This window comes from Hyalella azteca, unplaced genomic scaffold (genome assembly GCF_000764305.2).
Source record: "Hyalella azteca isolate HAZT.00-mixed unplaced genomic scaffold, Hazt_2.0.2 contig7219, whole genome shotgun sequence".
Classification (NCBI taxonomy): domain Eukaryota; kingdom Metazoa; phylum Arthropoda; class Malacostraca; order Amphipoda; family Hyalellidae; genus Hyalella; species Hyalella azteca.
The window spans coordinates 321,104-465,282 of NW_025937347.1; the positions used below are offsets into that span (position 1 = coordinate 321,104).

Genomic DNA, 144,179 nt, shown 5'->3' on the forward strand with positions numbered 1-144,179 from the left:
GTGTGGTTAATAGATTGCTGGAGGTCGGCCGCCTCGGGTCATGTGTTATTTTCAAATGATAGTGAAGCCATGCACACCGAGCAGGCGTGGAGAGAGACTGAACCCATGTGTGATTGAGGGCTTTACACCCGCACGTGATCTGCTTCCCAAGCTCGTGCAGCATTTATGGTATTTTTGTTCAATATAGGACCTCATAGACTATTAATACTTAAAACCTTATTAGCTAAGCTGTGACCGTCAATGACAAATTTTCATGCAGGTTATACAAAACCGAGTTCTTAAATGGCTTCCGAAACTGCTAGACGCCATGGTAAAAGTAATAATAGTAGTGACATTAATATCATTTATGTGAGCCTTTCAATTATACTGCGCCATATTATACATAGCAGCGCAATATTGTCCATTTGGTAGTAAAGCTATTTGTTAGGGTATCGACTCTGGTAGATGAACTTATAACACCTGCGACCAATAACCATACGTCTTTACTTTTCTGTTGTCTGCATTGCAGTCACAACTACTTTATCAGCAAATCCTCTGAAAATTGGGCACAGGAATTAATTTATTTAAATTCCTCCGTGCGCTGAACAGAATATATTTCTTACATTAACCCATAAATGATTTCTTTTTCAAAGAGATATTTTTTATATTAATTTAAAGGCATAAGCTGGAAGCTTTTCAAATTTGGGGTAACATTTGCTGTTATAGACTAGGTGTTCAAAAAATAGTTGTTGATAGTCTCAGAATAACACGACTTTTCAGAGTCCGAAGCAGTGCTCACGAAAACGATGCGATGTATTCGTTGGGAGTACTGCAAACCTGTTATATAAAAAACATTTAGAACTAATTCAACCTAATAAGAAGGCTTGTAAGTATACAGCTATAGTATATTCTAACATGGAATAACAAATAATACTCCCTTGTTTCCTTATTTCAAAGTCTGAGCAAATTGAATTCACACTTCGCAAATTCAACTTTTTTGTCATTTGTCTACTAGACTTTATTACTCAAGTCATCTCATTTCCATTTATTGTGGAATCTCAAGTACGGAAGACCCGGGCCTTTTACGAGCTCCTCTCAAACCCCAAGAAGCATCGCGGCATCGCACTTACCCCGCGCCTCCAGAGCAGAACTTTATGAGGGCTTTACGATATGCGTTTACGACAACGATTCCAAACCGAACGGTGAAATGTAGGTTTTGTTTCTTGTTCTTTTTAGATAATAAAATCCTGGATATACTATTAAAACAACACCATATATATTAATATCAAATCTCATGAGATGCTGTGCCGTCTCGGTGTTCGGATCTCAGATCTCCCGGTAGTGCATGTCGGAGAAAATGGATGGGACCTCAGATCTCCCGGTAGTGTCGGAGAAAATGGATGGGACCTCAGATCTGACAGTAGTGTTGTTGCAAATGGATGGGACCTCAGATCTGACAGTAGTGTCGGAGAAAATGGATGGGACCGCAGATCTGCCAGTAGTATTGTTGCAAATGGATGGGACCTCAGATCTGACAGTAGTGTTGTTGCAAATGGATGGGACCTCAGATCTGCCAGTTAATCGACATGACGCAAAAGTTCACCTCCCATATCACATATTATTTGTTAAATGCCATGAATCAATTGTAAATTGCATTCCACTCCCAGTTATCACAATGACTGAAAAAAAATTCGAAATTCGTGACAAAATTTACAACTTCAATTGTTGTTCGGAACAATTTGTAGTGAAATTACATTATTAATTGAATTGAATAGTAAGGAACTTGAGTCTGAAGATCTCGAGTTTGACCTTTTTTGATAAGTTGATAAAATTTCTCTCATTAAAAATATAATTTATTTCTTGAATACAAAGACCATGTAAGATATTAATACCAAAAACTTCAGGCAGACAATGCAAAATCGATTGAGGACAAATTTTGGATTTATCACTTAAAAATTTGCGTCAAAAATTTACAGGTGGACAAATTTTTTAATATGAACAATCTTGTTATTTTCATCCTTGGATTCTGGTGGAGACACATCAATTTCATTTGTAGCTGAGAATGTCCTTCCCTTATTATTCCTATAAATAAATTTGATTCAGACGCACAATAATCGTGTAATTCTAAGCGCACATGTTACAGGATCAAGCAGAAAAAGAAATAGACATTTTATGGTAGTACAAATATATCTGGAAAATTCTGTACGAATTTGAGCTTACCGACACGAATGTTCTAGCATCGCCTTCATGTTTTCAACCATTTTCTATTTCACTCAAAAGTTTACCGAGCAATTCATTTATACATTTTCCGCAGAATGAACAAGTTCGATGTCAAATCGTCGAGCAGACCCTGTAAATACAGGTATATCTATGTCTGATTTGATCTTATTCAGTAACCTTCTCACTTATAGTTTTCCTCTCAACGTTAATTACTGCATGCAGATGATTTCCGGAGCTCGACTGTGCATGATAAACTCATGTGTTGCGGTATTTAGCTTCTAAATATTGGACGTTGAAAAAAAATTCTCATAACAAAATGTTCGACAGCAAGTGTATCTTAATTTTTTTAACGATAGAATGATGCAATAATACTTTAATTGCAGCTACATGTGGAGGTTCCTTCATAATATCTCCACTCCAAGGTAGTGCAGATGTTTAATTCAAATTATCTCTAAATGTTCATCAGCGAATTTGACTACAGCTCCAGGAGAAAACTTTGCATTTGCTCTATTGCAGCATATTTCTCAAGATAAATCTCATGATCACTCAGTTTTAACCATTACTTGATTTTTTCAGTTTCTTTCCCGATTGAATGTACTGCTTTAAAAATGTTATTTCGCACTGATTGTTTTTCAATGATATCAAGATTACAGAGGCGATTAATAAGGGAGGGTTTCCACATTTTTATAAAAATTTTGTTTTTTCTGGCATTTATATGCACTTGATGCATAAATTTAGTTATGATTTTAGTAAAGTTTTTTTTTGTTCCTCGTTAAATAAATATTTTCAACACATTACTTCATTGTCTTGGTTTCCGTACATACCTCTATATACAGGATTCGCTGTTCCGTAAAGCATTAATAATCAGTGCACAAATTTTCCATCTTAAAACTGTATCAGATCGTCAAGTGACGAGCTTTAAATTAGCAACGAATAATCGATTGAAAAATTTTTTGAATGCACGACCGTGCGAATCCTTATAAAATCTATTTGCTTCACCTGTGTTTGCTTGCTTAGTGAGTATGATCATGAAAGTCTGCCCATAGATTTTGTGTTACATATCATAGAAGTAATTTTCTCTTCTATGATCTCCTGACATCTAATCATCTTTAAAGTCTGCTTTAATATATTCGACACTCTTTGTTATTTATAATATTTTATGGTATTTATTTCTTTACGGTTTCAGCAACTTTTGTTCGTATAATGCAGATTACGCTGCACGGTTTTCAATTAGTTGATGCACACGCGTGCGTCGCCTAAGAAAAGAACTCCACAGTTATCTATGGGGTGTAAAAACGTGGCCTTTTTTTCCACCTTTGTGAGGCCAGGAAAGAGCGGGACCGATGTAAAGGGGCATGTAGCGGGAAGCGAGCTCATTCTTCATTTAATTGTTTCATTCCATCTAATTTAAGAGGAAACAATGGTTTTGCTCAGTTAAGCGCACCTATTGTTTTGAAACAGACTGTACCGTTCTGCACATCAACACGGAGACACGAGTGCTGTTTGTTTGCAGGTGCTATTAATTACCGAAACTGGATCTTAATAATTTGGTTAGAATAATCATCATATTTGTTTAAAGTGATGGTAACGTATCCAATGAGATTGAAAATTAGCTTTAAAATTTAGAGCAAAGCAGTTATTGTAAACGTTCGTTGTGTCGACGATGACATAATCCATCCCTGGTATAACTTTCTTTATTTTTTATACCTGCCGCCTTAATTTTATCGCTGGTAACATCGAAATATTATTTTACTCTGCTTTTTAGCGCATTTTCTCATTTATAGAATAATGCACTATTGTGCTCGCCATGTCCGTCTGTCCGTCCGTCCGTGACTTCACGTTTTCGTCGACGAGAAAATGCGCTCTCTCTGCAGTGAGTACTGAGTTATTTTTTTTAATTAATCCATATTGGGAGCCAAGATAATCTTTTCACTTAACTCCTCTCTTTCAAATGTTATTGTCGTTCCATTATGAAGTCTCCACATTATCCTCATGAATTATAGCAAACATTGCTGTAATCTCACCTTGTTATAGGAAGTCGTCCATGAGTAATGTTGAACTGAATAAAGGCTGAGTGTGATCGAGTTGCTGCTGGCATAGCGACAGGAGGAGGCTGTCAAGCGTACGGAATTATCCTCATTAGCCTTAAATATAATAGACTAGGCACTGTTGTTAGGCCAGGTTTACGTTTGCTAAAAGATGGAAATATTTTCGCATAAAATATTAAGTAGATAAATCAGGAAGTGGATTATTAAGTTAAAATTTGGATGATTTTAAATATTACATTGAGAATAACCTATTAATTATATAATAGTTTTTTTTAAAGATGTCGTTATATTCACCATTTGCACTAGAATTTTGCTTACGAATTTTTCGGCAAAAATACTCAAAATTCGAGTCAATCTTTTCCCCCTCACATGCCCTTAAGTATCTTCAAAAAATGGTACCAAACTTTGAGAAAGTGTGTGACTTTTACTGAACCTAGATGTATAGTATGTGGTAACCCTAACGAAATTTGGGTACAGCCTAGGGTTCGGTCGAATAGTCGCTACACTCGGCACAGTCACTCTGGATCTGCTCGGCCACCCGGTCGAAATCAGTTTCTGGTTAGAATATCCTTTCCGACCTTATAGTCGCCTGAGAGTATGAAGAGAGTTGGCCGAGCTGAATAATATCGAGCTTGCAAGTTGCCCAAAGGCTGCCATTCAAACCCTGTGTTGAAGCGGACACAGAGCGGCTGATTTACGCTCTCCCCGAATCCTAATGCAGAAGCGCCCCCATCTCTAAATTTTCTTATAGAATAGAAGTGTCGGCACTGAAGAAATAGGCCCATGGCCTGTTGAAATTAACTTAACTAATAAATTCTGGAATCAACTTGGAACTAACTGTAACTTCTACATCATTGGCGTGAAGTTATAAACGTCACAAAATTAACAAAATTTTGATATTCGTGAAATTAAAGTCTCTGTTTGTAATAGAAGTATCTCTTTTTGAAGTTCATACTTGCGCATGAACGGCAATGCTGGAGTTAGGCACTTCATTGCGATTGAAAACATACATTTTTCTGCCTGAAATGCTTTGAGCGAACTCCAGAATATAATACCGTTTTATTTAAGGGTCTTCAAATCAACGCAGTTCATTTTACAAATTTTCAGTTCATATTTTCATTTTAGCGCACTTACTGAGGCTTGTGTAAATAATTCCCAAAAATAAAAGCCATAAAATGAATGGGAGTTTAATTTCATCTATCGAAAAAAATAAACAAAATAATTTGTTTGGAACACACAGATTAGTTTTCGATTTTATACCAACCATTTGCAATATTTCTTCGCAATTTGTATCCAGTCATTCAAGCCATTAGCAATAAAAGTGATGCTGCTAACGTCCAAAATATTAAATTTAAACAATTGCTTCCTGAATGTAAACAGTTGCTAATCCACCAACTTTATAACAGAAGCCGCTAGTGCTTTTCGTGTATTTTACTAAACTGCTCAGTTTTTGTTGAGCCGAGATCGACCGAACCTTAGTTTAAAAGACAACACGGTTACGTTCAAATAAAAGAAAGATTCTGAATCATTCCAGGTATCGAGAAGTCTTTAAAAGTTAAGAAGCTGAGCCCAAAGTGTACCGACTCTTCTGACAATACACACAAAGGACTGAATGCCTAGATTCGCCTAAGCTGTCAAAGCTTTCTTTTCTTTCATCAAAACACAAATTCTGCTGCTACGCCTACGAAAGACAATGGAGATTTACAGCAACAAAATTATTGTTATTTTCTTTGCTTGATTTCGATATTTCGAATTCAAGCCCGATATATTGTAAAGCCCGATATTGTGTCGATATTTTCCCATTGTTTTTGTAAAATTTACTTCAAATTTCTGGTGTTTACAATTTAGCTCATAAAAATTCCCAAGACTCGACGAACTTTTACCGCTCAAGTTCTGAAAAATTGGTTTAGTATTTTCTGCATGAAGTCGGCTTGCAATATTTCACAATTTTGTTCATCCACCAACGTGAAAAATAATTGACCCGTCTGATCTTACAATTTCAAATTCAAGCTTAAAAAATTGAATAGGATGCAAAGTCATCCATTATCTTCATATTTGTCCAGAAAAGTCATTTAAATTTTTATTCTCCCAACACTTGATCTTAATTGCAAGTTCTCCAACGTTTCACTTGTGCCCTAATATTTCTGTGCGCACTTCAGAGAAAGCTTGTGACACTGAGAATAGCTTACTTTTTGTGTCCCGATGGATCTCTCACCTTCAAGGCAATCAGGAAACCGGTAATATTTTATTTCGAGTAAAATATGTTCCAGATTTTTCTTTACGGAAAGAAAAAGAAATTTTGTCGATTTAAATTTTAAAATCACTATATTATAATTCATCGTCGCTTAGGCAGTCAAATAGGGTTATGGATTGTTAACCTGAAATTGTTCATGATATGCAATTAGTGAAATACAGTAGAAGTTACACTAAAGCTGTGGAATATGACAATATATCCGTAGTTATGCATTTGTCTACCAAACTTTAAGAGCCAGGCAGGCCTATACTTTTAAAAAAAGTTAATAGATCGTAAGTTCATCAGCTGCAATCATTGACTATCTTTCAAGCAAAATCCACCTATCATAGATAAGAAACTAGAGCGTAAGTACTTACGTTCACCTACCGAGTTTTGAAAGTATGGCCCCCTGGGGCCCACAATATTAGATTTCACAATCCGACCCCTAGTCAGACTGCTACATGAGTCTTGTTCGTTACCCTGGCCGCCGTTGTGCACCAACTCGTGGGTTCGTTTCAGCATCTCAGCCGCTACATAGGCCGATTTTGCTAGAAACTAATAAAAGACAAAACTCTCTTCTACATACATAGTGGAAGGGAAGTGAGTGATATACAAGTTACTGATTGTTTTGAATAATTAAATTGAGCCTGCGAGAAAACCCAGTACACGTGGTCATTAATGTAAATCTACCGTGCATCGATTAGATGCAAATACTGAGCCCGCTCATTCCTAACCTACCTGCAGCTTTCAGCCTAGGGTTGAAGTACAATCCAAGTGAAGCTTTCTCGCTCGATATGCCTTGGTCATGCAAATTGTCATCATAATTTCAATACGCATAAAAATTATTTATTGACGATGAAAAATTGTTATTGCAGCTTGTAACTTTGATTGGGTGCCCAAACAGACCATAAATCAGTCGCTAGTCCGGGAAAGCGGCTGAAACCAGCATTTATAGCATGGTTGGACAAATTTTGATTGTGATACTTTTTCCGCGTATAGCTATTGCGTGAGACTGTTGAGAAACATTTCGAATTAACTTTTTCGCAGGGCAACCGAATCACGAGAGGATTGGTAAACATACCCTCAGACGTCCCGTAAAGTTTCTGAAACTTTTGCGTGGAGTTTTGTTGGTTCAGTCAAAGCCGGGCATCTGTTGGTCTGTGAGTCTGCTTTGACGTTGAGCTTCAATATATTTCGCCTAATTACCCTCCGATTAAGTCGTAAATTGCAGTCAATTGAAACTTTTACAACAGCATTTCTCTCGCTGCCACAAATAAAACTAATCAAATATTGCTCCCTGTGATACGTATATGCGGCGAAATTTTAAATGATCGCGGAAATGCTTCAATAAAATGTTTCCAGTTATTTTTTTCAGTTGTGTGCCTGTTATATTTCGCTAACGCTTTCAGTAATGTTTACCGATGGTGGTTTTAGGAGTGTTTTAGTATTGTTTTTCAGTATTATTATCAATGGGTCTTCGGTAATGTTTTCCGCATTAGTTCAGCATTGTTTCCTATGAGGCCCTCAATACTTTTTTCAAGAGTGCTTCAGTAAAATTTTCACGGTTTCGTCAGTAATGTCTCTAATGGTGATTTAGTCATGGGTTCAGATGTGCTTTCAGCAATGTTTTCAGCGGTTATTTTACCACGGAAGCTTTATTGTGTAGTTTTCAGTTAAAGTTTGAGAAATGTTTTCACAATGTTTTCATTCGTGCTTCTGTAATGTTTGAGAGTTATTTCCAGAGCTGTTTCCACTAATGTACATCTTTTTGTAACTCAATTGAACTTTTCTACGTATATGCTTTACTTTTATTCACTGTTAGCTGCCACTTCATTACCGGCAAGCATCACATCTCGTGTCTCTCCGAAAGATCATAATGTCTTGCTTCCTGATTTCATTATATGAATTGCCTTATTTGCCGTTTCTATAGTGAAGTATTCAATTTGATAATGATTGCAATCTTGGATGGCACTCTTGAGCACGCGCTACTCAAGTGCGACGCCATTCAAGAGTTGTACAAACAGCTAAGTGTTTGAAGGCATTTTATCCCCGCCTCGCTCTTACACCTCACAGCTGACAGTGGAATGCGCTGCTTTAATTTGAAGCTGCAGGGAAAAAAGCTTCCAATGTTCTCAGTTACTGTAGAATGATGCACTTTGATGACTCCTAGCTGCAATATGATGCACCTATGAAGTTCACAGCAGCTGTGGGAAGTGCTTATGGAAACAACAGCACTGGGATTTAGTCTGGTAATTTGTAACTGCAGTGGAATTCGATCTTTCAGGTATCAGCTGCATTGTTTAGAATAAAGTCTTGCAATTCACAATTGCAGTGTAATTAAATCTTCTAATTTAGGGCTTTGTAATGTTATGTTATTTTACCCCTGTAATAGAAAGTACTTTTCAATTTTCAGCTTTATTGAGTTATTGTAATTTGCAGTTGTAGTCGATTATGGGTTAATGGTTGAACAATAATTGGTTAACAGATGTGTAGCAATCAGTATAGCGCTTATACATATCTTTTAGCGCTAGCGACGCTCTAAGCTCCGTATAGCAATATAGGTAATCACGTTCTAAGCTAGGCAATTCATGTAATTCAATGTTTGTCTAGTGATGTTCTAAACTCTGTAATTCAATATTGGCTGTGACACTCTGAACTCTGGTCATAAATGATCGTCAGTATCGAAGACCTCTGATTCCTAAATATTCCGTTGTACAGCACCGCAAAATTTCGATCTTTTAATGTCATCTGTTATTTGCATGAAGTTTCTTGATGTTACTATCTCTGGCTCGAAATCCAATTTTTCGAAAGCAGCTGAAGACGCAGGAATTATTTCCCTCCTCAGAATTTATGTTTGTTCTCCTACTGTGTACTGCTACGAAATATTTACCTGAATATTTTCCACCTGGAACTTGGAAGTTCATTATTCTCTTTAGGTAGTGCATCACAACATATCCCAGGCGACTTCGAGAACTTGAATGTCGTACATGGAACATCAATGAAAGTAAATAATGAAAACAGACAGGTTTGACAAAAATTAGATTCATGAGAAATAAAATACCGTGGCATAAGAAGGTTGTAGGACTGAGGTATTTTAATTCTCTTTCGAGACACTGCAGTTTGCATGCAGGTCGGCAGTGTTGGCAAAGTTTTGGTGGTAAATGCTTTGATATCCCACTAAGGACACTTCAAACTTTGTTCTCCTAGTTTATTGTGTGCTGTCATGCTTCGTTAAATGTTTTTTTTCTAATTTTATTCGCAATAAATAATGAAAAGGGTATCGCCCTCTCCTTCCCAATGCCTTAATTGTTACTCAATGAGGTGGCTATACTCCTTATTTTTATACTCAATTAAACCCAAAATCCTGACTTGAATTGGGTAATTTCTATAATCAAAATTTTCATTAGAAGAACTGCATCTGAAACTGCTTGGCTCTGCTATAATGTCGACAGTTAGTTAATGTGCCAAAAATGAATAATGAATAGCAAAATGAGTAAATTTTGCTATTCATTACTAGTATTTCAGTGGTTGAATACATTTTAGAATATATGTCTATAACTATTGTGTTCATCTTCGTTTCTTTTTTCTAGTGGCATTAAAATATGTTCAATTATCCATAAAAATAAGATCTGGACATGAAAATTATAGTTTCGTTCTGCGTTTTGTTACGCAGATCGGGCGCGCGGTTTGGCGTACCTGAGTTTGCCATCAGCCACAAAATTTGCATACTGATATTTATGAGCCATACCTTACATTCATAGGCTTAACCTGAATGCTGCAAGTATATTTATGCATACCATAAGTAAATCTTAAGGCTGGCAGAACAATTGTTATGTGCATGGTTAAAGCAAAAAAAAAACTATTTATAATTAAGTTGTCAGTAGTATCTCTGGAGACATCAAGGTAAATGAAGTTGCTGGCAAACTTTGAAATACAAAATATCAAAGACATCTGGTATAATACATCATGAAGATCGAGAATAAAGGTTTAATACAACGCCTATCGCAAATTATAGCACAGCTTTGGCCGTAATGGAGGGAACACGCGCGTAACCTTTAATCGTCGGCGTCACGGCTAATTTTTGAGCAATTAAGAAGAGTGAAGGTCGTAATGAGGCGCCTTATCGCAGTGGCGTGACGACTTAAAGTAATTTAGTGTGCGGTATCACAGTCTGCAGGACTCGTCTTACAATCGTCCGTCCTTTTATGTATCTTATATACTGAAATGCTTAGTTAACCATCCGTCCATCTTTGTATCTTATATACTGAAATGCTCAGTTAATCATCCGTCCCTCTTTGTATCTTATATACTGAAATGCTTAGAAGTTAACCATCCGTCCCTCTTTGTATCTTATATACTGAAATGCTGAGTTAACCATCCGTCCCTCTTTGTCTTATATACTGAAATGCTTATTTAACCATCCGTCCCTCTTTGTATCTTATAAACTGAAATGCTTAGTTAACCATCCGTCCCTCCTTGACTTATATACTGAAATGCTTAGTTAACCATCAGTCCCTCTTTGTATCTTATATACTGAAATGCTTAGTATTATGTATTAATCTGTGTCTGTGCTTAGCATTCTACTGCGGGGTTGATATTTAATTATCGCTGGTAAGACGCTAGCCTCAAATTGAAGATGAAAGACGCAAATAAATTATTTTTCGGTGAATGGACTGCGTCTGGAAATTTGAGGTGTTAGTAATACTGTTCCTGCCAAAAGTATTTTTGTAAGAAATATTTTTCAGAATGAATATTAAAACGAAAGAAATGAAATTCAAACGTTGAATTTCTTATTATTCCTTGATCATTTTGCACCAATGTCAGAAAGTGAATTTAACCATACTACAACGTAACAATACTATTGTACAACGCTTACAGGTACGGGTACGTCTTCAGTTTAATGCGCGCTTACATTTTCAGCGTGATAGTAGAAATAAGAATGTATTTTGAATATTAATAGGTGCGCACTCTCTTGAAATATTATAGTCTTAGTATTTCATCTAATTTTACTTATATTAATTTGGTCATATCGGAAAGCTTTGCTCACTATACTTAAGGCTAGAACAATAGATATGTTTAGCGGCTGCCCTTGAAGATTATTTTCACACTTCTCGATATATTGTGAAGTCATCAGCAACTATACTTCCCGATTTGATCTCTAGAATTTCCTGCCGCCCTTTCAATTTCTATTTTCTCCGCGTAGTCTAGTTTGCGTATGATTTAATAAAGGAATAAAGTATTCCTAATTTTAAATTTTCATTTATTGAATGATGTAAATTGCTGATGGTCGATTTCACTTTTGTTTCATAGAACAGCCCGGTCCACTATAACGGGCTTCACTCGGTGTGCCAAAGAAAGGGGATTATTTTCCATAGACTTTCAATAAATCACTGCGATGGTCAGGGCTCGAGCTGATGGCACAGAAGATTGTTATAAGTGATTGCGTCAGCAGTAAATCAACGTTGTCCGGACATGAGCGTAACACCGTCTTCTCTCTGCCACGATTTATTACCTTTCCCTTTATATTGGCAGTGCTTCATATTACTTCCTGACCCACGATAAACCATTAAAAACTTCCACGGTTATTGCGACGGCGCGTGATACCGCGCTTAACGCACTGTATGACTTGGCACTATTTCCTGAATAACATTTAAGGTTTACCGGTCTTAAAAAAATCATCTTCTTTTATTTATAAACAAACATTTGTTTATTTATGAACAAACATTTAATTAGTTCAAAAATTTCCTTCAGGAATTCGAATTTTAGAGAAAGCCATCCCGGCAGCATTCCGCGGTTTGGGAGCGCAGCCGTGCACCACCAATTTTGTGCACCAAAAGCCCTGAATCGAACGCCTTGGATCTCACCGGACCTACACCAATCAGCCGTGCACCACTAGCCTTTGTCCTCTTCCGGCCTTGACCACCACCTGCCGTGCATCACCAGGTCGCTGATCGAATACGACTTGCGGGCATCGTGAAATTACGTAATTTTACGTTCACCACATCTGAGGTTAAGTTTCAGATAGCATAGTTCTGTTACAAAATTTATCGTCCTTCGACAAGTGGCCGTTCGACCGAGGGCTGGTTCTACCCACGGCCTAGATACGGACGGCTTGAAGTGTTGAAGGCTACGTTCCGGAAGGCAGGAATCATGATCGTCCATTACATCCAGGGCAGTGGTGGTCTCCGGCAGGCGACCCCGCGGTTTCACTGACATATGAGCTTTCTGTATAAAAGTTATTGTAGTAATGTGTACAATTTGTTATCAGTTTCATTAATTTTCTAGAATATCTATCCTTTTGCAAACCATCCGAGCTACTTACAGATTGACATTTGTTTCTTTGTCGATTCAGTTATCCGTAGTATCACAACTGCCTGGTTCGCCAATGTTTGGGGTGCGACCTTCATATTTCATAAAATACACTTTGAACATTATCCATGGCAAATTCTTATTATAATCCCCGTTCTAAGTTCTTAAATTGTAGCGGATCCGAACTTACAGAATCAGCTATAAATGTTTTTGGCAAGTAACATTATTGGAGAATCCTTACACAACCGTTAAATCGAATTGAAATAAAAATTGGGTATGAAATAATATTAAAATAACCTATAACAATATATTATGTTGTTACTCCATTGCCTACGAGTTCTTATATGTTAATAACAGTTGGAATAAATTGTTGGAATAAATAATACATCATCAATACCAATACATTTATTCATGATTTTTCCGTACGTGTGCCGTATGAGGAAGTATACACGCTACATTAATTTCAGGTAAGTAATAGAATAATAATAGTGGTTCTTCTTCTACATTAAAAGTATACAAATGAGCGAACATTTAGCGTAATATTTAACATAGTTTATCCTCAATTAGACTTCACAAAAGTCCAAGTAGTTATTGAGAAACGTCGATTTAGATGAATGTCTGTTATCAAAAAGTTTTAAATTTTTGTTGTTATCGCGAGAGGAAAATATGAATTCTATGAATTCTATTATATGAATTTCTGATATATGAATAATTCAGAATAAACGCTCCCTCAATCACTACAGTTTCGTTTGCTTCGCGTTGCTGGAATACGAAATAAAAATTTGTTTAAATTTAGGGAAACCAGCTGTTTCCGTTAAATTTCAGTAGTAATACTCATCTTGTGTTTAACATCTATTATTGATGTGTGTAATGGTATACTTGTGGAAAATTTTGGAAACGTTCCGGCGATAATCTTTCCATAGTAGTAAGCTCAATTCCGATTTTATTATTATTATAATTATTTTTTGTGGGAAGTTGATAAGAATTTATTTTTCTGTGAGAAAAAGTAATTGCCAAATTGATCCCACGTGTAAATTTTTGAAAATTTTCTTTACAACTGGGTGATTCATGTAGGAATTCAGTCAGAAAATTTAGGTGGGGCAACCAGCATCTTTACATCCGACCTAAAACACTTTTCGTGTGTTTCACAGATAACGTCTAATTTTACGTTTTCGGTGAAATTCTAACGTTATATGACATGAATTGTTCTTTGTTCTGAACGTTAAACGTTATTTATCACCCGAACCAATGCAATTTTTATCATATTAAACATAAAAGGAACGGAAATGATTACAACCAATTTTTCGGCTCAGGTCACGTTATGTGCCATCATTGTTTTATCTTCATTCCAATGTCGCACGCAATAAGCTACATGACTCAAATTGTCTATTTTGATAATTTCCTATTGGAGGTAACGATTGAAAATAAACACTACTGAATTGGAATTAATCAGTTACGATAAATAGATTTTTCTGACATGAACAAATTTATGGATAACATCGTCGTAATCATACCTTTTTTTATCGTAATATATTCGCAGCATCAGAATTATTGTTCAAGCTTTTGTACCATTGAAAATTAATTGCAATGAGCAAGACTTGAGTGAAGACTCGATTTGGTGAACGACGCAACACAAGAAAATAAATATTTCTATACGAAAATATCCCTTCGCTCGAAAGATTTTTCATGCTTTTAGATCACTTTGCCGATTTGCGATTTTGCACTCGTACGATACACTTATTTTGATCCTTATCAAAGTTCGAGGTTTTATGAGTTATTACGAAGAGGGTTAAGTTTAAAGCTTCTTAAACACAGATTAAACACAGGTTAATTCACTAAGCAAACCCGCTAGTCGCTCATGTAATGGAATAGTCGCTGTTTTACTCGCCTGCTGCTATACATTGCGGTTCACTGAATTTAAAGGCCATAGCCATTAGCGTGTTTCTTATTTATAATAAATTGGCTACCCGACAGATCTTTTTCTGATTTGGTGAAATGTAATGCCTTCAAGTTTAGTATCTGATTTGGCGGGACATTTACGTGCAGGAAATTGCGTGCAAAGCAAAATCATTTAAGAATGTTTAAATACCCACTTAAGGTGCTAATTAATTTATGCCAACCTAATATGGAACTCAAGCTACTTACTGGCATTTAAGAACATGAGCAAATGTATATAAAAGTATAAATTACAAATTTAGGATAAGTGTACTGAAAAATTAGAGTGCAACCATAGACTGAAAAATTAGATTTATTTTGAAAGTAAATATCGACCTAGTCAACTTGCGGAAAATATTTACGGGATTTGTCAAGATTGACTTTGCTGAATAACATTGAAGAAATTTTTTATGTCCATGTAACAACATAACACGCGTTATCAATCAATGAATAACAACAAAAGTTTATATAACTTCGTTAGGTCGCAAGGCATGTCAAGCAGAACGTCATTTAGCTGACGCGAGTCATATTCAGCGAAATCTGAAAACGAACATAAATTAGGACTAGCGGTCGAAGTTCCGTAATTTCCTGAGCCCTTTAATTGATATGACACTCACTCCTGGCTGTTCTCATCATCGATTACCTGCAACAATCTAAAGAGTGAGAGGAACCTTCAGTGCCTTACTTTGTCCATTACACTCTGGGGACGGGGTAGTGGGAGATTCATTATATCGTACCCAATGATTTCGCGGTAATTCGACGTAAAATTAACATTCATATCTCCAAGAACTGACACGTTAGTTTGTGTACTTAACTATAACTCACCCATAACCAATCGGGTAATCATCATTGTTCACTGTCATAGTTGCTCTGATTCGCTCCCGAAGAGTAACAAAATTTGATCGGGATTGCATTCGTAAAAATACATTTGTAACGATAATTTTACTATTAACGCGAAATAATAATTTATCAAATTGAATTTTAATTTTTTGTTGCAATATTCACCAAAGCAAAATGCAAATGATGGCATGAATTTCACATGAGAAGCTAAATTCTCCAAAGGATTCCCGAAACCATATGTATTAATCATGCAGAGATTCAATGGATATGTTCAATCGATTTCATATGGATATGTTTAATCGGCTTCGCATTGATATGCTTAATTGTTTACATGTGGCATATTTTACACTACACATACAACCACCTCATCGCCACTGCACCCAATGTCAAAGAACGCACGTGCACTGGAAGAACAAATGTTGAAACTTAATGTTACGTCGTGGATTATTATTTATGTACAACGATATAGACAGTCCTTTTCACTTCACTCGGAAGCAGGATGTTCTATAGGATATGCTTCAAACGTTAGTGATTGTCAAGCACTCTTTGCAACGATCATTGCTTTGCAGCAATGAGAACACGTTCTTCTATACGAGGAATTATGGCGAGTCTAGAGAAGAATGACAGCATGACATCATCTAGAGAGGTATGATGCTGCGGTATCATCTAAAATGGAATGATCGAGTTGCATCATCTAGAAAGAATGAATTGTGCAACTTCATGTAGAGTGAATGATAGATACTACAGCATTGCCTAGAGTGGAATGATAGCGCATCATCTAGAACACGACTGAAGGACAATGAGTTTTCATGGTAAAACATGCGTCAATATCAGGTCAGGATCCTGCCGACGAAAGTTGTCGCTACCCTAAATTTACCTAGAAATTTATATTGTACACCTACTGTAGCCCGAAATTTTCTCTCTATAAAATATGTTACAAAATAAACGAGTTCGGATTGCTCAAATGAGAACTGCAATCACAGCACCATAGAACTAATAATTCGTAATGATAGATGAATGTTATGCCAGCGATTTCAGCGAATGTTGATGTTGAGAAAGATCGTGTTTAACATCACTCGTAATCTGATGATAAACTTTTGGTAACAATTCTTGAACGGCCATATACTTAAAACATTGTATTTCTGAATACGCTTCAATCAATTGCCAACAAAAATCAAATTTTGACATCAAATAAAGCAATGAATTTATTAGATACTCATGGGCGACCAGTAATGCAGCTAGGCCACCACTAAACGACTTCGAGCGAACATGAATTTATTTATCTCAAAAGTTGAAACAGATGAAAGTTGATGAAAGTCACGGTTTTGATATCATATTTTGTTCCAAGTATTTTTAATAAACTCATGGCCAGGAACCAATTTTTTTTCGCAGAATATAAGAACAGAGTTAGTAAAGAAGCTTCAAAACCTCACACTCAAAATAGTTTTTAAACAAACATCCCAAACAATACACAATTTATTGCACTGCATTAAGTTTACATAGAGAATGATTAACATTATTCAACCTACTTTCTCGCAGACTCAAGTTGGATTGAAACAGCCATAACTCTGGATAAAAATTCCGTTCCCCTATAAGTTCTGGATTTTAAGCATCAACTTTTGCAATAAGAAGCAACTTAACTTGAAATTCTAGTTGATTTCTAATGCAGATGCAGCAATCTGCGAGGAGACAAACTTGTTGATAAATTTGTAAACTTTAGATTAAGTTCAAATCAACTCTACTCGTCGTCTTGTGTTCCTAAACAATTATTGGTGATGTCTTTTGTGGAGAGATCCCAGTTACGTTACAACAAGAAAGACAAAATATTATTAACACCTAATTAAGATACACTGTACAACATACACATTTTATGCCACTTTCAGCTACTGTTGTTTTTCTAGCTATTGATAAAGTGATCATTTTATATACAGTCAGACAGTAACTTAGAACTCCTAACAATATGTTCACAACTTGCTTCAGGGCATGACGCATCTTTTGCTGTTCAATTGAGTGAAATTTCATGGCTGTTTTGATGAAGCTTCGTGAATGATGAAATTAATTCTAAGCATTTTGACTGAAGCTTATAACATCGCCAGACTCCTGCGGTTCAGCGGAGTATACGGAGACGTTCGCGCTCCAGTCGAGTCCACTGGAGGTCCCGAAGGAGCCGGTGGCGGAGGCGAATGATTGCGGTCGTCACACAAAAGACTTTCATTGAAGCTGTCACCGCCTATGGAGCCGCCTTCTCTGCAGAGACTTCCGGCGTCGCTGTCTTCATGGGGCGTGCGGTAGGAGTTACCTAACGCCGCGTATGGGTTGCTGCCTCCGCTCCCTCGGCGAGGGTCGTACGGAGACTGCATTGGTTGTGGCTTGTGATATTTCTGTTGATCGAGTGGCTGACCCTGCATTTGCTGGAAATGATTCTGAGTGGAGTTGTTGTATCGGTTTATAACCCCACCAGTTCGCTGCTGTATATCCTGGAGATCGAGTTGATTTGCTCCACCACTCGGCGTCGATCGATCGTGGAAGGAGTGCCGGGAGCTCGTCGAAGACGAGTTGCTGTGATTACGCGCCGCATTGCGACCAAGGGTGAAAAATTGCGGCTGCGAGGGGTCGGGAGCAACTGAAGTGCCCACTTGCGGTTCAACGCGAGTCACGTCCGGGATGGACATTGAAAGCGTTCGCTGCGTGTCAGAATCTTCAGCATTGGCATTACGTAACTGAGGTTCAAGGGCTCGCGGAAATTCTTCATTTCCCTCAGGGGAATTCACATCGTCTGCTATGATGTTTGCGTGGCCTCGTCCAGAATTTGCCTCCCTCAAACGTGAAGGCGAGCCGTCATTACGGCACACTTCCTCGGCCATGTTAAGCAATACGGAGCCTCTTGACGCTGAAGTCACCAGTAGAGACCCGCCATTTACCAAAGGCCTTTGACCGTTTCCTCCATTTTTGTGGTTTTCATCTCCAAGATCATTGCCGTACTGTCTTCGAGTTGTGTTTCGCTTTGCAATGCCGGCAGGGAAGCAGTAGCAATAGCTGACCAGCAGTAGCAGGACCAGCAACACTCCACCCACACTACCTGCGATGACAGCAACCCGCTCTCCACCTCCGTCGCCCCCACTGCCGAGACCGCTTGAGAAACCGGATCCTGAGAGGATAAATCATCGTTGAAGGAATTTGATATTTATACAGATTACACAGATTATTTCTACAGATAAATGACTGTACTAGTAACCTTTAAAATCAATAATTATAAATTTTTGAAAAGTCTATAGAAAGGGGGTTTCTTGTGGTTAAAATGAAATAGTTACATACATTCGACTCTGCCGATGTCTTACTCAATATTAATTTTCTCACATATTGTGAAATTTTTCCTTACATACAGCCTATTTCACCTCTGCGGGCACTACCCAATTTTGAGCAACGTTGAGAAACCTTCCAATACGGAATACGCCGATAATCGGGAGAAAGGTAAACTTCTCGATCATTGGAATCATCTGAGGCCCTCGAGTGGCACACTTCGAGCATCATTAGACTGTGAATGGCTTGACAAAACCGTATGATGCTCTCAATCTTCTAGTCGAGCTCTTTGCCGACCACTTAGACAAATTAGAACGGCCATCTTGAAACACGGCTCAGGCCGAGAGTTTAGCGATAGAGGGTCAGCAAGATCAAGATTCCGCGGTAAATGCGCCCCAGACTCCAAATAAATAAGCCTCAAAGGGCCTAACCATCGAATATGAATTGAATAGATTCTGGAAAAGTGGTTGAAAATTACCAACATACAGAGGGGATATTCATGTAGGGACACTACTACATCGATGGGAAAATATCACTCTATCATTGGCACTATCATTGACACTCTATCAATGACACTCTATCATTGACACTCTATCATTGATACTCTATCACTGACACTCTATCATTGACACTCTATCATTGACTCTCTACTATTGACACTCTATCATTGACCTGTCTCTTATACACATCTAGATGTGTATAAGAGACAGCAGTAAGAGTGTATCAAACAGTTGACTCTGATGCGTACGGCTCCTGAGCAAGAGTGTATCAACAGTTGACTCTGCTGCTTACGGCTCCTATAAGTAAGAGTGTATCAACAGATGACTCTGATGCGTACGGCTCCTAGGTAAGAGTGTATCAACAGTTATAACTTCTGAGTGAGGCAAACAAGTGGCATGCAAATCCTTTAAGCGGAACAATATTCGTCTGTATAATTTATAAAAATATTAAATCTAAATGCATCTTTGTTTTGTGTTTTAAAATATTGCATCCGCTAGATGTACAAATACAACAATACAAAAACGTATTACTGGTTTCACAGAGATTCAAACTTGAATGCTACAACGAATTTTCAATATCATCATAACATTCTTAAGATTTAATTACTATGTAGTAAAGACCTAATTTCTAATTACTTTAACCAAATTCCCTTGCATTTTCCAGTGAAATCTGGAGTAAAATTTATGAATGTTTCAACGCTGCATTTCGTCCCATTTTCCAACTATCAATTATAGGCAAAGCGAAATTGACAGATCAAAATACCGCAAGCACTTACCATGAGTAGCATGCATACATATTATAATTTCTCTTTCGGTATACCTGGTCAATCTTATTTACAAATTAGGAACATGCTAGCAATAATTTAATGAACATCACTGTGACATTATTTAAATCTGATGTCATTGTTCTAAAAAAGGTTTCTGAAAAACTATCTCTTAGAAAATGCTCGCTTATAAGAAGCAAAGCTTTGTCGGTTTACTGAGCTTTGCTGCAAACTCCAGCGTCTCCAAGTGCTCTGTGCATCTGAGACTGTAACCGTATCCTGGTCGCTTTCCATCTGCCATAAACTGATGCCGTAAGCCCCTGCCATTTTTCTTAGAAATAACGAGCCTATAGACCTACAGAGAAACAATGAGCGCTGCAGTAAAGGCCTATAACGGGGACTAGCACGACAATGCATCTTCGCTGCAACGCAACATGTTCTTCACCATAAGATTGCTTGCTTGTTTTCTGTTATTTGAGTGTTTTTTGACAGGAATAGGTTGCAAGTCTCATTAAAAAGGTATCCTTTAATTAAACCAACAAAAAATTTTTCTTGAGAATTGATTGCTTTTTGTCAACAATTAGAGTTATTTACGTAAAAAGTTTAAATGTGAATTTGATTAATTTGTATCGTCTACTTTCCTCCAGCCTACACCTGTCAATGCTCCAGTTTTCATTTGGAATATTTTGTTACGATGATTCTGATTTTTGATCTGAATAGATGATTTGAATTTTTCCACCGATAATCAAATAAACCATTTTTCCCTATACACCTGAGGCGTACTGATCAGACCTTTGCCCCTTCATGCTATACTGATTACATGACAAAGAACTCCCTATTTCTCCTGACTAAACAATTTTCTCATTTCAGCACACACTGGCGGCGGAAACGGTCATTTCATCTTATTTATATCATAGGCAAAAGATGCTTGCCGTACTTCTACCTGACTATTCTCTAAGGCAATCATGCCAATATTTTTATGGAGACAATCTTTTCAACTGTGCGCTGAAAATGTTATTTTAGATGCATATGCAGATAAGGCTCACATCTTAGTGGCAACAATTCTCTTCTCATAATGACATTAATATTTACCCTAGTGTGAAAAAGACACGTTTGCTGAACTGACCATGCTCACCATATTGTGAATATGGTGAGCATGGTCAGCTTATTTGAGTTGACAACGCTCACCCTTGATAACAATGATGCTCACCTCATTGAGAAATAAATGTTCACCATATTTTATTTGAACTGACAACGCTCACCTCTTGATGTCAATGATGCTCACCCCATTGTAAAATAAATGTTCATTATATTTGAACTGACAACGCTCACCTCTTGATGACAATAATGCTCCCCCCATTGTAAAATAATTATTCACTATATTTGAGCTGGCAACGCTCACCCTTGAAGACAATGATGCTCACCCCATTGTAAAATTAATGTTCACCATATTTGAGCTGACAACGCTCACCTCTTTCTCGTGGCCTGCTCGCCTACGCCTGTGATGCCTGGCTTTGTCGGCTTCGCTTCTCACTTTGGCGTGAGAACGGCCGCGATATCTGTTAGATCCTGCACTTGAGTGTTCCTCGCTCGAGACCAAGTCTTTGTGTTTGATGTTGTTCGTTGACTTCGAGTGAGATCTGCCAATTGGGGACGGATATGCAGGGAAACTTGAAGATTGAGGCGACCCAGATTCTTGAAATGGAGCGACCGACTCTTCAAGGTGACTCTCAATAGAATGCAAAGACGAAACAAAAGAACCTTGGACATCTGTTGAATGTATGAAATTAATATGTTCTTGGTTTTCAGGCCCTCTATCCAATCGTCCTGAAGATGAAAATGATTGCAGACGTTCTTGAGAATCTCGATTGAAATGTGATGCTCGTAATAATTCCCTGGAGGCTAGAGCCGAGTCCTTCTCTTCGTGTTGACTTTCGTGGAAATCTTCCAAGGGATCATGCGAAGATCCAGTGCTTTGGTAGGTGGTTGTGCCCTCGTGACTGGGCTCACTGGGAAAAGTCGAAGACGACGCCGTGTTTCTGTAGGCAGAATATTGGGATGTGGAGGACCCGGCATGGTGGTTATGGGATAAAGCTAAGACCGCTTTACTGGCGTCCACTGAGAGGGTGAGAGCGTAACGTGAAGGTCCGTCAAGAGGCGGGGCATAGCGGGAGTAAATTCCGTCGCCTCGAGTTATGTCTGGGTCTGCACACAAATAAAATCATAGTTTAATGATTCCATTCGATGATAATATTGCGACAATTAAAAAAATATATATAAATAATTACATTCGTTGCCGTCGCCTTGAGTTATGTCTGGGTCTGTACACATATAAAAATCATAGTTTAATGCTTCAATTCGATGATAATATCACGAAATTTTCAAAAATATACGAATGTAAATTTACGATGAGATTTGTGAATTTTACAATTCACTGAGATGCTGAAAAATCAAGTTTCACAATCAATTAAATTTTATTCAATGTTAAAATTTAATTTATTCGTGTCTAAATAAACCATTTTAGGAATTTTGCTAGAAATTAGGCTGAAAGGCAATTTTTAACTCATTTCGATTGCGACAGAAACTTGAAAATTGTCAAGTTGTATACCTTCGAATTGACAAAAAATACTGCCCGTGCACGTATATTATTTTATTATGATCAAGTCGGATTAACCACGATGTGAAATTAAATGAATGTTATTTAGCATTAGGCTTGAAGAATACATATTAATTCCACCGAAAAAAAGAAAGAAATAGTTTCTTCAGAATAAAATAATGAAACAATGAATTTCGTGAATTTGGAATTTCAAGCGTGAATTTCGAATTCCAAGAGTCAATTTCGAATTCCATAACAGTTTTTGATCGCTCCCATTATCCACGTTATGTTTGTACGTTAGTGATTCGTCCATTTGTAACATCAAATCAACTGGACCAATGAATCATATCAATAATTCAATAGTGGATCTCATCAATACCTTGTTTTTCAGATGTTTTATACTAATCATAGTAGAATGATCTCCAGATTGACACTTTATAAAAGATATTCTCAGTCTATTCTACAAAATAAATGCAACGGGTTTAAGACGTCGAAACTCCCAAACTTAACAAAGTTTGAATAATTCTTGTTAATCTCCTACTTATCTCATCTTCTCAGACTTAATCAGAATTTTTCTAGTTCTAGACATGAACTTGCAGCAGCCGGCAAGCGGCAAGACCAGCGGAGGCAAAACGCCTGTTCAGCCGCGATCTGCATGGAACCATTGGGCTCACAAAAGACCTATTCATTTGGCCAAAATGATAAGTTCCCAGCGGGCAGGCTTTCAATTTCCCATCATATTTTAGATCTGCACGTCTGTCCGATGGAGATTACAATATTTTGCTCTGGCTAAACCTGATTTGCATAAGCTAAATTGAGTTTGCAAGACAGTCGACGGTCGCCGGACTCAGCCGTGCTTTCGAACGCCGTCGGTAGTTTTACACTCCATTGATTTCGATGGCTCCGCTCGCGCCATTCTGCTGCGATATGGGCGACGTGACCGAGAGTGAGGTAAGTGACTTTCCAATCAAAGTCAGGAGTGTGATTTTAGGTTTATCTCCGAACTCATGACCCACGCGTCAATATTTTGACTATGCCGCTCAGGCTGCTATGTCATGAGTCACAATATGCCATAGCGCACGAAGGCTCGTTCAATGGAAGTATCAGACTAGCGCTGCTTGGCTTGGCCGTTCACGGCTAGGCAATTGATAATCGACGACTCCTGACCTGAATATGACAATCTGCATGGGAATGACACACAATGGGATTTCCAAATCGAATTGGATCCAATTGAGACAGAGTATCATTGAATTAGATTTGAAATATTGCTTTCTAAATTGTTGGTAACTTTGTTGCAAGTAGGTTATGTTAGCCAATGAAAGAAAATTTATTCTCATGCCTGAAATTTAACGAAATTAAAATTTCTCCTTCTGAACATTCGAGTAAAACTTTATTCTTAACTTAATTGATTTCTTGATTGATCACTAATGTATTGACGAGTTTCAGGAAGTTTGTGCTACAACCCTCTTCAAGTAAATCCTATTGGAATAGGATCGTCCAACAAAATTTATTAATTACTACTGGCATCGATTATGAGAAGTTTATTTCGAGACAGATGATTCAATAATTTATAGAGACATGATGTGCTAGGCGAATAGCATCAGCTCATTCCCCTTATTGCTTCATCACTTGCACAACAGTGATTTTTGCATTTAATTAGTCGAGCGTATCCGTAAATGTGCTCGGCTCATCGAGAATTAATCAGAGAAAAAATATAACTCAGTACTCACTGCAGTGAGTGACAGAGAGCGCATTTTCTCGTCGACGAAAACGTGAAAGCACGGACGGACAGACGGACGGACGGACGGACGGATGGACATGGCGAGCACAATAGCGCCTTTTTCCCATAAATGAGAAAATGCGCTAAAAATGATCTACACTCGCATTTGAATTTGTAATTCTGAAATCGGACGAAATCCAGAAAATTCCTAATCACATAAATAATTCTAATACACGCAAAATGACAAACTATTGAATTTAAACAATAAAATTTTTAAATAAATGTTAAACCTCTAATTAAAGAGCTCCTATAACTAAATAGGTTATGCATTCAATAAACAGTAACTCTATAAAGAATACGAAGCACCAGGAGTTGCCACTCACACCGTGGCACTTCAGAAGGCATAAGCACAGAGTTTTTAAGATTTAATTCATTAAATAAATTAAAGTAGACCTTTTTATTGTTAATTGTGGAGAAAAAGAAAAGCATCTTCGAGGCGAAAAATGGTCCTAGGAGTGTGTCCTAGCTGGTCACATCCCAGCAATTAGAAGATTCCTGAGTCCAACTACATAAGGAATCATTATTATTCATTAAGTCCAACTTCATAACTACTCTGCAAATTTGTAGAAACTTAATGCAACAGTCATATCTACTCATAGCTGTGGCTTATTGCAGCAGTGTGTGTAGTTTTTATACGACTAAAGTCGTGAAAAATATAAATATAAATGATTGATTTCCATTCCATCAGCTTGCATTTAATTTGAAAACTATATTTCGGTAATTATAGCGTGGTTGCATTCCTTCTTCTTGAGTCTTCCTAACTGCTTTGAATGTTGTATGCCGCTGATTCATGCAATCGCAGATTTTTATTAGTGAAGTTAATGAAATTTTATGATGTTCGATGCTAAAAATTGTTACCTCAATTTTGTTCAAAATTTGACGGGCTGTAAAAAATGTGCTCATTCTCTACATTTAAACTCATTGCACTTATGATTCGCAAACCGGTTTAATTAGTTAATGCACATATTTGTATAGTTTGACAATATTACTGTATTTTAAATCAAGGTACCTTCGCACTTCAATCGAATTATCTGTTTACTTGTTTTATTTCAACAAATTTGCCATAGAAACGTAAAATAAATTATGCAAAACTATTTCACTTCACTTTAAATTCCATTCTCGTGACTTGGTATCAGCTACGTATGCTACGTATCAGTAAGAACTTAGATTTATCGCTCAGTACTCAGTTGCATTGTACGGTATATTTTTTTATTTTCCGTTTATTAGACCGTAACATATTGATACTGAAATCCGTCGCTGTTTCTTTCTGTTTTGAGTGATAATTGGACATGGAATATTCCTCAATCTGTTGATTGTGGGAATTTTGGAACGTTGCCTAGGTAGAAATTATTATTATACGATACGTGAACATCTGAGTCTATGGAGTTTCGCCGATGCAGCGCCCTCGACAATAGAGAGTAATTGTTAAGCAGCTTCATCGTACTGCAATGGACTGTATTTGTCAAGCAGCTTCACCGTACGGCAAAAGACTGTAATTGTTAAGCAGCTTCATCGTACTGCAATGGACTGTAATTGTTAAGCAGCTTCACCGTACTGCAATGGTAAATAAGCTTCTCCGCACCACAATGGGGAGTTATTATTGAACAGTTTTAAAACCTTTGCCGACGTGGCCATTTCCATCACTTTAATGTCTAGCAATGAATTTAATTTTAAAAAATGCACTTGGAGGGAATTACTGCTCAGGAATGACGGGTCATTGTGCTTTGTCAAGGCCTTCATGGAATGTGGCATCAATACCATTAGAGTTGAGCGCCGATACATGCCGAAGAAATGCCACTTCAAAAGATTGGCCAACGTCTTAGAACTTGATGGGAAATCAACGAAACTTTGGAGCTGGAAAATTATTTTTCAAATTCATTATCGAAACTATGTGGTGCGTGACTGTGTTCTAAGTATTCAGTGATCATTGGTCAATTAATTAGAAAAACCTAGAATATTAAAGCAATTGGGTGATATTACATTTCTTCAGAAGCATGTAAATCATCAAATGCATAACCAATTATTTTTTTGTTACATTTTTAACGCATATGTCTTCATTTTTTTTATTTGTTAAGTGAGTAGTCTAGTGTATTATAAGTGTGCGGTTAATGACCAGAGAATTCATTGATTTAAAGTATCAGAGAGTGGAACAACTCTTTAAAGGACACTGGTCGATGGAAAGGCATGTTTCAGGAAACAATTTTAGTTTATCAACGTTTCGAACGCGAAAAAAAAACAATCATTTTCAAGTTACCAGAAGCAATAAATATTGAAATTTTGGTGGAAATAGATACATAATATACGCAAAAAGGAAACGAAAGTAAAATTTTAAACCAGAAAAATCACTCAGAAAACTCTTTCAGAGTTCAGACAAATCCGGTAGTTAGAAGATAGATAGATGTAGTCCAATCTGTAGAGATAAGAGGTTCAGCTTGATCACGATGCTGCATATATGGTGGGTTCCTCTAGCACAAAGCGAGTGACAGTCTGGTTAATTGTGAGCTTGTCTCATGTGGTTCACTTACCCTCCAGTGCAAATGTAGCTAATGAGACAGTGGCTAGGTATCCTGGTTGTTAGTCCAATTTGTCTGCTGTAGTCTAAAACATGAAAAAGTCTACAACCTTCTCCGAAGCAAAATTTATAGGCAACACCGTCCTCTCGAATAACTCCTGCGTTTTGGCAGAGGCCTTTGTTGCGTTTAGTTCGGAGTTTGACGCTGTTGCGGAGAGTGTCACGAAGCCTTTTGCATTCACCTTTTGTACTTTGAGATGAATTCTCAAATTCTCCCACCGACGAATTCTCTGGTCATTAATCGAACTTGTATAAACAAGCAAATTCTGCCATTTAATACTAATATCTGAGGTGTAAACATGCACAACTCATATTACGCAGAATAACAACTAACATGAAATGGAATTAATTTTAGTGCGGCTGATGAACAAAAATTTCACGCGATGAATAATTCAAAGTGATCTTCAGCTAGAAAATTCCAAAACTAATACAATTAGTTGATTTCGTTTAGGGATAAGTTCAATCTGGAACAAAATGTCCCCAAAATTAAAAAAAATGAAGTGAGAAAATTTGTGAAAATTGAGTTATAACTTTATTACGTGTTTTGTTTTTTGCTTGTTTTGTTTGGTATAACAACGGGTCATTGAAATATGCCTGATCATAATATGATATTTATTTTATGACTTGAGTAATGATTAATGTTATGTTCAGAATTAATTTCATTTCAAGGCAATATTCTGGATAAATATTTCATCTCCAATTTTCATTCTAGTCATGCTATTTTTAATTTTTTCATGTTCATAGCATCGGCTCAATCTGGGCACGCTAATTATAATAGGTCATAATGTCGTAATTTGTTATATTTTATTGAGAATATTGCCAAAAAAATGATATTTTAATTGCAAAATGAGAGACTAACACATCGTAGTCGAAGTGCTTACGGAAAATCGCGCAAAATTATTTCCTGCCGTTAACATTTCGGCTACATTACAGCCAGAAAATACCCTGCCCTTGAAGCATCCTCTGAAACACCACGGAGTGTCTCCATAATTTTATCGTTGCATGAGGGCTTCCATTCAAAAGATGCGATTTGTATTCGTTAAACCATCGAGAAGGAATTGATACATTTAAAGTTCTACTTTATTTACAGAAATATGGACAGAAAGCATGCATTGTCCTCATAGGATTATTATTTGCTTATTATTGGGTCCAATGGGGCTAGGAACCAGACATAATTTGTTAATAATCCTGTAATACATGAAGTCATGCAAGAATTAGATATATTTTTGTTTATGTTACGTTATTTTACTGATTTTTACAAATTTACTGATTTGGTAATAGCGACACCATTTCCGTTGACATGCCTACCGAAAAACCTAATCAATGAAGTTACACCTTTGGAATTAAAATATTAAGAGGCGAATTGATTTCTTACTACATTCGAAATAATTTCAATTTATTCGGCTAGGATGATAAGATGACGCTTTGAAGAAACTCTTTAATGTTCAAGCGAGTGGAAAAATGCCGCTCTCTTCTATCACAATAAATGTTCCTATTAAACACAGCCCATCTCGTCGCGGCTTCTCTTAAAACTCCCCGTTACCCTATCGTCACTTTCGCTCCATTGATCTTGCGTCTTAAAGCTTCCTGAAGGACTTCAAAATAGGCGGTTATCTCCGAACAGGCATTAGAGTGAAAAACATCGCTTCAATAACCCTCATCGTGCGGCTTATACCATACGTTATCGAAGTTCAGCCCTTAAAGCCATCTGAAAGAAAGGACCGGCAAGGAATTGCTCCCTAAGCTGTCGGGTGATCGTTAGTCGGAGCCTCAGGTCTCGTAATACCTGTTATGAGAACGATCAGATGCTTGACGCATGGCTCCTCCATGACTAGTATAGGAAAATTCTCTCTCTCTTACTCGAATAAATGTTAACATGCGAAGCGCGTGAGACTGACGGCTCATAACAATTGTTTCTAAAATATTAGTATATTGTCCAAATTGCCTATGAAATATTAGAGGTGATGAATAATTTTTAAAATAACCGAACGAAAATTTGGTGGGATTTTATTATTTATTTTGTTGATGTAACGAAATGGAACACTTTGGGTCTTTCAAGTGCGGAATTATTGAGTCTTGCAGTCCCCTAAATCACGAAGTTTCGGTTTATAATCATTGAAATTACTGGAGCTGCATTCGTAATAATTGAATAAAAAAAATGAATCGGCCAGGCAACGCTGAAACTAAATTCACAAAAAAACACGTCAACATATTCAACTCATTATTGGACTGCAAAGCAGGAGGTAAATAAGAAGTGAGGTAGAAGCGCATCTAATGAAAAACGACAAATGAAGATGAAGTTGTCGATGTCAACGTCATCTTATTGGCCGTTTCAAATAGGAGTAGATAAATCTGTAAGGAAATTTTACATGCTCACAAAAAACAATTCTATTTGTATCATTATTATCAAAACTGATCAAATAGTTTTACAGCTAAAAATTGCTGTACCAGCTAACCTAAGTACAAAACTATCCAACACATTCAACAAATGCGTGCAAAAAAAATGCGGATGACTTGCTCATAATACATTGCAGCAGGCATTCGCTGGTTGAATCGACGTTGAAACAACTACTAATTATGACGTAGGGATCACGTTAAAAAAAAGTTGAGAATGAAAATTCAAGTAACGTCATTCACGAAACGCCGAACTGACGTCAAAATGCAACGCAGTACAACGTCAATGTTGCTACTGCGACGTAACTGCAACGTCAAATTCTCTGGTTAAATGAACGTTGAAGAGCCAACCTTTTACAATGTTGGGTAGCCGCCTCCCAACCTAAATTTGCCTGTAAATGATTTTTAACGCTTTACTCTTTCGCAACGGAATTAGTTGCATATTTACACTCCTACACATGTATTTATTGCACAATTAATTCGACCGACATCATTATATTAAACTCATTGCGCTCACAACTGTCGAGCTGGTTGAAGAAACTAGTAAGACAGCTGCGCGGGCAGCTGCCTTATACTCAACTCAGCCACGAAGACGGCGATTGAATATTGAACAGAAGAAAAAATATAACTCAGTACTCACTGCAGTGAGTGTCAGAGAGCGCATTTTCTCGTCGACGAAAACGTGGTCACGGACAGACAGACAGACAGACGGACGGACATGATTAGAAAAATAACGTCATTTTTTCCATAAATGAGAAAATGCGCTAAAAATATCTATTCTACTGCACTGCCGATAGTGGAATGTTAAATCAGGACGACAGCTAACCCAGCTAATAAGAGAGTGCGTGGAACAGAATAAAGAAGTGCAAGACGTCGTCATAGCGCGGCCTTGACACTAAGTAGAATAAGGCGAGTATGTAAAGCAGAAGCCGCCCTAACGCCGCTAATGAAGCGATGGCGAGCAGATTTAATAACATCTCCCCAGTTCACGGCTATTATCCTGATGGATTGCAGCGCCTCTGCAGAGCCTCGCAAGAATCTAACGTTCAATCTTTTCTGGCCCTTACGCGTTTAATCGATACAGAGACGTTGCTGTTACGTTGATCATTCGTCATCTTTAAGAACAGTTATTGTCTGGCGCGAACATTATGTAATGAATTTTTATTTCGTCTTTTATTCCTTTAACAATGCATATTTTTCATTCTGTATTTGTATTTTACATTCCATGTTAGCTGCATCTACCTTAATTTATATCGTCAAGCACTATTTTTACCTCAAAGGAATTCTGTATCAAGTAATTTAAGTCGAATACAGTGTTAATTCTAATCAAGTTTAACGAAAGGCGCGAAGTTGAAAATAAGGTTCAAGTTAGAAGTAAAACGATAACAAAATTTTACCTCTTGAATATTCCAGGCGTTTTGTTGCTACATTTTGCTCGTTTTAGGCATATACCAGAAGATTTATTTAACTTAATTTGACTACAGCAATAATTGCGGTAAACACATGTCATTAATAATTGTTGTAGTGGTTCTGGCCACAGTTTTACTTGTTCACTTGACGACACTCTGATTTATTTATTTTCCTTATCTAAAATAAATTGCCTATCCAAATATACAGAAGACCTTGACCAATTGTCATTGCACCCCAGCAAAAACAATAACTTGAGCGCGGCGTTCGTGAAATAGGTAATTGCTGGAGTCAAACGAAAACATTAAATAATGTTCAAGAGCATTGTTCCAAATTAGTTTGCAGGATCTCACTAGATTAAAAATTGCGAAATTCCAAGAAAATATTTATTTTTTGACATAATAAACTGATGATATTGAAAAAAGAATGATATTGAGAATTGGAGCCCGTTTAACTTTCGTATAGGCTCGCTACGTTTCAATAAGATGATCCAACGAGAGAGCGCAGCTAGGCTGTTGTAGATAGGGTCATGACAGCGCATAACGTTTATCTCAGGAGCTCGATAACTACAAGAAGAGTTCAATTTGGACAGCAAAACCGTCGCCAGACCTTCAGGGGCAAACCCGCTGCTGCATGAGCAGAATTTCTGGACACCAAAATCTTGGTGCGGGCAAAGCGACGCTTATTGAGAACACAATGGTCGGCTGTGGTGGAGAACGCCTGGATAAATGCAAACATTGGGCAGTAGCAGGACCAAATTATATGCGCCACGCTGAACACGTTTACGTCGCGAGCGTCTGAATTAAATGTTTGTGGTGCGCGTTTGTGCCTCGGTTAAAGACATGTATGAGCGTATGTGTTTGTTATTAACACACACTATTAAACTATTAAAGGATTTATAACAATTATTTGTTCTCAGGATATTGAAAAAAACATTGTGCCCTCATTCAAACATCTGATATACTGACCGAGCTATGCCATTTTTATTAGACAAGATAAATTTTTTATCTTGCCTAATAATTTATTTTATTATTATTATTTTCAAACATTCCTCCCAAATCGTAGTTTCGTAGTTGCAGCCGGTAGTAGTGGACCTGGTCGAGGGTTGTTTTAAAGTCCAAACAAATACACTATAAACTTTTTCCAATATCTCATATTATATTAAAATTTTAAACAATCCGAGTCTGTGTTGTGACTTGTGAGTCGGAAAAATTTGTTTTACAAATTCTTTTTCTCATCTAAAATCTGCTCTTTTCTTAGATGATTAGATTCTTCTAAAATCTGCTATTTTTTATTTTTCTTAAAATCTTTCTCTTCTAAAATCTGCTCGTAGACTTTAATATATTAATAGACTAATGTGGGAACCAGCGTTAAAATTGTAGCACCATTAAAACTAAAAATAAAATTGGAGTTCGCTTCAATATATTCTAGAACAGTTAACATTAAAGAATTTTTACGCGCAGCGTTCAATGTATGTTTTTTTTCTACTCGTAATCCTGTTTCAACATTTCCCTACACGAGAAATAAATACTAGAACATCTCAGCAGGATGCATCTATACTAGGGAAGTCAGCTGTCAAATGCGGGATTAGAAGCCAAAAAGTGAATTTAATAATACTTTAATTAATTAATAGGTAATAATACGGCAATATACAGCCAAGAAATTCCCAATGTACACCAAAATAACTTCTTCATTCCACAACATCGATTAGAATACATAGGAATAAAAAGGAAGAAATTTCCTTTACTTTTCCCGTTGTTAATTATAATGAAGAATTAGCAATATTATCATTCTAAAATAAAGTAGCTTGTATATTTGGGGATCTTAGCAAAATCCTCTACTGAGAATATAAATTATGTAAATTTATTTATAATTAATTGAATGAATCATAAAAGAGACTCTTCAAAATTGAAGCAAACTGTTGGTGCAATATTACGTTTCAGAAAATTAAATAAACTCAGTTTTTGACCATTTATCATTAACGTCCAAAAGAAGTACCAAAAATATGTTTGGTACTTTTTTGGCTAATGATATGCTTGTCTATAAGAATATTTTATGGTAAAGGGTTGCTTGGTTTTCAGTTTTCAGGATAGTTTTTTAAATTACCAATTTTTCGCAGATAAAATAGAGTTAAATGTTTGGTGCATAAAGTAAAGTTACTGCAACCAACCTCCAGTGCCCAGGTCGAGCAGCGGTACGTGTACCGGTGGGTAGGTGCCGCCCGTAGCGTTGGTGCCCAGCCGCTGCAGCGTAGCCATTACACCTGCGTTCAGCACCGATATTCCGCCCACCTAGGGGAGGTATGAGGTATATGATGAGTTGATATGAAGAGTTGATATGATGAGTTGATATGATGAGTTGATATGATGAGTTGATATGGTGAGTTGATATGATGAGTTGTTATGATGAGTTGATATGATGAGTTGATATGATGAGTTGATATGATAAGTTGATATGATGAGTTGATATGATAAGTTGATGTGATAAGTTGATATCAGGGTTGCCAGATATGGCCCGAAAAACAGTTACGTATGTCCGCAGACGATAAAAGTTATAACAAGGCCTATAATTTAACATTTTCTAGTAAATTTATTAGTTGCACAAATTCAATATTAATATTTTTTGTACTATTTAAATTCAATAAGGAAGTAGCGCTATCCTAGATTTTTGCCAGCAACGCAATTGAAAAAAAAAATAAATCGCGGAATTAATCCTGAAGAAAAGACTATCTGGAAACCTTGGTTGATATGAAAAATATGATAAATTGAAGAAAAATATTAGATAATTATTTAATGTTCGATACTTGTGTTTTAGAGAAATGATGAGTAAAATAAAATATATATTTTTTATTTTTGGTAATTGCTTCGCTGTACAACTAATTTTTTATTCAAAGCGGCGATTGTAAAGATTCAATCTTCAATGTCTAATTGCCAGTAGCATACCAAATCCTTAAACTTAAATCCGAAGAAATATTCAATGAATTTATTTGATATTAATAAACCTATATTTGCAACTTTGTTCATCAAATCCAAAATACTCCTATCAATCCATGGAATATGAAGTTATCATATCTTCAGTAAGCGTTGAAATGAATAAAGCCTTAATCCATGGACTTCTGTTGAAATATTCGTTAATACTCGGAATGAAGGAATAGTGCACATGCAATGGTAAATATCATTTATCAAAAATTTTCTGCCAAAAATCGAGGTTTTATTAAAAAAAACTTTATCCCCCATATCTTCCTGATAACAGTACATTTACACTAATTAACATTTTATCTACAGTGAACATTTTACCAGCAGAGACTACCGTCAATATAGATAATTATCTTCGTTATATTACATATATTACGATTTTCGTCCGCATCAAGTTATACATAATACATATATTTAATAAAATAATTGAAATTAATATATTCAGTTCTAATTCCTACAAAATTAATAATTCAGTTCATTACTCATAAAATTCTCGCAGTTGGTTATCGTTGAAATTATTGAATTTCCAGTCGAAAAACTTAGTGCGTATAAAATTAATTTATCGTTGCTGGTGGGAAATTTGATCAAAAATAAAGCAAAGCCGTCTTCATCAGCGCATTGTTTAGCCAGGTGATCGTATATATTGGGTCCCATGAACTGCAGCTAATAAGTAAGATCTTTTCTTGCGTATATTTTTTGGCGAGTGAAAATAACTCAGAGAACTCAAGGAAACTCAAGGCTCAAGAATCGACAAATTCCCTTATTCTTATCTACACGATGTCGTACCTTACATATCGACGGAACCTACAAAACTAAACGTGCGTTGCTAATTCGGCTAATGTCACGTCCATCTTGCTATAACATAAAGTGAAATATGTACATAATCTGTTCTATCCCAGACATCGCGATATGTAAAAAATTTAACTCACTACTCACTGCAGTGAGTGACAGAGAGCGCATTTTCTCGTCGACGAAAACGCGAAGTCACGGACAGACAGACGGACGGACAGACGGACATGGCGAGCACAATAGTGTATTTTTTCCATAAATGAGAAAATGCGCTAAAAAGTACGAAAGTTATTACCGCAATTAAAGTATTGAAATTCTAATATCTTATTCTAGCGAAAATTTTAAACTGTCATGACTACTGAATGCCATCCTTGCAAATACCTGATAATCTTCCTTAAAGATTCGCGTATCATCAGAACTAAGAGACACATCTTGATCTGTTGAACTTATCAATCATTAGTACCTAGGTATAACAATCTTGGGTGTCTTGAGCATAATTATACATCTCAGAATTGGAATCATTATCTTTAACTAATTCTGTCACTCACTGTTGTTTTCTACGACTCACGATGATTTAACTGATTTATTGTAAATCTTATTATAATAATGGTCCTCGCCAGGCTTACGATGATGGAAAACCTTACAATTTACTTATCAGATAATTAGGGTGACGTTACAATTGTCTTTCCCTCATATTAACCTTTCGCACCCCTGAAGGAACAGGGCTGGCAATTAACAATTGCACTACAGGAATAGGGTTGACAGGGTTATCAATCGCACTACAGGAATAGGGTTGACAGTTAACATTTGCGCTTCAGGAATAGGGTTGGCAATTAACAATTGCGCTACAGAAATAAGGTTGACAATTAACAATTACATTACAGGAATAGGGTTGACAATTACACTACAGGAATAGGGTTGACAATTAATAATTACGCTATAGGATAGGGTTGACAATTGCACTACAAGAATAGGGTCGACAGGGTTGACAATTGCACTGAAGAGAGCACCCCTAGCAAGCCCCGTACGCTCAGTATGTCATCATACCGCCAAGCTTCGCCGTGTTTTATTTTCTCAGGGCGTGGCTCTAATATACTAATGCGGTGTGCTGTTGTGGCACCAGCAGCAGCGAGATACGGAAAGAAGTGCACTCCAGAAGACATTAAAAGTGGCGGTTGGTCTAGATCCTAGTCGTTCAATCAGTTAAATTTTTACTTAGATGGTAATTGTGGAGAAATAAAGGTAATAATCAATTTATATATCGTCATCAGACAACACTGTTAGAAAATTTCCCGTTAACGGTATTACCGGCGTTTCAGTGGCCGGTCGGCACGTGAAAAGAAACGCCATGTCGCCGTTTTTATTCTAATTTAACACTAGAAATCCGTGAAACATCTGATAAAAACGGCGAAACAGTTTATTTTCACGGGGCGACCGGCCACTAGAATGCCAGGGGGACCGTTTTTTCACCGTTTTTTCTAACAGTGAAGTAAGCGAGAACACATTATAGTAGAACCAAATGCACGGAAAAACGGCCGGCCATCTTATTTCCGTGGGAAGAGGTTCAAACAACCAGGTAAATTTATTGGAGAATTAACTAGAATTAATCTTAGAATTAAAAACAGATATTTAATTTGGGTGAAAGAAGTCCCTGGACGAAAATTTAGACGCACAATGCAGCCTGATTTTCAAAGGTATCGCTGCAAGGCATAACATTGAAGTTCTACAGCCCCCAAAACACTGCAAACGTTTTTTTCGCATAATTTCGCTTATTTATACATAGGGCATAATATTCGCAACAATTTCTATGAAATTTTGAAGTTTAGGTAACGCATATCATTAGACTTCGATTTTGTACTTATATAATGATTGCTATTTTAACACGCTGAAAAAATTGAAAATCAGGCGACTTAATGAAAACGATTCAAAGAAGTATTGTTCATATAATATTCTTAAACAAATAACAATCCAAACTATAAATTAAGTAAAACTAAAAGACCTCGTTCAACAAACTAATCATTACCTCAATCAAACTTTTTCGAAATACTTTTCACCAGAAAAGAAGTTTTCAGGTCGTCGTCAAGAAAGTTATTTTCCGTCATCACCTGACATCACAAAATTTAGCCAATAGAACCGAGGATCGAACGATTCCTGCTGCAACTTCTCTTTCTTTAAAGTCAGCGACGTTAAAAAACAGCGGATGGATACATGCATGGCAATCTATATAGAAACCTCCCTGCGTAATATTTAAAAATTTTAGAATCAATAAACAATATGTTTTCTGATTTCATTGCGCTAATTTTTTTCTCTAAATTTCTGATGTCGATCTGTGCACAACGTTTCTGCACGATTTACGCTAACATATACGACCAGGGCCTATACTTTCAAAAAAAGGTAAGAGATCGTGAATTCATCAGCCAATCATTGACGGCCTTTCAAGCAAAATCCACCAATCATAGACAAGAAAATAGAGCGTGGGTATATACGTTCACTTAGCGAGTTTTGAAAGCATGGCCCCTAAATTTTACAATCACAAGCTTTAAACTTATCTCAGTTTTACGCAGTTTCTTGACTCAAGCCTACACATAAATTATTTTGCAATTTCAGAAACAACTTAGAGGAAATCCGTATTCGCAGTGATAGAAGGAAAGCAGGATTCAGACTAAACCCAATTACTAATTGATTTGACTCAAATATATAATTTATTAATATATCTATGCAATTAGTAAGATAAACAGTTGAGTGCTCCCTCTAAGAATTCAAAAACTCATAGAATAATTCGAAGTTATAGTAATAATATTAAATGATGACATAATGGTGGAGCCATGAGAAACTGGTAACCTCGCTAATTTACACAAGATTTTTCACCACTAGTTGCAGGTTTTGAACCCCCAACTTGCTGCTCTTACTTTGGCTTGCCTAGATTATTTATGAATGAGAGTCTTGATACATTTTTGCACAAATAAATTTTTGGCTGCGAATTATTTTCATCATTAATGAAAATTATATGAATACAATGATATGAATTAATTTAATTCACAATTTTTAAGTTTGGGATTTTTAAGGCAAGTCAGTTAGAAACTAACATCTTTCTTTCGGCAGTGACTAGAAACTCGTGTGGCGGGTTGAAAATAAATTTAAAAACAACATTGCTCGTATTGAAATTATTTTTTGTGGATTATTAATTATTCTCGCATTTGGCTTTCTATTTTGTAATTGTGGATATAAACATTAATTTATAATTTAATCTATGATAGTTAATGAGTACTTTCGATGTGTTTAGCTGAATAATGATTTATGAATGAGAGTCATTTTTACACAAATAAATTTTTGGTTGCTAATTATTTTCATCATTAATGAAAATGAATCAACTGAATACGTGACAATAGAAGTAACGTTGATTGCAACAGTTTATTCACATTAAAACTTTATATGATACGTAAAATCGCTATCTTAAATTTATTGGAAATCGTAACGAGAATTAAGTTGATTGAGTGATCAATTTCATTTCGTAAATATCCGTCTTCCACAAATATCCTGCATGATATTCTGCAGGCCTCGGACCAAAAAATCTTTGATTCGAAATCCTGGGACAGACGATCGCAATCAATATTTTTCCGATGCTGAATTAGTGACGAGATTCCTTAACGAACCTCGATAGTTTGCGAGCAGAAGTTAGGCGGACATTCTTCATTATCGAACAATTTATCGGCTATGTACATAATTGCTTACAGGGATATGTAGTCTGGGAGTGATATTCCTACAGGGACGAACCGACAATAACTAATGTCATGTTAAGGACATGCTGGTACAAGGCCATGCTGAGCGGCCGCCTTCGTCTACGCTCAAAACAACAAAGGAGAATTTGTACAAATAGCGATGTACGAGTACAAGTAACGATGTTTTGTACGAATTTGTACAAATAGCGATGACCCTGTGCGAGTCATTTTAACACAATAATTCTCGTTAAATAATGCGCACTTGTGAGTCTCCTCATGTGCGTATTTATTTGGACAATGTAACACATTATTTTATCTAAGTGAAGAATACTGCCGCAGACCCGCAACCTGATATATACGATCTGTTGCTGCTATCATAATAATTCCGAATCACGAATGCTTCTTTCGATAAGTCATCAGTATAATTTCAATAATTATTTTGGCGTGAACTGGAATCGACTGAATCCGGACAACATTTTTTGCTGAGATTTGTTCTGTAAATTCACAGAAAAATTTATTATACTAATTTTGCGGTGCTATCTCAATAATAGTTTATCATTTAACTACGAGTGACAGTAAAGATTTGTTTCGGGAATTTAAATCTGTTTGCTAAAATTTAGTTTATAAATTCACAGACATAAACTTAAATGAACCATTAGGGTTTCTTTACCAAGGTTTATATTCTCTTTGCATTTATTTTATTTTTAAAATATTGGTCCTAAAAGCAAAGGTGTACGTAGGTCCAAAACTCTTCGGACTTAGCTCCGAACTTTCAGGTAAACTACGTTAAGCTAGGCTAAGGTTACAAATTGTGTTGTAGGTGCGACTCAATTTCGCGAAAATAACCATGATCATTTCAGAAATTATTCAACGGTCGAGCTTGCGTAATGTTATTGTGACGTTAAGTAATTCTCAACTTAATGTTGATCACATTACTTATCCACAGAAAATCGATCAATAGGTTCTAAAAAATCTTTTTCATCTATCGATATTAGGTAAAATCCGTTCAAATAAATTTAGTAACAGCATTCACAAATTAATTTAGAAAAAAGTATACGAATCCGCTACCTTTAGTTAAGCGGATCGGTAATAAATTACCTTGATTTAAAATTCATAAAAAATGTTAATGGCATTAATAATAGACTTTTGAATTGAGTAAAATATGTTTCTATGTAAAATAATAAAACATAAGTTGCTACATAATTTATTTTGTCAAGAAAAGACTCTCAACAACAAATTTATCCCTTACATATCACATGAATACGGGAGTAGTGAGTAATTTTTCTTTTTCACATGGAAAAAGGAATGCATGAGAAGAAAAACAGCCGATTGGCACAATATTGTCTTCGGGAAAACAGACCACAGTTACCGACGCAACTCGCCGAAGATTTGCCGTGTTTACACTCTGCAAAACTGCTCACCGAGTCAGGTCACGGCGACGCAAGCTGCAACAAAGTTAACGTTGTGAATTTGATCCCAGTTACAGGGTCGCCTCTGGTCTATTCTCAAGGAAAATAGCGCAGTACCGTCGCCAAGTGTGTTCGTGCGTCCCTTGAAAACAATAGACTGCGCACCTCCTACGAAGAATTGGACTTTGGAAGCCATTCGTGTTCAAAGAATTCAGAGATAAGGCAATGCAACAAAATTCGATAATTGTTTTCCCGCCGAACTCTACACAGGGAAAATACGTTAGGGAAAAAAATCATTTTAATTGTTTGTTTCAAGCTCCATCTAAACTAAATTTTTCATCTCATGAGAACCACATGAATTTTTCCTCCGAAAAGGTACTGGTAGTTCAACTTGTACAGAACTATATATTTTTTTCTATAATTGCACTACCTTAAAATTTTTATGAAAATTCTTCCAATTATGGTTTTCAAATTCAAATTAATCATATTTTCCTTCATACTCAGTGCGTATCAGAGCGGTTTTGTCTTGCAATTCAGCCCCAACAAGATCCTTTCCTTGCAATTCATGTGCGCTTTATTTATGAAACGGATCCTATGTGATAGTGCTGCCTCAACTAATGATCACTGCTATGTTTACTCTCTGACCTCAAAGCACGATATATTATCTTCCTGGACCTTCATTCACGGAACCAACAATCTTTCCTTTTACCCGACCCGTTCAATCGAAGTCTCGGAAAGCCATCGAGGGCATCGGTGGCCTCAAAAGATAAAGAAAGAATGCAACAGAAGTAAATGACTTTCCCGGGTCCCTGTAGTCTCATTCTACAGGAGAAACCTCAAAAGTCGATCGATGAAGCGCTGCAATAACCATACAGCACTGAAAGGAAACATAATCGTAATGAAGTCCCGGATACCCGAAACCAAGTAACGACACTCGCAAAGCGGACAGGCAGCTGGCCAACTCAAAAGAAAAGCTCGCACTCTCGTGCATCGATCGTCATATACCCTCTCGTCCAGCAGACTCTCAGCCTTGAGGCATGGGGAACATGAATCTTAATTTGCGATACGGGCTTCCAGGCGAGAGGATGAAACAATGCCGTAAATGTGACGATGAAAATCTAGGAATTCGCTAATGTAAAATAGTATGATGCTTATACACAAGTGCCAGAGAAAATCAGCGAAAACAAGGGCGTAAATATTCTTGAAAACTATGAAAATTGCGAGATTCAATTTAGAACTTGAACCGATCCGTTTTAAGCCTACATTAAACTTGATATGGTCAATCAGGTACAAATACTGAAAAAAATATATCCATTGGTTATATACTTACTCGAAAATTTGTTAACAACGTAGGACCTACCTTTAATTGTCTTTCTTCCAATTTTAGTTAAAAATTTATCACTATCTGCAAAGAAAGTATTTTTTCAATTTTAACAGCCTTGCAACCTTCTTTTATTAACGAAAAAGTTGAGGATTTTACGATCAGTCGTTTCTTATTACAAAAATGAGCGTAAACAAAAAATCAAAGTAATTCGTATGAAACAGTCATGAAATTAAATACTATTAAATTAAGATATTATTCATAATAAATTTATTAAACTGAATTTATTTTTAACTAACTAGGGATTTGAAGCTGTTTTAACCTGGCGAATCTTGGTATACTCTAATGTCAGCCCGAAATCCACTTAAAGGTATTAATAAAAATATCCTGGTGATTTCTGTAAATTGAATATAATTTATCTGGTATATATAATTAATCTCATCACAAATAAGAAAGGCAAAATTTTATTTCTAGTTCCGCAATCAATCATTTCAATTTTCTTGACTATCACGGTATTTGAAGTTAAATAAACTGAAAAAGGTTAGAAAGAAAATAAAAAGACTTACACTAAGCCTATTGAAAATAATTGCTGAAATAAAAATTAAATGAAAAAATGATCTGCGTGAAATGTAGACTCCAGCCGAAAGGTGTCGTTAGCTGCACGTATCGATTCGGTAAGGCCGCTCGGACTGCAATTTTCCGGAGCACTAAACCGTTCAACAGGCCACAAGAATTTGAATGGCATTCCTATAAGTAGAACAAGACACTGAAAACTTCTAACATTCTAGACTTGGTCACAAGGGACCAATTTAACTTACTGCCCTGGATGCGCTCCATGCGCGATTCATAAATTGTGAGATTCCTTGAGAGAAATCGAGTCAAATTGTTATGAAATAGAAATTCATTTTCGCCTATTACTTGAGCAGCAGTTGCATCATTAGCCAGAGAAAAATATTATGTTTTTAAATTCCCCCTGAAATGTGGATGAACGGGATGTAAATCAAATGACAAATATTTCATAAACAAAGATGAAGTAATTTTTACTCAAAATCTAAATTTGATGCGGCGGGGTAACTACCCCAGTCTCTATTACCCCCAAAATAATTTTTATATATTTTGAATACTATTACTAAACTATGTAGACACAACTGAAATAATAAATCTTTAATCAATCAGACTAATTTTTTCACTTAATGATTTAAGTATAAATGTTTATCATTCATTTATTGAGGAACCTGACTAATAATTATCGTTACTCTTTGGTGAACTCATGCCTCATTGCCCCAACAACGTTGAAATGCAATAACCTCCTGCCATGCAGTAAGACAGCAGCACGACTCGTTGCATTCGAAAAGTTAATTTTCATTAATAGCGCTCCTTTGATTCAAGAGAGTAAATTTGAAATCTTCGCTTGAATTTATCTGATCGTATTATTTACGGGGGGTACGCATTGGAAACCATAAGTCGTTACATCTTTATTTCCTGCTACAGTCAGCCATCAGTCCAGTCTGCGCATTCGCTAATCAGGAGTAGGTTCAATTATATCAAAAATTTTCTACTGTTATTGGTCAATTAAAAACTATACGGATAACCAATGGACAGTTGAGAAACTGTGGCAATTGAGCATAACAGCGATTGGTCACAGATACAATCTTTTATTGTCTGATTTTGACCACAGATGTCCACAATCAGGCAGATAATGGATATTTATTTCCAGATAGAATCGTGCCATAAGTAAAATTGAAGGTAAACCCACGAGAAGCTAGCGTGACACTGAGAAGAGAAGCCCGTGAGGTGGCGTGACGAGTCTGCTAGAGCTCAAAGAACATAAGTTCGGTCACTTAGTCTGGACACGCTACGGTTGCTTCCCTTCAGAAGCATCACTCACTTCACTTGAACATGCATCGTATTGCCGAGCATTACTGCAGTATTCCCGAGTAGAACTATGAGATATTTCCTTTTAGTTTAAAATCTGAGAATTGAAAGTCTAGCGCTTGGATAACACTTATTCGAAAGACGTCAGAAATTGTCAACAGCCCCTTGTTTTTTCCTTCATAGTCCAATGACTTTAACTTCTCTGCATGACAATGTTTACAACAAATTATGAGCGAGTTAAAAATGCCTCACTTAAGAAAGACTACGACCATAAAACTCATTGCTATTATTTACCCCCTAATTTCCCTAATGAACTTAAAGTAACATCTGAACGCTCAAAATATGAAGTGCATGAAATTTCAAGCAATAATGTTCAACAATTCTACATTACACACAGAGATGTATTCATATCACATTGTGCAATCAATTTGGGGAAAAAAATGGTTTGTATAATACAGGGTCGACTGATGTTGGAACTATTTCCAATGGGATACAGTCAATTAACATGAATTCGTTTTCATGAACTTGCAATAATTGAAAGCTATTTTGTTTTTCTTCTATTTCTCTGTCATGCAAGTATCCTTAACTTTGCGTATCTCAGCAAAATTAAAAATTTTCGCGAATTGATCAGACTTAGCATGCACTGCAATCAAATACTAAACAATATGAAACTAGGATAAACAATGTTGTTGAACCTGCCTCCAATTTATTTTCAATAACATGTAATTGTCGAAAAATATCGGCATCAAAATAATCTACGTTAATATTGTATGCATCTATGACTATTTACTATCTTCTCATGATTAAAATTAAAAATATTTTATTCATGAGTCACAAGGACCTCAATAGTCATAAATTAAGATACTCATCGTTGACGCATCAACATTTTACTCATTGCTCTAAACGTGTATGTATATAGGTACCTAAGAATACATGTTTGTAAATCACTAACACGCATTAATAACCACCATTCAAGCATTAATAACCAGGAGCATCGATTCCAGATCACATCAGAATATTAGGCCTTTGATATTTATCGAATGCAATTGCCATAAACGGATCTCAATTGGCTCGTTTGCTGAAGAAAAAATACTTACTGTGAATGCAATGTCGAGGAGGGCATTAACATTATCCTTTAAAATTATTATCTAATGTGTGCGTGCCCAGTTATCACCCTCACTTCTCCCAGAAGACCTTGTGAACCAAGCATGTATTTTGTTTTCTTATCCACACAAAAGCTTACTGAATACTCAGACAATGCAGTGGCAAGGCTTGCAATTAGTGCCAGTCTTTCTATGAACAAAAGCCTCGGCAATGACGGATTCCCAGTTGCTGCACGCGATAATAAGTTCCTCTTGTCAACCAACAGTAAGATAATAAGTTCCTCTTGTCAACCAACAGTAAGATAATAAGTTCCTCTTGTCAACCAACAGTAAGATAATAAGTTCCTCTTGTCGACCAACAGTAAGATAATAAGTTCCTCTTGTCAACATACAGTAAGATTCACAAACTACGTAGAGAGTTAATTTCCAGTCCACTATTACTGGAATCATCACTGGAGCAAAATTAGCTAACAGTGGAGACACTTTGACTGGTGGATTCAAGGTTCAGTCAAAGTTTACTCGATATAATTAAACCTTGCTCTGAACATTATCAAATTATACAGCAGGAATCACTGTTAGAGCGGCTTGTTATCGCACCAAAATGTAAGAGTTTCTAATCGTTTCATCTGATGTTAGATTAAATTCCTTTGACAACAGATAAGGAAAGCAGAAGCACAAGTCACTTTGTTGCATTGCCGCAGCAAAGCGAATTTTAGAATAACGGAGAATTCTAACGAATTTAGAATTAAGTTGTTTTCAACTGATTAAGCGTGCATACAGCTTAGCACGCCTTCATGCTATAGTTTTTATAACAGCAAAATTTGTACATTTGTAAAAAATTTGTATTTGTGCCTTCAAATGTTAAAAACCCAAAGACATGATTTTCACCAAACGCGTTTTTTTCATTTGTTTTTATATATACATATATTTTTGTTCTGCTTGAAATGTTAACTTTTCAATACAATATCATCAACTACAAAACTCGCCAAAAATGTGAGTACGTTGTTTTGAAATTCGCATTCAGCAGCCATGTCTTGAAGCTCGCAGCAATGAATGCACAGAAGCAAGAGAGTCGAATGCCAAATTCAAGTAGAATGTATACGTCTAAAATAATGGAAGAAATGTCGTCAACAATCCATTGGGAATCGCATAATTCACAGACGTCAGTCCCTATCGCCGCACCGTTCCTTAGGGATTTGGCCTGAGAATAAACCTAAGGCTTGACTTGAAATTCGAAGAAAGACTCCTTTAAAGAGAATCGTTTGCAGGAAATTCACTGAATTTTTAAGGCAGTAAATTTAGTAGCGAGTGAGACATGTGGCAGAGGAGCGCAGCACATAACACAAGTCGTTAACATTTCGCATCAAGTAGCACGAGTAAAACAATAAAAAGGGTTTAAAAATCCAAAAGAGTTTGATCGATTCTAACCCTGTTTCTTTCAATAACGTGAAATTATTACACTCTCATTTACCTGAAAGTTAAAAAACCGTACGGTATAATATGTGCTGCTATCTACTGTGTCTTTTTGTACCTGGTTATACTTAGTTAAATCTGCAAATTTTCTAATAAAATCGGGTTTAATATTGGAGGCCTCTACAGATAATATGGAAAATTTTATAGTGTTGTTGTTTCCATTTGACTTTTTGTTCAAAATATGATGCATTAACTTCAAGTTCTCCGCTTACGAATATTAATTTCCTCCAATGTCTCACTTCACTGCATTTGATACTTTACGATCTGAAGGATCATTTGGATTAAGGCCCTACAATTACAATGTTTAATTCACCTTATCAATTTCCAGAATTTTTTGCATTTCTTTAAAAAAATTACTTCTCAATGTTATTCTCCCTCAATCCCGACGTACATAACGAAGATCTTTTTAATTATATAATAATATATTTATATATATTATTAATATATTTCTGCAAATCACTGACCTTAACTTCACCGTACATGACGATGGGCTGCTGGGTCTCGGTCTGCTGGTCTTCATCGTCACTTTGACTCGTCCAGACCTTGACGGTGACGTCATTAGAAGTGCTGGGCTGCGCGGTGACTTGAATGTGCAGACCCTGGTGAGAGTCTGCACGGTTCTCCACTTTGTAGCGCCATACGCCCTTCTGGTTGTACAGGAATAATAAGACGCGTTAGACGTATTCTGTACCGGGGAAATTGAAGCGCTGTTTAGCAAAGAATTAAGTTTTGTGTACGAACTTTCTTACATGAGATTTGATTATATACTATACCCAGAGTTAATAAATCAGTGTTTGTATAGTTCTTTGGAATTTTTTTGGATGATTTTTCAAAATTCTTTTAAATAAGTAAGCAGCAATGTAAGGTACTTAAATTATGCCGAATAAGCTGTGGTTCATGGTTCATGATTAGCGATTTATATCATAGAGGGAACACCAGTGAAAAATATTAATTATTTGATACTTTTATGTTATCCCACAGAATGATTACTCAACTTTCATTACAAACAGTATTAACAGATTGTCAATTATACAACATTGTCTTGAATTATATTAAACCAAATACAATTGCCGGGTACCAAAAAAAGCAAAGTATTCTATAAAATACTGAATCTTTTTTAAATTTTACGACAACATTGCTGAGCAGTACCGGTATATGCAGATCAATAATTACAGCTGAAGGTACCGTCAGTTGCATGTAACCTTGAGACAGCGCAGCTATCGACGCTTCTTGGAATTCTTGCCTCATAATGTATAAGCCATTCCTCGACTGTCGTTCATTATGTCGACTGTAAAGTCATGATCACATTTCCTAGAAATGGTGCATGAATTTCTTCAGTAGAGTCTATCACTGAATGGGTCTGTGTCCCATCTGAAAGAATCAGTCGTTGAAACTTTACATAAACTTGAAAAAAATTGTGTTTGCCTACGTCGTGAATGAGCATGTTGTTCGTAAGAATTTTTTATTCTCGCATCCTAAAAAAAACAGCTGATGAGAACTTTAGGATAAGCTATCGCCGTAAAAAAATCATATTCTGGCATTAAACTGCTAGTAAAATATGCTGTCTCAATACTAAGAATCATTGATAATAAATAGCTGTAAATTGCCGAGCTTAGCCCTGAACTTGGCCATAAGATGGATGAGCTAGGGTGCGGAGGATTAGACACAGCGCTATCATTTCAGCCAGACGCATTCCTTCATTAAGGATTGGACTCCATGACTTGCAATTGCTTCACTAAATCTTAATACAGACTTATGACCGCAGTTTTGTGAGAGTAAATACTGAAATGTTGCTACGGGGCTTCACTGCACAGGATTTAGAGGCCTTCTCATCACCAAGAAGTCTAAAACGGGAGAATGTAAGTCTGGGCATGAATCAGGAAATCCGTAATGAAAGCACAATTATTATTGATTCATAAATCTATAATGTGAATTTTAGTTTACTAGTTGATTGTACTTGTGTTCTGGAGTAGTGAACCTACGAGGAGTTAGACTATAAAATTACTTCTCTTGTAGAGAAATAATAATTTTTTTATCTATTTTTCTTTGCTTTTATATTCTTAATTGATCGTACCCACTATGTAAATTCTGTTTCTGATAGATATCCTAATGTTGAACAACATATTTAATACTTCCTGCGAATGCACGAAGTTCATATTCTATATTTCTTGCCATATTTGTTCATTTATTCAAGATGAAGGCTAATCCATATACGAGTAAACTATATTACTTCGTTCTCTTCAACATTTAATGAGGATCCATATCCTCCTTTGTTCCTCGAAAACTGAAATTTATGAAGTGATGTTTCGCCTCGTCAATGGCAATCGACCTGGGCACCGCGATGCTAATTGCATGTTCGTCCAGCCATCAATCACGAGTCCTCACAATCGCCTCCAGAATTTAACGATATGCGCTTCTGAATATCGTTCAATATTGATGAATTTATTGGTACTCATTTTGCCTTGCTTTTGTTAACTGGCGTGTATACAGTCGCGTCAAGGCTTCTATATCAAGATTATCACCGCGCTTTGGAATTTAGTGTTTTATTAGCACTCGATCCTACAAGCCTTTTTATCGCTCTTTAAGCTCATTTCAATTTCAGAAATTGGAAATAATTGGGTAATAATTGTTACCGAATAATAAACAGCAATTTTTACACTTTTTAAATTGACTGGAAGCTTTGCAAACGTGCATATACATATTGATGAAAACAAAATGAAATTATTGCGTTCCTACCTGCATCAGCATCATTTAAATGAAATCGAAAATAAGGCTTCGTTCACGTGAAATTTTATCATTTTCAAAATAAATTGGTAGAAATGTCGAAAAGTTCTCGAAATTCTTCAATTAATAAAGGCAATGTTGCAAGTAAGACTTAAAATATGAGCTACTACTTGGTTGCGCGATATCAGACACAAGACAAGACATTACATTTGTTGTCAAGGGAACTGTAGTCTAATTTCTTTTCTCCTTTGAGGTTCTTCTGTCTTTGGATTAAAGGCTCTGCCAAATGAATGAAACCTCACGAACTCATGCTTTAAACAATTTCCTCGCAATTTCTGTGTTTAAGCTAAATAAAATGAAACCAAGTGCTGTCCTAGATGCAAATAAATGATGCATTGCATCCATTAACTTACCTCGGCATTGTGGAGGTTGACGAATATCATATTGACGTCGCCGTCCTCTTCTTGCATGTTGACGGACGCGAACGTGGTGCCAGAAGGGGCAGTGAGGTGGATGGCATTTCCTACATGGTTCAGGTCATAGTAATATACGGCAAAGCGGGCATGTGCTGCCAAAGATGTATCAAGTGAGAACGTTCCGGTGCTATGAGGTGTAACTCCTCCAGGATACGAAGCCGAGTGAACCAAGATAGGAGTTTCAGCTCCACCAGCGCGCACTGCAGATCTGAGAGCCTCCATGAGAGACACGAGCATGTTAACCTTTGAGTCAGTGCCGACACCTTCGTCCATAACAGTGAAAACGGAGCCTCCAGACTCACGTGCGATAGATACCAGTGAATGTGGAGGAATGGGTAAGCCTGGCCGTTCTTGAAGAGGATACAAGACCAATACGAGGCGCAGTCCTTCATCCGAAGCGACGCGTCGGACTTCCTCCGCTTGGGCGGCTCTGCTTTGATCGCCAGCAGTCAAAAGGATGATGGTCGCGCCTCTGGAGCTCTCGCCTCCAGTACGCAGCAGCTCGGCCGCGGCACGCAAGGCGCATGCGATACACGCTTGGCTGGCGCGGACGGACGAAGGGTTCCTTGGTAACGACGAACCAACGCGCTCTCTCAGGTCCGATACGCTCTCCAGCTGCAAGCGATATGAACGACATAAACAAATTAGCTTTTCACTCGCATTGAATTTTACTTAATTATTCACCCCCATTGTGGCGTTTTGTCGGTCTCGAAACTCGAAGCAGGAGTCATTAACAACCAAACGCTATATTTTTAAATGGTTGGAATTGTATTCAAATCAAGATTTCCGATTTCAGGAAAATTAGTGTAAGTAGATTTTATTTTCTGCAATGTGAAATTTAGCTCATAAATCTGCGTCCTTGATCCACGTACATTGTTAAATGCACAGGCAATGTTGTAAAAACAAAAATGTTGAATGAACGTGGAGAAACGAACGTTCTTTCATTTGACATTTGCATGTAAATTACATAGAATTCAGCTATAAAAAAGGACGAATACATAACAAAAACAAATCATTTTAATTGTATTGTTAGCATACAAATATATATTAAATATTCAAAAGCACGAAATTTTGGAGCAAAGGTTTGGATGATTCAATCGAGATTGTCTCCCGCGCTAATCATGACAGTTGGGCAGCTTCGATAAATTTTTGAGAGTATCTCACGCGAGTTTAATGCAAGTTAACCGTTAATAAAACGCTTGAGTAAATATTCCTCCAATATACCAATAGTGACGCATTGCAAGCAAAATTTTGGCTGGAAATAAAAAAAACTGTGTTTATCCTAGCAAGCAACACATTCAATAGTTTATATAGACTTGTGAATTACAAAGCAATCTCTACGCAGCGGTGAACAACTGAACGTAGTGGCCGTTAAGCCATGTCAATCATAATGCATCCTTGCCCTGTATCTCATGACTGAAAAAGCAATGTTTTCATTGGAATATTTGAAATGTTTACGAGAGGTTCTTGTCAAATATCTAATGAGTGAAAAATGAATATACTCATCGGAATTCTTGAATCGAAAGAGCTTGACAAATTTATGATTTCATGGAATTAGCAGCCAAGGCTAATGTAACTGTGGATTACCATGGAATTAATAATTTCTCGGCTATTTTTAGCTCAAGTGATAGTTTTCGTTTTCAAAGGAAACTCCGCGGTCATTTCTAACAAATTCTTGTTCGAAAATAAAGAATTGTTGCGAGAATAAAATAAAAATGTACACTTGTTTGCTAAAATTTCCAGCGCAGTCTAAAAGATAACGCAATTTCTCCACACACGCTGTAAATACAGAATTTTCAGTTTCCACTTTACGAATAAATATTTCCACTCACGAAGACTTTATTTAGAACTTATGATGTGAAATGAGCAGAATTATATATTTTTTTTAAGTATGGGAAACGCTGTATTTCGAGCTAAAGTGTAGTCTGATAGCTGTACAAAGATACACTCTTTTAATGTCCATATACGAACAAATTCAAATACGAAATTCCCTAACATTTTTATTTTTAGAAAATGTAAATAGAAATACTTATAGTTAATATAGGTAACTTTTTTCCGTTTAGTACAATTATTCGACAATAAATGGAGTTAGGGGGCAAAGCCAAAGGTCAAAGCAGCACTTATCTCGCGTCGACGGCCGCTTCTGTTGTCAATGCAATCATGGTCAATTTAGCGCTGTTTTCCGATATCTGCGATCAATGAGCGCTAGGAATTTCCTAACGACGTTAAAATAACGCCTTTCAACCTCCCAGTTTATCGGTCAAAGGACTGGACGAGACAACCGCTTACAAGCAAATGCTGAAGTAACTTTCTACATCGATCTCTTCACCACAGTAGTCGGATCTTCGTTTTCGCAACATATAAATGATTTATGTTGTGAAACAAATTGATTACTCCTTCGTCAGAACCGCATAAAAACTTTAGATTCAGGAAATTTTGAATCACCATTAACCAATTTACAAATTGTTCATGTTGTTCTTATTATGAATGTTTATCAATTTATCATCTGGAGACTTAGAGATGAGTAATTCAAAATTTCCAATTCAAAATCTTATTAATAAGAAACGAAATGGGATATCCTACATGACTTCCAAAATTTCCACTTGAATGATGATGGAACCTCGGTGGACGATTTACTCGAGCAGAGGAAGATTGGTATTAAATTTTATATTTTATAAATTAAAAAGATTGATGAAAAAAATATTTCACAAATCCGAGGCATACTTTAACCAGCCGGTGCACTTGTCCTGAATTTAGAAGCCATTTTAAAAATTTCTTTAAAAATGATAGACGTGTTATAGGTGGCTCTGCTCTTGTCGATAACCTGCTGAGCCTGATTCAGCCATGTTTTCCTCCAGGGACCGAGAACTAGAAGAGAGTCGATCAGTATGCGCTTTGGCTCCGTGGCTCGCTTGGTCTAATTTGTTATGGTCAGGACAAAGCTTGAGTCTGCTGCAGGACTGTACCACCTAGAGAATTTAAGACTAGAAACTACTGTACTTTGAAGCTGCAGTACTGTACCACACAGAGAATTTAAGACTAGACACTACTGTACTTTGAAGCTGCAGGACTGTACCACACATCGAATTTAAGACTAGAAACTACTGTACTTAGAAGCTGCAGGACTGTACCACACAGAGAATTTAAGACTGGAAACAGTGGTACTCTGCTGCAACAATACTGTACCACTAATACAACTCAAGACTGAATATAAGTATACATTGCTGCTGCAATACTGTACCACTAATACAACTCATGACTGAATATTAGGATACTCTGCTGCTGCAATACTGTACCACTAATACAACTTAAGACTGAATATAAGTATACATTGCTGCTGCAATACTGTACCACTAATACAACTCAAGACTGAATACAAGTATACTCTGCTGCTGCAATACTATACCACTAATACAACTTAAGACTGAATACAAGTATACTCTGCTGCTGCAATACTATACCACTAATACAACTCAAGACTGAATACAAGTATACTCTGCTGCTGCAATACTGTACCACTAATACAACTCAAGCCTTAATATAAGGCTACTTTACTGCTGTAATACTGTACCACAAAAACAACTCAGGAATGAATATACGGACACTTTGCTGCTGCAATACTGTACCACAAGACTGAATATAAGGATACTTTGCTGCTGCAATACTGTTACAAAAACAATACTGTACCACAAAAACAATACTGTACCACATAAACAATACTGTACCACAAAAACAATAATGTACCACAAAAACAATACTGTACCACATAAACAGTACTGTACCACCAGACTGAATCTTAAGATACGTTACAAGTACTCACCGTGGAGAGCGGTGACACCTCCTTGCTACGCTCGTTGAAGACTATAACGCCGGCGCGCGCGTTGTCTGGCAAGTCGTAGACGATGGCGCGGCGTACGGACTTGCGTACGAAGTCCCAGCGTCGCTGCGAATGCACATCAATAATTACAAGCTACGAACATCTAGTGGTATAATGATTAAATATTACTAAAAAATACACTACTAGTATGGCAATGGCTGGGGACATATTGTTTGATTTATTTTATTACATAAGGGTTGTCAATTTTTCCGTGAAGAAACCATCCAGAAATCTAGTGTAATGATAACTGAAGATATGTTTGTAAACAAGTGCTAGATCTGGTGATATTGCTTATGCAGATTTTATATCATTTAAATAAAAATCATTCCATTCCCTTAAAATAAGTAATTAATGAGTAATTAATTAATGTTTTCAATTGTCAATATGAATGAATTTAGAGTTCCAACTTTGAATTTGAACAGTTGAACATGAGCTTCGGACGCTGAAATTTTATAAAGAATTTTCAAACTGAAAATCGGTTATCCCAATTTAAATAGGGGGATATTTTACCGAAGCTTTCTACCGTAGCAATGTTGCAATAAAAATTCCTCATGCTACCCAATTAACCACTAATTAAATGCCCTTCAGATCGATAGAAGAGAGCTTCAAAGACAGCAAGGAATTCCGAACCTTTTTTATCGCTCTAAATATCAGCAAATAGAATTAAATCGACTCGAGGTTTTTCGGTATATTTCACGTTTCTCATATGCGATTAAACAGCCCTGATTAATGCAGAACAATTTAGTGTGCCTTCCATATCGTTATTCATGCCTAGATTCGAAATTAATCGTCCTGTGCTCCTGGATTAAAATCGCATTACGAATCTCGAGACAATAAATTTGTGAGGCCAGGATGGTGATTAAACCCGCATGCTGTAGCTCCGGACGTCACTAATGAAGAGCATCGCATGATTGCGGCTCCAAGATTTTATCCTTTTATGTCAGTGTTGAATAATTAATATGAGCCGAGTTTAAAGTGCTTGCCGAAAATATTTGAATTTGGGCATATTTTTGGAAATAAATTAATCTTAATAAGTTGTGTTATCTATAAACATAATTCTCCTCACCGAGGATAATAATGGATAAAGTGCGTCACTCAGGCTAAGCTAGCATTATTTGGTTGTCTCAAAAAGAGACATTACATGCAAATAATACTTTAAAGTTTTAAAAATGCGAAATTTTAATACTTTAATTGAGATTGAAATCATCATTTGAGTATTCTGTAAATTTGTTTAGAATATATAAGGAGTGAAGCGTGAAGATTTAATTTAATTTAATTAATTGAACATGAATGAAATCAATATCTTGACGTATGTGCAGCAGTTTAAATATAATGTTGAGTTGAATTATTGTGTTATTATGATGCAACGTCACTAAGAAAATATGATGAATAGGATATATTGTCGATAAAACACTCTTTATAAGCTGACAAGGAGTGATACAATTATTAAATATTCATCAACTGTCATCCACATTGTTTGCAAACAGCTGAATTGAAAATTTATTCTGGGAAGACAGAATTTTGTATGCTCAAAACTGCAATGCAAAATTTTGCTGTATTAAAGCCTTGTATCCACGACACTCTACCATATTCTACAAAAAATAGTAAAATATTTAACATTCAACTACAGAAGACTACAAATTTATGCTACTGAATGAGTGTAGGTGAGACAGCAGACAAATCTTGAATAGAGACGCCAGCTTCACAAAGAGCTCTCAACATTTCTAGTTTTGAGTTGATTTATCTTCAATACTCTATCAAAGAAAGAATAATTGTACACGCGTTGTGATATATCGTACATATTCAGTTTCATGCAATGAGTGAAATGAGATAACATTTTAATAGTGAACACATATATGCAGGACTAATTTTTCTCAAGACGATTGGAAAAAGAAGTAAGTAGTATCATTTAATGGCGAGACGAATCAATAATAACCCATACATAACAAGTAGGCGCGTGACCGTGATAACCATTCATACCGAGAATTAGTTCTTAATAAATTGAAATACTCACGTGATATCGATTGTTCTGAACCATGAAAATATTTGTTCAGTTAAAGTGTTGAATTATCTCAAAAGATCATTAAGTTTGTCCATATTCACTGTAAGGTCATGTAGAATGCGATAGAGACATTACAGTTGACAGATCCGATGTGTTAATAAATTGAACGATCTAACTTAAGAAAAAATAAGTCTGCGTTTTCTGTCATTATAAACATTTGTTCCCCTTACAATAGCAAGAACAAGCGCTATTTTTCTGCTTTAAAAAGTTGAACATTTTGCTTTAGAAAAGCTCCAGCGCGACTTTTCCCGTGCCTTTGATATAAGCGGTGTTGGCAGCAGGTTGCTGGAGCGAGATCAGACCTGCGCGCCACTCATGTTTACCGCTGTGAGCTAAAAAGCTAGCTACACTGGGGGATTTGTTGAATCTCTTCTTATTCGTCGAATAAAAACCTAGTTTCTGGATTATTTGCATCGTCATTCTTTCACATCACAGATTACGTGCACTAGGAAAACGGTTTTGTATTTCATGTCCCTGCTACCTTGATGATGCTTGCATCTTTGTTGTTTTGTTTGCTTCATGAGCGGTTTGCTGCAGTTTTGTTTGCTGCAGTGAAAATGTTTTGTTTGCTGAAGTGACATTTCAAAACTCCTCAATATTTTATTAATATTCTACTTTTAATTCACGACGTTTTATTGATCGAGTGGGGTAATGAAAACTTGAGTTAAATAATTTTCGGCAGTCAATTGAGGTTGAATAAATTTTGGATAAGCGTTTTTTTTCAAATGTTCGATTCATGTTCGCTTGGATTAATTGAGATCTCACAACAAATTTCGACTAGCCCTAGTGTTTAAAAGATTTAGTTTCATTCATCTTTAGATCATTTTCTTAAACTTTCCAAAGAAGTTAAATATTAAATCACTGCATTCCTAGAAAATAACTGCAGCTTATAAGTGCCTGAAACACTTGTGACATTATTTCATCGCTGCGGGCGCGCTTAATATCAATGCATAGTCACCTTCTATGAATTTCTATATTTTAAATATATTTAAGCTCATGCAAAAGGCAATTTGTTTAAAGCTATTTATAAAATGTGTAAATATTTTATATATATTAAAGCTCTTGTCAAACACAGCGAACAACTCAACCTTATCTTATAGGAAGATGTCTACAAAAATTTGATACTGCAGACCAACACCTAAAATATTGACGCAGCCATCAAAGTAGGAGTTTCTAATTAATCATTTTCTCTTGCCAACTCGCTTCCTCGAGTGGTTGTTTTCTTCAGAAATTTGATATAAATTTCTAATTGCATGCTATTTGGTAATTTCAAATCGATATAAGTGTGGGATTTCACCAGAGAAAAGTACATAATCTTATCGGTTATTAATGATAGGCAATATCCTATAATAATTAACCGGGAAAAGCAGGTTATTCAAGACATTGCATCCATCCGAACACACCTTTTACCAATACATTTAAGATATTAATTGCTCTGTTATCTCATCCTCCCGAAACCAAAACGAGCCAGTCGCATGTAATGCAATGTTTTTGTACCAAGTATTGCTGCTTGCCGCAGGAGGTCATAATGTGATATTCCAGACATAAGCCCTTATAATTTTCTACGCGTGTAATTCGTTTCGAGGAACTCCAGTCCAGACACAAGGACTCCCACGCTAACCTGATCGATGACGGTAATGACAGCGCAGGGATTAAGCCGCTCATACACAGCGTGCCGGCCGTAGCACTGCATGCACTGTAGCAGTGATCGCTTAAATGTGTAGTGCAGTCTGCAGTGCACTTGATTAGTGTATAGTGCAGTCTGCAGTGCACTTGATTAATGTGTAGTGCAGTGCGTAAAGCACAATTGATTGCCCTTAATATTATGGAGAACAAGATTCATTGTTAATATTCTTTCATAGATAAATCTTACATGACCATATGATAGTCTGCAAAACGATGCATCGTGAATTAAAAGTGTAAGCATATATTCGTTCTTCTTGAGATAGTTCGAAACAAGTTTTAATGTGAATTATATATCATTTGTTTAGCCATATTAATAGTGAATTAATTATTCGGATTTAAGGCCTTAAGTCCCACAGGGAAACCTCACAGAAATTTGCACAAAGCTTATCGATATTCGCAAGACAGAAATGTTTACTGCGTTTGCCATTGATTGCGATTGAGATATTGTACTAGGACTGCAATCGCGCGATGTTGTCACTCATCCACCTGCATACATGATCGTGACTGTCGCGTTATATTGAATTATAAAATTATTCAATAATTCAATGTAATATATATTGAATTATTGTTAATATTGTTATATTGAATATTGAAAACTCGCCCTATATCTACCCTTTAAGCCGGTTGGCTGACTTAAAGATTTTATTATAATATTTATCTGACGCCTCGTGCTCCAATGTGAGTAAATAAATTTGTTTTGGAAAACTCGAAACTGATATTTGCAGTTCCGTGTAAAATATTTTTTGGTCAGTGCATGGGAATATAATAGTTAAGACGACAGAAAATCTTCAATATAATTAATCCGCATTAGTCTTTTTATTTAAGTTTAATATATTTTACCTTTTTTGTATTTAATTTATTTTAAAAAGTTTGCATTCGAACAGAAAAAAATTTCCTAACCATTTTACTTATAAAGTATTCAAAATTTAAAAATCAAGCTAAATCACTTAATGCATTTGAATTAAATTTGCTAATTTGGAATTTTACATGCAACAACCTGAGAAATAGATATTATTATTCGAAATTTCATTTCAATAAACAAATATACTTGTTTAGAGAGAATGTTTTCGCAATAAACGTTCTAAATCAAATGGATGTGGTCCAATTGAATTGGGATAATTTATTGTTCAATAGTCTGGGCCGGATACATACTAAAAAATTAGTGCATGACTGGCCGGTGTTTCGAGGTCATTAAGAAATTTCAGTGAACTTAAGAAATCTCTAAAATATCGTTTGCTAAAATTACTCACTACTGAAAAAAATAAAATGGCAATTTATAAAAAATATATATAGAAAATGATGCCTAAATCTAAATTTTGCTCGTTTCACTTATGATATCGCGGCACAATCGTCGCTAAAGTCATGATTTACACCACAATTACAAAATCCGAATATTTCTCGGCCTTAAAAAGAAATGTTTATTTTGGTTGTTTTATTTTGAAATGCATGATCGTAATTCAATGCAATTGGCAACTATTCATGACGAGTCTAACTGGCCAGACCGTTTTGTCGTTTTATGAAATCTAAAATGGAATTATTCGTGCAGACATTGTTAATGGCAGAGTATTCACCATTTTATAAGATTTATTTCCACATTTTTTTAAATGCTGTCAAAAACGTTCAAGAAAATCATTTGACAAAGCTTTGCTTAAACCTAGCATTAATTTGGGGCTGCAGAACGACACTTTTTGTTTATATCAAAGCAATTAGCTCCTATCTCACTTAAAAGAGCAACCTGATTCGCCTTGTGAGTTTGACTAATGATTCGTTAAAAAAATAGGAAATCGGAGTCAACTGAAAGGTAAAATCGTCAAACAATTAAAAATTTAATTTTTTATTTTGGGGGTTAATTACATGTATTCATTCAATTTTCATTTATTTCATTTTAGGTCAGGAAAAGGATCAACATCAAGCAACTTATTAAAGTTGCTGAGGCTTGGTTACATAACACTTAACACATCAGATTCAAAGTAAGCCAGCTAGCATGTTGAGCACCAACGACCTCCCGACAATAAACAGTGCCCAATGACCACTCCGTTTCCCTGATGACTAACTATTATATTTAATGTTAGAAGCGAGGATTGTGTAAAAATCCTATTCAAAATGTGACGCACACAGCAGCACTGCAGCGTGCGTGTCTAGCACTCACAGCTGCACTCTCCAATTAGCTTATCAAACTAAATGAGAGCTGCCTTCCTGCCAATGCAAAATTCTGGCTTTTAATTGCAGCTTGTCGGCAATAATTATTACTTGCATCCGGGTCATTATCAACGGATTTTATCCGTTTTATGACGCTAAACGTTCTTCCCATTGCAAGCTCGAATGTTGCCGGCAAGGCAACGTCGTGCCATGTGAATCTTCCATTAAAATGTGGCCTGAAATCTCTTTGGATCTTCCACCTTAATAGTTGAAGTAATTTTACTTATCATGAATACGCATTGAAAATTCACTTTCTCTGAATAATCGAAAATATTATTTGAATTGCCTTGAAAAACGCTTACGACGATCTCGTCGAAAGCTTTTTTTCTACCTCTATTTTTTTATATATTTTTTAACTTAATTATTTTTTCCGTAACGGCGGGCTGATGAACGGAGAGAGCAAATATCAAAATTCTAAGAAACAAACGAGTATCTGTTGAATCATAAAATTGGTATTATTTATTTTCTGTAGAGAAATTTTATAGAGGAGGTGAAGATTAATCTATCATGACTTCTGTTCGAATTTAGTGCGAAATTTTGATTCATCGAACACATTTTCCAAAACTCCTGAATCGAAGCAATTCAAGGAGATAAATGTACTGGAATTCTTGAGGCCTCATACGGACTGAGCAAGTTTATCCGGCGACTACATTCACCAAAATATCATCAATTATATCACATATAATTTCAGTGGCCACGTGTATGCAAATATTGCAAGAAACACAACAAAAAGATGTCTACTCAATATTTCTTATATGATCGCTAGCATATAATGCAAGATTAGATTATCTGAAATCCGATATTTTAATGCCGTTGTAAACTTTTGTATCAAACAATACCTGCAACTTAAATGGTTTTTAAATCGGCTTGGTTCAGATTCAGCTCTCATATTCGGACAAGTAACCAATATGCCTGTGCGTGTGCCAGAACTGTTATAAACTTCATTTCTTGGACCACTGAAAAGACAGACACATTTATTTCATGACATGATTACATTTTTAGCGCATTTTCTCATTTATGGAAAAAATGCACTATTGTGCTCGCCATGTCCGTCTGTCTGTCTGTCCGTCTGTCCTTCCGTCTGTCCGTCCGTCCGTGACCTCAAGTTTTCAAAATGCGCTTTCTGTCACTCGCTGCAGTGAGTACTGAGTTATATTTTTTCTTTAAATACTCAACATTACTGACGCACATTCCAATATTGCGTATTGAATTTTGAGTTCGATGTTAGGATTAGCATTGAATGTTATTCACCTCGTGGTTAGACGGTTTCGAATTTAATAAAGCACCAGTCAAATTTGAGTTCTGAGATTTTATCTGGAACTGGAAATTTTGTGGAAAGGGGCAAATAATTAAAGTCGAATTAAGACCTGGAATCGAAAATTGTTGTATTTTTGTTTTTTTTGTGTCACTAATTTCAATAGAATCTGCAACGCACAAGGCCTCAGAGTCATTCAGCGTCCATTATCAATAACATATATCTATGCCCCCTTATTCTGCTAACGATGGAAAATTCATTGACGAAACTTAATTAACGCTCAAAAGAAATTCCCGGTTCTCCTGGATTTCTTAACGATTGTGGAGAAAATTGAAGAATAGACAATCCCTTGTTAATGTTTGGAGTATTGTATTGTCTTGAATCCCGATATTGTATAATTATATATTTCTTTGATTGATTTAATATAAAGTTAAGAAGATTCAAATAAAATGTCAAAGTTTGATCCATTATTCAACAATTATCGTAAATTAGTCCAAGAAAATAAGCACGACGGTTCAAGTTATTATTTCTCAAATGCTCGATTAATATTATCGCAGATTTTTCATAGCCTGTCAGTTAAAACAACACCTACTTTATCATAGATTCACGTGCATTCCAGCTGATATTTAGGCTCTGCAATTCCCTATACTTCACCTGATCCGCGGCTGCTAGCTTGCTATGTTCTTTAATTATCAAATTATCGTGGCCTGCAACATTGTTTGTGCGGTGATTATTATAATTCTTGAGTATGTCATTAGCATTTGAATGAGTTAGCAATTGCATGAGAATCAGCAGCATAACCTGAAAAATGCATTAGAAAATGCATTAGAATGATAATTGCAAGTCATTTGCTAACATATCTTGGGAGATTTATTATCCATTGCACACTTATGTTTCGTTCATGGATAAGAATACGATTTAAATTATGAAATTATATATCCGTTGAAATTTCGAAATTTTCTGGCACAAGAATCGTTCATTGTCTCATTGTCATCAATAAAATCGTTATCACAAGAAAATTCCATTTCAACTCGGACTCAACAAAGCATGATTTATTGAAGCCCACAAGAATGATGTCTCATGAGAGTTTCGCAGCAAACTGACATTAAGCAAATAGAGTGCGCGCTACGACCAAGACAATGCAGCGAAGGCTGTGGATAATTTTCGTGTTCAGGAGACTTTTTTATGCAGTTGGTGCGATAGAGCCACTTGGGAGTGCCATGCAAGCGGCAGTGTAATGGCCATGCGGCACGCTACGTTGCAAGTGTAAGACCTTCACGTCAAATTGCTTTCCTGCTCATTACCGCGGAGCTCGATTGCACCGCGGATGCAAGGTTGGTGCCATGGTCACTCGAATAGCGATAGTTCTAAGGCAGGTGCACATAAAAAGATTGTAAAGAACAAGACGATTGTCACATCACACAGGCATTGGCACGGATGGCCGGAAGCCGTACGCATCTGATGTGCTCATTGATGTGACAAGCTATGAAAACTTTGGCACTATACTTGGCACTAAGAAAAACGAATGGGTCCTATTGTCTAAATAGTGACACATTTTCTAGCCCACAGAAAGAACAGGACATAGCACTGATACACCCTGGGCCAAACCTGTCATGATACCTCACCCAGAGACGAACAATTATTTGCTACTTGGAAGAGTCCACTTGAGTTCTCTGAGTGACGAGGTTGAGAATAATTAATCGAATTGTATGAAAGTGTCTTACTGAACTCGAAATTTAGAGTTAGCTTGGAAGATATTCACTTTGAATAGCTGTTATTCTATACATAGAAGTAAATTAAATTTATTTCCATGAAATGTCTTTAAAGGATTCATCACTCGCTTCAATGAATTAAATATTGATTGAATGCATTTGATTCAAAAGGTTGCCCGAGCATATTAGCACTGTATTAATTGTCAATATATTAATAGCAATATTAAAGTTTATGTTGTTATCACTCAAATGCATGTTATTAGTAAAGAACGTAATATTAGTATTACGTATATTAGTATATATTAGTAGCATTATATTAGTATATAACTAAATACCTATTAATATTAGTAATCTATTCACTGTAATACAGTTTCTACATGACTGAACAGACCCACTCCAAACAGCCTGTCGCAACATCGCAAAGGACTGTATTGAAGTCGACTCACGCCGACTTCAATACAGTCCGTACATCGCCGTCCTCAACAGCAAATCAATATGACGTGGAGAGCATCACTGCAAAGCACTGACGCAGTTAAGGGCTGGTAAGCTAGTTAACCTCACGTGATGAACGCTAACGCGTTTTGCCGACTGTTGCCCCGTGACAGTAGCGCAATCCCCCGCCTTATCTGCCGATGTCAGCGGCGCGACGCTACTCGAAATTAAAGCGAAATTAGCACTGGCCGAGCGTCGGCCGTCCAATATCCGCCGATAAACGTCGTATGCTATTCAAATCAGGAATCGACTACCACGGATTGCAGGGTGTAGGTGCTATAGTATCTCATCGAAGCTGCCAATTTCGACTTCGGTGAACGCAAGAGCATTTTCACGTTCGGCTGCATTCATAGGATACGTTGCATTTTGACTAGACGCCATGCAGTTTTTATTTTGCGCTGAGATTTTTGAGGTGTTAACGCAGATTTGATTGTTTCGAATTATGAGCGCAACGGAATCTCAATTATTTAGTCATTACAGTGGCATTATGATGCAAGTTTCAAATTCATTCGCTGAGATGTATTTTAATGGGGCATGTATATTAATATACAAAACGTTGCCGTTTATGCTGCGGAGAAAGCCACATGGTCTCCCGAAGAGAGAAGGCATGAGCATGTGTTGCTCACTAGATAAACAATATATATTTACGGCAGATAAATATATAAAGAAAGATAAACGATATTTTCTTAATGGTTAACTATATATATAATGATAAATATAGATCGTTTATATTTTAGATGAACGATATATATTTATAATGATTCGGATGGACGATTTTTGTGTCACTGTTGTCAAACATAGCCACAAATACTGAGAAAATATTTATGGTACTAATTCAAAATGTTCTCAATTTGTGTTCACAATAAACTACTTGCTTAATGTGTAGTAATGGCGAGCACGATCATTGTATGAGATTCTTATCATGGACGAACATGTTAAGTTTATACGAGATTGTTATGCTAGACTGACAAATTAAAATATATGTTCTACTTCTGGTGTTCTCATACTCACTGAGTAGCGGGCCAATGTTCAATGATCATGCAGATTACGTACGAACACAAAACTCACAATTTTTTGAACAATCAGTCAAAAAATAATAAACAATGACTAGATCTATGCTGTCTAAATCATTATTATTAATACTTCCGTATTTCATATCAGCTAGATTAATTCCATTAATTGTTTACCGAATTCACAAATTATGCGTAAAAATAAGCAGGAGTCAAAGACACGGCGAGAAATTGCAACAAAAGGTTTGCATCCTCACGCACGAAATGAATATATTACAGGAATATATTACACGTATTGTGTTTGGCAAATCCGTTGCATCTAATTTTGAAAATCTTTAATTTGAATTTACACGGGAAAAATTCGTGTATGTTTGATCAAGCTCAATTGGTTTGACTACGATCAATTGTTAATTATAACCCACGGTCACAAACTCAAGCTTACAAGCTTAGAAGCAAAGTGAGCACACAGCAGAGTAAAGAAAAAAGAAAATGTAAGAAGATGTAGAAAAAATTCACAAATCATCTAAAATCTAAACCTTCGACCATGGCCCATGAAATAATGATATGAGGTGTGACGTTCATTGGTTTGATACCAGGAACCCAAAACGAATGCCCTCCTCTAATGTGTCTAAATGAGACAATGCCAGTCACTTAGAAATTATGGGAAAATGGTGCGGGTCGAAGGCTATAGGAAGACAATTAATTCAGTGCGGGGCGCCAGGGGGCAATCAGTCGAGTTTACTGAGCAAACAAGCGTCCGACGCCCGACCAGTAATGGTCTTAAGATCCCAGATGGACTCTCCTCGTTTGGAGCTCTCGTGCAATGAGCAGAGCCATTCACTTCTCGGATTTATCGCTCCCATCAACGTATGGAATCTTCGACTGTAGTTTCACGCTGAGATCTTAGGCGAAACGAAGCAATTATTTAAAAAATATAACTCAGTACTCATTGCAGTGAGTGACAGAGAGCGCATTTTCTCGTCGACGAAAATGTAAAGTCACGGACGGACAGACAGACAGACAGACGGACGGACAGACAGACGGACGGACATGGCGAGCACAATAGCGCCTTTTTTCCATATATGAGAAAATGCGCCTAAAAAAGGAATTCTTATTAACAATACCACACAATAGTACGTAATATTTTTTTGTTATCCGGTAATAAAATTGAACACTGCCAATCCTTAGACGTACGCATTGAGTGCTGCTTCACATAAATGAAATGTGTGTATTTTATCAACTTCTTTGAAAATTTTGTTCCTAATTTTATTGTTAACATTCTTCCTTACACATAAGTTGAATGAGATGAAATTACAGACTAATAATTAATTGTAAGGCAGTGTTTTGCTTGAACTGCAGCAGCCGCAACACCTGTGCTTGAAACCCCACCTCATGTCAAACAATAATATTATTATTCTTGAAATGAATTCCGTCGGTCACTCTATGTTTTTGCGATGCTTATCGCTCAATATCAACATTTGTGTTGTCATACATCGATCTAGTGTCAGAAGATGCGCAAATACTGTCGGCGGGCTGTTAGCAGCTCGTAAAGTCTTTTCTAATAGTCAGATGTCAGCCGAGTCGTACATAGCAATGAAATGCCCGAAAAGCTCGTCATACTAGCCGTGTTATTTATTCTTCAGTTTGAAGTAGTTTCTCATACCGTCTCATGGTAAAATGTATAATATAAGTGTGAATACTATCTTGATAAAAAAAATTTTATATCAAGAAAATTTATTTCCGGCATTCAGGTGGAGTTCTTATCACAATCTAGACAGACTTTTCTCCAGTTTATCGAACGATCAGTTGTTGAGGAAGACTTGCCGTCTATCACAGTCGGAACAGCAAGAGATGGACATTTCAAGCTGCAAGGGGAGCTTTTGATTGAAATTTTGAAAAAGTCATTCGAGGGGCGCTATGGCAAACACTCTAGTGCAGTAGACTGTCCGTCTTTCTATTGAGCTTCGACTACGAAAATCCGGCAGGACCTTTTTTAATATGCATGAGAATGCAAAGAAAACGACAGGGAAAGGAAGTATGTTGAAGAACTGACGTATCGAATTTCTGGAGGCAAATACAAAAGTTACACAGAGCTGGCAAAACTGGAAGACAAGTCAATTGGATCGGGCGAAGTTTTCAGTATCGGGCGTGTTTCCCTCCATTGCCGAAGAAAGAAATGCTTCACTGAGCAAGTAAAATTGAAGTGAACGGGCTCTATACAAGTGCTTCAATACTCACAAGTTTATCACTTTAACGGCTTGATATTTTTGTGTCGTTTCTGATTTTTCAAGGACTTTCAACTTGCGTTCATTCATAATTGTTTCAAACCTTCTGAATGAAAAACGTAGAAATGAGTGTTTAATTTCTAATGAAGTTAGTATATTTACCTTGAGTTGAGTTTTAGGCCCATTTTAGACCTGCTTTGAAAAAGAGTTTAAAGTATATTTTGCAGTTGATTCCTTCATCAAATATGCATTTAATTACGACCATTTGTTAATTAAACTTTTTAATCCAAATAAGCATTTGCTTAGATTACATAGACGATGTATTGAAAGTTAGGAAAAATTTAAATCTAGTTTAGTGATAACTCGTTCTCCACTAAACAAAAATAAGTTAAAATGGTTGAAGGTTAAAGCCACACAAATCTAATTGTCCTGAGGATTGTGCCAAGAAACTTTAGAGTTTCCATATAAAATATGGAAATTAATAATTCTAATTAAATGAAGAGAGAGATCGCTCAACAATTCAGCGATTAATTAGTGCAGTGGATTAAAATACCGTAAATCAAATGAATGCAGCAAAAAAGTCCTACTATATGACTAAGATGACTTGACCTATAACTGCAAGTGGGCATGTGAATAGAAATTAAGAATACGCGCATTGTGGCAAGGAATTTTCTACGTACGTCCTTAATGATATAGAGGAGGAAACGTAGCTGAAATGTACCTGCTTAATTGATGATGAAATCATTAGGGCTGAAATGTACCTGTTTAATTAGTGATAAAATTATCAGAGCTGAAATGTGCCTGATTAATTTGCGATGAAATCATCAGGGCTGAAAGGTACATACTTAATTAATGATGAAATTATTATAGGGCTGAAATGTACCTGTTTAATTAATGATTAAATCATCAGGGCAGAAATGTAACTGCTTGATTAGTGATAAAATCTTCAGGGCTGAATTGTAACTGCTTGATTAGTGATGAAATAATCAGGGCTGAAATGCTCCTGCTTGATTAGCGATGAAATCATCAAGGCAATCAGCGGGCAGATTATCTAATGGCATTCACGAGACAGGGTCCTGACGACACCTCCTACGACGACGCTTGATTGCCTCCAGGCCGCTGCCTTGATTAGGCCTCACGCTGGTGTAGTTACTATAGGCAGGAGGCCTCACGCTGGTGTAGTTACTATAGGCAGGAGGCCTCACGCTGGTATAGTTACTATAGGCAGGAGGCCTCAAGCTGGTATAGTTACTATAGGCAGGAGGCCTCAAGCTGCTATAGTTGCTATAGGCAGGAGGCCTCACGCTGGTATAGTTACTATAGGCAGGAGCCCTCACGCTGGGATAGTTGCTATAGGCAGGAGGCTTCGCGCTGGTATAGTTACTATAGGCAGGAGGCTTCGCGCTGGTATATCACTATATAGATGTGTACATTCACTCATTATTTAGTTTGATGGTGCAGTGTAGAAGCATCAGTTCTGTTGTAATATTAAAATACAATTATTTAATTGTATTTTATTATTGTATTGTCGAACCACGCGCACGAAACTCGATTTTAAGTTAAGTTTGAAGTTTAAAAAAAGTTCCAAATTTCATATAGCTAATGTTCGGTAATCTGTAACCCAAACAAGAACTTCAAACGCAAATAACAGTGAAAAGAACAGTCAGTAGGCAAGGTTAATTTTGCTTAACCTTATTGCCGATATTTTAATTATATTCGTATTGAATTGTACGTTAATTGAAATCCTTTGATAAGTAGGGTTAGTCGTGGGTTCGAACGACGATCATTTGCTTGTATGGAAGGAAACAGTTGTGACTTTTAGTGATCCGGAAATTCCTAAACACCAACAATAATCTTAGAGATTTTTAAATTTATTCCACCAAACAGTATTATATAACATAAATCATGCATCACACTTCAATCATTTCGCAGAAAATAAAACGAAATCCTAAAAAGCAACCAAACACAGAAAATATTGTGGTCTAAAACACAATTTTTGAGAAACCACATCGATCGATCAAATACTTGACCATACTTGAATATTAAGCACTCAATAATCGACATTGACCTATTATTAAAAGTGAATAGTTCGCAAAACTTAGAGATGGGAAAAGTCAGTAGACGCTGAGTTTTGAGACGCATAAGTCAACAAAAAACACGCTGGAAATAAACAGTTAGATAACATCGAGGTTCATATTAATTCGAGTTTCTGAGATACAGTGCAAGTTACTATCACATGAATTGTCGCTTGGATGACTGAGCATAACTTGCTAGGACGGCAATCCTAAAGCGACGATATCAAAACAAAAAACACGATGGAAATAAACAGTCGGATAACATCAAGGTTTAAATTAATTTGAGTTTCTGAGATACAATGCTAGTTTCAATCACATAAATTGCCGCTAGGATGACTGAGCATAACTTGCTAGTACGGCAATCCGAGAGCGACGAGATCAATGGGAAAGCACTACAGGGCTTCGTCTCGTCCGCTTTAACGTAGAAGGTTCCGTCCATTAGGGTTTGCCCGACTTCACTCTCCTAGGAGCTCTCCATAATACCATCATCAAGACAAACAACGGCTCCGCAAAGACAATTAAAGACTGCCACAAGAAACGGGCCAAGACAGGCGTTGAGCCGACCAAGATTTCACCTAAGCCGCACTTATCCCAAACCAAAGCCGCGCCGACGGCACAAAATGAGAAAGACGGCGAATTTCGTCAACAATTGTCGCCATTCTTTCAAATGTGAACAAAAGCGTGCAAGATACTCAGAGCAAGACATGTGGTGCTGATGGTTTGATGACACTGGTGCGTCTTATAAATGTGTGTAATTGTTAAACAAATGTAATTGGGGAACTTTTCAATTGCAGGACCCGAAATAATGTGCGATTTTTTTCATATCATTTTTTACAAGTTTTCAGGTTTATCGACATTTCAACTATGTAGTTCACACAAGTGATCGCAGACTGCATTTTTATACGCTTGCGACAGATGTTAATTGATCATTATAAATCTATTGATATATGAAAACGACAATTAATTTCCTTATAAACTTCTATGTTCGCCGAAAGAAGAGAATATTTTTTTTTAGAATTAAGCCCTCGCTGAACAAACATGAGTATTAGTCATCCAAAAGATGCAATCTAAAGTTACAGAAATACTATTCATAAAAGTTTTTCGTTCACTGAGGCAATGGAAAATTTCATATTTCATCGTAATATAATTAAATAAATATTTTATATAATTAAACATATAATATAATATAATTAAACAACTATTAAAAATATAAATACAAATGCCGGCATAAAAAAACGTTATTAAAGCTGCAAACTGCCTGCAGAAATATTCACGGATGAATTATTTTCATTATTGAATGAATTTTTAATTGTTAATGAATTTTAATGAATTTTTATTATTATTAGGCCATTCATCAAATTGTTAATGCAGCCATTCTTCTTACTGTTCTGAAACGCAGTATATTTCAGTTTTTTTGTTACATTTTTGTCAATGAACATATTTGTGTCCCAATCCAATAGTATATATTTAATCTAAATTAATTTTAATAATTTGATATAATAATCTAATAATCACTTGCCATATTTAATCTAATTCAATTTTAGTTACTTAATCTAATAATCTAAAAACCATTTGCCATATTTAATCTAATTTAATTTAATAATTTAATATAATAATCTAACAATCACCATCAGCAAGTGCATTAAGTGTACGTGGTTAATGCGAGGGAAATTGGTATTAACAGTTGCATGACTCATCGCCCACCNTATACCGAGCAGTTGGCGGGGGGGGGACTCTGTGTAGGATCAATGAAAAGTTTTATTTGAGCATAAAATATATTGGTAAAAAGATTAATTATATATTACTAGTAACTTTTTAGTCCATATCTACAAATTTTAAAAATAGTGGACATATACCGAGCAGTTGGCGGGGGGGGGACTCTGTGTAAGATGAAGGAAAAGTTTTATTTGAGCATAAAATATGTTAATAAATAGATTAATTATATATTATTAGTCTCTTTTAGTCCATATCTACAAATTTTTTAAATAGTGGACATATACCAAGCAGTTGGCGGGGGTACCTCGGGTGACTCTGTGTAAGATGAAGGAAAAGTTTTATTTATTTATTTATTAAAGAAAAGTGGTTACCCCGATGGCTCGAGGAAAAGCTCCACATTGAATTAAAAAAATTAAGTATACGATCACACATACATATACATACACATACATACATATACATACAGGTTCCGTCCATTAGGGTTTGCCCGACTACACTCTCCTAGGAGTGAGATCAAAATATGTTGGTAAGAAGATTATTAATATATTACTCGTAACTTTTTGTCCATATCTACAAATTTTTTAAATAATGGACCATAATGAAAATATTAATGGCAATAATGGACAATATTGAATACAGAACTTTATTGTTATTGGTTTACAAAATATTCCATTTTTATTTTCAGCTCCTACTGCTGAAACCTGCGTGTAGAGATAAAAATCTCGCTCTTTACTTATACAATATCTGAAATAAACTAGGGAAACTAGCAGTGACCGAGCTAAGATGTCTAGTTCGCTTAAATTTTAATTTCTTTGTGAGTGAAAATATCGAAATTGAAACATTGTCCCAATAATTTCATAATTTCACAATTTTCAATGTCGACAATTTTTATTTATTTGTATTATTATTTTTAGCGCATTTTCTCATCTATGGAAAAAATGCATTATTGTGCTCGCCATGTCCGTCCGTCCGTCCGTCTGTCCGTCCGTCGTCTGTCCGTCCGTCGTCTGTCCGTCCGTGACTTCACGTTTCGTCGATGAGAAAATGCGCTCTCTGTCACTCACAGCAGTGAGTACTGAGTTATATTTTTTAAAATAATTTTAAATAAATTTCACTTAATTTTTTAGATGTCTCGAATTAGAAGAGACTTGCCAGTTCAGTCTTCTTGTACTGGCGTTGAAAAATAAGCTCGTTTCAGACTGCGGTATAAAGCGGGGATTTATTGTCTTCAACTTGAGACTGAGCTCGTCTCGAAGCTTCTAGGGAGCCTCGACATGCACGCTCAATTACCGAACTTTTAAACATCACTTGCGGTGTTCGTGAGAGAAAAGAATCACTAGGTAATAAACTTGAGATATTAAAACTAAAGAACGCCATTCCCAAACCGTCCGCATCGCCTTAGTGGCTCTCTAAACTTCTTACTTAGAAGTTTATAAAAAATTCTGCTACACGCTCACAGGCGTCCAAACTTTTTTCTAGCGGCAAGTCGAATAAACTTTTGGACGCGATTAGTGTCTTAGAAGATCAGATTATGATGTGCGCTATTCTTGCGCAGTGGAAGCACTGTTCACAACAATAAACTTTAATAATAATTTAATAATAAATTTTAATGAAAATTTTGTATGAGAAATTTTTATGAGAATTTTTATGAGAAATTTACATTTTTATGAGAAATTTTTATGAGAAATGCAGGAAATTTAATAACAAACACTGTTCACAACAATAAACTTTAATAATAATATAATAATAAATTTTTATGAGAAATTTTGTGAGAATTTTTATGAGAAATTTAAATTTTTATGAGAAATGCAGGAAATTTAATAACAAACACTGTTCACAACAATAAACTTTAATAATAATTTAATAATAAATTTGTATGAAAAATTTTATGAAAATTTTTTATGAGAAATGCAGGAAATTTAATAATAAATACTGTTCACAACAATAAACTTTTGGACGCGATTAGTGTCTTAGAAGATCAGATTCTGATGTGTGCTATTCTTGCGCAGCGGAAGCGAGGAGGTCTGCGGCTTTGCAGTGTACGTCGCCATGCAGGTCGTAGAATTTATAGTCGCATGCGGAAACATATCACGGGTATACCCAAAATTCAACTGTTATAATAAGGCAATAAATGTTATTTAATAAAGTTGAACACTAAAATACTAACATGAGTGTCCCCGAAAGTGAACTGTTATAATAGGGTAATGAATGTTATTTAATAAGGTTGAACACTATATAAAAAACTAACATGCGTATCTCCGAAAGTAAACTATTATAGTCAATCAATAGTTGTTACTTATTCAAGACAAGCACAAAAAGACAAGTTTGGACGCACATTAAGATGAAAATCTCGGGTAAGAACTGATTTCCACAATAAATATTTCCATAGAATAACTTACAACTTTATATCGACATCTGACCATAATATGAATACTTTGCTTTACTTCACCTCTCTTAATGTCATCTTTGTAGTGCTACTGATTTCTTTATAAGTAATAAGTCTTTGTATCAGTGTGCGCCGACAGTGCCAAACCTTGCTCCGAAATAAAAAATGAACACGTCAAACTTTATTTATGCATTGACAATCTAAGTATTGAGATTATTTGCTTGCTTAAGTTACAAATTAAACATTTAAGTTCAGAAGCGAATAATGCGCAACGTAAATTCATACCGTTCTCCTTATAACGTTTTGAAGGCAAGATTCTTCATCAGTTCGTAGTTCGTGATTCACGTATACCGAATTTGTACGAATACACTGTAAAATGGAACCTAAATACTCAGATGACAATTAAAAGACATATTTCGCTAATAAATTTCAATCGAAGAACTGACTATCCACTTAATAATATAAAGTTATAATGTGAAAACATGAAGAGATCATCGGATCCTCAAATTGGGAGTAGCGGAGGTGAAAACCAAATTTTTAAAGCACTCCGGAAACAGATCTGAACGTCGTATTATTATTTCTTCGTATTTTCCTTGAAATTATTCCGATACAAGCATGCCGTGTTCCATGCTGAATGCCTGCATGCTAAACTTGGGAAGAGACTCGTTGGCGATAGTTGCCGTGCCACTGCAAGATCTCATTAAATAACCAGCATTCAATCATCATGGACTTGTCATCATCTGCCTGCGAATGAGAATTTATTTGGTATTTTTCAAGTACCCTACGAAGCCTATTTACATTGGTACCATAAGAAGCCTATTTATATTGGTACCCTACGAACTCTATTTATATTAGTCCCATACTAACCCTGTACGAAAAATTTATTAGCATCTACAAACCAATGAGCTACAAGCTGTAGTAATAACTATATTGGCAATGATACGTTTTATAATACAGTTTGGTAGCTATGAAAATATTGCCCGAGCGTATTACCAGCGTTCTACATTATATGAAATGTTGAGTTTAATGCAAACGTAATTCAAAATTGGGTCGCGCCAAAAAACGGATCTGTCATTGCAATGTTATTGCTTGCATCCAAAGTGAACCCGGAGCAACAACCAATCATCTGCCGCTTTTAACCATAAATCTGTAATGTTCACCAAACTCCTGGAATGAGAGCCGGAATACCTTATTTACTCTAGAACGATTACTTCTATTCGCAGTTGAACGAAAAAGATGGATGAGTAAAACCGCGTAGAAATCAATGAACCAACTGAGAGATAAATATTAGTTATTTTGCAATTAACAACATGTAGGTATCATTTAGTCGAAAAATCTGAATGTGATCTTTTTGTAATAAATGCTTTCAAATTTAAGATAATGATCATGGAATGTAAAACCCGCATCATTAGGGTTTTTTGGTAATATTTCATGTCAAACCCTTTAAAAATTGCGAGCACATTTTTGTATCTCCTAAATTGGTTTGATAAGATTTGGCGGCAATTAAACATATCAAGAACTGTATTTTGTCTTGCCTGCTTCTATGAGTTAGTAGTTACGTATGTGTTTCTCAGGTAACGATTATTAGGCTCAGATTTTAATCTCATTTATATTGTTCATCTTATTTCCTGTTTATTCTTCGACAATCACGCTTGGCTATCTTTTCGCAAATTTCAATAACGTTTTACCAACCTTAACGCAGCAAACGTACTGGAAAATTCACCAGAGGAATAATAAAACGAAAGAAACCGGTAAATTACTTAAATATTTCATCAGCGAATACTAAATATTACTCATAAAAAATCACCCAAAATATGCCATGCGGCGTAATTAATAAAGTAAGCATATCTAAATTAAGCAATGTAACATTATATAAACAATTAGTTATAATTGCGAGACGAGATAATCCATAAGGCAATAAATTATTTCGGGATTTGCTACTGCATGCACTGAAATACTCGAGCAATTGCAAACTTTTTAAAAAAATGTTTCAAAAGTTTCTGCATATCATCAAATATCTGCTAAGAATAATGAGCAAAGCGCTATTAGATTAATATGAATAGTTTCTGAGACTCAGCCAAATATGAGTACTTCTGTGGAATTTCTTAAATGATTAAAAAAAATTTATATACATATTATTGAACTGCAGCAGGATAAAGTTCTGAATAAATGTATTAACAACTTTCTAAATGTATTTATGTAAGGATTTTTCCTTTCCCTAACATAGAGGAACTTGTTAGTATTGGCTGCAAGAGTTTGTTTTCAGACTACCAATGTGAATGTTCAAAATCAAGATTTTCACAACAACTAATCAAATTATTTTTCTGCGCCCTTGCTTTCATAACTCGCAAAATAATTTTTTATCTATTCATTTTGTTATTTCACGTTTATATTCTTTTTTATTTCACCTTTTTATTCTAGTCTGTGTTCCGAATTCGAATAAAAAATTCGTTGGGCACAAATTTAGCCAAATTTTTCTTGGTCACTTTAAATCACCTGTCATTATTGGCGCTCGTGACTTCTTCAGATGAGAATATTATCCATGCCAATATTGCTAGAAATTAGGGGCATCTTATTCATGTCATTCGCATGAATTTTATAAAGTAACGCTTTCATGCAGTTTATAGATGTTATTCTCTTGTTTTTTCTACAGGCTGTCGACTTGTGCGCAGCTAATTTAGGTTATTATTTTTTGCATGCATTCTCTACAATCGCGATTCATATGCAGTTCATCAATGTTACTCGCATTTATTTATTAAACTAGCGCCAAGAAAAGACAGCGCATATGCATTCTGCTCTGCATGCGCACCGCAGTCATTCATCTTCCAAATAACATATTTGAGTTGCAAATTTTTTTATCTGACGCGAAGTGTTCAAGCGGAAAAGATCCAAAGTTGCCGTACTGCGGAAACCATGCAGAGCGCCGGAGCAGGTATCTTGAATGCACAGAAGATTTGAATTAACCTACCATGCAAGATCAAGGATTTGCATAGCAAGGTATTATTTACTCGTGATTTGGCATCGTACTTTCGAAAATAGAATTTTTTTAAAGAAAGAATAGCCCACATAAATGAAAATGTAATGGGATTTGGAATGGCAACCAGCATATGAGGAAGATGGTTAATTTTAAGCGATGCAAAAACAAAAGTGATTGACCGTAATTAACGGATAGGGCGTATGTATAATATTAGATATCAATTTTAATGAGAAACAATTTTAGAATTGTTATTGATAATGAGGAAAAACTTCAAGTATCCCTTAGAATTGGACTTGAAATTGATTATTGGCATTCAAATCTGAATTTGAAATCAAAATTCATAATACGGTTTAAAAAAATCATATCTCATTCATATATCACAAAAATCATTGAAGAAATATTGTGCGAGTTAAAAATGGTAAAAAGTTTTATATCTCACGGGAATCACCGAGTTTGAAGAGATTTCGCCTCATGTAAACTGACAATAATTTCATTTATTCCACTCGCATCATTTTTTTACTAAACAGTGACTGTTATTTACACTGCACCGTCATGAACATCGAAAAATTTTTCAGCGATATCTCAAAACATTGAAACATTTTTAACCTTGAATACTGTACAAATCTTGTTGTGATTTAAACGAGGTCAAATACGAAAATCCGCAGTATTTATTCTTTAATATCTGTTTTCCTCAATGGACGGATAAAATCTTACGACGAGGTTATTGCGTATGTAATATCATCGAAAGAGAAAAGATGCGGGCGGTCCTATTATATTTTGATTAATGTTTTACGTTTGAAATTTATTATAATGTTATTGGAATTTCTATACATACAGTAAATTCCAGAATTAGACATGACTAATCGTTTCAGCTCCGCATTTTTATCATCGAAATGTACGTCAGTTCAATTTTACATGAAGCCATGTCGCTATCTTGAATTTTTGAGTATAATTAAGGAGGTACTTAGGAAAAAAATTATACGAGATAACTTACATTGAGGAAATCAAACGCTTCATAGAGGGAATATAATTATTCTAACTATCCCAAGTATTTGGCCTGTACGCCTGAATAAATGCAATACGCCTGAATGAATACAGTGACGAATGCAGTGATTAACCTGCTCGGCGTAAATTCAGACTTTATTGATTAAAACTGGAGAAAAGATTATTGGTAACAAGATTAGGCTATCTCCGATATAAACTTTGTTTTACTAATGATTCCATGTATTCCTTTGAAAATATTACATCAATTATTTATATTTATCATTCATTTATAGATTGACCATTAATATTTTGATTATTTTCTACGATATTGATTCAATTAGAACCATTTTGGTTACTTCGAATTACAATATTATTGCAAATTTTCGGCATAGAGTTATTATGATTAAATTAAAAAAATAGAATGACCCGTTCTAAAATACATTTAACTCAGGTTCTCGTTTAGCTTTTGTTTTGAACTTTGAAGGAATTTTTAATGATTTGGAAAATCTATGTACCAAATTAAATAGAAAACGTAAGATTGGGACATGAAACAGTCGAGCCACTAATTTCAGCAATGTCTCCTTGCCATTCCGGCAATGCGATTAAACGGCAATGGGATTAAATCATAATAATGATAAAACCACTTAATTAAGAAACAATTTCTGATCTATGTTGTGATTGATATTGTGGATTCGAACAATTTATCTACTCCACAAGCCTAAAATTATCAGAAAAACACTCGTTCCCGAAATTTGGAATGAACAATAAATTTCACTATTTGTAACACGAGCAATTTGTTCGACCTACGAGTGACCACATGCATCCATATATACTGTGTGCGCGCGTAGATTTCAGAAGGCATGATGTAGTTCATTTATACTGCACACTCAACCTGAAGCTTTAATCCCAGTCTTGAGCCTCGGAAATCCGTTACTGCCCCTAGAGCTCAGCGATGCGGGCTTAGCTGCCTCGCTGTGTCATATGTATGATGCTGTGTCATGTGTTACGTCATGTGTATCCCGCTGTGTTATGTGTTGCGTCCAGTGCATTACGCTGTGTCATGTGTTGCGTAAAGTGTATCCTGCTGTGTCGTGTGTATCACGCTGCGTCTTATGTTGCGTCCAGTGTATTACGTTGTGTCATGTGTTACGTCCAGTGTATTACGCTGTGTCATGTGTTGTATCCAGTGTATCCCGCTGTGTCTTGAGTTGCGTCCTGTGTATCCCGCTGTGTCATGTGTTGCGTCCAGTGTATCCCGGTTTGTCATGTGTATCCTGCGTACTACGCAACATTTCAGCAACTACAGCATGAGTATACATGTGTGAATAGATGTAATTTTCTGATCACGGATAACCATCCATGCTTCAGGAGCTTAAGGAAAAGAATTTTAACAATTTTTTAACAGTCATTTGCAAATGGCTCCCTGAATCAAGTGTTCCTCATGTTCCAAAGCTTAGCTCCTGATAACCGAAGTTGCGTATCAATAATCTCGTACTTATGGACTTATTGGTTGGCAAATAAGTACACGACTCACTTGTTCACAATTTCAGAGAAAGTTTTTAGATCAGAGTTGTTGCTGAGCATAATTTCCTGTCCATCAGCAGTGATCAGGGTGATGACTTTTAACCGAAAATGAGAGTTCGTTGGCATCCAATTATTTGAGATTACAATAGCAAGTGCAGAAATTTACTTGAATCCTTCATTTCTTAGGTGAATGAATATTAATTATTTCCTTTTCTAGCGTTTGTGTTACGAATCTGGTAAGCCATTCGCAGAATGCTTTACAGGTCAGCCTTCACCTCTCTTTTAAAGTCGCTCCTCTCTCCCGATTTAAATAAAAAGATATTTCCTTCAGAATCGGAAGTATTTAGCATCGGAATATGTATTTAGTTCTTCCTGAACTGTTTGATTAATATAGTAAATCAAAATTTACAATTGGTTAATAATCAAGAAACTCGAATATTGTTTAAAATTTATTCTCAGCTCAAATTACTACAACATTTGTTATGCACTTGATTTCAGCAAACATTTCAGATGTGCACTACATTTCTGTACCCGTGGAAATATAGTTCCTTATACCCAAAAATAGGACGGTCAACTAAATGACAACAGCTTTTTGGTTATTCACATGCTTCGTTGTTAATAATTAATGATAAAATATCTTATATAGTACTTTGTAGCAACAATATTCCACGTGGAGTGAGATAATATATTTATTGTATGTATGAATCCTTCCATCGCTCACTAACGACGTACAAGAAACAATAGCCTAAGGCAATTGGTCATTAGCGACTTGAGTCCCAGACATCCAAGGCTCATCTAATGAGAGTCTCTGTCATTGTTTGCTGTGACCAGAGCATTGCAAAGGCGATGCTTCGTTACTTATACGACCAGGAGAGCTCTGAACAACTCACTCAGGCCCACTGAAGTGAAGAGAACAAACAGGGGCCATACTTTCAAAACTCGCTAAGTGAACGTAAGTACTTACGCACTATATTCTTGTCTACGATTGGTAGATTTAGCTTGTAAGGCCATCAATGATTGGCTGATGAACTTACGATCTCTTAAGTATTTTTGAAAGTATAGGCCCAGATACGAAGTTTAGTCACTCGCGACTCGGCCGTATGGCGGTCTCCATGTTTTCAGATCCAAGCAATGAAAAAGCTTACCCGATTTACCGATGATCGGAAATTATAACTCATGGTAAGTGGGAATTTTGTCTTGATTTGACCTTCACAAATACACTTGTTTTCTTCTAACAATATCTAGCTTACATCGAGACCATAGTTATTAGCTCATAAAGAAACCAAGACAAGCTCTAGGATTTAGAAACTTTTCTATTGAGTATATTTAAGAAAAAATTTAACTCAGTACTCACTACAGTGAGTGATAGAGAGCGCATTTTCCTGTCGACGAAAGCGTGAACTCACGGACGGACGGACAGACAGACAGATAGACGGACGGACATGACGAGCACAATAGTGCCTTTTTTCCATAAATGAGAAAATGCGCTAAAAACAACAGAGCATCACTGAAAAGCATTTTCAAATGCTTTATATAAATATAACTGTGAAAAAGTTGTATTTGGGGTATTTAGGTCATGTTTCTCAATTTGGAAGAAATTTTCACTCATCGAAACTTATCCATGGAGATTTTGCCACAAGTAGTTGTAGAAGCCTGTGGATGTAATTTCTAACTAAATAAATTTATCATCCATCTCGCTTTGGAAATATTTCTATTCCTGGTGAAGAATATCTAGGATTTGATTGTTTATTATATTTTATTATCTGCAACATGTTTTGCAGTTTTTTTTTATCTGCAGTTTTGTGCAACATGAATCTCTGGGAAATGAGCGAGATTTTATTTATATAAAAATGCATTTATGTGGGTCATCGTAACTCAGTTTAGCCCGGCAAAATGGTGCTTCAGAGCTACACGTGCACTCCATGTATATCGTACCCCATATTATACCCCATGTGGACCACATATTAGACCCCGTTTGGACCACATATTAGACCCCCATGTGCAGTGCACGTAAGGTTAATGAAGCATGTCACTATTTGGACAATGTGACCCATTGAATCGCTTGTGTGCGTGCTGAGTATCACCCACCTCATGTTGCGGAAGTCTTTGGACTGTCTGATGACCTCCCAGGTAGAACGGCCGGAGCACAGAGCGTTGTGTTTTGTAGGCGCCTCGCTGTTGTGTGTTGCAGGCGTGCAGAAGTAGGCTACCTGCAAACCAAAACAAATAATATCAAATTATAAAACAAAAACAATAATATGAAGTTTTGGTGCAATGTGATTAATCAGCTTTATACTCCAGGAACCGCGAATACACTTTTAGATACATCACTAGTTTTTAACGGTGATGTATGGAATTAAAATTCAATAAAAATTCAACATGCAAACGTTGAAACACACGTAAAAATTCAAAAACACATGCAAACGTTGATAAGAGGACTGTATAACAGCTGCCTGCAGAATATATTTTATCAAGAGATATTTGCTGCAGAAATATATGCAAATATCGAAGCAACTTGAACCCTGCCTCAGGACTCAATCGTACCAGTCAATACATTTAGAGTTAATAAATTAAATTGAACGACTTCAGCAAAAAATTTCAGTTAGTGATAACGAGCTTTTTGATGTACAGTCAATTAGGGAACGTCTTTCGCAGCATCCAAAAACATCATCGATTGAGGCTTCGAGGCATATTAAAAAAACTTGTTTTTACGGATGGTTAATCGCCCTACGATGCATGAAAATATGGCCGTCGAATAAGAGCTTAAAACGAGTGCACTTTTGGAAATATTTCTACTTTTTAATATTCAATATGAAATCCAATTGGCAAGTAATTGGGCGATGCTCGATGCTGGAAACAACTTGCTCAATATATGAATGTTTGTTTGGATATCAAGTGAGACGAAGAGTCAACGGGATGGATATTTGTTGCCTCGTGTAAATATCAAAATATCGCTCGTGTCACTTGATTTGAGGAGCTCAATGGCAGTTTAATCCATCGCCTGTCAGCGAGGCATTGCCAATAAAATGAATAGACGAATTTCCATGGGATGGGATTATGGTTTTGTCGTCGTTAGCAAATATCAAATTCGAGTTAGACCAAAAAAAATGTGAAATTAAATGGAGAACTGAGTTCAAATAAGATACTATAGGGAAACAGAGCCTAAAATTAATTGTTAATATATTTTCCAAAACGAAATTTACTAAATATATTCTTGAGGTCATACATAGCTCTCAACCGCGTAGGTAATGAATTAATATTTCCACGAATGAATGGGTATCCACTAGGCATCCTACTAATGCGCATAAATTCACGAGAGAGCGCCATGTATATTTTAACGAACTGAAAAATATAATAATGATAAATTTTTTACTTCATTTTCTTATTTAATGACCAAATTCAGTAAAATTTTATTTGTTTCATTTTCAAGCGTTTCATTTATAAATTTTACTTGAATAGCGTTTGTTTTTGCAATAAGCGTTTGTTTCATTTATAAATTGTTTGAAGATTAGCTTCATTATATCATTTAAGATGCTTTTATGGTTTGTTTGATTGCAAAGTAACCTTTCCGATGCTTTATAGCCCTGTGTATACTTATTTTATCATTGTCGTATTAACGATTTTATTCGACGTGACATGCATTTATTTCCTAATTAAATCTTAGCAGGATTAAGCCCATGCTTGATCCTGTTTTGACCAAAATTATTACACGTGGAGAATATGCATCACAACTTTAATAAGAAATAACAAATATTACGCTGTAAGAAAGAATTCGCCACTATCCTTATATCCTAATGCAAATTCCGAGATCTTTTCGTTTCTTTTAATAACAGATATTATTCGACGTGACATGCATTTTTTGCATGCTAACTCCAGTTTTGACCAAAATTATTACAGGCGGAGAATATGCATCACAACTTTAATAAAAGATAACAATTGTTTCGCTGTAAGAAAGAATTCGCCACTATTCTCATATTCTAATTCAAATTCTGAGATAGATTAGGGAACTGTGGTGCAGAAGCCAATACTATGCACAGAGACTGTGCCCCCAAGCAGAGATGCAGAGATCGTATCCAGTGAAGCTGTGAGACGGAGAGCCTGAGCCGCCCCACTCTGTTCCATCAAAGAAACACGGGCTCGACAATGCGTTTTATGGCCCATTTTAGCGGCAGCAAAAGTACACGGGAGAGCACAGGTATGCAAGGCGTCGCTAAACGAACCAAATGAACCACAAATGGCAGGCAGAGCTTTTAGACGGGTGCACTCAGGGTGCTGTGGTAAACACTGTTAATGCCAGTCACAGGATTGGCCAACAAAAGTCAAGAAAATGTAAGCTTGGTAACGGAATAAGTAGCGTGAAAATATTGTCATGGTCTTGAGTTAATGAATTAATGCTTTTAATTGGCATGAAATTCTTTAAATTGGTAATGATTGACTGGTTAATATATTAAGTGTAATTTGTAGCGAAGGGACCGTCTAATTTCGCAGTCTCGTCTGAGACAAACGTGAGATTGGTGCTCTCAAACAGCACTTCCCTACTAATGAAAAATCTCAAAAATATGCAAACATTTCTATAGTGAGTAAGTTGATAATATAATTTGCTGAAAATATACTTCAGATTTTTTTAGAGAAATTAATAGTTTAATAAAAGTCATGATATGTTGTTGAGGTGTTTGCTAGGAGGAGTAAATTGTCAATTAACTTTAGAAGATTCGCCAAGATTGCCAGAAGCGCCGCTGCTTCGTGCATAGAAAATATCCTCGAAACCCATGACAAAATCAAAATTTCGACTATCATATCATCGCATTTAAGGCTTGTTTCTTATATCATTAAATATTTATTTCATTTATTATTATTTGAATTCAAAACAAATGTGTAAACCAAAACCAATCTTTCAGTTATTATCCGTTTCGAGCTTCCGAAGTAGAAATCAATGGATTGGTAAATACTATAAGCTTGATAATAATGGCCAATGTACATCATGTACGATGATCATTTGCGTTATTTCAGCCCGAATTTATTCCTATGATAAATTATCACCCGATTGGTATTAACCAACGGTTGATTTCAGACAGACAAATGACCATCCAGATTCATGTTAAAATAACAGACTACGGGAAATTGACGATGCATTTGATGCAATCAAGCTTCAAAAAATAACTAAACTTCGACCGTTATGAATTCAATAAATGATACTTTATATGTGATGTACACAGAGATTTGAAATTCAATATAATGTTTCCACAGTGTCAACCACTGTACTATTTATTTATTTAAAATAGTTGATATACGGATATTTTGTCATTTATCAATTTCATTAAATCTTGAAGTGGTATAAGAGTCAAAAAGCAGTCAACGAAAATTGAAAGATATAATCCTAATGCATAATAGTTTTAGCTTCTTAATAATTACATATAAGATGCAACTACATTAAAAAATGCAATTCAATTTTCGCTTTTCCAATACTCATTTTCAAGTTTCACACGATATTTCTCGTCACGTCAGTTGTATTTAGAATTTAGTTATACCTTGTGAACTGAGTAGTAATTCAATAATGTCAACATAACAATATTTACTTTCAAAAATATTTACAATAGAGTATTGGACATGTTTGGCAACCATTTAAAATGTTGTTTCACTGGATGAGAGCAAATTCAAATTATCAGAGCTTACTATATATGCACTTGTCCTTCCAATTTTTAGTGGTGGAAAATGCATCGATATAAAACACCTCAATCTAAGCTAAAAGAATAATCACATTGTGTTTTGTTAAATAGTTTTGAGTTTAATCTAGTGATACAAAAATAAATTTAATCCGAGATGACTTTAATCCGGCACCATAGCCGATGAGAAAAGATATAAGTTATTCCTCATAAACATATTCTTCCTGACTAATTAATTATTTAACTAACGTAAAATTCTTGCTTACAAAGTTATACATGTAATCAAAGTTACCTACATTGGGGTATTTCGGAGAAACGCATTATTACTCTTCATTTCCATTTAATCGGGAGAAATTGGTAAATTTCGAAATTCCTCTAAGAAATAGAAAGTTGTGCGATGAGATAGAAGTTGCAGCTCCTTCTCACAGAGCGTGTAAGAAGGAGCTCTGTGAGAAGTTGCATCGATGAGATAGATAGATGTTGCATCAGTCTATGATGTTGCAACATAGATAGATGTTGCAACCATAAATAGATATTGCATTGCAACATCTATCTATGAGATAGAAGTTGCAGCTCGTCTTGACAGAGCGTGTAATTCATATACTACATCAGCAGCGCTGCATTAAATACTGCGTCGGTAGCTACTACATCGGAGGGGAGTCGCCAGAAACGGCACAGCAACAGAAAATCTTAAGCGCTGAAGCTGTATGAATTTATGGAAATATTTCTGATTAAATTTCATGATAAGAAGGATGAAATTAAAAACCTGATTTAAAATAAACAAATGCAGCATGGCATAGTAAGTCTTGAAGATTATTTCTACGTGATTGGAACTAAGTTAAATATTAAATTAAATAAACATATTATATTTACAATTTAATGATTAAAGCAAAATTGAAGCGCAATTATGCTTCATGTGTAATGATTAAAACAGAGAGCAAAAGGCAAAATTCACGATTGATCTCCCTCATAGATATCTTTCTGAGATGTGCGTTTTCATTTACAACTCAAAAAAGTTTAAACTGGGTATTATAAATTGATGATCAAGGACTACAAATGAATGAATATTCTAAAGCTGAGGAAACGAATCATATAAGATCTTAGCGATCTTAATTTGTTAGTTAAGTTAACTTGCCGCCTGCTGGTAAGTATATATGAAGTCATTGAGAATTTTTTGTTGGAATACCTCACGACATATCAACGTTGAAACGCATAATCTCTGTATATTTATCATGTATTATACAACTTAAACAGCGTTATTTATCCTATCAACTAACCTTGGGCAGTTGGGGAGTAGCCAGTAGAGACGACGTGGCGTTCTCTACGGTCGAGTGCGGCCAGGGGCAGCGAGCGTTGAGATGCGGAGGACACGCTGGTGTGTGAGCCAGGGATACGACGTCGCTGCATACGTTGGGTTCCCAGGATGGAGGATGTGAGCTGTACCATGGAGGATATAACGGGTCTCTTTGATGTCCTGACTCAGAAAACACGCCCCACCGAAACTTGGCCCACTCAGCGAGCAAAATCCGACCGGCGCGTTCGCCGGAAGATTCCGACACATTAGCGGACTTTAGAAAATTCACACCAAGCTGAATGAAGTTCCCTTGTTGCCCACATCCACCACTCTGTTGTGTCCAAGGAGTGTCCCCGAAAACAGCGTGCGGACTGTCAACAATTATTTGTGGGTCCTGAGTGGTTATAGGAGGTTCTTCCCCAGGTGTCGGGGAAGGAGGGATGCAGGACCGGATTGCCCATTCAGGAGGCAGTTGGACTGTTACGGACCCCAGGCCAGCCATGCCGTCTGTGGCTTTGTACATCGCGAAGGACAAGCTTTGCAGTGACGTCTGCAAGAGAAAAACATAGAATTAATTTAGACTTGTCGTAATTAATACCAAATAAACTCATTAGAATTGTCTGCGAAGATACAAATAAAATCCACCAGTAATTGCTATATAGTAAAAAGATCCACTAAAAATATGTGCAGAGACCATGAATCAATTGAAGTCATTTTTGGTTGTCTCGTGCGAATTAAATATCACTTTCGAAATGCAATGAAATCTAAATTTCCCGGAATCGTGGAAGGGTAAAACATTGAGGATAATCAAATCGCTAATTGTTGCAGGCAATAACAGCCCGCAGAGCGTACGGATGTCAGGACTCGACTCTGCTTAATTAAAAAATGTATAATTTTACAATGTTTTAGTTTAAAAACACCAATGACGCTTATTAGATTTAACTGAGCGTGAAAGTAGCGTGCCTCATTTTAGTCAAGCTCTCGAATAATTGCCATCTAGCTTACAAAATAATGTATTCCTTGATATGGTACAATACAAAAGCTTTAATAAGCTGGAAGCAACGTGATATTCACATTAAGATTAGGAAATGCAGCGCATGTACGATAGCTGGTAGAGTTGGCGGCTTGCACTGCAGTCATTCGATGTTGTTGCTTCATTACCATTGGTCTTTAACAATAAATTTTCGATTGAAGATCAGATTGTGCAGTTTGTTTATACTTTTCTTGTTCGTTTTTTTTTTTTCAACAGGGCGAACGGTGTTTTTCAATCAAAATTTCATAGAAGAGCCTCTGCCAAAAAGTAACATTAGCATTAGATAAACTGCATAATTTTGCTACCATATGAGAATATGTATTCAAAATAAGATTAAATATCACTTTTAAAATTTCCTTTGACTTCTGGTACACTTCAATAATCCCTTTCAATAACCAATTCACTCAGAAAAAACACGCCATCACATCGTTCATGACGTGAACATTCAGTAAAACTACCCCAGCTCATCGTTCATGACTTGAACATTCAGTAAAAACACGCCATCTCATCGTTCATGACTTGAACATTCAGTAGAAACACGCCATCTCATCTTTCATGACTTGAACATTCAGTAAAAACACGCCATCTCATCGTTCATGACTTGAACATTCAGTAAAAACACGCCATCACATCGTTCATGACTTGAACATTCAGTAAAAACACGCCATCACATCGTTCATGACTTGAACATTCAGTAAAAACATGCCATCACATCGTTCATGACTTGAAATTGAAATTCTATTAAATAAGAATCAGAAGCGATAGGCGATCAGGGAGGCACTAAAGGAGGTCGGCAGGTGTGAAGTTGCTCCAAGATCGCACGCTTGTTTGTATCAGCATTGAGCAGAACATTTGAGCATGCCAGGCCTCTGCGTATAATGCGCCTTTTCATCTCCTACTGTCTTTTCCATTTCTCCTTATTCTTTCTGGCCACTCTGCGCCACCTCTTGTTCTTTTCCACTTTTTCCTAGTGACACCGCAACAACAACAACAACAATAACAATCTGTGTATGCAATGGACTGCAAGTTTCAGACACACGTACTCCTGCACACAAGTAATTTTACAAACACACTTTGTTATGCTATGAGTTTCAGCACTAGTGATAGTTTCTGTAAAATTTCATGTTCACTGTTGCGTTTCTTCATAGCCGAGTGCCTATACCTATGAGTGTCAACATGGGTTAGTAGAGACGGCAATGTGGTCGTTATGGAACATGTAGACTACGCTGCACATGCACCTGAAGATCCCCATATAAAGCCGCCTATATATTGTTCTCCATATGAATCAGCCTATAATAACTAGGCAACACAGTGGCGAGCACTAGCTATAGAACATGGTCACTCGTCACATGAGTATCAGGGTGCTGCACAGTTAAGGATTCACTTGAAAACACCGAGATGATTTAGGCGCATTACACTGAGAAAAACCCTGCCGAAATACCTTTAAATTTTAATTAGATTTTCGAGTACTCTGTGAGTATCAGTTTTCCATAGGAATTTGGGTAGAAATAAAAATCAGTCGATCAGTTCTTCTTCATTCATTAATATCGCCGGATTATTTATGTTGGCACATGATATGTTGTCCATATGGTATCGGATTAAACAATATTCCAGCCATAACCTAGATATGATCCACAATATAAAAACCAATTAAATAAAACCAGCAACTAATATCTGGAAAAAAATTCTCCGTCCATCAGGAATGAAAAATCTAATCACTTTTCACTCGTGCACTCATTCAATTAGTTTCAATTCCACCACATCCAAATTTGAATTGTATTTTTCGAGTGCTGAAGACTAAATTTAGCCTCTGGAGTTGAGATGAATCATTGATACGAGACCGCTTGTGTCACTCAGAGACCAGCTTCACAAGAACCACTCAACTCGAGTTTCTTTTATGCACCAGCGGCTACTTGACGCCAACTCGCTCTCGACGCGCCCGCGGCGCTCTCACGCTGACCTCTTACAGCGAACCTGTGGCTTTCATCTCGGCCGCCTGGGGCGTAGGCTGAACATTGATTGTCCTCCGTAAACTTTACGGTGCGCAGAATAAGGTTGGACATTCATTATCTACGTAAGCTTTTGCCATCCAGGAGAATAACGTAGAAAATTTATTGTCCTCCGTAAACTTTAAGGTGCGCGGAATAAGGTTAGGCTTTAATTATCTACGTATAAGCTTTTACCATCCAGGAGAATAACGTAAGAAATTTATTGTCCTCCGTCAACCTTATGGTGCGCGGAATAAGGTTGGGCTTTACTTATCTACATAAGCTTTTATCATCCAGGAGAGTAACGTAGAAAATTGATTGTCCTCCGTAAACTTTATAGTTCGGCAGAATGGAAGCAAAAGTATTTACAATCTAGAAGATTAAATTAGAACATTGATTGATCTTCATAAGCTTTGCGGTGCGCGAGAAAAAGGTTAGTTTTTGATTATCCACTGTAAACTTTTACAATCCTGAAGGAAAATCAAAGCTTTGGTTAACCTGCGAAAACTTCACCATACTGGAGATAAGGCTGGGTTTTAAGCTGTAGCATTGTTTATGGTCCGTAAATCTTTACATTCTCTAATAAATCAAGTAGTTCAGCATGAGCTTTTGACATTTACAGTCCGGCATTGATTTAGACGGCTTATGAAGCTACAACCTACTTTATATTCCGAGAGAGTAAAACACATAGCTTTAGTTAACCTCACTGAACTATCTCAATCATGTAAGAAATTTAATAGTTTTCAAAAACTTTTGCTTTCCTCTAAATTATACCTCTGCATCTTAAATCCTCATGATATTTCTCTAGAAAATCTAACATTTTCAATGCTTATTCATATTTAGATATTCGGAACGGAGTTTTGTGAGTAATGTCCGTACCTTCTATGATAACTTCGCAATATCTTGTATACTGTACGCGACTTTTAAAGCCGAAGTAACAGGAGACCTTATGATGACCGAAGCTCTCGATATATACGTTGTATAGCAATAATCTTTCGATTTTTCTGTCTTAGAAAAATTATCGCAGAAATCATTAATGTAAAATATAATATATTCACAAACAGATGAATACATCTATCCCATTCAACTTTGACTGTTATCGTTTTTTTTCAAGATTTTATATAGTCACACGAAGTTGAGCTTTCATTCATAAATCCGTATAATTGGAGATAGATTCAATGTTTCAACTCAACAGCATGAGTTTTAACTGATTGGTGCAGTTAGTAGGAAAATTATCGTATTAATCCTCAATTCATCCCCAGAATGCAAATGGATCAAACGTGTCATTGATTTTTATTCTACCAGTCAGAATTCAACTGCGCGCTTTTCAGAGTTGAAACAAGTATATCATATAATCATAGCAATGAAATCATAAATTCATTGTGACATGTAAAAATATTTGAATTATTCGCTGGTTTTACATGTGAATCGATAACTCCTCATCGTGAACCCAGTCCAGGGGGACTGCTTTGGAAGCAAGTTTAATTAAAACTTTCAAACTTTGAACCTTCTAGGATCGCTCTTGGGTGGAGTTTTGCATTTTTTGTCGCTAGATAATTGAGTGTTACGAGCTAAATTGGAAAGCGACCATTTTAGTGACTAACTCGAGAATTTTGCCGCCAGTTTCGTGGACCGATTGTGTCGACGCCCCGGAATCGAACGTTTGCCGACTGAGCGAACGCCCAAATTGCCTCGCGCCCAGTTTTATCTCCGCGAACGTTCGTTCATTTCGATTCCGGCATCGGAAAGCTGGTCATTCCGTCGACGAAATGAGAGAGCTGCGAACCAAATGTAAAATGGTTTGCGACTGTTGATTATTGACTTGATGTTTGCAGGAAAATCTTAATTAAATTTCAATGGATTTTATTGATGACATTTTTGTATTATTGTTAAAGAGCGTTCATTTATCAGGATGCATGAAGAACTGAACAGATCAATTTTCTGGATACAAATGAAATGCATATCGCTAACCATTCCCATATGTTATTTCTCCTGTTTTATAATGCATGTTAACCTGCGAATACTGAAAATAAAAATTAACTATTTCAGCTGTGAATAAATGGTTAATTAACCTAGCATTTATTGGGGATTTAATTTTGTTCATAGTGAACCTCTCCCGCAAATACTACTTATACTTAACGCCTGTTTCTTATTGTTTTTTATATCAATGCTTGATCTCTGCTAGCATTACCTAATTTCTTGATTGATAATGTGATAATATAAATGTTGAGCATGTAAAATTTGTCTTGGTTAAATTTTGGGATAAATATTGCAAATCAATATAGTAGCCACCTAGTAGGTAATTTAAAACAATACAAGGTAAAATAAGTTTTCACTAGTTTCATAACGAAAGATAACTATTTTCAATAAAACAGATATATCCATTAAAGTATTTTTATCTTCAGGTGCGGTCTAAGTTATATTTTGTGAGCTGCGTCAAGAAAATAATATCTGGTATATCACCCACAGTAGCGGTCATACTCTGTTTAATAGATCTATGTTTTGATTCAACTTTAATAACCTGCTGTTACGATCTTTCCTGAAAGCCACAACCCTATGACACGTCCAGGGGCCATGCTTTCATAATTCGCTAAGTGAACGTAAGTACTTACGCTTTATTTTCTTGTCTATGATTGGTGGATTTTACTGGAAAGGCCGTCAATGATTGGCTGATGAACTTACGATTTCTTAACTTTTTTTTGAAAGTATAGACCGGGCTTTTCGCGCATCACGTCAACTGTTGAAGCCTCTTTCCCCCATAAACCTTATGCTTTTTTTCAGTCCGGCAACTAACAGAAAAAGAAGTGAACTCATTTCTCCCGCGATCCGAATTTGTTGTATTTTTTGGCTCCACGAGCAATATTTTCCTTCCGGACGCAAGCCTTTCAGGCTCAATAGCACCATTGCTGCCACAAATTGAAACCTTTGACCGATTTGACCGGCGGCCGTCTTTGATGGTCTTCTAAATGTGGCAGTTTCTTTAAGTGATGTCCAGAAATGTGCACCAATTTGTATTCTCTGAATTAACGTACAAGCAGCTCGACCCACGGGCTGAACGCCTTTTAATGAAGACAGATAACACTTGCTGCATCGAGCAACGATCAAGCTTAATTTTAAGGTTTAAACATAATTTTGCGTAAAATTCAATCTGTAAACTATACTATTAATTCTGATATAATTAGAAGCAGCGAGCATTGGCAAATTTTTTTTCTTTTGGATTTGGCTGTTTAGTGGCATGATTCATGCTAATTATTTAAGACAATTTTGCTTAACAAAATATAGTTTTCTTCGACGTTAATCTCCTGTATTTTCAATCAATTTCCAAGTATGGTGAATGAATGATAACAAAATCGAATTAATTATAAAAATATGAAAACAATCTGCGTCCTGACTATTCATTCTCTCAAGTGAATATACCTACCACAACAACAGCTATAACAACATCACAATAAGTCTGATAATGTTCTCCGATGTTTCGGATGCGCATGTAGACAGTTTTTGAAAATTTTAAGTTTCCAAATACATATTAAGCTCAACTGTTCAATCAGTTCGAGTGCGTGAAAAGTAACATCCAGCTAGTGCTGTTGACTGGCCTAATACTTTCAAAATTTCAACGTATATTTAGTTGATATTTATGCGTTGTCATTTACAAAAACTGATAATTGTCGATCATTCCTGAATTCAAACGAAACTCATGAGCTTCTATAAATTAATAAATAGAACTCATGAACTTCCTGCAAAATATTGAAACGAATAATATTTGCAAGATGAATACATCTATTAGTCAAAATATAAAGGACGATTACGTGTTCTTAAACATTGATAAACTTACGACTAAATTCAGTACAATTCAAAATCAAAATGATGTGGAATCACACTTTTCGTTAAGACCCAAGCACACTGTACTTAAATGCGAGCAAGCGATAGATACTCCCACCTATCAGGCTGCCACATGAAGCCCAGATACCCAAAATTATATCAGCACACACCTCCTTCAAAGCACAAACATTACTACTAGGACATAAAATATTCTCGATCGAATTAAAAAACGGTTATTCCTGCGCCACCTATCGAGCATCCCTGAATGAAAAAATACCAAGTTCCAGGATCTTAAAAAATGTCAGATTTATTTTGTTTCCTCTGTCGTTAAGGCAGAGTTTTCACGTAGTAATCAAAGGCTGAGTTTATGAAAAGAATCTAACGGTAATCACACTTTCAACAAGAACGATTCTTCGTAAATAGAAAGTTAAAGCGCCGAAAAACAAAAAGCCTCTATGGCTTGAATCATTCGAGGTCCTGATTTCGTCAGAAATTTTAAAAATTATACGAAAAATTATACGAAATCTATTACACTTGTGTGACTGATAACTTTGGTGTTAAACATAACAATTAACAACCAGTGATTAGAATTTGGATCATTATTTATGTTACTTCAGTCTTTAGTCAATCATTCATTTAATTATGTTTCCGGTGAGGTCCAAGAGACCTCAGCAGTCTTTGCACGTGCGTTCTCCGGGTATTCTTGGCGACTTACTTAACCTTTATTTCCGTAAATATTTTTGAGGAACTGGCACAGGAAAAGTAGCGAGTACTCGAGGAGGCAGCGAGGCAGTACATTGATTAAGAGGGAAGGTCTGACTGCAGCTGAGGGAGCTGTGCCCAGCCTCGAGGCTTTCAGAGCCCTTACGAGGGGAAAACCGAGAATCTCTGGGTTTGTCTGGCGAAATAAAAGGGAATAAATTCGTGCTTGGTTTAGTTTAGTCTTCATTCATGGCAATATTTCATAGAAAAAAAATAAATCCTGAGTGTCGGACATATATAAATCCATAATGATATGTGGGGGTGTACAGATTCATGCATGCTGGAGTACATAAACAATTGGAATTATTTTTAAAAACGAACTTGGAAGAGGCATAACAAAAGCATGAAAAATTAAGAATTACTTTACAAGGACTAAATATTGTATTGAATGAAGACAATAGTTGGCAATGGGTTAGAGTTGCTGACTTTTTAGTAGATTAAAGGCGTTTTCGAAATATTCTAGCGGCAATACATGTCATTTGAGAAACATCATTGACGTTTATCTCTGGAAGTTGAGAAACTTGTGTGGATTGAAACACACGTGGTCAGTCAGCACTTTGCTTTAATAAGAAATAGGTTGAACATGTGTAGATTAAATGCAAATATATAAAATAAATAACATAATATATAGTATAGTTTTACTCATAATAAAAATTTATTCAAGGTAACAATATCACTCGAAAGTGATATTCACTGTAAACTAGGCACTAATTATTAATGACACGAAAGGCGAATATTTCTTTTCCTTATGCGAACCCAAATCACGCTTCGTATTTCTAATGCATATGATTAAAGTTACTTTTCACGTAAAAAAAGCTCCCTGTACTCTCAACCGTCACATGCGGTGTTTTAGAAAACAAAAATTCATTTGTTCTTTCATATCTCAGGATATTTTCTACCCTAATGTTTTTTTAGAAAGTGAATATTTTATTCGTTCATTCAAGAACTTGCGCTGTTCCCAACACTTCTGCACAACAACCTATCTTTTTGCACGGTAAATAATTCGAATCTGAAACTCCTCATCATTAAAAGCGGAAAACTTATGTAGTTGCCTGAAAAAATTCGGCGATAGCGGAGGCGCATCCGATGTTTACGTGAGAGTCGGTGAAGCTAACAATGCAAGTCGGAGTCACGGCAGTCGAAAACATCCTCAAATCGGCGGGAAAAATACTTCAAACTTACCGCAGAAACATGTCGTGGTCGTCACGAACAGCGAGCAAACGAGCGTTTTCGTACACTTGAGTGCGTTAGAAACATGTCGTGGTCGTCACGAACAGCGAGCAAACGAGCGTTTTCGTACGCATGAGTACACTTGGCATTATATCCGGCTTCTGTACACGCACAAGCTATGCGGAGATTAAAAGAATATTTCTTATTTTAACGTCTGCGTTATAAATCGACGTAAAACAAAAATGCAAATGATGTTTGAGTTTTTAATTCCCTAGTAACCACTAATATTGCAGGAAATTTCAGAAGAAAATAAGAATAATGTTCGATGCCTCGATCGTCATTTTGATTTTTTATCCGATCGTCATTTGATTTTTTATCCGATTATCGTTTTATTTAAGCCCATGCAGTCATAAAAATCAGTCTGATGTGATGATTGAGCTTTAGTGCATCTGCATCTCCTTTCCATGTAAGAACTTCATGTGTCTCAAAATATTTGAAATGAAAAATGATAAAAAAGAAGAAGAAAAATGATCAGAATATGAAGGACTTAAAATTAGACAACCATGTCTCCATTACCAATTTATAGCATGAAATTTGCCTTGAGAATAAATCAGTTATATTATTATTCTTATAATTTAATTTATGAACCGAGGCTCTCTCAGTTTTCAAGAACATTTCGGATCCGTAAACCACTATTCCCTCATGTTTGCCTTGTTTTTAGCCTAAATTCAAACTAGATCATTATGAGAATATGGCGTTGCTATACATCTAGGCCGCTTGTTTCGTTTGATACCGTATCAGGTGTATTCAATTATTGTAACCATGCCATATTGTACCGGGTGACACCATGACGAGTTCTGTCATTTGATAGCTTGCGCAATATAAGTAATTATATCCAAATGATTCGCCAAAAATAAATGAGCATAATATATAGATGGCTTTATATTGAATCGGACGAGAACGCAGCACGAGTTAATACAAGAATATAGCGAGGAGCCTCAAAATGCTCCGCGCAATACTAGTCTAGGAAATGAGCTATGATATACTTACACTCTAGGGCATTAATTAATACTTGCACTCTAGGGCATTAATTAATACTTGCACTCTTGGGCATTAATTAATACTTGCACTCTAGGGCATTAATTAATACTTGCACTCTAGGGCATTAATTAATACTTGCACTCTTGGGCATTAATTAATACTTGCATTGTATTGACAAGCGAGCTTATCGACGCGACCGAAGACCTCGTCAGTTACCAATTTTATTTTACGTCACTTTTGGTGAGAATTTCATCTGAACATCTCCTGGAAAAATATTAAATGAGTTTCGTTTTTATAGTCACTTTAGGGAACACGTAAATTAAGGAAACATTTAAATAAATTTCACAAGACTAAGGAACATATTAACACAACAATTTTGTGAAATTTAATGGAGTTCTTGAACGGAATGCAGTGGAAGGCAAAACGAGGGGTAAAATTTGAGAAGCTCCAATACAAGCTAATCTTTCGTTGCCTTGAAGAAGACTTACCGACTTGGTCCATTCATCATCCTCATATTTTCATTTTGATCTCACACGACATACATAAACAGAAGAACAATTTGTTATTTAATTTTTGCAACATAACTTTAGCTCATAAAAGGCATCAGTTCTCTTGAATATGAGTGGCATGCTGTACATGAGAAGTTTAAGCAAAATGAGCGTCCTAATTAAAGCGCTTCGCTTGAGCAGAGGGAACTACGTAAAAGATTAAATCGAGATAATTGATAAAGTCAAGGAGGAAATGAAACGTATTTGAACGAAGAGACGAGCTTGAAATATAAATCGAAACTAAAACGTAGCCACGCAGAGAATGTGAGGGAAAAGAAGGATAATCGGTGAGGAATTAGAGAAGTAATGGAGAGAAATGACGTTAAAGTGAATATGAACTACGTAGAGATGATATGAATTGAACAAATCGCGAGATTTATTTACCGCGACATAATAGCTAATCGAGTAGTGGATAATGAAGTAAATCCAATGTGATTTATACGGCGAGCCTAAATAAATTAGAACATTCGTGAAACTAAATATTTTTAAAAATTACGAAGAATGGAAGATCATTTTCGGGAGATCATCGCTCAAGAATAATATACAATTTGCATGAAAAAAGTTTTTTTCCCTTAAGTCTTACCGAAAGAAATCATATATGATTAGTTGGCTGAAAAGAACTAAATACGGCGCATTTTTAAATCAAAACTCTGTATGTATCATTATTGAATGAGAGGAGGAAATGTTTCAGGATCGAAAAATTTTCAAGTAAATATGTGATATCTACATACAAACTTTTTATTTTAATGTAATCTGGATTACAAAACACCCAATATAGTGGTGATACTGTAACACTGATTCGAAGAACACAGAGACTTCCTAAAATATTCCTAGAATGTCTTGCAATATTTTTGATGTAATATCTTGCGGATCGTTATTTTTGTTTCTAATATTGAAAGAATAGAAAATTAACTCTGAAAGTCACGAAAGATTGCTTCTCAAGGATATAATTTGTACAGAGAAAATCTTGCTAGATACCAGGAATTTGGTTCTGTGGTCCAACACCACTTGGATACTGTTCATCACTTACAACGTCCCTTGTAATCCCTTAGTCCAAAAGGTCGGTTTAATAATAATTAAGTTAAAAAAATTATGATTTATAGTATTAAACCTAAATTGCAGAATTAGAAGAAAAATTCAACTCTGTAAGTTGGTCACACTAGCTATATTTGTCGAGTGAATTTGCGATAATGTGTTCATTGTGACTGCATCGTAAGTTCAAAAATACATCCACAGGCAGTTTGATTTAGGCAGTCGGAGCAAAAGAATTTTCTATGAAACATGAGTCAATCTTCCTCATTCATCAATATATTAGACGAATACGTTGTGTTTGCTTTGGCTGCTCCATTTTGCGTAGTTCTAGAGAGATCTGGTTAGCCATCTTAGATATAATTATTTTTACTGCTAGATTTGGATGCCACGATGAAGAATTAAATGGTTAAATAGCAATTTTAAACGCACCATGTTTATTCTTCAAACTATGACGAAGATGTAAATTAAAATAAAAATTCATATAAATGGTTAAGTCAGCATGACCATCGAATTTTATATTAATTTATTGTGCATTTGCAGAGTTATTTATATTTCACTGTACGTAGATGCTTCAGTACTATTAACTAGAATAATACCTTCTATATCTTCTATAAACATTATGTATATTTAGACAGCATTTCGCAAAAAAGCGTGGCGAACATCTACAACTTGATTATTCTGCAGAAATTTGACGGCATTCGCGAGAACTTAGAAAGATCGGCTAACAGTTACGTACAATTAATTTCATGTGAATAGAAGCTTACAGCATATTATTTGGAAACATATTTATTTATTTACTTTTGTTCTTACTACCAAGAAATATGATAATTTAAGAATTCATGCCACACCTAGGTAATTATTAACAATGAACCTGCAATTAAGAAAAATATAACTCAGTACTCACTGCAGTGAGTGACAGAGAGAGCATTTTCTCGTCGACGAAAACGTGAAATCACGGACGGACAGACAGACGGACGGGCGAACATGGCGAGCACAATAGTGCATTTTTTCCATAAATGACAAAATGCGCTAAAAATGCCATCTGAAAAACCTACATAATCAAACAGCCTTACAAGCAGGTGGCGCTGACAGACTAAGCGCCTATTAAGGGGCTAGGCAGGTTTGGTTTTTCTTTTCTTTGGGTGCAAAGGCGACCGGTCCATAAACATGGCATAGGGCATCCTGGTCGCTCATAAACAGCGCCCGCCCGAGATCGGCCTGTCACAAACACGTAACGTAGTGTATATGAGGGCAAAAAGAGTGCGTCTCGCGGCCCTGATTGCATCAAATGCCTTCACCAAATCTTCGATTGCTGCTCATGCAATCGATTGATCTTGAGACTGCAAGAGGTAAATGTGATTCTGTTATTAAATATGCTCTCAATATTGAGACTAGATAGGCTTGTTTTTTTAAATCCGATTAAAGTTGAGATCATCTACATGCTCTCCTACCTTAGTGATCGGAATAGGAACGACAAATTACAAATTATAATCAAAAATGTTTCAAAAAATTCTTGTACTTTTATAGTAAAATTGAATTGATTGCTACGTTATATTAAAATTTCAGATTGTGCTTTTGCCAAAATATGAACTAAATATGTTACTATTTATTACTATTTAGTAATCAAAAGTAACACTGATAATTTTAAAATTTTGCTAATGATTATTATTTTTTATCATACTCACAGCCGAAATGCCAACGACAACTCGATCATGAACGATGTATACTGTAGCATGAACGATGTATACTGTAGCATGAACGATGTATACTGTATTATGAACGATATGTACTGAAGCATGAACGATGTATACTGTAGTGTGAATGATATACATGTATACTGCAGCGCGATCAATTTATACTGTAGCATGGGCGATGTATACTGTAGCATGAACTATGTATAAGCTACTGTAACCTGAAAGATATGTACTGTAGCTGGAACTGTGTGCTCTACGAAAACTACAGCATTAACATATTGTGCTCAGCGAATACTGCAACATGATAGATGTCTCATACGAAACACTGTATCATGAACGATGTGCTCAATATTAGCTGTACGATGTACATCAGCTGTTCGACATCAGCTGTACGACATCAGCTGTACGACATCAGCTGTACGACATAAGCTGTACGACATCAGCTGTACGACATCAGCTGTACGACATCAGCTGTACGACATCAGCTGTACGACATCCTCTCGCAGTGCTCTAAAGCTCGGAACATATGCCCAGTGAGAAATACAAATACTCTCGCTTCGTCGATGAAATAAAACTAGCTTCGTATTTCACGCTGCCACGAATTGCGTATAGTAACTCAGTCGGGCTTGGCGGTGGAGTGTTGAGATCGAAGGGGCCAGAGAAATATCCAATGAATGACATCAGAATATCTGTCCATTTACTGAACACTATATCGTTTTTATTCATTTTTCTAACGATTTATTCGACGTAGATTTACAATTTACTGGAAATAGAGTATCTCAAAGAAGCAGGAATGTACAAACATTTTTATCTGTCGCTAAACCTCATTCTTCTTCAACCAAGTAGAAAATAAACCATGCACCGGTAAGATTTATTAATTAAAATTAATCCAAGTGAAAATTATGAATCGAAAAAAAGTAAAAAAAAAACGAATGCTCGGTGGTAAGAAAAGGATTATTAATCGCTTATGTTTAATTTTAATACCTAAATTAATTTTGTGAAAAAATTTCTTAGCAGATTTATGACCAGCGTCTGTACCCCCAATCTATAACGAGCTGTACCATTATTAGTATAATTTAAATTTTGACGTTACTATAGTTATTGCGGAACGAGTAACCCTATAAAACAGTCGCCTAAAGCGTGCTAGAAACGTTTAATAGAAGCTGACACTTTTTAATTGCAATGTCTGCAAATTTTAAACACAGATACAGTGTTATTGAGTTATTGAGTTATTCATGGCATGAGTTATTCCAGTTCTCCAGGGCATGAGTTATTCTAAATCAAGCCTGGCAATTAATAAAGCTTGTATAAAGGAAGAACTTTTGTCCAACTATACTATTTATTTTCAATTATTATAGGCTCTTTAGAGAGTTTTCTTTATTAGAAATGAGACGTACACTGCTTAGCGATTTTAGGCTATCTAATCCTACATAATATATGCTCTGAAAGGTCAGAATTTTGTCTTTTCCTGGTCTTCCGCTACTAACTTTTATCTTCATTGCGACAAACTTGAAAAGAAAGCGAAACAATTCGAGAAAACAGTTCGCGACAAACTTTCATTTATTGAGTATCAACGCTATAGCTCTTCTTATATTTTGCTCTCTTTCCTTCTCTCTTGGTCTCACACAATCTTTGTCGCTGCCTTGCTACATTTCCAACAATTTTGTGTCATTAATTCACTTTCAACAATTTTTCTTCATCATATTCTTCGCACACGCCACACTCAGCGATTTATTTTGCAGCAAATCCACCGCTATGAGCCTCCCATGAAGACTAAGCCTACGCACTCCACTTATTTTACTGGATTTTAGCCTCACAGTAGCTCAGGATTATTGTCATCAGCGAGACAAGCTCAACTCGGACAATCAGGGGATCAAGATCATCTGTGTGACGTTCAATGGAAGTCATGTGATACTTAATTTATGTAATAATCTACACAGATCGTATCATGGAAAACCCTACTATTGTCAATTACCATCAAAAAGTTAACGTAGATCATAATTAAGTAGAGTAAATAAGATTATTAATTAATGCGCATAGGGACTAAAACTTATTAATCGCAAAATTAAAAGACACACAAACATTGCTGAGAAACAACAGGTCAAATACGAACGAATTTCAATTATTGTATCTCAAGCTCTAGGCCAGGTGCGGCCTAGCTTGCTTTAGTAGCGATAGCCTATGCAAACGGTATGGCCATATCCATGCACTGCAATGCAATATATTCACAAGCAACAAATTGCAGAGTCTGGTCTCAGATTTATGACAACCGCAGAACCACACCAAGGCCTTGTTCCCCTTAATCATGTTGCGCGCCGCAACAACATAACCGCGACCAGACGCCGTGGCTTTGCTGCATAGCACTGAACTTATTTCTCTCATCTCGTCGCGACCACGCAGGGTATTTGCTACGTGAGCTCTGGGACGCGGCATTCGTCCTGCTGTTGCTGTTCGTTCAGTGACTTAATTGATCCATGAAGCTCAACCAAGACTGCAAACAACTGAGAATCATGTGTCTCAATTAATTTATGTTCTGAATTCCATCAGGATATCGCTGATTGAAGTTTTTATAAATAACAAATGATTTTTGTACATTGTCTTATAAAAAACATTTGATTTAATTTAATGAGCACTCTTTTTTTATCCTAGTTACGTATCGTACAATCTTGGGTGATTATAAATTTTTGTGTATTATCTCCTTCTACTGAATTCAAATTAACAAAAATATGATACCCATACAAAATACATTCAGTTTCTCTTTGAACCCAATCTAATAGATACTAAATCATGAGTTGTGTAATAGGTCGAGCTAAATACAAGTATTTTCACTCGCCCACATTTTCCGTTCATGGTCACGTTCTGTTTATTGTCGCAATTCTACTTCAGTGTAATATGCATCACTTATTATATACCTCAAAAATGATATACACTCGTACATCACTTGGTGACAGCTGTGATGCAGTTATGTAATCCAGCAGTACGTCTGATACAGTCCCTGCTGACGGTAGCGAGACAGTCCCTGCTGACGGTAGCGAGAGGTAGCGAGGCAGTCCCTGCTAACTGTAGCGAGGCAGTCCCTGCTGACGGTAGCGAGACAGTCCCTGCTGACGGTAGCGCGGCAGTCCCTGCTGACGGTAGCGCGGCAGTCCCTGCTGACGGTAGCGCGGCAGTCCCTGCTGACGGTAGCGAGGCAGTCCCTGCTAACGGTAACGAGGCAGTCCCTGCTGACGTTAGCGTGACAGTCCCTGCTGACGGTAGCGTGGCAGTCCCTGCTGACGGTAGCGAGGCAGTCCCTTCTGACGATGTTGAGGTATAAGCTTGTATTTTATTATCTTACGTGTTATTTTACTTGGGATTCGTCAATTATTGTGAAGTTGCTCAATGCCATTTTAGTTTAGACTTTACGGAAGTCGGAATGCGGAAGGTGTAAGTTGCTGCTAGATTATTGTGCGGTGTGAAGCCCGAAGCGGAGGTACGTAGTGTGTTAGGTCCTGATGTGTATTATTGAATTGCGATATGTGAAAATTATTTGAATCGATGTATATACTATATGTGTGTTCCATTATTTGATTTGTATATTCATTACTGTATTTACTAGTTAGAAGTCTAATTATTGTTCATTTTACTCTTTAGGAAAGCCTCAAACCAGAGACTCAAACCAGAGACTCAAACCAGAGACTCAAACTCGAGACTTAGTCATCTTCTCGTCAGTTGACCAGCACGTGAATGTGTATATTACAGTGGATTGTATATACTGAAACAGATTGTGCAATAAAGTGATTTTAATTAAAGACTATCAGTGAAAATGACCCTATACGATCATGTAGGCCGAGTTGGTGTGTCGATGACCCCAACAACGAAGGCCGCGACGAAGCAGTGAGTGATGCTCTTAAATCCAGGGGCGGTGCTGCCCTGCTGCCTAAAATGACGAGACGCGCACTAATTGGTAGCCGCGACATGAAAGACCCGACCAGGACAAGAGCAAAGCTGCCGGGAATCTTGAGGGTCACAGCGCCGCTTTGGCTCCACGGAATCGCATCCCTGTAATATCAGGTCTACCCTCCGAAAAATACATGGGCCTTCGAAATAGCGACTCACTTCTATACCCACGTTAATATGAGTAGCATTGACACGCCCTTCTGCCCGGCCAAACTGGGTCACAATGACCCAGGGTCACAGCGCCGCTTTGGCTTCACAGAATCGCACCCCTGTAAACTCAGATCTACCCTCAGAAAAGTGCAGGGGCCTTATTGTCGAAATAGCGACACACTTCCATACCCACGGTAATATAGGAGAGCGGACGTAGCATTGACACGCCCTTCTGATCGGCCAAACTGGGTCACAATGACCTACACAACAAGGCAAAAAATGCATCGCTGTTTGGACGAAATCCCACTTATTTCTTTGAGTGTTTTTTCAACACTTGCTTTGCTACGCTTTTTATATAATGCCCTGTCAGAACGGAAGGAACATCGGCCATTTCTCTCTATTTTTTGTCAACAAGAAATTTCGATGACGAACAAGTTTGAGAAGAAAGTTCAGATTCATTATGAAAGAATAAAAAAAAAATGCCACCGCCTTCTCTTATTTTATCGCAAAAAAAAAAATACTGCAAGAAATCGTCAATTTCAATCCAACTACAGAGACTATAATCTCTACTTGCATGTATTTTCATAAAGAATGGTTGTTAAGTTCACTTGCGCAGCGCTGCCATGTGAATTTTAGACAATTAAAGCGCCTTAACGTATTATCCAATAGGGCTTCTGCATAGACATTCTCCTAGAGCTCCAAGAACTCAATCAGAATTCTTTATTCAATTCGCTTGGATTTTGCATCAAACTCAAAAAGGCTCTCGTTTTGTTATCCTTGACGTGACTTCGAACTTTGAACCGGTTTTTATGGCAATGCCAGAGTGAAACATGACAACGGGAACTTGTAGCAGTGCTACTTTTCACATGGTTAGATTTTTTCATGTAGGTATACATTTTATACCGCACATATAGAGAACAAACGACGAAAGACTCCGCATAACATAACGTCTAATTCGGCATAATAATTACATTAATCTAATTAGTTCCATCACTATTTCGACATATAGATTTCTTTCATTATATATTGAGCTTACGCCGCTTACATTATGATCTTCCAGGACGACAATTCGCGTCCCTTCCATCGATCTTTGGAGTCAGTGCCTCCCTCCGTACAGACGTGACCGTCTTGGTTCGGGCCAATGAGGCAGGCAATCGGCAAATGTATTTCCATTAAGCGAGGCATTACTGTTCACCGCTCTGTTTGCACAGCCATCGAACACGGGGGCTTTTAACCAGATTGTTAAACCAATTGAAGGCCTTGCGCCAGAGACAAGAATTTCCACTTGCACCGCTGGCTGGATGAGCGGTACAGCGGCTGATTGGTGGAATGAAGAAGTGGATCAACATTCATTAATTCGCTGAAGACATTCCGTCTAGTGACAGCTTTAGTTCATTTAGTTCATCCGCTGGAGACCTTCCACCTGCCGACAGCTTTAGTTTCTGCTGATCATTATAAGGGATGTGAAGTGTTTGAGTTAAGGAAAGCTAATTTCAGGACGTGCGGTAATTGGAAGGTGTCGTGCTAATTTCGTAGGATTCTGCACGGCGTAGGGAAATTACAAGCCTTTCACCAAATTTATAATGATGAACATTGAAATATGTAAAAAAAAATTCCTTCGGGGAAACTTCAGCTAACAAAAAAAATTGAATTTAAATTAATAGAAATGCTTTTAAATTAATAATTTCTAGTGAAATCTGATTTATATGGAAAACATTTTACTCTCATAATCATGTTATAATCCAGTAGGCGTTAAGCGTGCCAGAATTATCACGCTGGGGTCTACACCCAGAGGAATTTGAGAATAGAAGAACACAATTGACTCAAATCGAAGCATTCATGCTATACGCAAGTGAATACAAAATTAATTTTGAACGTTTGATTAACTGGAACAAAATTTAATACCTGAATAATAGAGAATTAAGTAATTACTATGTACAAGCGTTTCAATTAATAGCTCGGTTATAATCGAATTAATAATTACCAAAACCTCAAGCTGGCTTGCTGTAGAACCAATTTTTTCTATTCGTCTGGTTTTTTAATAACTTGCTTCATTTGGTCGATGCATTATTTTTCACAACTTTTCTCCTTCCGTCAGATTTATTTTATTTAGTAATTTTTGGATATTTCAATTACAAACAACCGCCATTGCAATTTCCTATTCGTTAAACAACTATTTTTCTGTTAGTCAATTTACATCCATCTGGATTAAATAAAAATGATTCTGAGTGTTTTTTCGTTCATTTTTAAGTATCGCAACTCACTCACAAATATTCCGTCTATTTCTAGGCTTCAATTAACTTGCAGATATAAAATTATTGCGTTACAGATTTAAGAACATTGAACTTAAGCGACGATGAAATCTGCATTCTGCGGTAATTTTTAATGCACCAAGAAAGGAAAGAATCGAGGTCCGTCGGTAATGAAAGTAAGAAAATTTAAGCCTGTGTGGGTTGATATATTGCGTACAGGAAACGATACAAACCAAAGGTTTATCGTTACCTCCAACGATTGCAGCGAACGAGAGAAACGACAGCTATCATGTAAGCAACATATTTTTTTCATAAAAGTCGCACATTTGTCACAAGAAATAATATTCTGATTAAGCTTATAATTACATGTCATGGCTACAAATCAAAGTGAATATTTTTTACGCCCGAACTTTAAGGATTACAGAATCGAAGAAAATCATTGCCGTTTGCTTAAGTCATTTTCCTTATAACCACTTTGCTATCAGTTCGCTTTCTTGAGCAAACGTAGCATCATAGGAATTATTTTAAATGAAATTTCCATCATGGCTATAATCACCTGTGAATAAATCGTCAAGAAAAAGAAGTCGCATGACATCACATGCAAGACACCGGCGTCGCTAAGACGCGTCGAGTCTTTAAGGGAAGTTCTTGAGCAAAGACTGCGCCTCCCAGACGGCAAGGCTGCTTAATGACGCGCTCACTGCAAAGAATTAGAAGGAACAAGACCTTCTTAATTACATGCGCCAGCCTCGTAGCCCTGGACCAGAGAGCTCGGCTTGGTTAAGTCCTTACGTTCAAACGTCTCATTTGCTTGAGACATCAGAGTGTGTCAACTGTTTGATGTTGTGGCATGTAATGCCATCAATTTATTCTATATTATTTTCTTATGAACAAAATGTAAGGCAAAAATAAGGCACTGTTACGAATTGTGCAGCAACTGTAGGGCTGATTTTAGTGCAGCGTGCGCTGCAAGAAGCTATAGATGACCAAGTGATTGTGCAGTGGGAAAGATAAAACGATCCCAAGATGTCAAAATAATCTTCAATTTCTAGAATTTGCATGTGCATTTTGCTATTGTTGAAAAATGAAACAGAAAGACGTCGTGATTTTGTCCACGTATTTTTTTTGTGCAAATACACAATATTAAACAATCCTTTTAAGCGGAACGATTTTGAATTGTTGTGGAATTGAGCATAACATAAAAACTGTTGTAAATAATGCTGGAAACATTGAAGCATGCAGGCGTATTGCAGCGTGTGACTTTATTCAAGAAAACAATGGAATCGAACTCTTATGTTTTTCAATGCAAGCGATAGCGCAATTTTTTTATGGCTTTACTGGAAAAATTTGAACCTGTGAAAAAAATTCGTGGTTTGTGTGACAGGTTTTAGTGTAATTATTCTTGTATCTGTTCGAATTTTCTCGATTTTAAAATGTTTCACATAGTTAAAGGCTAATATAAATAGCTTCACAGTAGCGTGTGTATTTAGAAACCTAAGACAATAACTGTTCAATATTACTCAAAATTACCAATATCTAACAATGAACGCTTAAAAAATTACGTAATAAAAACAATTGGTCGGCGATGACGAACGAACAATACAAGACTTGACATTCTCTGGCTTGGTGAAACATGAAGCATCTAGGTTACTAAATATGAAATGTTGTCTTTACGAATACTCTGCTATGAAATTAATTATAACCTTTCACACTCTATAGGTCATATTAAACAGAAATACTATCAACCTTAACAACAGAATTTATTACCCAATTAAAAATTTTGAATGTCAATTATTTGGACTGATTTAATTGACATCCGTATCATGTCGCTATCTGAACGAAACCTATTATTCCATTTCAAGTTAGGTTTAAATGGGAATGAGTAGACTTGGGTTCTGTAAGAAATAATTAAATACTTTAGAGACAATTTTAGGTTGTCAGACCAAAAAAGAAGACTAAATATTTTTAGCTGAGGCGTCAATTAATAAAATATGACGAGTTGAGCTAATTTCTCTGTCCAGAACACGCAGATATATATATGAATTATATCAATCGATACCATATTCTTAAACGTGTTTTAGTAAATATTGGGTTTTTTATTCGTTTATAAGTCAACCGGTTTGAGACCTGCCATAACAGTGTACAAACGTTACTGATTATATACAACATTACTTGGACTATAATTATGAAGACCTACTTAATTAGATAGGGCCAGAATACAAAATGTCAATTGATTTAAGTATTTCATGAAAGGAAATGTAGATGAAGCAATATTAATACAATTGTGAACGTGAGTGGTGGCGTATTGAAACAATAAAATTTAATCATTAAATCTTGAGTGGAGACACCGAGCGGAGGCTTGTCTGCTTAGCATAGCGGCTATCACAAACTGATAATCTAATGCGACTTATAACCTTCGCTTTATTTTGTAATTCTGCTTTAAAGTATTAAGGCCTTATTCGTTCCTGGCATCAGTGGAAAGATATTATTCAATATCAAAACTTCGCATGTGTTTCCAAGGTGTTTTCATTGATGTCGTTCCTAATACAAGTTTCTGAATTCAATTTACCACTCATCTGATTGATCATTAACAAATTTCAACGAAATTGTTGAATTATTTTATCGTGTTTTTTCATGCGTGAATCGCTAAATATTTCTCAATACCATTCGCTCAGAGAGCGCAATTCTTACGAGAAGAAGTCATAGACTTTAAAACAATTATTGTGAAAACCGACACTTTTAGACCGCGGCTACACGTCCAGTAAATTTCAAGGTAATGACGAGGCAAATGGAAAACTAGACATTATATGTTTCATTGTATTGGAGTGAACTACTTGTGTATAGAAGTGTTTTCCTATTTCATGGCATTTAAACAATCTTGCGAAACAATCTCGGTCAATTTCACATGAAAAATTGCAGCCCCTAACGGTTACAATTAAGCTTACAGCACAAGACCCAATTCCTTGGAACGGTCAGCAAAGTTAAGAGTTTGTTTGATTGCGAAGGGCGTTCATCGGAAGCAAAACTTTGGGGCGAGCTGCACTTCAAAGCTGCAAATGAAGAGTCTGGCGCCTCAGAGCCGAGGTTCATCTTAATTGCGCCGTCTATAGAGGAACTGTGAAGAATTGATTTGCGGAGAAAAATATATGCGGTTACATAAGAAGCTTCACTGATTACAACACGCGTGTAAATATACGAGACTTGATTGCTGCAAAAAAGCTCAAATGTACATGAAAGTGGCAATATCTACATCTCAATATCATGCATAGCTAGTGAATGCAAACACACGAACTCTTGGAATACGATAAAGACTCAGTGACAAAGTGACTAAGTTTTAATCGCAACTTTCAAATGAAATTGGAACGTGACATTCATGGAAGCAATAACAAATCGTATTGAGAATTATGCTCTATTCATAATGCTAGATTCAGTGAAGGCTCAACGGATAATTCAGTGAAGGCTCATTTCTCCAAGCGACGTCCAAAAAAATATTGAATTTTAGGAACAATCGAAAACTGTCTTGAACCCAAACATAAATTAAATAAATGAAGTGTAATTTTCCGGCATATTTAATTACCGTCTTAAGCATCACAATATCCCGAGCTGCAATAGTTACTCTGCACCACACTACGCAGCTCTGTCCAGCGCCAGCCAATCATTCATAAAAACAGACGACGTGATGTCAGGCGAGTAATTTCCGCTTGAAGTCTTCCTAGAGGAAATCTTGCAAGAAAATAATCGTGACAGGGAGCGCGGTGTCGAAGAACTGCATAAGCCGCTACTCCGACAATGCCATGGAAATTGCGTTTAAAGCGGAACTGCAGTTCGCGGCTCTGCGACAATCCCGTCAAAACGGCACGATGATTTGTGCTCACTGCATTCTAAATGGAACCTCGAGCCGAACAAACTTGCATTTTTAGCGCATTTTCTCATTTATGGATAAAAGGCGCTATTGTGCTCGTCACGTCCGTCCCTCTGTCTGTCCGTCCGTCCGTGACCACGTTTTCGTCGACGAAAAAATGCGCTCTCTGTCACTCACTGCAGTGAGTACTGAGTTATAGTTTTTTTTATTTTGCGTCCCGGTTGGTGAGCGAAATTCATATTGTTGATTCGTAAATACATCTTGTGATATGCGAAAATCTGATCCATTCCATTGTGGGTTTAAGAAAAGTTTCTAGACGCTTGGAAACTGGGAATTTCATCAAGAAAATATTCTTGTTTGATTACAGGTTTCGAATAATTATTATGGTTTCTTTAGAACAAATCGAATTTTTTTAGAATACACCTCAGAACTGATTTAAGCCATGAAAGGCTGTTCTGTTTGTAGATAGTTTTTAAAACATTGATACAATTATAACTCCGAAAATTAATTAAACCTATATCGTTGAACGAACCAAAATAAACATAGTAAACCTTGTTCCGAAGTTGAAAATACTGCCGCTTGTCTTGGAACCCTCGCTCATCCACAGGCTTTCATCCTCCGCTCGTCGGGAAGTTTTCGTCCAAATGGAGATTGTGATCAGCTCGGAGCAGCTGTCACTTCATCCTGGCTATTAAAGGACCATCGATCAAGCTATTACAGACGTCGTCGCGGATCTTTCCTTGGTCTTTTCATGAGATTTTTTGTCCGCCGCGGATCTATTTTCCCCTTCATTAGGTTTGTGCCGAGCCCAAGATGAGCCTCAAGCACCCGAATTCCGAAGAGATCTTGATTGATACTTTCTTGTGAAACGGATGCAAATTTCTGCAGCTGCTCGACATTAACGATTCATTTCAATACCCAGAATTAGAATTTAAATGTGAACTTAGAACTAAAATATGTGAGATGCATTCTTTCCTTCGCGCAACGTTCGTCTTCTTGTGTTTCCACATCTCTTCAAATAATTCAACCGCAGCATTGATCGATTATAAAAAATTTTGGTTCGAATTTGGTCCCGTTTTTTCTGGTTAGCGATTCGCTGATTATCGCATGGTTGCATTGTAAATTAAACGCATTACTTTAAATTCTTTTGGGGTTATTTCTTCTTCAGAAAAACTTAATCGTTTCAATCATTAGTTAATACCCTACAAAACATATCACCAAACAACATCTTCTTATTCGAAAGTCGAAAAACGACGTTAACTATGCTTTTCTTTTCTTACGAGACTTAAGTCATCAACCTCGAAAATGCTTGATCAGCTATAAACCTTAAAGTTATATTTTGCTTGAAGCTTTCAATATATAATCACATATTTAAATTTTATTTATTTTTCGGAGGGCCCGCCATCAAACCTTCCATCGTTGTAAAATATTTTCAATAACAAAAATAAGATATTTAAATACCAAGGAAAATTCATCGGTAAACTTTAACGTCAAAAGCATTTAAGGCGCAAGGAACAAACCTCAGGATTTCGCTGAAAATATCAATTTTCTGTTGAAGTCACTCTTTACTTTGCCGCAGCGTCCACATAAAACTTCTTTTCTCTCTTCATCGCTCCTAATCTCGGCGCCTAAATGTATCATTACTGCAAAATATAGCCTGGCAGCGCTTGCGCAAACTGAGAGTTTATACAAGACTTAACTGTTGCATTTGAGAGTCTAGGCGGGCTGTTGGTGGTCATATTAACGTTGTTTGTGCAGAATATGACGATCGTTCAACACAGTCAACAGCGGATCAATAGTTGTGTCAGCCGACGACTCTAGTGTTCCATCGGAGCGAGTTTGACATCATTAATTTCTATGAGAGGGAAATCATTCCTGGAATTTATATTGATGGGTCCAGAATACGTTCGGAATCCCCTTAAGCCCCCCTTGCGGTCCCGAAGAAATGGGCTCGACGCTCCCTGATTTGTAAAAATTTAATCGAATTTTGATATTGAGGAGAAGCTACCCGATGACGGCCGTGAGAAGCAAGATGAAAAGCTTATTTATTGGCGACCTACCTATATGTGCGTAAGTAATTAGACATATTTTTGACGGAATCTAACCAAAAACTATTCTGGAAACGCGGATACTTTAAAAATGTAAAGTTATTCGTGATTTTTTTCGAGCTGGATAGATATGATCAAAAATTTTAAATTGTTTGCAAAAAACGTAAAAGTTTTTATTTTAGCCCTGATAACATACTTAATCTACTGCGGTTGAATTTAAATAGCTTCGATTGAGCGTATTTGGAATTTAAACTTTTTATTCAAGTGCATTTATTATTTTAAAAGAATAAATATAGCTATTTATTTATTCCTATTACAAACGAATAATTTTATGGTAAACGGTATTAATACAAATCAAGACGATTTTCATTTGAAATCTTCATAACATGTCATTTGATTAATCTTAGAACAACGGGAGTTGTTTTTTACGCGATTCGGCAACGTTATTTTGAAAAAACCAGTCGGTTTCTCATTACTATTTATGTGACATCTAAGTTTATCGTGAGGAAATTCGTTTGATTTCTTTAATGCAAATATCTTCATCGCATCCAATTTCCGTCACGCGTGTCCAATAAAGTCATGGAGCACCAGCCAGGGGCAGAGGCTTGTGTCATAACGTGACACCACAGCGGTGCAGGCAAAGCTTGTTTGTGTCTGAAGTATTACTGACTCAGAAGCCACCAATACAGATATTCAGTGTGAAACAATTTCAATTTCAATTCAATAAATTAAAACAAGCCGTAACAGTTGAATTTTTTGAAAGAAAAACTATTATTTACAGGCTCAGAACTATTAACGATAATGTATCACCTTGATTACGCTGATCCATAACTTATAAACTAATTTTTTTCTGAAATATCCTCGTACATCTGCTGCTACGTGTTAGGATGGACTGTCAATTAACATACAAATAAATTAGAATACTGTGTCAACCTTGTCAATTAATCATGGAACAAATGAATATCTTTTAATATGATGAATTCACAAACATTTTAATTTTTTTAGTATTATTTTAGTAGAATAATTCGGCATAACATTACCGTTTATTCCTCCTCCATAATTAGATCTGTTGCTGTAAGCGCTGTGCACCATTTTGATAATTGTTCGTCCGATATTTTCTTTGGCAAATGCTATTTTTGCATTTTTGTGCATTTAATTAATTTGAATGTTAAAATGTTTAATTTAAATTTTTTTGCAGCATCATTTAAATTCTGAATCGATGGGCCTCTTCTTCTACATCGTGGTTTATAATTGTATCGTTAAAAAATAAATAAATTTAATTATTGATTTAATTATTGTAAGCTCAGGATATACTGTAGGTAATAAAAAATGGCACGATATAAGTTACGAAGAAATATGATTCGGGTTAACATATTGTCATGGTTAACATATTATCTAAAAATCACTGGAAATTTGGATTTTCCCGGGACATATTTCTATTGTGCTCTAACGAATCAATGCAAATATGTGCGAACATCGTTAATTTTTGCAAGCAAACCCCCCCACGCTTCGAAAATTGTAATTGCATGACTGCATTATGAATAATGAATGCTAGACTACTTTTGGCGAATAAGAACAAGTTTGAAATAAGTTTTTCAATTTTTTATAAAATCATGCGATAGATACATGGCAAAATCGTTGAATTGGACTGTTATGTAAATGAACAACCAGACTCAATCTCAATAATTCAAGTAAGTGGTCTATCAGTATATAATATAATATAATATAATATAATATAATATAATATAATATAATATAATGAATGCTCACTTACCGCCATTCTTTCTGCAAAAAGGACTCATGCCTCTTTGTTTAGTATAATTACATATATTAGTTTAGCGATGTTCTAAACCATGAGTAGAGCATCGTTAGCACCGGATCAGTTCCATCAGGCCGTCGGATCAACCCCTGATATAAAGCAATGCTACAGCCAGACTCAAGTTGCGCTGTCAGTTATCGGCATCCACACCCTTTAAATTCATTGACCATGCCTATCAGGCAGTGAATGATTATGCAGTAACATCGAGAAGCGCGTTGCGTATTCTATATTGAGCATACATTCCCTATCCAATACTCGGCCGTCCCCGGCCCGGCTGTTATTTCCACACCGGGACGGTCTCACGACCATCTACAGGCGGGCCGGGCTGCCAATACTCCCCTTGCTCGGGCCGGCCGGATTATAAATTCGAGGCTCATTGTTGCGCAGAGACATGGTTTTCGGATATCTGGCTTTGGCAGAACGTATTGGAAGGTGCTTGTTAATTTGCCCTTAACATGGAGCTTCAGGGTTCAGGCCCGATGTTGCACTGTATTTCAGTGGTTTCGGTAATTGAGTTTCTTAAGGATACCGAGCGATGTCGCGTATAGAATAGGAATGTGACTGCAGTGCTATGGTGAAGTGGTCTATAGCGGCTGTCTGGTAGGACTCGAATGTGTAAATTGCAGGCCAGAAACTCCGGTATAAATGCATTTGTAAACTACACTGCAATGACGTATTTAGAGCATCAATAGGTTTACTAGTTTCGGAGTCTCTGCATCTACCGGCGCTTCCTTAAAATGTTTATTTTGAAATACATTGTGCCCAAATCCAATCGGTTATTATTATTAGGTCGAAATTATCGCGCCCGATAATCAGTTATTCGTAATTCACATAAGTTTTTCGTAAACTATCTCGGCAGTACTGAAATGTCGAAATTTCTTTTTATTGCAATTAAATATAAAAGAATGTGATGTAAAAACTTAATTGTAAGCTACTTAGATTTGATTTTTAATGCGAAGTTTCTAGTTACTGAACCTGCTTAATTCACGAGGTTGGTCAATATTTGAAATTGTGTATCAATATCAGCATTCTCTCATCAACTATGAAAATAGAATAAATGTTGGATACCAAATTCTTCAATTTGATAACCCAAGTTCAAATTACTTCCAAAAATGTAGAAATCAACTACATGGTCGATTGTTAATCCTATATCTGTTTTAATAAGACTGAAATAGTGTAGAAGTAATAGACCCTCTTTTGGTTTACAAGTTCCTGTATCTTAAAGACTCGATATGTTTCTGGGGCAGAGGCTGAAGCATACCCCGAATTTTGTTAGGGATCATTCTAAAATTTACCATTCATACTATTTTTTTTTTTTTTTGCATTCCTGAATATTAGTGAAATCTTTGAAAAAATTCCTTGTTCCTAACTCCAGCACTCTACTCTAAAATTCCTCGAAAGAATAAAAACGGATCAAAGTTGGAAATAGTTAAACACGTAAAGCCTCGCAGCAATATTGAAGTTAAGCGCAAGAATTTGTAATCAATACTTATGAGGAACTTTGAGAACGAGGAAATTAAAACGGTGCATAGTTAGGCAGCTGATGATGATACGTTACTTTAGATTTAAGTTAGGCTCAGAACAACTCACTTTAAAGTCCAAAGCTCGCGTAGGCATTCCCAGGGAATAGTTGCAAAGTTGGGGCGTAAAGTGCGCCTGAGTTTGCAGTGGGCGGAAGCGCTAGGCTCTTCTCACACCGTCGCTTTGATAAGAAAAGAGTTTTGAAGAGATAAGACTCATATGAAGTCCCATGAGATACATGCGTTATAATCTGCTTAGGAAAGGCCATCTTGCCCTTTTTTTCAAGTAATGAAATGTATTTTTTTGCAGGTTTGCACTCTCAGCTAAATTTTTTTTACTGTCATGTTCGTGAGAATTGTTTACATCAAATTTGTAGCAAATGTCTTTAAAGTATTTAATTGACTAAACTTCTTTATCGAGTCTGACGTCATCTTAAAAAATGTTATTATATTTCTATTCTTGACCCATTGCATCGACATTATCCATGTTAGACATTGATTCATTTTAGGTTTTGCAGTTGAGAAACTTTCTTAAATGGCTAAAAAATCTCCCGTCTCTGCCCCTCTGGAAATGCCTTCAGTTGTCATTATTGATTTAAATCCCGTGATGTTATTTCCTATTCCTGATCCTAAGTTCATCTTCTTGCTGTATGTTCACGCGGGCGGCAGCCATTGAAGTGTATGTTATATTTTCCTTATAAGTGCGAGGAAAGATGAGCAACACAATGATTGTTACACACGCTGCACATATGATTGGACTGATGATTGTTACACACACTACATATATTAGGAACTTGAACGAAAGAAATATAATACACATGAAATATGTGTAGAAAGCTACTTCATTCTTCGATCAATTCCCATACTAATATTCGAATTCGAATTTAATATTCGAATTGCGAATTCGAATTTAAATAATTGTAAGAAAAAAGTAAATAATCAGGTTTTTTTTCATTCGATATCCTAATTCAACATTTAATTTAACAGATCGGAATAACTATGAGCCTAACACTTGGTTTTCTCCTTGAATGAAGAATGTTGTATAATGCTGTTGAAGAATTAGAAGAAATAAGTTTATCGTGACGGCAAGAGAATTGCTATTCCTGAAACTGAATAATAATGTGAGCTCGTTTTAGAATGCGACAGCAGTTTTCTCAATCCTGTGAGTGTTGCGAGCCTGGAAAAGAAAGCATGACAGATAAATTTTTTAATTTTTTAAACCATTATGAGTTCGTGCATCCATTTCCTTCTCTGAAATACTGTTATTGGAAAGCAGTAAAAAAATATTTAACATCTGTGGCAATTTTTCAACTGATAGTGATGGGATTAATTTGATAGGAATGATTCATTAATGAATTTTTAATCCATATCGTTGTTTTCAATTTCGAATATTCCATCATAGAGTAATTAAAGTTGAGTAGTCGCTGTAATTTCAAGTTATGGTCGTCAGTAAGCGCTTCAAAAAGCTGTTGTTTAAGAATATTTGAATAGAATCAAAATTTAATCCAACTACGTTTCTAAGTCTATTATCAAATCATGTAGCAAATTACAATCAATATCGTTCATAATATCTTATCCTGGTTCAAAGTTCACTACATTATATTAGCAATATTTGATGAGAATCTGTTTGAATATTTTGATAATTGGTGGCAACATTGGTCAGTTTTTTACCGGATTGCAAAATGCGATAAAAATAACATTCAAGTTTTCTTTATGACCTGTGCGTGAATTAGCCAAGGCATGCAAAAATAAATTACTAAGGCCCTCTCTTCATCATTCATTGATGAAAAAAGTAGGTTTTAGCAATATTCGTAGAATTTTCGCCAGTACAATTTTATGGCTGCCAATAATAATAATATTTCATGTGGCTTCACATTATGAAGCGTATGACTTAAATTTGGTGACTTTCATGTTGACATAAGGAAATTATATATCTTCTGATATATGACAGATTTTATTAGGAGTTTCAATTAAAAAGTTCAGTTACCCTGCTTTTAATTTGTTATCAGCAATGCGATATCATCATTTTATGTATTGCCATATTCTAATAATGTACTATACTTTATTATTACTATACTCTAATAATGTACCATATTCTATTATGACTATATTATAATAATATACTATATCTTATTGATAATGAACGACTTTTTAGTAGTCGTCAATTCATTAGAGAAATTGACAAAATTCATCTACCTAATCGCCAGTTTGCACAATAGCTGCACAATATACTATAACAATCAGAGCATTGAATGCTTAATGTAATATGATAAGTAACTTGAACGTGATGATCTCTTGCTGTATAGCCTTCATTGCTTCATATCAATCAGGCAATGCAGCTTCCAAATGAAGTAGGCAAGAGATTAGTTCGTTTAGTAAATAATTTCTGTTTAATTATCAACTCTCAGTAAAAGTAATTGCGATTATTTTGCGGGTTGAAGGTAACGACCCTGACGAGTGGAAACGTTGAATTAGGTTTAAGTATTGTAAAAATGTAAAAATAAATTAATAATGTGAGTCAAAGTGATAACAGTTATGAGCGAGAGTGAGAAGTTATGCTCAGTGAGGTTTGAGAAACTAAACAAGTAAGATCGTGAGGCGGAAAAATTTGTAAGTGGGTTAAATCCGCAAACGTTCAACGAATCCAAGCCATGCAATGTTCGGAATACTATTTCAAATTTTTTGGATCAAATGACGATAAAATGCACTTGTAAGTGAACAAAAATATACATATATATTTTTATTCTTATCCTCAGAGCTCTAATGAATTTTATTATGAATAAAAATCAGCGCATACAATTCATTGATTGCATCTCAGTTTCCTCCCAATGGTTTTAAGCAAATTTTTCTAATAACTTTCGTCGTCTAATGACGTCAATTTCCAGTAATAGCCATCAGACGCTGAGCGCAGGCGCCTGCCACGAGTCGCGCGTCAAAGGTTCAGTCGCCAGTACAGCAGCGTGTGGCTCGTAGTTGGGTCATCTATTTCCTCTGACTGACGACTCATCGTAATAATCATTATTATTACGATGCGTCCAACCATCGTAACGAGATTATTACTATGATTCCAACGAGTCATAGTAATAATCATTATTAATACGATACGTCGTAAATTCAAATGCGTCCACCAGCACTGATTCACACAAATCGCGCATGTGCGACAGTCACGAAAGCGGAATGTCTTTCGTAAGCCTCTGATCGTAATTTTATCCTTGAAAGCCTAACCTCATGGACTTCCATATTGTGAATAGTATTTATCTAACTCATTTTGTCAGTTACCGGTGATTAGGCCGAGCGTGATAGTTATTATCATTTAGATGTACGAACTCAGTCGTTGGCTTATGAATGTCGATGTCTAGTGGAATCTCTCTCAAAAGAAACTTTTTTTTCTAGAATGTGTTTATCCATTCTACCCAAAAACTTTATACTATTTTAAGAGAAAAACTGATGCTATGCAGTGACCTTTGTTCCGCAGATCTTTTAATTCCATCTGCGAATATTTTTAACATAATATCGCTCTTAACAACGTAACTTTTTAGTGAATACAAGATCTTGAAGATCGTTCGATGAAACTTCTTTTTCACCGTATGACTCAACAGCTGTCTGTCTTATTATACTTAAATTAATGTCAGTAGGCCAGTAATCAGGTATCTGTGATACACGACTTCAACACTTTCATATAATGGATGAACAAGCGCCATCACATTGCATAACTCCGCGGTGTTTGGTTCGAATATTCAATTTACTACCTGCATGTATACTCGTATGTACATATGTAGTGTACTTCGGCATAGGAGTATATGTCATCATACAGGTTACTGGGTATTTCTTGCTGAATTATTAATAGTAGCGATGCGTTCATACAAAAAACAATTACGTTTTCAGGTCAATTTTTTACGGATATTTACCTATGATTTATTTATATATGGTATTCATACATAGAATACAGGCATGTCATGGGTTTGATTATTTCTTAATTTGTATAAAAATACTACTTTGCTTTGATTAAAATGCAATCTTTTCAATAAATTCTATTGTTTTGTTGATAATTCTGTTTGAGTTAGAGTGGGAACGATTCAGACTACGAAATTAAATTTGAAATGAGGTAAAAAGACATTAATTTCCATGGAAAATTTTTTTGCTTAGCTCGAAGCGTATCAATCTATCCGCTACAATTTTTTTAATGAAGCCCACGAGTGCGTTTTTTGCGCATTTCTGATGACCATCGAATTTCAATTAAATAAAGTAGCCATCGTTTGCGAGCACAAGACGAGCGAGTCATGGGTACGAACGCCTTATGACTCCCAAGTCAATATTAAATGGAGTTTTTTTTCTGCTCGTGGAGCAAAACTAAGCTTCTCAATAGGGGCCATTCTCGCAGGCATAACATCGGGCTAATATTTCACACGAACCCCCTCCACAGAATATTCAAACTAATGCAAAACTACGAAAACTACGGTGCTGTCGCTGCGCAGACCGAAGCGGCGTGTTAGACACGCCGCGGAAGGCGTGTTAGTTGCAGAAGGAATTTCGAACTGAATTTATGTTCGATTAAGATTTGTGTATGAATTTCACGTTGCCAGTAATCGGATGATTTTGGTATATTCAGTATTTGATTAGATGAGATATTTACGCACTTGCGATTCTCGTCATTACTATCTGAGAAGACTTCTGGATCATGAAAGTTACTCCTTATGTTATCCATTTGGAGACACGGCATGAGAACTTTTTATTGCGAGTGCTTTCTGTTACAGAACCAGTCGTGAATGTTTGGCCGTTGAATGCCTTACCAGCTGTGAAGGCCTACAGAACTTATTTTATACAAAGTTTGTACACGTGGCACGATGAATCCGCTGATTAGGGAAAGTTGACTGGTAATTACGTCCATTACACTCAACGAATTGGCAAGAAGAAGATTATCAATCGGGTACCTCATTCCGATTTTGATTCGAAAGCAGCATATAGGGCATTCTATATCCAAGAACGATAAATGAATGGTCAACTTATTAGTTTATTTAATTGAGTGAACAACCTCCAGAAGCAGCATGAATGAATGAACCAGAAAGCCACAAATCAGGACTTTTTGTTCCTTAAATAGTTTACTACCCTCAAGTTGCACGCTTGCACTGAAGTTCAACATTATCTCAGAAAGTGTACTTTTCAATTACGTAAATTTTAAAATAAGGAATTCAGGAATTAATTTTTTGTCTGCTTATCTATTAGTAGAAAACATGACAAGACCATTATAAGTACTTATATCATTAGTATGCTTAAATCGCAAGTTCACAAGGAATTTAAAAGCAAAGAAAACGCCAAGAAAATTTACCGTATCGATATTGAAAACGTTTCGGAGTCCAGCTCCATCATCAGTTCGACTAAACTAAAATGAATAAAATCACTTTAAAAGTCAAAATTCAAAGACAGACATAAAACCTAAACAAGACCTAACATTATATCGAAATAAACAGGACTAGTTATGAACAACTAATTCTCAAATCCGAGCAGCCAGAAGTGGAACCGAGTATCCTGAAATCACTCTCAGATACAGCCACGTCGCACTGTTCAGCATGGAGGCGCACGGAAGAATGAGGAGGCTTGGCGAGAGGCAAGTTAGAACGATAGCTCCTGCCACGGTGTTCAGAAACCCGGATGTAGAAGTTACGCGACGTCATTCCAACGTACGTAGATGCACCATGACCACACCATTATAGGTGTGGTCATGTCAACAGGCAACAAGGCAACATTTCAAAACCATCGTTTTTCATTTGAAGGAAGGCAGTTATGGTATCGATTACTTTCTTATTATGTGTCAATATAAATGAAGCTAATACGGCGCTAAATTGTTCTCAAGCTTGAATGACTGAAAAGGATTATCCCACAATATTTAGTTCCAGCAATCTACGGAAACTATTATTAAGCTTTTTCGCAACAAGGCACTGTTATTTAATCAATGCTATAATTTTTCCCCTTATTTTTAAGAACAAATTTAATTCAATTGTACAAATGTACCCATAACATGCTTAGTTTAATTAAATAACATTTATAGAAATTTTTATTTAAAACCTGTCTTACGGCTAACTAAATTAAAGATACCAACAGTTCGTATTACAAGTCCTCTCAGTCCCTCTCTCCAGTACCGATTTCCATGGCCAGAATAATTTGACGTTCCAGAATGTTTCTATTTACAGCAAAGTTCTCGAAGGCTTCGTCGTGCTCGGGTTTCAGCGAGCAGAGCTCGTAAGGGCTTGGCAATCTAGTCGAAATTTTCCACTAGAGATCAAATGTTTCCAGAGCGGCCAGCGGCAAACCGGTTGGCCTTTACGAAGAAGTCAGAAAATTTATAGCGACCGCTTAGGGTATTTATTGAGCAGTTATTGGGCGTTTATTGGTTATTTATGGGTAATTCGGAAGTGTTCAAGCTCTTAAGATTCCTTGGGCAAGGACCTACAGCGAGACATGGACTCCATAGATCATTCAGAGGCCTTACCTAACACGTACGCCATCTTTCATTGGGATTATAGATTCGGAGCACGAATAGTCCGTAAATCGGAGCATACGCCATATATGATGAACTGTTGCTCGTTCCCAGTCATTGCCAATATGAGGTTAATACTGGCCAGCAGACGCTACTTTTTTGTCGGTCAACTGGTGCTGCAAGTCGAAAAAGTCTTGTGCTATTTTCGGTCACTCGCAAGTACATATAGTGTATGCGAGAAATTATACACATGAATGAAATACGCATGAAAATTATACGCATTACGCCTATTATATTATATACGCATTATACGCCTAGAAATTATACGCATGAAACTAGGCGACACGTGGAGATACACGTGCTCATCCAATTTTTAAAAGTTTAATTCAAGAAAGAGGTCTTTGGCTGATTGGCGTCACACAAGCTTCAAACGAGGCTAAAGTTACGGCTCGAGACGAGAGGCTCGCTTCATTTAGTACACAATGGAATCCCAAAAATAGAAGAAAGAATGAAAAAAATCGAGTACACATAGCTTTGCTGTGCACATTTTTAACGTTTTTGCTAGAATCATTGGTCAGTGTGAAATTATAACCAATAATAACGATAATAAGGCCATGTAGTCCTTAAACTTTCACGTTAAGTCACAGGAAATTAGTTCCAGCAGAGAAACAATAAAAAATAAAATTTATTACATAACATTTTAATTTTTCTTGTTTAAACGGGCTTTTACATATTTGCTGATGCAAATTATTACATTTTTGCGCAAATTCTACAAAATTTCGAGTCATTTCGCCACCCTTTTTAGGTAGTACAGGAGGGTTGATACCAATGACTTATCATCTTCCACGTGGATTTTCCCAACATTTTTTGTTCGAATTAACACTTGAGAATCATTTCAAAATCACTCATGCATCGCAAAACTCGCTATGCAAGCGCCGTCTCCTGCAAGAACGGAGAGCTGAATTTCGAAAGTCTGCCGGAATCTTGCATGCGTTGCATCACATTAGCAGATTCTTTGCCATTGATTTACCGAAATTTTTCAAGTCCTCGCATACTACGATGCATTAGTCGAGTATGACAATTCATAAAATTTTTGAATTTCATTCAAGAAATGGTGGTAAAATGCACGCAAGCGTCATCTGTCACATTATCTTTTCTGCCTCAGATGTGTTGTCTCTCAATATTCTGCCATCTTCACAGAGTAAAAATACGCTTCTCTGGCGATTACTTCAATTTTTTATACGTTAGTTGGAAAAATGAAAAGAAGTTCAAAGATATTCCCTATACCAATTCGAAAATATTACAATATAATACTTTTGATACATTATGGGCTTACTTTGTCGACTAATCTACAGCGTTGTATTAATTGAAATTTTTTATTCGAGCAATTCCAATTGTGAACAGGTGGTTCTGAACTGCTGGTTTCTTCAAACACCTACCCAATTTTCAACTCTCTTAAAGGAACAACAATTGATCATAAATAATTTTAATTATTTTGGTTTTCTCTTCGTCTAATTATTTAAAAATAAGAAAAGTAAATACCTATCATCTTTTGCCATAAGGAATTTAAAAGCAAAGAAAACGCCAAGAAAATTCACCATATCGATATTGAAAACGTTTCGGAGTCCAGCTCCATCATCAGTTCGACTAAACTAAAAATGAATAAAATCACTTTAAAAGTCAAAATTCAAAGACAGACATAAAACCTAAACAAGACCTAACATTATATCGAAATAAACAGGACTAGTTATGAACAACTTAGTCCTAGGGGTACGACAAGAATATAAAATCCTAGCGATTTACTATTTCCAGATTATACGAGCTAAACGCATTATTGAGACATGGTTTTCGTTTGAATATATGTAGAGACTCCAAAATTCTCAAATCCGAGCAGCCAGAAGTGGAACCGAGTATCCTGAAATCACTCTCAGACACAGCCACGTCGCACTGTTCAGCATGGAGGCGCACGGAAGAATGAGGAGGCTTGGCGAGAGGCAAGTTAGAACGATAGCTCCTGCCACGGTGTTCAGAAACCCGGATGTAGAAGTTACGCGACGTCATTCCAACGTACGTAGATGCACAGCGTGCACAACAGAACTCATAGACCAGGTTGTGCATCTACGTACGTTGGAATGACGTCGCGTAACTTCTACATCCGGGTTTCTGAACACCGTGGCAGGAGCTATCGTTCTAACTTGCCTCTCGCCAAGCCTCCTCATTCTTCCGTGCGCCTCCATGCTGAACAGTGCGACGTGGCTGTGTCTGAGAGTGATTTCAGGATACTCGGTTCCACTTCTGGCTGCTCGGATTTGAGAATTTTGGAGTCTCTACATATATTCAAACGAAAACCATGTCTCAATAATGCGTTTAGCTCGTATAATCTGGAAATAGTAAATCGCTAGGATTTTATATTCTTGTCGTACCCCTAGGACTAAGTTGTTCATAACTAGTCCTGTTTATTTCGATATAATGTTAGGTCTTGTTTAGGTTTTATGTCTGTCTTTGAATTTTGACTTTTAAAGTGATTTTATTCATTTTTAGTTTAGTCGAACTGATGATGGAGCTGGACTCCGAAACGTTTTCAATATCGATATGGTGAATTTTCTTGGCGTTTTCTTTGCTTTTAAATTCCTTGTGAACTTGCGATATAAGCAGACTAATGATATAAGTATCTTTTGCCATAGAATATGACAGCATTAAAAACTAACCAAATGATTAATTTATTATTGCATTTATTCTCATTGAGTGCAGCGAGACTAAAGCGTATAAATTTGTAGTGCTGAAGCGTGCCTGCAGTTATTTAATTATAATTAATTAATTAATATATAATTAATTATATATTACCACCTTGAATCCAAAACACACGCGCACTCAACTATGCATGCGGGTTACAACTGTACCTGCACTCAACTGTTCTGTAAGGGCCTTTGTTTTCAGTTTCATCAAAGGGTTCTCTGCGAACATTACCCAGCACAATAACATCGATGAATGTCTTTCTCTGGCACTACTTGATAATCCAAGAGCTGAGAAGGCCAAATGCTCAATATTGCACCAAGACTTAATCATTGGAGCCTGCGATTCTGGTCTAATCAATAGCACTTGTTTGAGGTATTCAGTGGTCTGGGATTATCAATGCTCGATTGCTCTCGGCCGAATATTAAGGATGGATCAAGTCGAGAGCTCTCAGAACCTGGCGGCGATCAGCTCGAGTTTAATGGCGTGCTTATGTCGGTTCTGGCAATTCTGCTGCTCTTCCACTCAATCCTATAAATCAGATAACGTTTATCTCACGCATACGTAATCAAACTATAGTGGTACATGCATTTTTTACCAAGTCAAGTCCAAAAAAATTGATTAATGCCAGATTACTAACTTTAGTTGTAGTTGCTGCATGTATTATAATATACTGGTAGGTTCACACTTTTATTATATTTCAAATCGGAATCGTTAGAAGTAATTCATTCACTGATTCGAATTAGATCTTTAACTGAAAAACTTCATCTTGTTTCTATTATGGGCGTCTGTATTACTAAACTTCGTTAGTATTATTTTTTTTGGTGATAATTTCACACAGAAAAATGATTCTAGTAAGAACATCGAAAATGTGCATAGCAAAGCTATGTATGTGTACTCGAAATTTTTCCATTCTTTCCCCTATTTTTGGGATTCCATTGTATACTAAATGAAACGAGCCTTCTCGTACGCAGCCGCCCCTGCCAATCAACCGTCGAAAAGTTTGGGCTTTGTCGATGAAATTTTTATTCAAAAACTTATTCGAAAAGCTGGAAATGCGTTAACTTTCTCTGGAGCAAACACATCTAACCACTAAGTGATATGAGTCCGAACAATTAAACGAGTATGATTATTCCTGTTTGAAATTTCAAGTGCGGATATTCTACATTTATTCAAGTTCTCAAGTCGAGGATCGAATAAATAACTTTTCTAAAAATGCAAAGAAAAGCCATCCAAACATGTTGACAATAATAAAAAATTCATCTGAAATGTAATTGGTGAAAATAATTGAATTCATCCTACATTCATCAGCTCAGAGCTCATAGAAGACCTCACTCACATAATGCCGAATTTTTTGTAATAAATCTACATAGATCATAAAAAAATGTATACTCAATTATTAACGAGTCTTGCAATGAATAAATTTCCAGTCAGAATCTAAAGTCCGTCTTCTTCTTATTCTGACGCTCAGAAGTACAATGATTGGATTACACACACAGTGTTTCCGCGGTAACAAATGCGCTTAAAAATTTACTGACGGACGTTTAGTTCCAATAAATAAAAGATGCGGACGCTGGAAGTTTTCTAGCGATAAGGAAAAATCTGGCGTTATTGACGAACAAATCGCAGAGAATGATTATTGATTCAGAAAAATTGTGGGTTGGAGCCGTATGCATAAAAGAAGTGAGTTATAAATAATATTCATAGAAATTATTTTTTTTCATATCACTGATCAGTAAATTCATCATAAATGCTTGCTAATGTTGGAGCTACTTTAAATGATATATTTTATGAAGAAAAAATAACATATGTGCGCAAAATTAACTCCCTGCTTCGTTAAAGTGGCCCATAATTGATGAAGTTTACTGGACTCAAAACTCTCATCTTCGGTCCCCACCTTCAAAGCTCTTAAAATGAGCTTGAATAAGAGCTACGCCTCTAGCTGGATTGGAACAATAAGTCTAGGGCATAACGCGCCCAAGGCTGATCCTAACAATGAAGGGGCCCTTCTCGGTCTAATTCACGCCAAAGGAGGCGTGTAATGCATGCAAAAGCGACGGAATCTCTTGTCGGACTCCATTGCTAAGCTTCTCTGTCCAGGTCGCCAAGGAATTCGAACGAGTAGAATGAAAACACACGTCGCGCTCGGAATATTAAGCTGCCAAAAATGCTACTTTACCCGAGCGAAATGACAGGAGAAAGGAACCTAGACTGTGAAGAGAAATGTCGCCGCTTACAGGACGATACCTCGACGGTTGAGGCCGGAAATTCGAAGTCTTGTAGAATTATAGTACGTGGAGCTTCATTTTTTTCGCTTCTAATGCTGGCTAGGAAGTATCGTGGCCGATGCGCTATTTGATGTTGATAATTCGACGTGTGAAATTTCATGGCAAATTATTTCGCATACCAATAACATCACATGGTTGAGTGTTTAGAACATTTTAAATATACTTGACACTTGTTAATCTTTTCGTAAAAGAATGCGACAAGGACTCAACTCTCCATGCATTTGAAAAGTTAATTCAATAGAGCCTGGTATCAATTCCAAGAACTTGTACCTAAAGACTGACTCATTCTTTGACAGATTGAAACATGCGTCGAGCAGAAAAGCCGGGGATTTAAATTAAACACTGAACCAATATCAATGTTAACTTGATTGAACCACTACTAAAAAACATTGGGATTTAAATCTCTTAGCGGAAAACCGTAACGGATGCATGTAGTTTGATTTTATTCAGCGCACATCAGCAGCGCTTCTTAACAATCTGACTTCGCTTGCGAAGTTAAGAAACGCTTCAGGTTGCCGAAAATGCGAGCTTGTCGGAAAACCTGTCAACTTTTCCCGTACAAACCCAACAACTTCTACCCTCCTTTTGCAAACCCAACAATTTCTACCCTATAAGCGCTGATTTGCCGTGGATACAATCATCCACTATTGAGAACTTGTACAAGGATTTCAACTTTAAATTTACGAAACGAAAATAGATTCACTATAAGGACATACAATTAATATGTTATAACATACAATATTATAGTTAGAAATGCCGCTAAAACCGCTACCCTCTGAAGGATAAGATTTTGTAAAGATTGAATCTTATTTTTAGCGCATTTTCTCATTTATGGAAATAGGCGCTATTGTGCTCGTCATGTCCGTCTGTCCGTCCGTCCGTCTGTCTGTCCGTGACTTCACGTTTTCATCTACGAGAAAATGCGCTCTCTGTCACTCACTGCACTGAGTACTGAGTTATATTTTTTGTCAATCTAATGCATTAGATTTTACTGATAAATAGAAAATGCTCATGAGAAGTTAAAAATTCGATCAAAAACAAATTCATTGCTAAATTTTTTAACTTGACAATGCAATTTAACATTAATCGATATATAAGAAGTTAGGAGTAAGACAAAGTTAGTATTTAAGTTAAAATCGCTCTAAAGTTTACCCATTCAACAGTAATTATCCTTCAAGTTGACACACTCAAGTTATAAACCACGAAGTTGCCGCCATCACAAACCCAGTCCCGCATCATAGGAGCCGTTAACGCTGCCGTGTCCGCAACTACGGGGCCGACAATTTGACGTGCGTTCCGAAAAATCTTTGCACTTAATTTTTTGTACTTAATTGCGCTTAATATTTTTGTACTTAATTGCTCTTAATTGCACTTATTTTTTTCACTTAATTTTGCACTTGATTTTAATATTTATAATTTTTTGCACAATTTTTGCACTTAATGCACTTACGATTTGATTCTTCCCGTAAACAACAGTGGTATTCGATAAAGAAAACTGATTCAGATTAAAATTGATTTTAGAATCTTGATAAACTTATATATAAAAGATAATCATACCACAGTTCTTTTGCATAAAATAGCAGCTGTTCCTGTTCATCCTTTCGTCACATTTTATGACTAAAGTCAAAATATGACACTCCTTCCTAAGGGGAGCGTCTAGGGACAACTTTATATCGGTTATTTACAGACGGATCGATTCGAAATTTGGTACACGTATGTAAAACGGAATTCTAAGACTTTCTTTCCCGTGTGAAGTTTTCGAAAAAAAAAATTAAAGAAAACGTGTAATTCGTAGAAAACGGCCAAAAAGGGGGTACTTTAGAAATAATTAAAAATTAGAAATAGGATTTTCTCCTAGGATTTTTAAGCTACAACATCGAGACACATATCATTCGATGCGTAAAGACCATATCCAAAAACGTCACTTTGCGGTTTTTTGGATTTCTCATTTTTGTAAGTGTTGGAGCATTTTTTCCGATATTTTCGAAATTTTTCGATTTTACCCCCGCCCTCCCCCACTTTTTGCAAAATAAAATCCGAACTATAACGAAATTGGAAAAACGATCAAGTGACGTTTGTAGATCTTTCTTTTTCAAATAGAATGGTATATGTCTCATTGCTGTAGCTTCAAAACTGTCGGAGGAGATAGGATTGCCGTGAGAGAGGTTTTCAGCTTTGGCAACTTTACGTGCCGCCGCGCGGCACGTAAAGGCACGTAACGTAGCCTAGATACCAAAAGTAAGCATCAACTCACTTCAAAGTCAGTCATCGGTACATGGAGCAACTAAATGAACACCATCCCGCTTGCTGTCTATGAGGTTACTGAGCTCTAGCCGAGTGAAGAGCACATTTTATAGTTAATTTCCCCCTTTGGAATTACTGAAGGCCCCCCACCTCCTTTACCCTTACGGGATCTGTCGTGAACGCATAAATCAACGTACAGAGATGGTTCTAGTACCGTTCGATGCGGCAGAAAGTAAGCTTTAAGATGAGTATAAAAACTGGAGAATGTCATAATTGGCCGCTTTACATCAGACGATCCCCTTTCTGATGCCCGGCCGGGTAATTTCCGCCTTAACTTTACTGAAGGGGCCCGGACACCTCCCATCCTTACGGGATCTGATGCGAATGCATAAATCAACGTACAGAGATGGTTCTAGCACCGTTCGATGCGTCAGAAAGTAAGCTTTAAGACGAGCCTAAAACCCGGAAAAGCCAAAATTTCGACCTTTGAACCTAGACGCTCCCCTTAAGTTTTAGGTGATAATTGTTACTGTCATTCGACCATGGACATATCATCATTAAAATACTTCCATTTTGAGGATAATTTCCTCGTTGTGATATGTATATGAAATCTACCTTATTTGTGCCCTCTTCCTATTTCCACGGTAGTTACTCATGTCCTTGTAACGTCAGCTAAGCATAAGCTATATTACGCTGTTATATAGCTGTATAACATAAGCTATATAACGCTGTTATATAGCTATATAACATAAGTTACATAATGCTATTATATATCTATATACCATAAACTATATAATGCTTTACTCAACCAGGAACTGCAATCATGGTCGAGAACAGTCGTATGTGCTCCATTACTCCTGTTCATATTAGAAGGATAGTAAGGACTACTAGACTGTAGGACTGAGAACGGTCCGCGTAAATGTTCAGACTCTACCGTAAATGTTCAGACTCTATTACAGTTGTAATACTGAGTGAGTCTCTGTAATATTACAGAGACTCACTCAGACTCTACTCTATTACAGTTGTGCAGTTCTACTCTAGACAGTAGTGCATAAGCTCCGACATATAAGCTTCTGTTGTCATAAACTGTAAGCCGTGTACGCCTTAAATAAGTACTTTATTATTCGTCACGCTGTGCCTCATTACCCATCGTAATCACTATCACAAACAGAACTTATCCTCAGGTTATATAAAATTTAAATCACCCATATAAAAGGAATAATGGGAAGCATGCGACTTCAAGGAGCTTTGATGCCTAACTGAAGAGAATTTGATGCATTGCCGCAAATTACTCACTAAATATTTTTAGCCCTCGAGTTATGTGGCTTATTCACAGCAGAATAAAACACACATTTCAAAATTTTCTATCAGCGATACCTGGAAATATCATAGGACGAGGCTTCCAATGAACCAATTAAAATTGAGATAAAAGTTGCAGGAAATTTAAAATCAATATTTATTGGAATCAAAAATGAAATTAAACATCCCACCTATGTTTGATTTCTCAATAACAAATAGGTAAAATATTCACTCACGGCATGGATTTTCCAAACTAAATTTGCTTGAATGTGTTTACGCTGCTTCGTCGGTGAAGAATATGTTTGGCTAACGTGCTTTCGTGGACTGTCGAGCGGTTATCTGGTTACAGGTCGTGATGCGGAAATTAAAAGTCGAGAGCTCAAATTGAGGCAATTAAAGCAACGTGGCCGAACACAAGCTGGAACACACACACGTTATTTTGCGCAATTGTTATCTATGCAAGAACACTACCGGTTTATTTTGTCATTTTTAAATTTGCGCCTCGATAATGCAGTTTTTAAAATCCCGTATCTGATGATGAATGGTTATTTTAAAAGAATTTCGAATAAATTATTCTGTTCCTTAACATTGTCAGTTTGCACATCGTCTGACGTTAAAATTAGGTGACGATGTGAGCAGACCTTGTCAGCCATCACCGTGCTTCTGATGACATTAAACTCTATACTAAAAGGTAAATATTAATTCTAAAATCGGAAGATGTCAATAAGGCTGTTCAATCTGATGTCAATAAGGCTGAAAATTTCAATCGGATTTTCTACGATGAAGCTATAGTGAGGGATCATGAAAAATATCATATTTCTATAGCTTGACTACATTATAGATATTTATATGATAATTTATAAAAATGTATGAAGCGATCATGGCGGTGATTCGAAAATAAAACATCACAAATCCTTTTTTCAAAGCGCTAACAGTTATAGAAAACTCCGAACTCAATTTTCATGGTTATTTTATTCAACAAAGTTAATGATCACAATTCGGAGTCTCTTCGAATGCTTGCAACGCTCATGAGCTTAGGTGATATACCGAGCAGAATTAGCAACGGTGACGACCACCTATATGGGGCGAACTTCTTATAGAATAGAATACAGTTGAAGTGTCGGCACTGAAGAAAATAGGCCCAATGGCTTGTTGTAAATAGATGTAATAGATGTAATGTAAGAAAAATATATAGGCCCAATGGCCTGATGTATATAGATGTAATAGATGTAATGTAAGAAAATAGGCCCAATGGCCTGTTATACGTACATAATTAGCTGTAGCATCCCTTCAATACATTGGTCAAGACCGTCATACATAGAACATGTTGAAGTTCTTCTCAGTTATGTTCAGTGAATATATAATATATAGTGTAATTTACCGTCATATAGACGGCCACTGAAAAGCTCCTCGGGCTATTTTGAAGCGATTTTTCGATCAACTGGGCATTCTGTGGGAAATTGCAAAAAATAATTTGACGTTTAACGACCAACGATTACCGATATCCTAACTCCTGTGAATTATCACGATAATTTGGATAGCCAATTATTTCATTGTACATTTCTTCCATGCGCATTAAGAATCTAAAGAAATGATTTACCCGGCGAGTTCAGACAGCTGACGCAAGCGAAAGCTTCTCTGTTTATCCTAAGCGGCGCAACTTTCCTTCTGGCCTGCCATCCGCCGTGCGCTTCATCATTTTGAATTCACGATTTTGGTGAGAGGAAGAATGATTTTCTGAAATATGGTCGCAGGCAAAATGCAGCGCTTCAGTCTGGACTGAGCTAATTATAAAAATGTGAGCGGCAAACACTGAAAAATGGCCAATTCATTAGGTCCCAAAATTACCTGCTGGAGCTGCTTCCCCGAAAATTCGTAGGAACGATACTGCATTTTTGTGTCTCTGTGCGAAGATGCTTCTTGCCTCGTCCGAGATTTTTAGTTGCGGATAAGTGAGATGAGGCGGGCAGTTTTTTGTCTCGATGGAGTCCTCATCTCGGTAGCAACGTCCTCTATGAATACAACAGAGGCGAATAGCCATTCTTCTTCAAAGAGATAAAAATTCTCGAAAACTTAAGAATTCTTCGATATACATTGTTTGTAGTAGCGATACAAGGACGGTCAGGCAACGAGTCTGCCTTCTCGTATGTTGAATGAAGATGAGTTTAAACAAACATATGCGTGAAAGGCCTTTCAGATATGTTACATTTCTGATATGTTAGAATTTTTAATGATCGTTTAAATATTTCGTGAGTTTGGAAAATCGTGAAATTACCTAAATTTCATGCAGAACATTGCCACATTTTTCCGTTGCTAATAAATTTATCAAAGATGACTGAAGTGAAAATAAATCTCTCGTTTGTGCGAGAAACTCTAACACTTATTGCATGCGATTTTTGCGATTTTTTTCCTACTCATGCAAAAATATATGCCGACTAAATCAGTAAGCTAGTTTCACTGTCTCCTGCGCAATGAATCAAGCATGAATGTGTGGAACATTCATGCTTGACTAGAGTGAGGGCTATACTCAGCATGCCTTTCTCATGTCATCTTGGCATGACTTTGGCAAGATTTCAAAAATTTGCCCAAAAATCTCATCCACATTTTCCCCGGAAATATGCTCTGCTAATTTCTACGAATAAAACAAGACCGCTGACTTTCAGCGACATTGCTTTTATATAAAAGTGAAAAAACATGGAGCGGAAAAATTTTGGATGCTCGGCTCGTTTATCTGTAAAAAATTCGCATACAAAACTCAAGAACGAATAAGTACTGAATGAAAAAAATATAAAAATAGAAGTAAAATTTTAGAGTCTCGTCCAGATGAAAAATTAGTAGCTATCAAATTCTCGCGTTCAAGAGCAGTAGAAACGATAAGAATACTTACAACTTTAATGCAAGCTGAGCAAAGTTATTCAATAGGCAAGCAGCTTTCATTATAGATTGTCGCAATGTTTATGTCTTCTAGTGCTTTGAATATATTTGAAATGTGTTTAATTTTTATGCCTCATGATTATAGTCCTCATGATTTCACTTTCCCTAAGACAAAGGGGATCTAAGGGGTAATTACCTCAATCCCTTTTTGCTCCTTCAATCCATCCTATGATAAAATATTAAAATAATAAGAAAGGAAATTAGAAAACCGTTCAACTTAAACTAGAATAAGCTACTGTATAACTAATTAATTGGAATTTAGTGCGTTTCCAATTAAGTTTAGTATTTGAAGGTATTTCATTGATTTCTCAGTCATGCATTTTGGATAGGGACTTAATTTATATGCATTGGCCATAGTAAAGGTTCCTAAATCTTTCGTGATCAAGTACAACTTGGTGAGCACGCGCAATTACCGCGTATAGCCGTAAAGCTTCAGGTAGCACCGCATGTCACTAATCCCGCATTGTAGCCGCTTAATATGAAGTATTATTTCCATCTAATTACATGTAAGGCGAAAATAATTAACGCGGTCTATGGGGTAGTGTTTAGATTTTACGGTGTATCCTTGTAAAAGGCAGATGCCGCATGGAAACTTTTGCATACCTTTGCCATATCATCTTGCATTAGTGGGTACATATATGTTTTTAATTTTTAAAGTAACTAATAAAAAGGGTTCATGCAACATTAATGTCCGTATAACTCCCGATAAGCTCTCCATAAATAAAAAAAAGCGAACAGCAATACATAATTTGTATAATAATCGTTTGAAATGCTAACTTCGTCATTAATATGGTTACTGCGGTGCAGTGTGACGGTTCCTTGCAGTACAGGATCAGAACAACGGTCATTAAGACTGAGGTCTGGCGAGTGTGCAGACCTCACGTGAAGATATCGTGCAGCTGTTAATGGGTAAAGTTTTCAGCCTGCCTTTATAACGTTAGTCTCATAGGGAGACGCTAGTGGGGCTCGTGAAGAGGCTTTGCTCTCGCCACCTCACTATCTCCTCAATGTAAAGTCAGGTATCGCTAACGAGAACTTTGGTTTAACTCCTTCACTTCACTCGCTCCATCAGAAGTGTAGTCTTTTTCTTCGCAGCGCCATTCTTGTTCACTTGAAGTGTGAAAAAATCCTCGAGAACTAAGCAATATATATTATTTTGATCAACTTTTCATCGGAGGAAAGACTAGAATTGAAAATTTTTCAGGAGAAAAAAGACTAGAAAAAGACTAGAAAAACCATAGGGCTCTTAGAGTGTGGGAGTAACATTATGCAACCGCTTCTTTGTCATTAGCTTTCTTTACTGTCATGCTTTTGGGCTAAAGCACAAGGAAAACATAAACTGATGCAGTAAGAAACAATATTCGAGTTAATACATAGGTAACATAGCAATAATGTTATGTTACCAATGATCAAAGGAACCATCGACCCGCGTATCTTCATCATCGAGTCATGAATGAATCTTCATCACAACAGTGTTATGGAATAGTATAAATTTATTCATTTTTTATAGCAACAATTATTCCATTTTCATTCAGACTTTACGATTCCGCAATTTACGTTTTCTATAATTTCAAGATTTTATTCAATCATGTTTTAGACTTTAGCTGGAGTGGACTGTACGGCACAGCGCAATTGTAAATTATCAGTAATCGAAGTAAATGTGTGATAACTTTGTCTTTTAAATAAGCACCAACCTGCAAGACAGTGCTTGAGTTAATTGAGATAGTCCCCCATCAACGGTCCAAGCTTATTTGTAAATTGCCCAGCCGAAGATAAATTGAATTTGTACAATCACATATGGCATACAAGAATTCTTATTCCCTTGACTTGTAGCAAATATTTCGCAGAGAACTTATTCCAGGCTGTATGCGACACAGGTCGCAAGTTCGATGCCACTCAGACGTCAAGACCTCGTACGATTAGCATTCGCGAAGACTGCAATTTGCAATCTGAAGAGGCGAAACGACATTTCGCAAAAATAGCTAACACAAAAATATTACAATGTGTTGGTATGCAATGATACTCCTATTGCATTCTGGATCCCCAGAAAACATGAGGATGTGGAATCATCCCAGGCAAGTACCGCGGTGGCGGAAGGTCGCAACTCTGAGCGTAGTTTTAGCACCAGGCAACAGACACCACTACTCCAAGTATTGGGTGATCACTAGGCAGCAGACGCCACCACTCTGAGCGTTGAGTAATCACTTGGCAACACACGCCACTGATATGAGCGTTGAGTAATCACTAGGCAACAGACGCCACCACTCTGAGCGTTGAGGGCCACAGACGCCACTGCTATGAGTGTTGGAGCGTCGGCTGATCACCAGGCAGGAGGCGCCGCTATCAGCCGCCGTAGGCTGTGGCCAAACAAAGAAGCTCCGGACGGCAGTGACACTAGCAGGCTTTATCGCCACTTCCAGGACGTCTGCACGGGAAGGCATGAACGAGCTACGCGCTAAATGAGTGAATGCACTGCGACTTCTGAACGTTGAATGTTATGCATTCGTATACTGACTTTGAATTATACTCCAAGTTTGTGAAGTTGAGCCCCTCGACAAGATATCAGTTAACTGAAATAATAAACCTGATGAAGTAGTAAGACAGTAGTAAAACAGTTAATCTGATTCTCGTTGTTTACGTAGAATCGCTCTAAACTCGAACGTGAACATCTGTGATGCTTTGCAGAGTTGTGAAATGTTGTGACTCTGGTGAAACGCGCTAGCGTGTTACTGAACAATGTACGTTGAAAAGTGGACACCTCGCTTCCGAAACGCCTATGTTCATTCACGCTGCGTCGCTGAATTTTTCACTTTCAAACCCAGTGCAAAGCTCCCTTGAATTTTGACGATAAAAATGTTCAAATAGAACAATTTATCCAGTGCATTTGTTTCAATGATGCTGAAATCAAATACGCAAAAGACGAGAAAACTCTAGTAATTTAAGTAATGTAAGTAACGTAATGTAATTTAACATAAATGACGTTAATATTTATGATATTGAAAACTAATTCCGTAATGGCTATCACTTTTTATATCGGGTAACCTTTTTATGATACACTGCAATGACAGATTTAATTTGAGCTATTCTATGTAATTGTTAATACCTGTAATTTAGATGATATGTTCTTGTTAACCATTTTCTTGTTAATCATATCGAACGCATTGTTGTTTCTTTGAGAGCATCGTTTAATTCATCCGAAGCCGACCACAATACAAATGATCAGGGTTTTTTATTGATATACAATATCTATAATGTACATAAGAATGAATGTACCTCCATTTGTTTATTTTTAGGCAGGCATTTTAATGGAATTTAAGAAGATATTTTTGCGTGTGTTCCTGATGTTAAATATTATTACGAGTGTATTTACTAATTCTAATAACACTTTATTATTAGCAATGACAAACATTCCGCAATATGATTTAGGATAGTTTGAGAGAGAAAATTAATTACATTCCCAACAATGTTATTTCAAATTCTACCTTTAGTTTAAAGTGTGTTCCTATGTTAACTTCTGGTGTGAACGGTAAATGATGAATTCGGGAATGTGTGTATAATGCTCATGCTTCGAATTTGCTTAAAAATTTCGTATAACCCGAATCAAAAAAAATTATTTTGAAAGCATGATTCCTTTTCTGGGTTCTAGATTCTTTACTTCTGTCTTGAACGAAATTATTCGTCCATCTGTTAGCTTTCTCTTTGCATCTGTTAGCTGCAGCAGCTGACATCGCTGCTGCAACAGCCAGATTGACTGCAGGATTCCAGAGCTCAAGATGGGATTCTGGATTTAGAATCCATTTGAATAGTAGCTGAACGACTGAGATCCAGAAACAAATGCCTGTAACTTGAAAATAAGCAAAAAAGTGCTTGAAATGAAGTTGGACTGAAAGAGTATTCTGTGTAAGTGGGAGTTGTTTTGAGATTCGAGGATGATATTTCTTATGGACGTAGACTTACTTTAATCAATGAGAAACATTCTGGTTCACTTTTAGAGTATTTTCTTACGGAAAAAATCGCCCAACAATATGTTTTAATGCATGAGATGAATTTTTAGTTTTTATTTGCATTGCTCTACTATTTGTGATGATTGATGACTGCATGTTGGTTATGCTCTATTCATCCATGAGGTGGTTTTCAGTTTATTGTGATTGAAAAAGCCAGCGTTATAAATGTGAAAATAGTGAGGGATTGTTTTATTCTATTGACGGAAGTTTGTACTGTGGTAATACATTAACAACTTATTCTCACGACGTATGATACGGAGTTATTATAACGCCCTTCAAGTTATAATGTATTTCGATCCAAGAATTTTTCCCTCAAATCTCTGTCATGTTACAATATCGATGATCACACATAATAAGTACAAGGGCCGTAAAGAATTATTACCAGCAACCAAGTCATACAAATATGTTGGCCTGATTACTCAGGAAATATGCTTGCTACACAAGTATTTGGCTCCTAAAGGACATCCGGTCCTTCCCATTCTCAAATTTGAATTTATTCTAATCTAAAAAATTGTGAGAAATTGATCGCCATTTTAGAATGGTACAGCAATCAAAATATATTCGAGCAAAACAGCACCTCGAAAACGTCAGTCTTTATTGTTTCATTATTGCTTAACTAACTACTTTAAATTACTTTCTGTCTGCAATAAATGTAATTTGATTGAAACTTCAAACACCAAGATCGCAATAAAAACCGTAAACAGAATTAAGGTAATCGGATTAAAATAATTCATTATCATAAATGAGATAATGTGTTTACCCATAAAAACCCGCTTTTAAATTAATCATCCAGTGCCTTGAATGCGACAGAATATGAACGTGCTCTTTCATGCGTGGAAAAGGATTGCGAGTCTGAAATGCTTTTCTTAAACTCCGAGGACTTTTGAACAGAATTAATTCTGGTGAGCTAAATGATTCCTTTCCGCTGCAAAGGCTCCACTATAGCTGCGCATGAGTTCCTTCAATAAATTACTCTAAAGCTGATGGCCTCAATATTCAGGAGAATTTCAACGACCCCGGTATTATGTCAAGCTGAAGGCATTTCGTGATGAACGCTGCCAACGTACGGCCGACGGAGTTATCCTTTCAAAGGCTCATTGTATCAGTGAACGAGTTTAATGCAACGGCTTTAAAAGCGATTATGTGAAAATAAAAAATTCCTGAATTTGAATTGCAAACATGAATGCATCGCATTGTAACTTCTTGGTAAAATAAGTTGGAGGAATTGTAAACTTTGAGGTATCAACAAGTTTTATACGATTTAGGGAGCACTCCCAAAATATCTTGAGGACTTTGACTAAATAACTATCAAATTGTTATTGGAATGGTAAAAAAGTGCTCATCAATAAATGATTGTAGTTTAATTAAATTGCGCAACAATACTAGCGCGATATATCTTGGTTTCGCTGTTAGTTTTTCAGAAGTCGTCGAATTATAAACTTAGTTCGGTGATCTCTGCTTCGTCAATGATTTTTCCTCTTAGTGCGGGAATTGAAGACCTTATCTCTAATTCAATTGGTGAAAATAATCTATTATTTTCTACGACATTAACGAGTTTTTGCACTCCGTGTATTGATCTTAGATGCCGCCCGATTATATGAACCACTAAACTATTCACCTCGCAATGTTCTACCATGGAATTCTAAATATTCAATTTTTTCCGCCCGCTTTCAATTTCGTTTTTATATGACTTGCACCTTCTATTGCAAGCTATCTAAAATACCGAGAGAGAATATGTTACTAAAGAAGAAAACTTACCTTCCTCATTCACCTCAATTTACGTCCCGTTAATCCTACACCCTAACCCGATCCAAGCGAGTCTGTGCCTGCACTCCGAGGATCACTTATTATTGAAGGTCGAATAATACAGAGATGGCATACCTACAAAATCTCATCGAATCTCCCCGGCCCCGCTCATATGCTCCCATCTCTAATTTTCTGAACTCCGGCCTCATAGCAGCATCGATGCTATTGCCCGAGGCCCAGCTTTCCGAGCTGACATGTTGGCCCAGATTTTCTCTCTAATCCTCAAGCAGATATCGATAGGAATACGTTGAGCTGCCCATAGGGGACTAGAACGCAAATAGGAGGCTTTTATATCATTCGATGCTTAAAAAATTTCAACATGTGAGTCGTGGAGCTATGAACTTTTATTACAAATTCGTTTTGTGTAATTGTAGCGTTACCATCAATCTAGTTAGCTCAGTGGAACCTATTATTGATACAGAGAGTTTTTCATTTCATAAAAATTCACACAAACCCTGACATTGTTTATTCCAGGTAATAAAGGGATTTAAAAATTGTTTATTCAAGCAAATATTCCATTTCAAAATCATTTCAAATTAATTTTAATTAGGGTCATGCGTCATCATTTCCGGACGAAGAACCTTACCATAATCTGGGTCAATGCAAAAGATTAATCAGCAATGCTAAATTTTCGTTCAATTTTTTCGTGCCGATCGCATGGAATGATATCGTGCAATTTGAGACGATATGTAGGTAGTTATTAGCGATGTAACACCTCGAGATTCGTCGTGTTTGTATTTATATGTGCCTTTAATGCAACGATTAATAGTTTCACTTTCTTGGTCTGCTAGTGGCGGCCATCATGCAGCGCACCACTTTCCTGGTCTGCTAGTGGCGGCCATCATGCAGCGCACCACTTTCCTGGTCTGCTAGTGGCTGCCATCATGCAGCGCACCACTTTCCTGGTCTGCTAGTGGCTGCCATCATGCAACTCTCGTTGCTCTCACATTTCCAGCACCAAGTTTAGTGCTTTCCGATGTTTCCCGATCCCAGATAGAGAGAATTCTTCTGTTCCGATTGGGTTCATATAAATTTGGACGCCCTGAAATTTCTATAATAAATACGTGTATTGGATCGGAACGAAGAGCGCTGTTAGCAAATTGACTAAGGCTCCTCGAGAGAAGCTTGCAGCAGAAGAGTTAATACGATACCTTAGTGCGCTAACGTTTTTGTTTTTGTTTTTTGGAACGAAACGTATTCCTAAATTTCCCGTTTGGGTTTGGAAAATTTCAGGGAACGAATTTTACGATTTGAATCGATAATTAGTTAGATTTTCGCTTTGGATTTGACTGCCGTTAAATTCAGATGCAGCGATTGATAGGAATTTTACTAACACATTCGTTGAAATATTTTGAAAACATTTCCTCTGCGCCAAACTTTCAGTTTCCACGCCTATGATTGGCGCGAGGCTTCATTTTGCGGATGAACGGCGGCGGCCAAACGAATCCGTGGCGCTGTTGATGTAACGCGTTTGAATTGTAACGTCCAACTCCTGCTCATATCGAACGGTGCTCCTCCTGACGTATATCACCTCACAGACTGCTGCTCATATCGAGCTGTGCTCCTCCTGACGTGTATCGCCTCACAGACTAAATTCCAGCTTTCAGATGAGCACAAAAACACAAAAACGCCAAAATTCAAGATTTTGGGTAGCAGGTCCCCTTAAATTGTTGGTGTTCCTAAATGTTTCAAAGAACCTGCGCAACGAACCCCAATGAAGTATAGAGACTTCATTACAACTATATCGTGCGTTTTTACCGTATTGCATAGTTACCGTGTCGAATATTTTTATTCTATAGTAAAATTTTCCCTGTATACAATATTTTTATTGCATCGTATATTTTCACTGAATAATTACCTATATTAATTACATCTGATTTTTCCTTTTTCCCACATAATTTCATTAAATTGGCCTCTGTCACTGCATATCATATTTTCATTGCATATCACATTGTCAAAGAATTGCATATTTTCACTGTTTTCCAATTTTGGTCAATGGTCAATAAGGTGTTCGCTCGGTATGTCAGTTATAACTTTTTTTAACTAAATCCTGGTTTAGTCAATTTTTAACTAGCCTTCCGCACCCAAAAGATGTCCATCCCATTAAAGTTTTAGGTGCTAATCAAAATCAACTGCGTTTCGTGGACCTAGCAGCAAATATTTTTCAGTAAAATTAAATTTATATCAAAATCAGTGAAATTAAAGGTAATGGAGAGTTGGAATTCACTGCGTGTCGTCAGTCCCTTCGAATTCAATTCGGCCACATACCACAGCATTTCATTTGAAATTGCATTTGAGGTCACATTGTTCTCATAAGCCGTTCAGCCAATTTCCCAAGCTCTTACTTTTAGTTTTCTTTCGAATAGCGAAAGCACGGAAAGTCCAAACTTCTAGCAGAGGCTACAAAGTTCAACTTTCCCTTCCGTCGCTTGCCTTCTAATCACTTCCATTCAATGCTAGAAAATCTAAAACTTTAATACGTCCTGCACCGAAACTTTTGTGGACCCGATAAGTTTACAAGTTGTTATTTCCTCATGAAATCCGACTTTCAGGAAAGACAACTTTTGCCGCGAAGCCCAAGAGAAACTTTCTCCCGAAAGCCGAATTCTGACATGGACGGCATTCAAGCACTTCGTTAAATGCGGTTAAACAGAATTCGTTTCTGTATTCAAAGCGGTTACGGCTTGCCTTTAGATTTGAATAAAATCACGTTCGATTTTTGGCGTTGAGATAAAAATGTTTGTCGAATGTGCCTTTCAGTATCGGTCTGTTTTATTTGCGGAGCACTGGAAGCGATTGCGATCGGCATTCGCCAGTTCTGCCCGACGAACCTTACACCGACCGACACTGTTTCGAGCAAAAATATTTCCGTTCCCATTTTCCGACGGGAATTCAGAGCATCACGTTATGTATTTTTTATCGATGGACCATTCATGTCAGGGAATGCGTTTGAAGCCATGTAGAGTAGATAGAAATATTACATATAACAGGTACAATGGCAAAACACTTTATCTTAACGTTGTATTAGGATTCTGTCAACAAGATTCAATTTTTAATTGCTTGCCTTATGATGTAGATGGATTTATTTATTATTCGACAAATTTTTATTCTCAACATTTATTTGATGAACTTAAATCATGTCAAGTTGACCTCATGTCTCAAAATACATTTATTTTAATTCATTTTTTTATTTGCTTATCTATTTTTTAGGCAAAAAGTCTTTGGTTACAGTCATGAAATTATAAATCAGTCAAAAACGATCGAGTATTACATTCACAAGAAAATTTTTCTTTTTCATAGCGTTCTTCAGTACACAATTTTTCGTGCAATCGATCGTTCATATTTGCTCTTGAGCAGTGAACACAACACGATATTATCACGAAAAATGCAACGAAACTATGGAACAATTTTTTTTCTTGCTTTGAATCGTAAATTTATTTAACCGCTGCATATTGCTAAGTTATCTGCAGTGTTATCTTTAAAAAAAATGCTTCAATTTCCGTTTAAAAGATAAAGTTAGAGAGATTACAATGGATTTCCTGACGTTGAGCCGGCGATTTTTAAAAATATTCAACCGTTGCTCCCAAATCTTTCAATCGTTGATATCTAACGATTGAAACGAAAACTTAACGATATCTGATATCGTTGAGTTCAATCGTTGATATCTAACCCTCATGCTTGCACCGTATCATACCTTGATATTCTGCACATCACGCGAGTACCATTTGTGGATAGGATATACCTACTATTGCACTGAAATTTTTTCATACAAATTAGTCTTCCTGTTACAACTGAATTACACACTAACGTGTGTTGCAAATCATTTGTAGATTTATTCAGCATTAGTTTCTTCAAGTGTTGCTGACTTGTGCGATAATTTCTCGATCGTAAGGTTAGAGATACTAATTAGATCATTAATTTATTTTGAGTATGTAAGGAAACTTCTGGAAAATAGTCATTTAATTTATTTAATAAATCGTTGGAAACTTTTTTATGCAGGGCGTTGCCTCAATCGAATGTTAAGATGATTCTATGTTTTTGGTCTTTGAATAATAACTAAATAAAAAATAAAATAACATACAAATAATAACTAATAATAATACAACTAACACGTTTATGGATTGCACTAGGGGGAACTTTCCATATTCAACCGTGCAACGTTTTCATGGAAGATTAGAATTTTTCAAGCGGTGCTATTAATGCAAAGAAAATAACCAACGCCGGAACTTTAAGTCGCGAAAATCAACAAAAGAGTGTTTACCAATCAATCGCTTCCTGATCAATATAACTAGACCTTATAATCCCTGAATTTTCCGAGAAAACACAGTTAACATTGCAACATTCATAACCATAATTAAAAATTTATTTGCACACCAAATTCCGCAGTTAAACACCCAAACACAACCGCAAAATTGGTCCATCGCTCGATATGCTACTCGAACTTATATCAATCCAACTTAGATAATGCAAAGCAACTCTACTAAACCCACATGCATTACGGTAGCAGTTGCCACTCGTAGTCGCCACTCCAAGCCTGCAAGTTCCAATTACGATGAAGTTTTCGGCGAAAAACAATAACTCATCAATGAATGAGTGCATCAATACAAAATCAAATGTACTCGTGAGACAAGTTGCAACTTAATCTACTTGAAAACAAAAGGCGGCAAAGCTTGTTTCTATCCATGATACCGACAAAAAAATAATTACCAATTATTAACATATCGATCATAAGGACCACGTGTTGAATGAGATGCACGTTTCAGCGCAATCTCATATTCCGCCTTGCAACTTCGAATTTTAGAAGACACTTTCACAAGTCCCGAAAATTGTTATCTGCGTTGCACGACAGTAACTCTGGTTGTACTATTACTATTCGATAGACAAATGGATATGGATTGAGTTTTATTGGGGTACTTTACTGTCTAACGGGTTTGCAAACGGTATGAGTTTCTTGGCCAAATTAGAAGTTCTTCTGGGTACTCGGGATGTTACATTCATTTAAATATCATTTAATTAATTGAATTGTTGTTGTCTGACTGCTCAGTTGGTTTTACTTTGACGGATTAAGAAATTCGACAATGTAAGTGTTTCGTTTAACGGACCAAATTTCAAATCAAACCTCGAAGTATGAGACCAACTTTGAAGGTCCGTTGTTTATAATTCTTGAAATAAGAACTAACTTACGTTGATTGAATTGATTTACACCATTTAAAAAAAAAGTTTATAAATTTAATTCCACAGCTTTCATCATGAAAGTATTTTTACCGCATTTTCTCAATAATGGAAAAAATGCACTATTGTGCTCGCTATGTCCGTCCGTCTGTCTGTCCGTCCATGACTTCACGTTTTCGTCGACGAGAAAATGCGCTCTCTGTCACTCACTGCAATGAGTACTGAGTTATATTTTTATAGATATTCAACAGTACTCTCTAGTCTTGCCTGGTATAGTTCTGAGTTGAATCAGGCACAACCAACTATCGTCAACGGCCGTCGCTCGAAAATTTCCTCCGGGGTTTGTTGAGGTTACTCGGGTACGAAGACATCGCCATTTAGCCGGCACTGAGCCGAGGCTACAATCCGCGGTTAAGAAGCTTATCTGCTGTTGTGTGCACATCTCCATTAATCGGAGGAGTAATGCGCTTTACTGAGCACAAGAAACACATTCGAAAACTGGACGCTCAGTCATCGCCAAATGGGCCACAAAATTCTGCTGAATATATATAAGCCGCGACCAGGAACTTGCACTCAGGATGCCTCTTGGCAGGCGGAAGTTGCTGCATATGTATGAATTTATTTTTATAATTTCACGTGATGTATTCAACTTTTGCTAAGATTTCGAGGGCATGAATTCATTCAAGAGAATTTTAGGTCTTTGGCGGTGTCAGTCTAATTACTTTCAGCCCATCTTTAGGTTCAAGCTTCGAATTAAGCCTGCTAGAAATGATAATGTTTCCAGAGTGAGTTTAGGTTTAACATGAATATACAAGAAGCAAATTTGTTAACTTTATATCAGAATTTGTTCGTTCTTACATTTTTCAATCCTAATTTGTGTCTCGAATTTAAAACATCATTGTTTAATCAAACCTTGCCCATAATTTACTTGCTTCCCGCGTGAGTACATTAGACAAAAGATGAAATTCAAAATATTGCTTTACTAAATGAATGATAACTAATACCTTGCGGCCGTACTCGCTACAATTCGATCTGCGCCGATGAATCTGCACGACTACTACGAAATAGCAACACTGATTAGGATAAAAAAAAACTGAGCCGGAATATACCTGGTACGAAAAAATAACATAAATTTCACTTGAGGACTGTTATCTACAGGGAAGATTTGTAATTAATTTTATAACGTACCGCGCACAACTGTATTCACAGACAAGAAGAGAATCAGAGGAGGAATAACATGATTATATCCGACAAAGAAACCAATTTTGAAATTATTCACAGATAAAACGTTCAATTTATTATTCGGAAAATATATCATAAATAAGATCTTTAACTCTCTGGGCCTGGTTTCTGACGAGCTACCTAAGTGAGGTGAAGTACGACAAAAATATAAGCAGGATTCGACGAATATCAACTTGCTATTTTTCCACCCTCCACCAACGCGGAGCAGTTCAGAGTTCAGCTATGAAACATCTCTCATCTGTCATTCTGTTAAAAATAAATTCGTAAAACCCTGCGAAACTGGAACGCTAACTTGTCGATGTATTCTTTAAGGAGATTATTGCTGTTATAAATTTAAAAACGTTTATAGAGCCGTAGATTGCACAGTCCGAGCTTAGGGGGTCTCGAAAATTTTAGCGAATACAAGTCGAGAGTTTTCCTTCTGTTTTCCATATTGGATCATAGTTCTTGCTACCGAATAGATTCTTGATTTATGGGTTAATCAATTATGAATAAGAGGAACTATCAATCAGGCATGAAAATTTACGTTGCAAGTGTTCATTTTAACAACATAGACTAGATAATTGCAAGATAACCATGCCGACTATATGCTGCTCAGTCTTTCATCTCTTTCGTTTGCGGGAAACCGTTCATATACAAGATCGAATAAAATTGTCATGAATGCTAAAATACACAGAAAGCAACCAATTAACAATTTTTTCCGGAATAAGGATGAAAGTTTCTAAAGGCAACCATCTTTACCGGCACTTCCGGTTAACATTTCTCGAAATATGCAGTGAAATAAAAGATTTTCAAAACATTTTTATTCAAACCCGAGAGAATATTTGAACAGAAAACTAATTTTTTTTAATTTATGGCCGTAAAAAGATTTGCTCGTCTGAGTTTTACGGTAGAGTTCATGTGCGAACGAGAAGTATTTTTATGGCAGGGCTGAGCGAGAAGTCAATTTGAGAAGGTGTCTCCGAGCGGCTCAGGTCCTATTTTATTACTGCGTTTTAGGGGCTAGTTTGCATAGGAAGTTCTTACGAGTGAGCGCATCATTGACACTTATTCCAATTCATGGATATTATAATGGCGCTGCGAAGCTGCAGCGTCATATTGAAATGCGGCATGATGATTACCGTCGCCGACTGTAATCATCGAATCATCGCCGACTCATATGATCATTTCAACATCATTCACTCACTCGTGTACAGGATTGGGCTTACCATTAGAGACAAATTATTTTATTTTCAGAGTTACGATCGACCTAATGCTAAGAATAGCTAGATGAATTCATGAATATATATAAGAAAAATCATTAAATTATGCAATTAACATTCAAATAACTTTAAAGTACATTCTATTAAAGTTGGTCAACCGCCAGTAATTAATGAGTGCCGTAATTTTTTATCATCACCTCGTACCGTTGACTAAATTGCAGCTGA

The 144,179-nt window shown here is 36.4% G+C and overlaps 2 protein-coding genes across 2 annotated transcripts; both read right to left on the reverse strand.

Moving 5' to 3' along the window:
• Positions 1–13,191: 13,191 nt before the first annotated feature.
• LOC125178112 lies at positions 13,192–49,150 on the reverse strand. Its single transcript, XM_047881158.1, has 6 exons — positions 48,679–49,150; positions 46,006–46,188; positions 33,048–33,168; positions 21,600–22,333; positions 21,317–21,338; positions 13,192–18,712 (listed from the first exon to the last, which is right to left on the reverse strand). The coding sequence occupies exons 1-6, from the start codon at positions 49,012–49,014 to the stop codon at positions 17,646–17,648; spliced, it is 2,463 nt and encodes an 820-aa protein (XP_047737114.1). The 5' UTR covers positions 49,015–49,150; the 3' UTR covers positions 13,192–17,645.
• Positions 49,151–49,215: 65 nt separating this feature from the next.
• Positions 49,216–84,410, reverse strand: LOC125178113 (calcium-activated chloride channel regulator 3A-1-like; the record flags this gene model as incomplete). Its single annotated transcript, XM_047881159.1, has 5 exons — positions 83,862–84,410; positions 78,972–79,131; positions 67,295–67,308; positions 52,562–52,684; positions 49,216–49,356 (listed from the first exon to the last, which is right to left on the reverse strand). Coding segments are annotated over exons 1-5 (978 nt in total), but the record flags the coding sequence as incomplete, so codon positions are not given.
• Positions 84,411–144,179: the final 59,769 nt, after the last annotated feature.

Coding starts and splice junctions, on each gene's coding strand:
- LOC125178112 (XM_047881158.1), bottom strand. CDS start 49,014: ATGGACGAAGGTGTCGGCACTGACTCAAAGGTTAACATGCTCGTGTCT. Junction 46,189..48,678: donor TCAACCTCCACAATGCCGAG/GTAAGTTAATGG, acceptor CTGTACAACCAG/AAGGGCGTATGGCGCTACAA. Junction 18,713..21,316: donor GAGCATCATTGTTATCAAGG/GTGAGCGTTGTC, acceptor TTATCCTCTCAG/GATCCGGTTTCTCAAGCGGT.